Genomic DNA, 116,925 nt, shown 5'->3' on the forward strand with positions numbered 1-116,925 from the left:
ATTCTTGTTGACCATGGTCCAGTTAATGACGGCTCACCTGCCAGAAAACGGTCATGCAGTGCGCTAAATACCAATATTGGACAAGGGATTTTATGTAACTTGGAACATACTGGTTATATGTGTCTTGTAGATATATTGTTTTAAAGTGAAGCCTAATTATTGATAAACTATTTGGATTATATTAGAAAACTTGAAAATATTTTTACAATATATCTTTACATTATTATTATATATTATCGTAATCACATTAATTATTGTTATAATAATATTATATTGTTTAAGTATTGTAAGTAAAAGAAAAATAACTCTTACATATGCAAGAATAGTGTCTGCTAAATGGCTGTGTGATGCGTAAGGTGTTTGTGACTGCTTGTCACTCTCGCTTTCAGCTCCCCCTGGTTAGCCGTTCGCTGTGAAAAGTAAGCGAAATTTGTTAGTCTTATCTGCCAGCTATAGCTTCTCCACAGTTGATCTATGGGATCCCTCCTCGAGGTAGTAGATGGACATTGGGTACCTTATGGCCCCAAGCAGAACCACAAAGTCTTGGAGGAGACTAGGCCCCTAAATGCACAGTACACATGACACATCGATGAGTGGTATACCCTGGTACCTACAAACCTAGCCCCCCACCCCCAGCAGCTATGGGTCAAATAGCTACATTGTCTTGTGGATGGCTTGGGGAAGTCAAATACTGGAAATAAATCCAGACAGAAAATCCATGTAGATGAACACGAAAGCAAGATGAAGCAGTCGTCTAAGAGAAGAACAACACTGTCAGAATACAACTGGACCTCCGAGTTCAGGGGGTTATGCATAAGGCCAGCAATCCTAACATGTCAAACAAAGACGCTACAGAAACCTTAACCAGAGAACAAAATGGTGGAAGAAGGATTGCTACCACACATGATACTGGAAGTATGACGGGTAAATCTCCCATCCTGATAGAGGATGTCCGTCGACCAAAACCAACACGTAGAGTGGGCTGCTGGAACGTGTGGACCCTCTACCAAACAGGAGAACTGGCACAAGTGGTGAGAGAAATTGAGCGTTACAAGATTGAGCTCCTTGGAATAAGCGAAACAAGATGGACAGGTAATGAGACATCATAAACTCTACTCTGGAAGAAGTGGTGATCGTCATAGATAGAGGCAGGCTACTGACAAACAAGTTGATGGTGCAGGGGTTCCAACAAGCATTTCGCAAATTCAATGGCCGTTATAACGATTTAGTTTGCCAACACAACTTAGCATTGGGTCAATTGCTGTCTGACGTGTTTCTTGCCGATTGTTTGACTGTTCTTGGCACACTGATTTTGACTGTGGATAACTCCATTTACCTGATCAGGATCTAGGGCTCACGGCGGATGTGACCGATCGACAGTGGATGCTTACTCCTCCTAGGCACCTGATCCCACCTCTGGTATATCCAGGGATCCGTGTTTGCCCAACTCTTTATTTTGTATTGCTTATAGGAGTCATGAGATTGATCACTGTTCGTTATCTTCACCTTTCATTCTCTACTCTGGAAGAAGTGGTGATCATCATAGTAGAGGAGTATCTATAATTACATCAAAAGGGGTTCATAAAAGTCTTTTAGAATGGATTCCAGTGAGTGAGCGAATAATAATTCAGCAAGATGAAACTCAGCTTTCGCCAAACTAACTGAGGTGGTCTGCTATGCACCAAAAGGTGATGCAGGAGAGGATGAAAAAGTCTCCTATGAAAACCTACAAAAGGTAGTAGACGACACACCATCTCATGATGTACTGCTTATCTTAGGAGACTTAAATGCTAAAGTTGGGGGAAGCAACCAAGGCAAAGAAAACATCATGGGGGAGCCAGGATTAGGAGAATGTAATAATAGAGAGAGACTGTGCACTTTCTGTCTAGAAAACAATTTAGTAATTCGGGGAACTATATTCATGCACAGAGATATTCATAAGTCAACATGGAACTCCCCAGATGGGCATAAGAAAAACCAAACTGACCATGTCATTGTTAACAAGAGATGGAGAAGTAGCCTCCAGGATGTGGTAATAAAAGATGAGGCTGACATGGGAAGTGACCACTCATTAGTAGTAGCAAAAGTTGAAGCTAAGAATGAAAGTCCAAGGACCGCCCCCCGATTAACATCTAAAAGCTAAAGACACAAACATTAGGAAATCCTTTCAATTTAAAGTTCAAAACAAGTTCTCGATTCTCATGGAACACTCTGATGGAATTGATATGGAAACATTTAATGAAGTACTATTAGAAAATGGTCAACAACTACTTGGTCAAAAGAAGAATGGATCTAGAATAACACATGGAAACAGCGAAAAGGAACAAAAAAGAAAATGCTGTCAACTAAATTAAAGAGACAAAAGACCAGCTCCAAGTTCCGGGCCATAGATAAGTAAGTAAAGAAGAATGCAAGAGTAGACCGGAAGGAATACACTGAAAAAGTAAGTAAGTAATTTATTTTCAATTTTGGGCCCAGAGGGCATACAAAGAATACAAAGTTCATATACATAAATCATAAAAGAGTGATTATCCAAAAGCTAGATGAAAAATAAAGTTTACAAATTCATAATAAATAAACTTTTCTTGGTAATGAACAGCTATATATGTAATTGGCAAATTTTTCAATAATATGTTTACATTCGTTGCTCATAAGCCAGATAATTTTTGTCTATTACACTCTTATACTCTTTCCAGCATTTCAGAATGTCTTCTTTTGATAATATATTTACATATTTACTAATGAAGATATTTACAATATTTACATATTTACTAATGAAGCGGAACAAGATGCATCTAAACAAGATATGCAGACCCTCTACCGAATAACAAACACACTGGCAGGTAAATTTTATCCATCAGATTTACCAGTTAGAGATAGGGAAGGAAATATATTATCAAAAGAAGACATTCTGAAACGCTGGAAAGAATATTTTGAAGAAGTGTTCCATATGAAGGATCCAGAAAACGAGGCAATTATAACACCAGCTATGGATACATTGGACATTAAAACAGATCCACCCAGTGTAGAAGAGGTAAAAAGGCAATAGCAAAACTAAAAAACGGAAAAGCGACAGACCTGTAGACCAGATCTGGTAAATGCAGTGCTACTCAAGGCCGAAGAATACTGAATCACAGATCCCCTACTGCATAAAAACCAAGCAGGATTTAGGAAGAGAAGGTCATGTGCCGACCAGATATTGACTCTCAAACAAATACTAGAACAGAGCAATGAATGGACGTTACAATTTACATAAATTCTATCGATTTTACGAAAGCTTTTGATAGCGTTAACTGCCTTGCCTTAGAAAGAATTCTCAGTCATTATGGGATCCCAGATAAACTCATCTCCATCATGCTGTACACAGACCTAAATGCCAGAGTGATCTATGGATCAAACCTCTCAGAAGAGTTCAAACTGAAGATGGGAGTAAAACAGGGATGTCTGCTCTCCCCTCTTCTCTTCACATTCTGCATTGACTGGATCATCTGAGAAACCACCAGAAACACGCGGACGGAAATCGGCTGCACTTTAGCAGAAATGCGTGAAGAACTAGCTTTTGCAGATGATATAGCACTGTTATCCAACCGACACTGTGACGAACAAGAAAAACGAACCAGCATGTGAAAACAGCAGGAAAACTTGGCATGAAAATCAATCACACTAAAACTAAGATCATGAAGGTCAACACTAAATCAAATGAACCCATCACCCTAAATGGTACACAAATTGAAGATGTCACCGATATTGTACACCTAAGTAAGATCACAGATGGCGACACAGACGCAGGTTGGATTTCTAAAGCCACAGGACCATATGCTGCACTAAGAAACATCTGGAGGTCAACAAAGATTAGCACAAACTCCAAAGTTAGGATTTTTCAGAGTAATGTGCTTGGGGTCCTCCTGCATGTTGCTGAATCTTGGAAAGTAACAAAAGACTTTTCAAACAAGCTAGATGCCTTGCAGACCCGTTGTCTTCGCAAAATACTATGCATCTTCTGACCAAATACCATATCGAATGAAGAGCTGTACCGAAGGACTAACACCACTCCTCTATCACAAGAAATAAGAAAGAGAAAATGGCTGTGGATAGGGCACATAGGTAGAAGGCACCCGACCTCCATCCTAAGGGTTGCATTGAGATGGACACCACCCGGTAAGAGAAAGAGAGGAAGACCGAAAGAGACCTGGAGGAGATCGGTGGAGAAAGAAATGAAGGACAACTGGAAATGGGGTCAGGTCCAGAGATGGACACAAGACAGGTCAGCATGGAAGTCTCTGGTGACGGTCTTATGTGCTGATCAGCACCAAGAGGATTAAGTAAGTATGCAAGAATAGTAACTCGTTCTTTTCAAGGTAGCGGAAATTCAAAAAATTCGTTTTAACGCCATAAATCATATATAACACAGCACTAAATCCAACAACACCCGATACCTAGAAGTGTCGAATCCACATAGTGGATACAAGGTCATTTTTTATGACCAACAACATGAACAATTAGATATGACTTAGGGACAGCCCGTCCCTTCCTTAGGACAAACGAAAAAGTTTTACCAACACAAACGAAGGACCGGGCGAACACGGACCCCTGGACGCAAAAAAATATTATCAATTGTATCTACTAGGTATCGGGTGTAATTGGATTTTAATGCTGTTTTTGGTATCATTATTTATCCACTGCATCATTTTGATCCGCCTGTATACATATTTTCCTGTTTATTTCATAGTTTTTCTTAACTACCCCTACATTTTAGTTGTTATTGTTTTCGTGCATGTGTTTGTACCGTGTTTGACTTGTTTGACTCGTATTTGTTGCCATCGTCGGAAACCCACGCTTTGTTCCTCTCTCTCCATCACCCATGGGTCCATTCATTTCTTCTGGCTCTTTCTCATGAATAATTGATGAGGCAATTTAATTTGGCGCTCATTGTACACCCTAAGCGAATTTGTCCAATCAAGAAGACGCTTTCAGCCCGATTTCGGTATACCCGGTACAATTGTTGTGATAGCAAAGTTAAGGTAATCCTACCTTCGAAAACAGAAGAGTTCCGTTACTATAACGATTGCTTTGATCGGACGATATTTTTTAATATTTATTCACGAGAACGAGCGAGTAGGAATGAATGGACCCACGGGTGATGAAGAGAGGAGCGAAGCGTAGTCAGCCGTAGGTTTCCGACGATGATTTGTTGCTTGACTCACCTAAATTTAATTTATTTAATGCCTAATACAATATGATTGAACGTACAATTTATCTTCTTTCGTTGCGGCCTTGGGTGTCGACCTTGATTTTTCAAGTTGTACCAATCTTGTATTGTTTCAGATTCTTTCACTAAAAATAACAGGAATAATTCAAAGGCATGGGGATATAAACTTTAAAATGAGTATAGTAATAAAAGCCGACAATTTCTTTTATTATCATTATCATTTTTTATTGTATTTTGATATAAATGACATCGGGCGTAAAAGTGATTGATAGTATCGTTGGTATTAATCTAATTTTATAATACACAACACATTTTCTAAACTTCATCCAACCCTGTTTCATAATGCTGCTGGCTCTTTGTGTCTAGCATCTTTTTTCATTGACAGATGGGTGACGTCTGTATTTATATACCGAAAGGTAGAAGTCTATAGGAAAAATAATTGGTTTATATAATTCTCAATTTGACATCAGATAAAGTGTTAATCGGGGATATATGCATTTGCCTGATCAAGATATGGGGCTCACGGCGGGTGTGACCGGTCGACGGGGGATGCTTTCTCCTCCTGGGCACCTGACCCCACCTCTGGTATATCCAGGGGCCTGTGTTTGCCCAACTCTATTTAGTATTGCTTATAGGAGTTATAAGATTGATCCCTGTTCGTTACATGTATATTTGCCTTTCATGCATATATTAATGTTTTTAGCAGAATCGTTATGTACCGAGATTCAATCTCTTCATGAAAGATAAATTGATATCAACATCAGTCTTCAAGTTAACAAAAACTTTTCCGAGACACTATCCATACTGTATAAATGTAGCCTAATGGCATCATGAATTTTGTTCTAGACAGTAATTGAAGGCATAATCACCAGAGTGAATTTCACACACAGAGATATTGTAACGATCGAATGACAAACACAAATCGGACTCATTCGCAGAAAAGCTCACATAGATTTTAAAAATCTAAGCAATTTATTTAGCAAGAAAGTGCCGAAGAATTTTCTACAATTCAGGAGTTTCTGCGAGTTGGGCTAGAGTTTTAATGAACACGGCTACATTCTTCTTTTATTAATTCATTATGCACACCTTTCGTCAGTATTGATGTTTTCTCTTAACCGATATACATGTTCTGGCACTTGTGAGTTTATCATCTTTTGAAGCTCACTTGATACTTTTCAAATATTTTTATTAGAGATGTCAACGAGTATTCGACAATCACTCCTTCATACCGATCATCGACTAAATTTTCCACAGTCGAGTACTCGTTAGAATAGCTTTTTTAAATAATGTCCATAAATCCTTACAGCTATATCTCCCGAAAAGGGGGAGAATGTTCGCAACTGTGAATTAAAACTTTACCTCTCCGAAAAATCGTACCCTGATGTCAATCCAATTATTTGATGTACTATGAAGGAAAACCGCTTTCCTTTCCTGGCGTTCCTAACTGGTGAGTTTTTTGTTCGTGCCTTCATGCAGAGAGAAATTTTTCATCGACTGGGCAATTGGAGACAAAACTTAGAAATAGGCTCTCGACCAATATTTGTCGACCAAGTTAGTTTTGGTTTTGAACAAGAATATACATACATATGTTTACATGGTTCTTTTTATGCCCGAGTAGGCGAGTACACGTACATTTTAATTGTTGCTTGTACATCATTGTATTATTAAAATAAAAATTATTGTGGTGGATTAATTACGGTGATTGACAGCCTTTCATCCCGTGCCGTGTACTTGGCTATGCAGGTGCGCCGAGGTGTGACTCATGAGTTAAGTACCCTTGTACAACATCAGTCCGTTTTTTGACCGTGTACTTGACTATCGCTCGACTAAACCGTCCGAGTAAAATTTACATCCCTAATTTTTATGTTCTGATGAATTTTTAACTATACTTGTCCAATTGAAACTTAAACTGGCATGTATATAAACAGTGTGATTCGATAAAATAACAAGTTTATGATATTTTTTTTAAAACATGATATTTATTAGTTATCTAATTTTATGTTACTCATATTATTGTTCTAGAATTGCATTATTTTTCTTTATCTTAGGAAAGCATTGCCCCCTCCCCCGTAAATCCGCTAATGATTACAACACACTTGTGGAATCTTTGTGAGAATTAAGAAATGAAACTTATAATTCTTTGTTTGATGCATGTATCAAACGAAACATTGGACGGAAAACTCCATCAATGCGCGTAGTTTCTCCCATCAAAAAGCTTGCATTAACGTTTCTGAAATGGCGCGTAGGAATACATATAGGCAAGAATGAACAAAAACAAAACGGCATGGCTGTGCGTTCAGGTCAGGAACAGTTACTGTGCAGATTTAAATGGATTATACGCCAAATTAAAGGTACAATGGTTAAAAGCTGAATTAAATATAAAGGAAGATAACAATTGGTGACTGGAGTTATGCTGCATCGTGTTGGAGGAGACGTTGAACACTGGTTGTGTCGTTGGAACGGTGGAATGCAATTCGGCTCCATTTCAATATCGAGGAAAACGTTCAAAACGCACTCGTTGACTGAACCCCATATAACGCAGTTCAATTTCATTGATATTTACCAGATCAGAAGTCGCCACTTGCTCCGTCATGTTATCAATCTCGTAAAGCAGACGATTCATACCGGGAACTCGTGTAATCTGTCTACTTCTACCAGTAACAATCGGATCACGCGCTCGTCTTTTTCCGTAACCGTTTGCGGTTACGGAAATAGCCGAGTAGTTACGATTGCTACCAGTAAGTGGTCTACGTCATCAAATTGACTATTCTGCCACGTCATCGCCTATGTATGTTGTTTCTTTAAATTAATTTGTATTTTATTCATATCTTTAGTTGTGCTAATTTTTGATAGCAATGAAAATCAAACAAATGCATTTCGTTATATATAATGCTTGTGTGGAAAATCCCGTTCTATAAATAGCGCTAAAAATTAGAACGGGGAAGACGCATTCAAGAGAAAAGTAGTCCCTCGTGCTTAGTGCAGATGAACTCCGAACGAAATGTTGACAGAGAAATCAAACGAATTTTTCAACCAATCAGCATCGTTTATAATTCATCACTTTAAAAGTTATTAAATGATTGTCAAATCAACTGAATATGAACGATACAACACTGGTATCCTCATTGCATTTCACAAGCTTACAAATGTACATGCAGAACACAATGCTTTTTCCGTACAATGTCATATTTATTATCAAAATGAATACTCATTGTATCTGAAAATACACGAGGAAATTTAATGAAGAACTTAATAATATTAAATGATACAGTTTTTTCTCCTTTACGCCATTCGAGTAAATACTTAGTTAATTAACTACCTTAGCAATACAACGACGTCAAAATGACGTTACAAAGTAAATGCATTCATTTCATTGCTATATTTAGAAATCAGATTATTTTTTTTTAGCCTTTTGACCTCCAAAAGATTTTAAATTTTGGAAACAGGGCCATTTTTCATTATTTCTGGCTTTAGTCTTTTGTCGTCCAAAACAGTGTTTCAACGTGTAACTCAGTTAACTTTGTTTCGGCCTTGAGTATCAACCTTGTGATTTTAAATCGTACCATTATTGAATATTCTGTCATTTAAAAACAACAAAGGGGGCCTCCGTGGCCGAGTGGTTAGAGCTATCGGCGCGGGTTCGAATCCCTCTCGCGCCGGCAAGTGAGAAAGTTTCCCCAGTTTACTTTCGGAAGGTCGGTGTTCTCTTCCCAGGCACATTGTATCTGGGTTCTCTCTTCCACCAATAAAAACTGGGCGCCACCAGATAACTGAAAAATTGTTGAGTGTGGCGGAAAACATCAATCATAAATAAATAAATAACAACAACAATTCAAGCACTCTCTGTACTACATTTTTTTTTTGACTGAGTTACGTTTTAAACCGTCATAACATTGTTAGTTACAAGAAAAATGTTCTCACGGTGAAAATAGTTATATCTCATTTATATTAGAAGGGGATCCCCCCATTGCCATGTTCAAAAGTGCAGTACAGGGGAGTAGGGGAAGGTACAGCCGGGGCACATGCCCCCACACTTTTCAAAGGGGGAAAATTATGGTTGTGCCCCCCCCCCCCTTAAATAAGGCTTTTTTACAATCTGATTAGAATAAGATCCCCGATCTGCTCCTTTGTTTTCATATTGTCTCTACAACATAAAAACAAAGGAGCAGATGGAGGATCTCATTTTTATCAGATTGAGATTGTTAGTTAGTACCCACAAATAAAACAATTTTGAGTTTTGAGTCATACAGTCGAAAGACCCTCCAGAGGCCATGAATCTTGAATTCTTCAAAATTTTCTTCGGGAGACATGAAAATACATGAAACTTGATTAATGAAGTTAGTAGGAAATGGCATACAAGCAAAGTATATAAAGTGTATTAAAAAAAAGTGACAAGGGAAGTGTAAAGTCCCACCCCCCACGAAATAGGATTTTGGAGTGTGAGAAGGATATCCTACGTGGGTTTTTGTGTGTGTGTGTTTGGTTTTTTGTTTTTGCTTGTCAAGTCAAGATGTGTTTAAGGTGGATTTCTTTGGTACCCCTCATTATTTTTAGCCCAGTTATGCCACTGCCTATTGTGTTAAATTATCAAAACGCCCAAAATTGAACGTCGCACTGTCATATCACAGTAAATGCAGTACACCTGCAGTCACCGTGTAGAAACGCACTATAGTAAAGTGTATCACCTTCTACTCTCTCTCTCTCTCTCTCTCTCTCTCTCTCTCTCTCTCTCTCTGTGTGTGTGTGTGTGTACATTACATAATTTCATGCCATAATGGTATCATAAGATGTGCCATATATCCACAATCATATCAGCCAAGCAAGTGTGAATGAGATAGGATCAGTAGATTTTCATATGTATGAACCGCTAAGAATAGTCTCAGAGAAAATCCAAAACAGGCTATATGTAGCTCTATGCTATGCATGTATATTCATAACAGCATTAACAATTCAAGTCTGATGAGAAATGTTCTTGATGAGTATTTGTCTGCTTTCTTAAGCAAAGTCTTTACGAGTATTTGTCTGAATTCTTAAGCAAAGTTTGACATTTGATATCATACTTCATATTCTTTGTAAAATATGTATAGCTACAATGACTATATGCAATTCTGAATGGGTTAGCATAACACTCTAACCTTAATAACACATGGGGACAAGGATTTCACAATTATGGTAGTAGCTACTCTGTGTATATCAAATCAATTTCGCACTTTGTTTGCATGTTATGGTCCTTAGTGTAGAATAAACTAATGCATGTTTACAAATGTAACTAAAGAGTCCCCTTCCACGCCTGAACCCATATTCCCTTTATGGCAAGACGATTGCATGTATCTCGATATAACTATGCATGTATTTACTCGTAATAACGAATATAACTCGTTGTGACTAGACACTTATTTGGTACGAGTCACTATTTTGTTAAAACAAGTAAATTCTTATTTTTGAAACAAAATTACAATTCCTAATATGTTTTAATCTTGTTACGTTTCATATGAATGATAGATTTACTTATAATATGACAATGTTGGACTGCCTCCCTTAGGCATTACCAGAGAAATAATCCTTAATAAAATTTACAAGAGGGTCATTATTTTACGGGGGTCATTTTTCTAAACGTGAAATGGACTGATTTTTTGAAAAAGACATTTTTTCTACGGATAAAAGGAGTCATTATTCTACGTCGAAAAATGACCCCCGATCATTATTCTATGGGAGTCAAAATTTGCCTCTACACCGGCCCATAATCGATTTACAATTTGAATATCACACACACACATGAGCACACACACACCCGCGCGCACACACACACACACAACTTGTTATATGTCATACAAAAAATGGTGAGTTTTTTGCTCGTTTTATATTCATTAAATACTTGGAAAGTTTTGTTTTGTGCATGCCTCGAGTACACCATTTGTTAACTAAATTTAGATGAATGTGCTGACGTCATAATGCTTCCCAGTATGAGGACAACCAAGAGGTATAACAGTTGGAAAACAAATTTAATCCATTTAAGAACACCATGAACATACATAATACGTTTGCAAAATGCCAAAAAATCCTTTAAAATCAATTTCCTATCTTCATAATTTTCAGACTGTCTATCTTTTAAATCCCAAAAAGCTGAGAATGCGACCCTTCCATGTTTTCCGCGGTCTCACCACACGGGGTTCTTCCGCAGGAGAAAGTCCCGTCGTGCAGAGGAAACTACATGTATAACGTAAAGGCCTTGGTTTCATGGGCTTGGTCTTCTCTTCTTCGTTTTTGGTGGAATCCTGGGTATCGGGTGCAAGTTTAAAGCTTTCTATACTGGATAGAAACAGCTTTCGGGGAATAAACTTTGGTAATTTCCCTGTTTCTAATGCCGCAAGCTCCCCAGGTTTGACCAGTTCACTTTTGACTGGCTTGGTTTTCTGTTTTAAGTCTTGTAATTCAACAGGTTTCTGTAGACACTCGTTTTTCATTTCCTGACTCGCATCTGAAGTGTTCACATGTTTTGTTTCTATCATTACACTGCCGTCATCCTGATGTAGTTTCTGGGCTGTTATATCTTGGAGAACTATGTCACATGCCTTTTCGACAATGCTCAGGATATATGCTGCAACATCCTCTGTTTTTATACCAAGTTCTTCGCCACTGATCTCAGGAACAGAATGTTTGGTTTGTCCGTTTTCTGCATTCAGAGAGCTCCCGACAGTTGACTTGTCTTGTGACTCTTTCTCTAACACTGCCTCTCCAGTTTGCATGCTTGTCTCAAACACATTTGTCTTCTTTATTTTCTTTGATTTGTGTAGCTGCATGAAGTATTCATCGTCAGCCCATGACGGCAGGAATAAAGAAACATTTGCATTTGCAGCTTTTAAATCTTCAATTTTCGAGATGGTGTCCTTAACCTGTTTATAGGGTACAAAATCATTTTTCAAATCCTTGTTGTCTGCCATAGAACGGAAAACTTGTCCAGAAATCATCTTCTCTTGATTCTCTTATCTAATGTATCGCCTCCAAACAAGCGCACAGTATGTTTATGTTTAGTCGCAAGGGAGAATGTGTTACGTCGTACACTTTATGACGTGCTGTACATTGTGACGTAATAATTCGGTGACGTTTAAGAAATCAGATATTCTCTGAAAGAAGAGCATGTAGTTACACTTTCACCCTTTTCTTGCCCTGCTTTTCACTCACAAAGCACATTCTTAGTGTTATTTGTAATGACAGTAAATGCTTTAATATCAACCATTCTAATTTTTCATTTCATGAAAATATGAAAATAAAATTCTTGAATTAAATTAATGACCATTGGAATAAAAAAAAGAGAGCACTAAATATTAAAGCAGCACCCATATCGCATGAACTTTCACCTCAGATAAGCTTTTTAAAAAAACTAGGGTTAATAGTTTGTTCACGAACGCACCATAGTTATTGATAAATTGTCGTAAGATATGAATATTGAATTTGTTATAGGACTTGAAAGTTTGTTGTGAAGGGGAAATAGGGCATATAGTTAAGGGTTCTATCTAAACTCGCATTTAATTTACTGTTGGGTGAAAATAACCAAAACAAATGTTCAATAAAATTATTATCTTTTTCTATGTATGAGAATACGAAAACCAAAACAAAGTTTGTAAATGGTCTCAGTACAGCATTTAAGAGATGTTTTTGTTTGTTATCTATGTTCGTATCTATGAAAACGCTAAAGGATCTCTTCATCCCAAATATTCAACAGAACGATTAGAAATTATTCAAACTATCCATAAAATTTCTGGCTTCTAGACGATTATTTTACGATGACTATTAAGACTGTTAGTTGTCGTAAAGAAGACGAGAAAATGTTCATTTCATGCGTCAAACAAATGAATAAGCAATGATATCTATTCTTGAATTCAACAACACCAACAAAAAACCCGAGTTTCCGTTCTCAAAACTTGACGTGATTTTTATTTATCGTTTTATAATACATGTATGTAGCTGGTCTAATTGTAAAACAACGGGTTTTCAAACTTTCATAGCTAAATCGGTGTATATAAAAATTGAGCGAAAAGACCGGTCAGGCTAGGTACAAATTCTATCGAGAATAAAGATGTACAATGGACGGGTTTAGGAATTGAAATTATAGGGGGTGCCACTTCATCAGACAGGGAGTCTGGGGCAGCCTTAATTAAGACCTTCAGAGGATCCAGCTCTGGCAAAGCCCTAAAAAGCTCGGGCTGGACTGGATTTTATAAGGCTTAAAATATGTCTCCTATTTTCTGTAATTTTTGAAACGAAATAGAATTTCTCCCAATAAAAGTAACAATATGTGTGTTAATTAAAACATTATTTAACAAGAGACACTGATGCAAACACCAAATTTATGGGCTGGAAAAACTTTGGGGAGTGTAAGAAATAAATAATTTTACAAAAGGGGTTTAAAAACGCGAGAAAATTCCAATGCGAAGACTGGTAAAATATTTAGAGAAATTTTGATCAAATCCGGAGATGAACGAACTAAGTGAAAAGAATCGTTAATTATATGTTGCAACTATTTATTGGTAGCTCAATAAAGCATCTAGTTTTATATATAAGATTTGAACTTAATTCGCAATGTACCACAGCACAGCAAGCTATAAACAGTTTACACCTGTCCGATCGATCGATACGAAAATGCGTTTGTCCGATCAGTCGATCGATTATGTATAATTTCTTTTCCGTGACGTTGAACGTGAAAATTTCTGATCTTGGCAGTTTCCGTAAAGTTACATGGTCTTATATTTGAATAAGAAGACCTCTAAATGGGATACATTTTCACAATGAAGCTCGAGTTATTTCCCCTTGAATACAGGTTGTTGTCCACAATATTCATAGCGTCAATATAAGGATTTATTATATTAATATATCTTCTTGTGATTAATTGCCAGTTAAGGGTTTTTATGTAGTTAATGAAAAATAATGTGACTGCAAAATAAGTTTAATCATTGATTTTATGTATGTGTCCATTGTGTGGTTGTTATTCTATTTTTCTATTTTTTTGCAGGCTATAATGTTGAGTCAGATGTAATGTTCAAAATCTGTAAAGTATTAGTCCCCTACTTATTTAAATCAGGATCAAAATATCTTTAGTATATCATCAATTAATTTTTAACTTTAATCACTATTTTGGACGACCAAAACGCAATCAGATATATGCATAAATTACATGTGCAACCAACGCATGTACATTACATAGGCGGATCTAGAGGGGTACGGAGGTTGCAACACACATGCCCCTTTGATTTTGGTTTTAAAAAGAGTGCGAGAGAAAGAGAGAGTGGTAACAGAGTATAGAATTTATATATTTCCGGGAACATTATTTCTGCCTTGATTGTAGAATAAAAATCTATAAATTCAAGCCGTTAGGATAGGGATAAAACTCCTGTAAGCTTACTAGTATGTTATCCGACATCGATTTTAACACACCGATTATAATTTTCAACATTCATCAAATTTAGTTTGAAAGGGGGAGGTTGAATTAATCACACCTCTTAACAATATACGTTGTAAATTCGTTTGTCATTTGAAATTCTTTTTGAAAGAGTGTTTTTATTTGGTAGGTGGCCTATAAAACCCAATGCAGACGATCAAAAATACAATATACATCTCATAATTTCAACACTTTAGACCCCTTTTTCACCCCCCAACATTTTCTATAGATCCGCGCCTGGATAATGTTAATTACATTTACATGTATATGGAATCCGTATCTTATGTAATCTTTCTTTTGAAATCTTGATTGGGTTTTTTTTTTTCCCGTGCGATTCAATATTTTGAAAATATTTTTATTATTATCATTATTAAAATCAAATTGTAATGTATTAAACAGTTCGACCTGCATTGAGTTACGTAGCACTAGGGGGTGGAGGTCGGGACTAACTCCATACTATTTTTGACATCGTTCTTTTCCCACTATCATTTCAGGGAAAGTTGGACATTTTTTAATTTCAATCTATAGGCTGCTTCCTTACCTTTTTTATAAATAGTACTAGTGTAGTGGAAATATAATCATCAGATTATATTCCAAGTTCCAAGATAAGAATTTTCATACAACTGTAAAACCAACTTCTTCTCCGGCTGCCCCCCCCCCCCCCCCTTACAATACACGATGCAATGCAACGCGCCTGATTATATTTATAACATGACATGATCTTTCCGGGTGTCTTTTTTTTTTTTAAATAGATTACTTCTAAAATTCTCGGGATTCAATGTAACACAACTTGGACAGAAATAATCATTAAATACGGCTGTAACCCCCATCCCCCCTTTTCCCCAAACCTACCATATGACGAAAATCTTAGCAAAATTTTACGATACTCAATGTAATGATCAAGTTTAACATCAGTTCTCGTGAAATCCATGTACGAACAGATCGGTGGCGTGGCACACTCCGCATTTTCTGTCTTCTAATTATAGAATGCCTCACTATGTGGAATCTATACTGCAAAAGTCTCGATATTTAGAATTCTTGTCGGAAGTTTTACATATACCGTGTTTGGTTTTTTTTATCGTGGTCATAATAATTCTTGTCAAAAAAAAAAAAGAAAAAGAAAAAAGAAAGAAATATTTAAAAGACGTCATTCTTTATCAATTAGAAAACACACCTCTCCAACAGAAATGCATGCGTCTTCTCCAATTTTATATCAAAGAATGTTCTTGCCGGCCCATAATCGATTTACAATTTGAATATCACACACACACATGAACACACACACACCCGCGCACACACACACAAACACACAACTTGTTATATGTCATACAAAAAATGGTGAGTTTTTTGCTCGTTTTATATTCATTAAATACTTGGAAAGTTTTGTTTTGTGCACGCCTCGAGTACACCATTTGTTAACTAAATTTAGATGAATGTGCTGACGTCATAATGCTTCCCAGTATGAGGACAACCAAGAGGTATAACAGTTGGAAAACAAATTTAATCCATTTACGAACACCGTGAACATATACATAATACGTTTGCAAAATGCCAAAAAATCCTTTAAAATCAATTTCCTATCTTCATAATTTTCAGACTGTCTATCTTTTAAATCCCAAAAAGCTGAGAATGCGACCCCTCCATGTTTTCCGCGGTCTCACCACATGGGGTTCTTCCACAGGAGAAAGTCCCGTGGTGCAGAGGAAACTACATGTATAACGTGAAGGCCTTGGTTTTATGGGCTTGGTCTTCGCTTCTTCGTTTTTGGTGGAATCCTGGGTATCGGGTGCAAGTTTAAAGCTTTCTATACTGGATAGAAACAGCTTTCGGGGAATAAACTTTGGTATTTTCCCTGTTTCTAATGCCGCAAGCTCCCCAGGTTTGACCAGTTCACTTTTGACTGGCTTGGTTTTCTGTTTTAAGTCTTGTAATTCAACAGGTTTCTGTAGACACTCGTTTTTCATTTCCTGACTCGCATCTGAAGTGTTCACATGTTTTGTTTCCATCATTACACTGCCGTCATCCTGATGTAGTTTCTGGGCTGTTATATCTTGGAGAACTATTTCACATGCCTTTTCGACAATGCTCAGGATATATGCTGCAACATCCTCTGTTTTTATACCAAGTTCTTCGCCACTGATCTCAGGAACAGAATGTTTGGTTTGTCCGTTTTCTGCATTCAGAGAGCTCCCGACAGTTGACTTGTCTTGTGACTCTTTCTCTAACATTGTCTCTCCAGTTTCCATACTTGTCTCAAACACATTTGTCTTCTTTATTTCCTTTGGTTTGTGTAGCTGCATGAAGTATTCATCGTCAGCCCATGACGGCAGGAATAAAGAAACATTTGCATTTGCAGCTTTTAAATCTTCAATTTTCGAGATGGTGTCCTTAACCTGTTTATAGGGTACAAAATCATTTTTCAAATCCTTGTCGTCTGCCATAGAATGGAAAACTTGTCCAGAAATCATCTTCTTTTGATTCTCTTATCTAATGTATCTCCTCCAAGCAAGCGCACAATATGTTTATGTTTAGTCGCAAGGGAGAATGTGTTACGTCGTACACTTTATGACGTACTGTACATTGTGACGTAACAGTTCGGTGACGTTTAGGAAATCAGATATTCTCTGAAAGAAGGGCATACACTTTCGCCCCTTTCTTGCCCTGCTTTTCACTCACAAAGCACATTCTTAGTGTTATTTGTAATGACAGTAAATGCTTTAATATCAACCATTCTAATTTTTCATTTCATGAAAATAAAATTCTTGAATTAAATTAATGACCATTGGAATAAAAAAAGAGAGCACTAAATATTAAAGCAGCACCCATATCGCATGAACTTTCACCTCAGATAAGCTTTTTAAAAAAATCTAGGGTGAATAGTTTGTTCACGAACGCACCATAGTTATTGATAAATTGTCGTAAGATATGAATATTGAATTTGTTATAGGACTTGAAAGTTTGTTGTGAAGGGGAAATGGGGCATATAGTTAAGGGTTCTATCTAAACTCGCATTTAATTTACTGTTGGGTGAAAATAACCAAAACAAATGTTCAATAAAATTATTATCTTTTTCTATGTATGAGAATACGAAAACCAAAACAAAATTTGTAAATGGTCTCAGTACAGCATTTAAGAGATGTTTTTGTTTGTTATCTATGTTCGTATCTATGAAAACGCTAAAGGATCTCTTCATCCCAAATATTCAACAGAACGATTAGAAATTATTCAAACTGTCCATAAAATTTCTGGCTTCTAGACGATTATTTTACGATGACTATTAAGACTGTTAGTTTTCGTAAAGAAGACGAGAAAATGTTCATTTCATGCGTCAAACAAATGAATAAGCAGTGATATCTATTCTTGAATTCAACAATAGCAACAAAAAACTCGAGTTTCCGTTCTCAAAACTTGACGTGATTTTTATTTATCGTTTTATAATACATGTATGTAGCAAGTCTAATTGTAAAACAACGGGTTTTCAAACTTTCATAGCTAAATCAGTGTAAAAATTGAGGGGAAAGACCGATCAGGCTAGGTACAAATTCTATCGAGAATAAAGATGTACAATGGTCGAGTTCAGGAATTGAAATTAGGGGGCGCCATTTCACCAGACAGGGAGTCTGGGGCAGCCTTAATTAAGGCCTTCAGAGGATCCAGCTCTGGCAAAGCCCCAAAAAGCTCAGGCTGGACTGGATTTTATATGGCTTAAAATATGTCTCCTATTTTCTGTAATTTTTTAAACGAAATAGAATTTCTCCCAATAAAAGTAACAATATGTATGTTAATTAAAACATTATTTAACAAGAGACACTGATGCAAACACCAAATTTATGGGCTGAAAAAACTTTGGGGAGTGTAAGAAATAAATAATTTTACAAAAGGGGTTTAAAAACGCGAGAAAATTCCAATGCGAAGACTGGTAAAATATTTAGAGAAATTTTGATCAAATCCGGAGATGAACGAACTAAGTGAAAAGAATCGTTAATTATATGTTGCAACTATTTATTGGTAGCTCAATAAAGCATCTACTCTTATATAATATTTGAACTTAATTCGCAATGTACCACAGCCAACAGCAAGCTATAAACAGTTTACACCTGTCCGATCGATCGATACGAAAATGCGTTTGTCCGATCAGTCGATCGATTATGTATAATTTCTTTTCCGTGACGTTGAACGTGAAAATTTCTGATCTTGGCAGTTTCCGTAAAGTTACATGGTCTTATATTTGAATAAGAAGACCTCTAAATGGGATACATTTTCACAATGAAGCTCGAGTTATTTCCCCTTGAATACAGGTTGCTGTCCACAATTCATAGCGTCAATATAAGGATTTATTATATTAATATATCTTCTTGTGATTAATTGCCAGTTAAGGGATTTTATGTAATTAATGAAAAATAATGTGACTGCAAAATAAGTTTAATCATTGATTTTATGTATGTGTCCATTGTGTGGTTGTTATTCTATTTTTCTATTTTTTTGCAGGCTATAATGTTGAGTCAGATGTAATGTTCAAAATCTGTAAAGTATTAGTCCCCTACTTATTTAAATCAGGATCAAGATATCTTTAGCATATCATCAATTAATTTTTAATTTTAATCAATATTTTGGACGACCAACACGCAATCAGATCAGTACTCCCACTGGACCAGAATTCCCTTTCGCCACTTTTTCGGGGAGCTGCGCGACACAAATAATCACATGCTTTACAATTATTTCCATCATATTATATATTATTTTATTCATTACACTTGTTTTAGCATTTTGAATCAGTTACATTACTTATTCATATCCAGCTACCATACCTAAACATTTCTTTCTGTAATAATAAAAAGTTGATTTGTTTGATAAATTCTATTATGGAAATCAAAATTCAGATAATAAATCATATAAATATAAACTTTATGATGCTACACCTCTCAGTGAAAACATTGTGTACATTGGCCGAAATGCAGATATCACAAAACATCAAGCCCAATTTAGAGTCGTATCTCAACCATTCCCTATTAAATTTCCGTTTTTGTATGGAAGATTTTGCAAGTTGGACAGAATCAGATGTTTGAGCAGGTGGGGTTGACTGTAAAGCCAAACATAGATATTTTTTTAATTTTAGACTGACTAGGGCCAGAAGCTACAAGTTTAGTGTCAAAATAGAATGGGGTGCATAGTCTTATGAGATTAGCATTTTTATACTGTTGCGCACCAAACTTCAAAGAAAATTATTTATTAAAATTGCTATGGCCATATCAATGGTGACCGACCGCATTGTTTATGAAATATTCGACCTAAAATCAAGCACATCAAAATCTTGTAATCAACGAGTTTGGCCGCAAAAACAAACAATTGATGTATTCATATATACATTATACACAATAATACGGCCAATTTAATTACCGGTCGGTTCTCTGGTTAAGAATTCACATTAATGTGGAGATGATAACACGATAATGAATAAGACTTTAAATGTTAAACAATTGACCAAAGCAGGGTCAACAGCTGTCCGATGTACTTTATTACATAATCACCGACTTTTTTGCAGCCATAAATCACCTGAGGCTGTGACCAGCTCTGTGTGCACTGGAGCGACGCGAGATTTCCGGTCGCACGCGTTGACTGAATAAACAGATTTTGACTGCATTTAAGGCGATAATGTGTCACTGACAAAGGATTAAAAATACAATTTATTGCAAAAAGGGATTTTCGCCACTTTCATTTTTTTTTCGCCATTTTTGAAAAAAATTCGCCATTGGCGAAAATGGCGAAGCCCAGCTCGAGCACTGAATCAGATATATGCATAAATCACATGTGCAACCAACGCATGTACATTACATAGGCGGATCTAGAGGGGTACGGAGGTTGCAACACACATGTCCCTTTGATTTTGGTTTTAAAAAGAGTGCGAGAGAAAGAGAGAGTGGTATCAGAGTATCGAATTTATATATTTCCGGGAACATTATTTCTGCCTTGATTGTAGAATAAAAATCTATAAATTCAAGCAGTCAGGGGAGGTATAAAACTCCTGTAAGCTTACTAGTATGTTATCCGACATCGATTTGAACACATATTATAATTTATTTTCAACATTCATCAAATTTAGTTTGAAAGGGGGAGGTTGAATTAATCACACCTCTTAGCAATATACGTTGTAAATTCGTTTGTCATTTGAAATTCTTTTTGAAAGAGTGTTTTATTTTGGTAGGTGGCCTATAAAACCCAATGCAGACGATAAAAATACAAAATACATCTCATAATTTCAACACTTTAGACCCCTTTTTCACCCCCAACTTTTCTATAGATCTTCTTCTCTCTCCCCCCCCCCTTTACAATACACGATGCAATGCAACGCGCCTGATTATATTTATAACATGACATGATCTTTCCGGGTGTCTGGTTTTTTTTTTTTAAATAGATTACTTCTAAAATTCTCGGGATTCAATGTAACACAGCTTGGACAGAAATAATCATTAAATACGGCTGTAACCCCCATCCCACCTTTTCCCCAAACCTACCATATGACGAAAATCTTAGTAAAATTTTACGATACTCAACGTAATGATCAAGTTTAACATCAGTTCTCGTGAAATCCATGTACGAACAGATCGGTGGCGTGGCACACTCCGCATTTTCTGTCTTCTAATTATAGAATGCCTCACTATGCAGGCCCGTCGTCACGATTTTGTGATTGGTCCGGCCATTTTTATGATTGATCATTTTTAGGGGGGTCCGGGGGCATGCTCCCCCGGAAATTTTTTTATTCTAGGATGCCCTTAGAAGCGTTTTCCGGTATATCTGACACTAAAATTCGTGCGCTTTTTATGGGATTTTTTGGCATATATTTTCAATATGTTCGTTGATGAAGTCCATCAACGGAGGGTTAAAGGTTCGAATTACACGCATGTTGCAAAAATAGTACATGTAAATTTAATAACTGAAATTACAGGTACGATTAGTGAATGCACTATGCTTTTCGTGCACCGGATTTGTTCACTTAAACTTTCCAAAAACACACCGCCGTCGCTCTTTTGTTGTTGCGAATTCGTCAGCAATCGCACACAGGTCTAGCGAATCTGTTTTGTCCTTGTGGATATGTAACATCATTAGATTGTTCAAACGCACTTGGGTCATTGTCGAACGCAAGTATGTTTTGATGCGCCGAAGTGCGGAGAATGTGCGCTCACTGGTAGCGTTTGTAGCTGGCATTACTAATAGTATCTTCAGCAATACCACGACCTCCGAGAATAGTGCTCGCTCTGGCACTGACTGGTCTGACAGAAATTTCATGACGTCAGCGAGCGCAACTTTCCCCTGTTCAGCGTTCACGAAATGGGCACGTAGCACCTGTAGCTGTGCCTCTAATCTGTCGCGGTTGACGTCACTACCATAGAACTCACACACAAAGTCTAGCCTGGTACCCGAGGCCTTCCGATGTTCAAAGAACGAAGGCCAGGCATCGGATGTCGAATGGATTCTTCCACTGATCAAAATCCAATATGGCGGACTCAATGGTAAGTAATGGGAATGTACGTAAATGAGCGTATCATGGCTTAATTAGCTGTGTCACTTTCGATTTTATGTCATTAATTGCCAGAGACAGACCTTAGGAAATGTATAATACTTGGTTTTCCATGTGACACGCTTGTTTGATATAGTCTGATCCCTTTGTTTTCAAGTAAGTAGGTGATTCATCAACTCGCATATTTTTCACGTGTGTTAAATTAAATCTAACCGTGTCACTTCGTTTTTTCTACTATTGATGGGTTGTATTGGGTTGCTGGCGAAGATACATACTGAGTTTTATAGATGACACGCGCCAGTTTTCGTATTTTAAACCGACAATTTCAGATCGATTTTCCTCGACTCATTTTTGGATAATTTTTTATTACATATAGATCTAATGACGTGCTTTACTTTGATAAGACTATAGGCTATAGCTGAAGTTTATATGATGACTTTCTTGTGCGATGATAGGGGTGTTTTAAGCTTTTATTGGACTTATAGTGTACAATTTTACAGATTCTCAATATTATGTATATTAATCGTTTTAATTTCAGATGAATTTCCATACATATGGAAAGAAGAAACACATGATAGTAGATGAAAAAACACCCTCATATATAATGCTTCATGAATATGCAAAACCATGCCAACAGGTATAATAATATATATATATTGCTTGTGTAGCAGTTAAGGCTATTTATGCATTTTATAATTCAGTAACATGGTGTCTGACAATGTAATTATTTAATTCTTATGTTGACCTGCCAACTTTATGCTTGATCCAATAGGCTTGATTTAAAGTTTCTGTTGTTACTTTGGTTTACTTTGAATATTCTTCAGATTTCAGAAGGGGTCACTAACAATTTCATTGTCAACAGTTAAATTACTATTCCTCACTGATTCACTGTCCTGTTTGTCTAAAATTATATTTGTGTGTCGGTCCACAATTTTTATATATTGCCAAAAGTTATACATTGAGGTATTCTATTTTTGTGTTAGCATTATATTTTGCATTTGTTTGTAACTCAAATTCTTTGTCTTCTTTATGAGAGAACTGAGTTCATACACTTCAATTTAAAAATCTTAGGCTGTAGTAGCCAGGAATTCTGTATCACAACAAAAACAAATTTTACATAATGTAAAGTACACAATATGGCACTATAGTAACATTTCATTGTTATGCTTTTGCACAAACTCATTGTACTGCTTGGATTTGATAATAAAATCACACCTGCTAAAGCTTCAAAGAAAAAATGTAGAAGATCACAATCTGGAGAAACCCAAGACATTCATCCCCTAAAACAAAGTTTTGCATTTATGTTTCTCTCACTGTATTGCAAATTTCAAGATAGTTTTCAATACATTAAATTTGTGGTACTTGTGTACCAAATTAATGACTCTTAATATAGTTTTGTGGAAAAAGGAAAAGAAAGATAACCAGATTGATCTCTTTATTTTACCGTGTACTCTACAGACTCCAGATGGAAAAAGACATCGAGAAAGAAATTCTAAAGGGGTATTCAAGGACCCATCCTCCTCCACACTAATTCATATTGGAAGGAATTAACATCCAACTTGAATGAAGAATTACAAACTTCCAGAACAGGTTAACAACAAAATCAATTTGTTACAGTCTGTTATTTCAAGTTTCCCACCTCTTACAGCAATAACAAAAACAATTATTTCTGGCATCTAAAGGTGTGAGAAGTTTATCATATTCTAAAATATGTTCTATTTGTTAGTGGAAGAAATTCAATCCCAAATACTGACCATTTCTGTATTGATAAAACACAATAGTGAAAAGTGCATGATTTTTTTGTATGGAATGAACTGACCTGCCTTGTTTTATTTCATGTACATCATGCAGACCCTTTAAAAAAGGAGAAGCCAGATCTTCAGAAGACTTCCTTGAAAATGAGAATTTTTTGAGTGGAAGTGAAGAATATGGGATGCATACAAGCAGACATCAGCATTCCCTCCCTCTTGTTTGTGTAAGTAAAACCTTCATGAATATAAAACTTTAGATGAAAAGGGAAATATATTGACATTCAAAATTCACAGTTGGTTGTTCATCTTCTGCAAAAATTACAGACTTGTTTCATTATTTATCTATGATAAAATACGTGTAACGACATAATTAATATTTATGATATATGTGCATTGTGTATTTACTACTATTCCTGATCCATATCAATGCAAATCTTTACTGATTATACTGATGTTTTGTGATATTGTTTTTAATTTTTAGATCAGAGGTGAGCTTTTTGAGAAAGACTTATGGAGGAAGTTTGAGAGTGTCAGTTCTCAAATCAAGAAGTTATCTAACAGTAGGAGGAGTAGTAATTCATTCCACTGTATGGCCAGAGAAATATATGACATAAAAGACCCAAAAAAGGAGATTTGGCATTGTTTCATGTGGAAATTGAAGAATCTTTGAAATGGATACATGCAACACAGACATGTTTCAGTTACTTGGGGATAAAACTTATGAGGAATTTTGCTAACTTTCAGATGGGAATGTGTTGCACAAGAAATGCTTGATCACAACCTTCTTTTATTAGAAACCTTTTCTATGCAAATAATTATTTTAAATGAAATTTAATAGCTATTTCATTAGACTAGTAAACATGTTTTCTGTGCAAGTGTGTGTCTTTGACATTAAATGCTATGATATATTGAAGTATTTTTAAACAATGGAAGATCTCTACTAGTTCTTTCAAAGGAAAGCCAACAACAGGAATCGAACCTGTTCCTCCATCGTACAGATACGAAAGTGTGCACCAGTACACCATGTTGGCATATATTAAGAACTAGTATCCTTGGAGAGTACATATTGTATTATTCTTGTACAGTTGATACTGGTTGGTGTGATATATATAGATGTATATATATAATATACATACAGCTTAGTATAAATAATGCATGCCTCGTGTTTGCTAGTCGTCAATAAAGCATTTGAATTGAATATATTCTTTGTTCATGAAGAAAGTCTAATATTCTGAAATTTAGATAAATCTAGCATTTCTGTATGTGAAATACCTTTAAATCTAGCTGAGAGAAATGTGTTTGTAACCCAGTGTTTATCTGGGTCAGAATAGGTCCTCTGCACCTGATTGCATATTATGAGAAAAGAGTTAACATAGAGTGATCATTGAATAAGATTGTTAACTGAAATATTGTGGCACAATTAAGAACAGTCTGATCCTCACTGCTCAAAAGGCCAAAGTACCAAGTATAGGTCTAAATACAGGCAATTGATGGTGACCCTTGAATATGGATGAATTTTAAACAATAGAGAATCAAACAATGATTGTAACTGACATATATATGATGTACATTAAAATATATTAAGAACTGAACTAGCATAAGATCACAACATAAAAGGGCCTGAAAATCGTTGGATGGAAGTTCTTGGGTCCATATGAGTGAAATATTCTCGAGAGGGACGTTAAACAATATACAACTATACAGGCATTCGATCTTGAGGCCAAAACTAATTTCCACATTGTGTTTACATAATTTGTGCATGTAGGTTTAACTTGTATCTTTCTAGAATAAAATGTTATCTTGCTTAATATCAATTATTTACAAACTGCAAGGGTGGCTCATAAACAGCTAGCAGTTGCAATAATATTTATACTGCCTAACAAGGATAACCAGTCAAAATCAGTCGAGGAAATTCGATCTGAAATTGTCGGTTTAAAATACGAAAACTGGCGCGTGTCATCTATAAAACTCAGTATGTATCTTCGCCAGCAACCCAATACAACCCATCAATAGTAGAAAAAACGAAGTGACACGGTTAGATTTAATTTAACACACGTGAAAAATATGCGAGTTGATGAATCACCTACTTACTTGAAAACAAAGGGATCAGACTATATCAAACAAGCGTGTCACATGGAAAACCAAGTATTATACATTTCCTAAGGTCTGTCTCTGGCAATTAATGACATAAAATCGAAAGTGACACAGCTAATTAAGCCATGATACGCTCATTTACGTACATTCCCATTACTTACCATTGAGTCCGCCATATTGGATTTTGATCAGTGGAAGAATCCATTCGACATCCGATGCCTGGCCTTCGTTCTTTGAACATCGGAAGGCCTCGGGTACCAGGCTAACACAAAGTCCAGCTCTTCTGTGAATTCTGTCCTGATTGGCTGTGCGGATTTGATCAGCAGGTCCTCGACGTTCTGAAGAACATGGTATCCCGGCTGGTCGAACCTGTCCTTTACACTGGCCATGGCAAGATCGATCGCAAATACAAAAATCGGAAAAAGTTGGGTTGGGCATTATCGGCCGAAATATTGGTCCGGCCATGGCCGGACCGGCCGGACCGCCGACGACGGCCTTGCTATGTGGAATCTATACTGCAAAAGTCTCGATATTTAAAATTCTTGTCGGAAGTTTTACATATACCGTGTTTGGTTTTTTTATCGTGGTCATAATAATTCTTGTCAAAAAAAAAGAAAAAGAAAAAAGAAAGAAATATTTAAAAGACGTCATTCTTTATCAATTAGAAAACACACCTCTCCAACAGAAACGCATGCGTCTTCTCCAATTTTATATCAAAGAATGTTCTTGTCGGCACATAATCGATTTACAATTTGAATATCACACACATGACCACACACACACCCGGGAACAAACACAAACCCACACACACAACTTGTTATATGTCATACAAAAAATGCTGAGTTTTTTTGCTCGTTTTATATTCATTAAATACTTGGAAAGTTTTGTTTTGTGCATGCCTCGAGAACACCATTTGTCAAATAAATTTAGATGAATGTGCTGACGTCATAATGCTTCCCAGTATGAGGACAACCAAGAGGTATAACAGTTGGAAAACAAATTTAATCCATTTAAGAACACTGTGAACATAAATAATACGTTTGCAAAATGCCAAAAAATCCTTTAAAATCAATCTTCTATCTTCATAATTTTCAGACTGTCTATCTTTTAAATCCCAAAAAGCTGAGAATGCGACCCCTCCATGTTTTCCACGGTCTTACCACACGGGGTTCTTCCACAGGAGAAAGTCCCGTGGTGCAGAGGAAACTACATGTATACCGTAAAGGCGTTGGTTTTATGGGCTTGGTCTTCTCTTCTTCGTTTTTGGTGGAATCCTGGGTATCGGGTGCAAGTTTAAAGCTTTCTATACTGGATAGAAACAGCTTTCGGGGAATAAACTTTGGTATTTTCCCTGTTTCTAATGCCGCAAGCTCCCCAGGTTTGACCAGTTCACTTTTGACTGGCTTGGTTTTCTGTTTTAAGTCTTGTAATTCAACAGGTTTCTGTAGACACTCGTTTTTCATTTCCTGACTCGCATCTGAAGTGTTCACATGTTTTGTTTCTATCATTACACTGCCGTCATCCTGATGTAGTTTCTGGGCTGTTATATCTTGGAGAACTATGTCACATGCCTTTTCGACAATGCTCAGGATATATGCTGCAACATCCTCTGTTTTTATACCAAGTTCTTCGCCACTGATCCCAGGAACAGAATGTTTGATTTGTCCGTTTTCTGCATTCAGAGAGCTCCCGACAGTTGACTTGTCTTGTGACTCTTTCTCCAACACTGCCTCTCCAGATTGCATGCTTGTCTCAAACACATTTGTCTTCTTTATTTTCTTTGGTTTGTGTAGCTGCATGAAGTATTCATCGTCAGCCCATGACGGCAGGAATAAAGAAACATTTGCATTTGCAGCTTTTAAATCTTCAATTTTCGAGATGGTGTCCTTAACCAGTTTATAGGGTACAAAATCATTTTTCAAATTCTTGTTGTCTGCCATAGAACGGAAAACTTGTCCAGAAATCATCTTCTTTTGATTCTCTTATCTAATGTATCTCCTCCAAACAAGCGCACAGTATGTTTATGTTTAGTCGCAAGGGAGAATGTGTTACGTCGTACACTTTATGACGTGCTGTACATTGTGACGTAATAATTCGGTGACGTTTAAGAAATCAGATATTCTCTGAAAGAAGAGCATACACTTTCACCCTTTTCTTGCCCTGCTTTTCACTCACAAAGCACATTCTTAGTGTTATTTGTAATGACAGTAAATGCTTTAATATCAACCATTCTAATTTTTCATTTCATGAAAATAAAATTCTTGAATTAAATTAATGACCATTGGAATAAAAAAAGAGAGCACTAAATATTAAAGCAGCACCCATATCGCATGAACTTTCATCTCAGATAAGCTTTTTTAAAAAAAAAAACTAGGGTTAATAGTTTGTTCGCGAACGCACCATAGTTATTGATAAATTGTCGTAAGATATGAATATTGAATTTGTTATAGGACTTGAAAGTTTGTTGTGAAGGGGAAATGGGGCATATAGTTAAGGGTTCTATCTAAACTCGCATTTAATTTACTGTTGGGTGAAAATAACCAAAACAAATGTTCAATAAAATTATTATCTTTTTCTATGTATGAGAATACGAAAACCAAAACAAAATTTGTAAATGGTCTCAGTACAGCATTTAAGAGATGTTTTTGTTTGTTATCTATGCTCGTATCTATGAAAACGCTAAAGGATCTCTTCATCCCAAATATTCAACAGAACGATTAGAAATTATTCAAACTATCCATAAAATTTCTGGCTTCTAGACGATTATTTTACGATGACTATTAAGACTGTTAGTTGTCGTAAAGAAGACGAGAAAATGTTCATTTCATGCGTCAAACAAATGAATAAGCAATGATGTCTATTCTTGAATTCAACAACACCAACAAAAAACTCGAGTTTCCGTTCTCAAAACTTGACGTGATTTTTATTTATCGTTTTATAATACATGTATGTAGCTAGTCTAATTGTAAAACAACGGGTTTTCAAACTTTCATAGCTAAATCGGTGTAAAAATTGAGCGAAAAGACCGGTCAGGCTAGGTACAAATTCTATCGAGAATAAAGATGTACAATGGACGGGTTTATGAATTGAAATTATAAGGGGTGCCATTTCACCAGACAGGGAGTCTGGGGCAGCCTTAATTAAGGCCTTCAGAGGATCCAACTCTGGCAAAGCCCTAAAAAGCTCAGGCTGGACTGGATTTTATATGGCTTAAAATATGTCTCCTATTTTCTGTAATTTTTGAAACGAAATAGAATTTCACCTAATAAAAGTAACATGTTAATTAAAACATTATTTAACAAGAGACACTGATGCAAACACCAAATTTATGGGCTGAAAAAACTTTGGGGAGTGTAAGAAATAAATAATTTTACAAAAGGTGTTTAAAAGCGCGAGAAAATTCCAATGCGAAGACTGGTAAAATATTTAGAGAAATTTTGATCAAATCCGAAGATGAACGAACTAAGTGAAAAGAATCGTTAATTATATGTTGCAACTATTTATTGGTAGCTCAATAAAGCATCTACTTTTATATATAAGATTTGAACTTAATTCGCAATGTACCACAGTCAACGGCAAGCTATAAACAGTTTACACCTGTCCGATCGATCGATACGAAAATGCGTTTGTCCGATCAGTCGATCGATTATGTATAATTTCTTTTCCGTGACGTTGAACGTGAAAATTTCTGATCTTGGCAGTTTCTGTAAAGTTACATGGTCTTATATTTGAATAAGAAGACCTCTAAATGGGATACATTTTCACAATGAAGCTTGAGTTATTTCCCTTTGAATACAGGTTGCTGTCCACAATTCATAGCGTCAATATATTAAGATTTATTATATTAATATATCTGATTGTGATTAATTGCCAGTTAAGGGTTTTTATGTAATTAATGAAAAATAGTGTGACTGCAAAATAAGTTTAATCATTGATTTGATTTATGTGTCCATTGTGTGGGGTTTTTTTTTTTTCGCAGGCTATAATGTTGAGTCAGATGTAATGTTCAAAATCTGTAAAGTATTAGTCCCCTACTTATTTAGATCAGGATCAAGATATCTTTAGCATATCATCAATTAATTAATAACTTTAATCACTATTTTGGACGACCAAAACGCAATCAGATATATGCATAAATTACATGTGCAACCAACGCATGTACATTTCATTGGTGGATCTAAAGGGGTACGGAGGTTGCAACACACATGTCCCTTTGATTTTGGTTTTAAAAAGAGTGCGAGAGAAAGAGAGAGTGGTAACAGAGTATAGAATTTATATATTTCCGGGAACATTATTTCTGCCTTGATTGTAGAATAAAAATCTATAAATTCAAGCCGTTAGGATGGGGATAAAACTCCTGTAAGCTTACTAGTATGTTATCCGACATCGATTTTAAGGTATTCCATGTTTAATGAAAGGATAATGAACAATTTTGAAGGATTTAGATCAACCTAAAACTTTAATGTTAAATAATGCTGAAAGTGAAGTAGATGTAATGTATCGCCTCCAGGCAAGCGTACAGTCATCGTCGGTTACCCACGGGTGCTTCTATTCGATTCTCTCCTTTCTCTCCATCATCAGCGTGAGTGGACTCAAAACCGTGGTTTGCGACGATTGCGCACAGTATGTTTATGTTTAGTCGTAAGGGAGAATGTGTTACGCCGTACACTTTATGACGTGCTGTACATTGTGACGTATAACTTCGTTTCGTCCTTGAGCTTTCAAATCATATCATTGTTGTATTTCTCCGGATTTTTGTATTTATAAACAGTGATTCATTCAAATCCAATTTAGTTGTAAATTTTATTCACCGTACGACATACGGCGGGTGTGACCGATCGACAGGAGATGCTCACTCCTCCTAGACACCTGGTTCCACCTCTGGTTCGTCCAGAGGTCCGTGTTCGCTCGGCCTTTCATTTATATTTATATTAGTCTGCTTCATTAAAACAATTTCAAACAGTATTTTATTGTGTATAAGTATTATATGATAAGATTGAGCAGCATACGGACTGTTTGTATCAGCCGTGCCACTGTGCTCTCTCCATTTTTATGGCTTCATTTTCCACACTCTGATGTAGTCCACTTGCATGGCCGCTTGTTCGCCGTCATTCTGATCCGGGTTCCACGTCGGGTACCACTGACTTTTATGATTCCAGAAATCTCGCGCGGTGAATTCGGACTTGTCTGTCCAAGGTTTGGGATAGGGAGAGTTTCTGTTCTTGTCGGGAAAGAATCCAACACCACCAACCGCAACGTTCATGATAATGAAAAACTGAAAAGAAAAGCATTAGTTACACTGATTTTGACTGCGGATAACTCCGTTTACCTGATCAGGATATAGGGCTCACGGCGGGTGTGACCGGTCAACAGAGGATGCTTACTCCTCCTAGACACCTGATCCCACCTCTGGTGTGTCCAGGGGTCTGTGTTTGCCCAACTATCTATTTTGTATTGCTTGTAGGAGTTATGAGATTGATCACTGTTCGTTATCTTCACCTTACAAATGTAGGGAAAATATGTCACCAATATCGGACATGGTACATGTTGAATATCCTTGTGTTTGTGCATGTACTGCTATTGCTGAATAATTGTAGTTCTCTCGCAACCATATTATGTTCCCAGAGAGCTATAGTCCTGTAAATATCCCAATTATGTTCCCAGAGGGCTATAGTCCTGTAAATATCCTAATTATGTTCCTAGAGGGTTAAAGTTCTGTAAATATCCCAATTATATTTCTACAGCTATCCCAATTGTGTTTCAAGAGATCGTGTTACAATTCTGCAGATATCCCATTTCTGTTCCAATATAGCTACAGTTCTGCACCTATCTTACATTTTCCACACAGGATTTTACATTTCTGCAGATTAAACTGCTGCATACAGTAGATCGACCACCGAAAGGAAGATCATTGTCATAGAAGGCATTAGCAAATAACCCAATCTTTATAATGGAGCCACAGAAGGGTCGGTATAAATACTGGTATATTGTTACCTCTTGATCAAACGGAGCCATTTTGTTGTTGGCATATCTGTATGGATTGTCGATATGGGATTTGTCCAGCTCTCCAAGCTTCCAAAATCCTTCCGGAGGAGGAGATGCGTTCATTACCTCAGTTCCATCAAATGAAACCCTGCAAAGATAAGAAATTATTCGATGTCCTTTTTAAATGGGCCAGATCAAAAGGGATACGAAATGATGATAATCTGCAACCTCTTCTAACGCGACATGTATTCAATATGAACTATTTGCATGAAAATGCCCATTGTGCATTAGTGCAGAAAATTTATTCAAAATGTTAATTATATGGTTGGAAATAAGGATATAAAGGCCATTCTTTAATTGTACTGTTCTATTAGATGAACACAAATTAGGATCAGAAGCTTTTATCAGAACAGAGAATGTAGCAACAGACCAGTAAAAGTTACGATGCTTTAATACTTACTTGATGTGGTTTTCGTCCCATTCTAACGTCCATGTATGGAAATCATCATTCAGTGTTCCACTAGAAAGTGTCCTGTACACGTAGATAAAAAAGAAAAATCACTACAAGTTCACTAAGGATATAATCATGGTGGTACGACGTTGTATTTCATACTTACATTTCCCCGTGGGCTTTTTCAAACGGATCAAATCCGTAAGCTGGGCCAAAATGAAGAGTACTGCCAAAGCTGTCCACACCCTGGCTGTTGCCCTTCTCGTCGTGGTAATTCGTATTTCCTATGAATTTTTAAATGTAATATGATTTTTTTTAATTTCAAGAAAATTCAAATGGTGAAACATCACCTTAGGTAAGCACGTTGAACCAACGTTAAAATGTAACCAACACATTACTATCTTCACGGAGGATATTTATTTATAAACATCATACCTCTAGATTCCACAATATCAATTTCTCCGGAAGCGGGCCATTCACCATAGGCATTCCTGTGTGGCAGTAGCCAAATTGCTAATGGAAAGGGAAAAATACATTTAGAGCAAAGTATGAGGAACGTTTAAGGTATAATGGCAAGAAAACCAATCTTGTGGTAACACAGACCAGGCCAAATCCAGTCTCCCTTTGGCATCTTGGCTCTGACCTCCATTTTGCCGTATTTGAAATTGAAGGCCTTGTCACTCCTTAGTCTTGCGGACTGTATGGGGTTGATGATGTGTTCTGGTGTGCCCTGACGTTGACATCCGAAGAACTGGTTACTGGTGCACTGGGAGTGGGGTTCCGACCCTAGGTATGAGCACTTGCAGATTTTTAATCGATCTATTTTTGTCGACGAACTGTTGATTTCAAATTATTTGAAAACCAAACGAGATTTTTTATGTCGTCTGCGAAGCATAGTGACACTTGGGAATTACTTTCTGTGTCGTGCGTCTGTTCGTACGTCTGTCCACACCCTAAAACTCGAAGAGATGGGACTTTCATTTTGTATACTGATCACATCTCTCTCTCTCTCTCTCTCTCTCTCTCTCTCTCTCTCTATATATATATATATATATATATATATATATATATACATACATGTGTATATATTATATATATATATATATATATATATATTACGATGTCCTCGCAGACGACACGTGTTCCATGTAACACTAGTAACTTTGTGTATCGTCTTACCCCATAGATCTAGTACGCCAGATGACAGATAGTGTTCCCCAAAATGGTCGGCTGTTAGGGTCTGGTAATGTGAAATAAAATAACCAATCATTTTTACATACAAACACCATGTTATTAAAACTTTGATCATTATTTGAACTACTGACCGGTTTGATGAATAGTTTTCCGTCCTTTGTGTAACTGTTGGATCGGTTATTCGTGTAGTATTCGAACTCCCAATTCTGAAATAAATCATTCACCGTATAATTTAATGAAAAAGAATTAGTGTAGAGATGTACATTACTAAGCAGACTCTACTCGAACTCCCAATTCTGAAATAAATCATTTTCTGAATAAATTAATTTTTTTTAAAAAAGGATTAGTGTGAATATGTACATAGATTATTAAACATACTCTGATTCTCTTAAGTGTATACGCACCCCACCTCCACTTGCGGTGAGTTCGTGTGTCCAGGTTTCAAAGTTCAAGAAATCAAAGTTATCCTCAAACATGAGACAGGGATATGAGGTGCATGCCTGCTGGGACACTCCAGGTTGTGCGTATCCTGTACCGGAGTAAACTTTGTGCAACACAATAAAAACAATAGATAAAATAAAAATGCAAGAGACATGGATCGAAAACAAAATGATACGCATAGGGATATACTAGTTACTAGAACATGTTACAAAAGGAAGAGCAAGCAGGTTCATGACCATCCACTAGTAATTGATTAAAATCACACTTTCATATGATGGATAAAATGCTTCGAGTTCTATTTAGAAGGGAAAATATATACATGTACCTTGCTGGACTCCTCCGGATGACCCTCCAAAACTTCCACCATTACTCAATCCCCCAGATGACCCACCGTGGGTTTCGATCATGGTTTGTGTTAATATTCCTCCGCCCCCCGAGTGACCGGTATTGTGATTGTTACCTCCGCTAGGGGGAGCAGCAGTTGTGGTAGAAGTCACCACCGGTCTAACTGTAGTGGTTGTTGGTCTGCTCGTAGTCGTTGTCATATCTCGAATATAATTTACAATGCATGTCACAATAGAAAGAGCTAGCAGGTCCATGACCATGACAATATATTTTGATGGCAAAGAATTAGTATGTCTTTGGTTTGTGTACTTTACTGAATAATACCGAAAATATAAACTCAGCATTAACGTTTTTGGTTCATGATATAAATATTTCATGGATTATATGAATTTTAAATTTTTACTGAAGTTTTGTCTTACTTGTTGGTCATGGAGCCGATAGAACAGTGAATTAGAATGCTTCATGTCGGTTAAATGTATTTTTATGAATACATGTATGTAAATTTGATATTTGAGAAAATATTACCGCGATGGGGAAGTTTCTTGAAAAATAATCTCTCGAGATAGCGAGATATAAACCGAGCCTAAGGTATTATTCAACAGATCCGATAATTATTAATTAATTAATCCGATAATTATTTCTTTTCTACTACAGTGGTGTATCTTTAGGAGATATGTGACCATTGCACACAACATGAAGGTATAAAATCTCCAATAAACCCCATGACATAAGACTGGGTTCTTTGACGTCAAGGAGTTTATTGGTTAACACTGGTCCCTAATGCACACCTCCAATAACTGCTGAGAGTCCCAGAAGTTCATCAGGCTGCCCCGCCTTCTGTCCGTGTAACCAGTAGTATACGGTGTCTCCTTTATGAACATGTAGATTAGGCAAGTCATTGATGTGGACGAACGAGGATCCTGAAACATATAGATTAAGCAGTATTCCAAATTATTAGTCAGTTGGAATCATATTTACATCTGTAAAAAGAATTCCTTTTCAGCATCTTCTTTGAAAAAGCTGCATGCCGAGTTACAAAGTTTGGTTGAAGTCTTCCAGTAGAATTATTCGGTGGAAATCCGGGTTAGAATAGTGTTAAAGCAAGTGTGGTACTATAATTAAGATCCCTCCCTGTTTAAAGGCCGTAAGCACCGAGCATAGGCCTAAATTTTGCAGCCCTTCACCGCAGTGGGTGAAATTTCTCGAGAGGGACGTATACAACCAACCAAGAATTATGATCACGATGCTACAAAGGTTCGTGTGTATTCTTTTCCAGTTGTGTCGTGCTAATCATCAAAATCTGGTGTCCTATTGGTCACCAAAAAATGGAGCTACTCGATAGTTACAGAGACATGCACACTAGTCACAGACTATAATACAGACAATACGCGCGTGCATTCTACTAATGGCCGACTGACTTTGCCTTAGATGAGCATAGTATAAATTTCTCATTACACATTTGATGTAGGAAAGACTCGTTGAAAATGTATATTGTATTATTACCTTCCTTGGTGTGGACGTCGTACCCCCATTGTCCAGCCCCTACTCCAACAATGGGTTGGTTTATTGAATAGTGGACAGCAACAAAGTCATACCCATCATCTGGAATTTAAACATATATATCAAGATTTCAAAAACGATGTCGGAAATATTGCACTGCTGTTTTATTACTACAGGGGAGAAGACTTCATTTCGGCTTTAGGATGCTACAAAAGATATAATACGAGTGTTTCTGACCTGGGATTGTGAATTTGAGGCCGTGTCCATTGTACAGATCCACTGTGGCGGGCTGAATAGACAATATGGTTTGCGATAATGCAAGGACCAACACAACAAGAAGCAGCATCCTCATCTGAAAGGAAGCAAACTTCCATACCTAAATAAAGCTTTACATTGCAAGAGAGCTCTCGCTATTTAGTTTTCGTGTTCAGGTGAAATTGTGTCAGAACATATTGTACAGATCCAGCACAACAGCAAACGCGGAAGGTGTTAATTCTAAAAATCTCAAATTATTTGTAATTATAATTTATTCTTTTCACAGAACGTTTCCGATTTTTATATTCAAAAAAGTTAAATTGGAGTAAAGTATCGGAAATGTTGAATTTATTAACATGATCTAGTGAGTACCAGAGAGATAATCGCTTTACCTTGACTGCTGTGGACTGTGTCGCCAGAAATGCGTGATGAGGGAACCTTTTAACGTCTTTATAGATAGTACCGTTCCACTACAACTTGGATATGAAACAATTTATACGCACGACTCGTGAACATGTTTCTATTTTTTTTCCCGAACTTACTGACCCAGTTTAAAGATAGTATCTACATGTACTCTACATGTATTGCGCATATTTGAATGACATTATAAAGGATCAATTAAGGGAAATAAAAGAGAGAAGAACCTGTTAGTCCGGATCTGGTTTTAGTCTTTACAAAAAGTTCGCTCATAATCGTTCCAGATTGTCACCTATATGGAGCGCCAAATTAACAAACTCAAATAATTGAAGATATCTTCAATTATTTGAAGATATCATCAATTCAATTATTGCTCTCTTTAATTGAATTAAAGAGCACATTAAATCAATTATTGCTCTCATCAAATGAATTAATGCGCGCTTCAATTCAATTATTGCTCTCATCAATTGAATTGAAGGGAGCAATAGTTGAATTAATGCGCGCATCAAATCTATTATTGCTCTCTTTAATTCAATTGATGCGCGTATTAATTGAGTTAATGAGAGCAATAATAGATTTGATGCGCGCATTAATTCAATTATTGCTCTCTTCAATTCAATTGATGAGAACATCGATTTAGTAGAATTATTGTTCGCAATAATTAATTTAGAGCTCGGTGTAAATAATTTGATGATCTCTTTAATTCAATTGAAGATATCTTTAAATCATTTACAATGCTTTTGTATAAGGAATTAATGCGCGCATCAATTCTTTTAAAGAGAGCAATAATTCAATGAAACAGATCATTAATTCAATTGTGGATATGTTGAATTGAAGATATCTTTAATTTTATAGTTGCTCTCTCTAAAAGAATTATTGCTCTCTTCAAATGAATTAAAGATATCATTAATTCAATTGAAGAGAGCAATAATTGAATTAATGCGCGCATTAAATCAATTATTGCTCTCTTCAAATGAATTAATGCGCGCATCAATTCAATTATTGCTCTCATCAATTGAATTGTAGCTCGCATCAAGTCGATATCATTAATTCATTTGAAGAGATCATTAATTCAATTAAAGCGAGCATCAATTCAGCTGAAGAATTAATGCTATCATCAATTGAATTAATGTGCGCAATAATTCAGAATTGAAGATATCATTAATTATTTGAAGAGATCTTTTAATTCAATTATTAGATATCTTCAATTATTTGAGTTTATGTTAATTTGGCACTCCATACACTGAGTAAATGTAATTGGTTGGTTTTCAATGCCTTTAGTATGTGGACATAAACGTAAACTTTTAATATGCCTCTTACAACGAGGTACAAGCACGAGGCATGTATTGTTTACGCATTTTTTGAGTTCTCTATATTTCATATTTTTGTAATAGCTGAATTGCTGTTGGGCAAGCTCCCTACTTGATATACATTAATTTCACAAGACATTGTTTCTGGCAACTACGAAACATGTCACTGGTGCATGATACATGTATTCACATTATAAAGAAGTACATGCAGTACTATATGCAAGTCGTTTAAACAGGTAGTAACTGTTCGGTCGGCATTGAATGTGAAGATCACTGATCTTTAATTTGAGCACGACCTTCAAAAGTGGAGTGTCTTGTTGGTGTTCCCTATGGGGCGCCAGATTATAAACATGAACTCAAAAATTCAATTATTGCGCACAATAAGTAAATTGATGCGATCAATCATTGATTTGATGCGCATTAATTCAAATATTACTCATATCAATTCAATTGATGAGCGCATCGATGTGGTGGAAATATTGCTAGCAAAATCTAATTTGGAGCTCGGTATAAATGATTTAATGATCTCTTTAATTCAATCGAAGATATCTTCAATCATTTACAACGATTTTTACAATGAATTAATGTGCGCATCAGTTGAAAGAGATCATTAATCTCTAATTAAATGAATTAAAGATATCTCTAATTACATATCTACTCTTTCTAAAAGAATTACCATGCGCATCAATTGAATTAAAGATATCAATAATTCAATTGAATAGAGGAATACTATAGTAATTCAATTAATTGAATTGATGTGCGCATTAATTGAATTATTGCTCTCTTCAATGAATTGTAGCGCACATCAGTTCAATTGTTGACATCATCCATTCACCTGAAGAAAGCAACAATTCAGCAGAATAATAATGTTATCACTAATTCATTAATGCACGCTATAATTCAGAATTGAAGATATCATTAATCATTTTGAGATCTTGAATTGAATTGTGCGCATCAATTGAATAAATGATGAAAGATGTCTTCAATGATTTGAATATATTTGGCGCCCCTGTATTCCCCGGAAACAATAACCATGATCGCATCAACCGCAATTCCTAGATAGGCCCCTGAAATACATCGATATGTAGTAAAAGACATGGCATAGTCCTCGCGGGATGCCAGATTTGAGCCCTCATGCGACATATTACAAATTGACACGATTTGTGCGAAAAGGGACAATCTTATCATCAACAATCATGGTATCGGGATATACATACTCTCCATCACACAATTCAGGTAGGCAAAGAGATGAAATGACCGAGAAATATGGGTTCAAATCATCAATTTCAAGGTTGTAGACCTACTCGTGAAACGTGGACGAAGTGTTTGAGGTAAGAACGGGTTTGTGAAATTCGGTGAAAAATTTAATTGATCAAGATATGTCTACTACACTCTATGCAATATGATGTTTGCAGAATTATGGTGTAGTTTATGTGAAAACCGATCTCATACTCGGTGATACTGCGTTTATTGAGCCGAGTCCTCGTGATCCACAGTGACGACTCCTCCACTGAGACGTTGTATACGGTGTATTCTAACCCGGATTCCCATGGGAATTATCCGATAAAACGAAACCAAAAATATGTTGCCGTGCATAAGCCAGCCACTTCAAATTATAATCACTACGCTAAACATTTTTCTTTCCTTTATAAAACAACTTGAGTTTACAAAATATGAAATCTGTCATTTATCAACGATTTATCCCTCAGAGTATCACCCAAGCACACTTTTTGGTGGGGGTGGAGACCTGGTATGATGGTTCACCGTGACAGTTACGGGCGGTGTGGGGCCGTCAGTTGTCCCTGGATGTGGTGGTACTTTAGTGGTGAACGGTGGTGGCGAGTTTGTGGTACCTTTCGTTGTAGTAGTTAACGGCGGTGGCGTGTCATATCGCCTCCTCAAAACCCTTGCCATGTTCCATGTTGGATCTGTTATCAGAAAGCGATCGGACTATGTTGCTTTGTAGGACACCGTTAAAATATTAAATTACTAACAAAAGTAACTAAAAGATACATACATGCACGTACTAAAGAATTCAGCCCCCTTCCCCAATATTCAACATTTCATCAGAAAATAACCTGCAATAGTTTTTGACCTCGCTTCCGTTACCTTTCGCAAATGGAAATCTGTCCTCACACAGACTGAGGCAATCAAAGTATCCATTCGCCGTGCACGTGCATCGTATGCAATGGGAAGCATCGGTGAGCACGTGCGTTTTCCCGGTGTGCACACACCTCCTTAGCGATCCTCCAACCGCTGTGCTCACCAAGAACGCTAGCAATGTCAACTTTAGTATCATCTAGGAGAAAGAATTGCGTAATGTTGTGTATATTGTCTTATCATTGAAATTACCTGTTGACTTATCGGTGGTTGACGCACCTTAATCATGTCCAGTGTCTCACTTTTAAGCTATCAGTCATATCTGCATAGTATTACTACGTACGAGGAACAAGTACATGTAGGTTTGGTCTCCCAATGACATTGAAATTCCAGCACGATTACTCAAAATCTGACGCAAGAAACTGGGCACTAGGTAGTTTTTTTCTACTACAGGCATTTCTTAATAAGGAGACCGTTTTCTGCATTGAAGTGAGAGAAAAAATTAATGGCATGGAATGCATATGGATAATAAAATTTACGTCCACGAATTCCCCCCACCTCTAGTCCTCCATACCCTATATTCAATTCCCATTACTGTGGCAAAAAGTTTTGTTTTTACATTATAGGGAAATCAAACCCGAGAAATTTGATATAGGTGAAAAGTGGAGGATATGTACAATATTTTGAAATTGAAAACTTTCAAATTTATCTTATTTAGTTAAAAGAAACTTCTTTTAGTAGCAATAATCTAAAAAATTATCAAAATTCCTGCTAGACTTGAACACATGATCTACTGATCAGCAGTCGATAAGTTAACCAACTGAGCTACCCAGCTAGGCAATTGAGATTTAAGGATGTATGCTACACCAGAGAAATTTGATGTTGATGAAAAGTGGAGGATATTTACAACAATATTTTGAAGTTGAAATTTTTTTTAATTTACTTTATTTTGTCAAAAAAAAGTTTTAGTAGAAGGTAATCTGAAAAAAATTTAAAACCCCTGCTGGACTCGAACCCGCAGCCTACAGCTCAGCAGTCAGTATGCTAGCCTACTGAGTTACTCGGATAGGTAATTAAATGGAAAAGGAAAAGTTTAATATTGCTGATATCGATTTTTTTCATCCATGTTTTTAAAGGAAGTCAGCCATTATGACGATGTAGAGTACTACCTTAAATTTAGATGTTTCAAAAGGAAGTCAGCCATTAAGATGATGTTTTATTCCTCAACAATTGTGAAAAACTCCTGATCTAATAAATAAATGAAGACCATTCTTACCCACCTTCAATTTTGTATTATCCATGATAGAGTCAACAGCATGAAAATTAAACCTTTTTCTATTTCATGTTTAACCAATCAGATTACATGACATGTTCATATAGTACAATCATCTTTCTTATCAGCATTAATGTCATTCACAAGAACAAATGAAACCAAAGGTACTATGTACTTTATTCAGAGTAAACAAATAATATCTGCAATTCATTCTAACAATTGAAATCATTTTTTAAGCAGCATTTTTCTAAAATCGTCATTGCTCATTTTGGTAGTAGTTGTAGTGCTGGCTGTTGACTGTCCATTAGTCTCTGTGGGTGGCGGGGGTGTAGATGTGGGTCTGGCACTTTTGGCAGGTGTTCGCTGGATTGACCTTGGCACTAAGGACAACTGTGTACGAGCCTTTCCTCTCCTGATCATAACAAACAAGTTTACAAACTTTAAATAGATGGACTAAACTCTGTAATCAAGTTTCACAGGCCTCCATGGTATCCAATGGTGGAGGGCATACATAAAAATGTTTAAAAATGTAAAGTCTTTAAAAAATTTCACTTGAATACATAAATATTAAAAAAAAAAATTGAAATACCAAAAAATACTGAATTCAAAATAATTCCAATTGATTTACACTCTTCAAAATAATTCATATGTCCTTATCTAAATTTAAACAATTATCATACTACAGAAATGGTCGTAGTTGTAGATGTATTAGTGAATGACTATCTGGAGTGTCTGTTCCATTCTGTAATCTTGAATCCATTTCAAATTAGAACTTCATGCACAACCAGGGATTTATTATATAGTCATTTTGTTTTTTCCATGTGAATTAAGAGACACAATAAACAAATGAAACTTTTAGACATTTTGCTGTTTTGTTGTGTTGGTGAATTTCAAATCAAAAACTTAAATGACTCGTTTTAAAAAATGCTGCTCAACATCATAATATAATACCAAAGTTGAGTAATATCTGTTCTGATGGATGAATATCTAAATACATGTAATCAGAATCTGATTTTATAAATAACTAATTGACTATTTACTATGATTTTATAAATAATTAATTGACTATTTACTATGATTTTATAAATAACTAATTGACTATTTACTATGATTTTATAAATAACTAATTGACTATTTACTATAAGTTCTGAAATATAAACATAAATTGTGTACAGAGTACATCCAACGAAGTTTACATGCACCAATGTTATAGTAAAACACAGCAATAGTGAACCTCCAGGGCCAGCAAAAAACAGTTATAGTAAAACACGGCAATAGTGACCCTCCAAGGCCAGCAAAAAACAGTTTGTTGTAACTAAACTTCATTATATTCAACACAATTTTTGTTATTTTCCTGTCATAGGGAAATAAATACATATATCAATTCCCAGTAAGTGTGAATTCATTATAAGTGTGAATTCGTTATAAGTGTGAATTCATTATAAGTGTGAATTCGTTATAAGTGTGTTCATTATAAGTGTAAATTCATCGTAAGTGCGAATTCATCATAAGAGCGAATTCATCATAAGTGCAAATTCAATATAAGAGCAAATTTGTTATAAGTGTGAATTCGTTATAAGTGCGAATTCATTATAAGTGTGAATTCGTTGTAAGTGTGAATTCGTTATAAGCGAGAATTCATTGTAAGTGTGAATTTGTTATAAGTGTGAATTCGTTATAAGCGTGAATTCATTATAAGTGTGTTCGTTTTAAGTGTGAATTCATTATAAGCGTGTTCATTATAAGTGTAAATTCATCATAAGTGCGAATTCATCATAAGAGCGAATTTGTCATAAGTGCAAATTCAATATAAGTGCAAATTTGTTATAAGTGTGAATTTGTTATAAGTGCGAATTCGTTATAAGTGTGAATTCATTATAAGCATGTTCGTTATAAGTGTGAATTCGTTATAAGTGTGAATTCATTATAAGCGAGAATTCGTTGTAAGTGTGAATTCGTTAAAAGCGTGAATTCGTTATAAGTGTGAATTCGTTATAAGTGTGAATTCGTTATAAGCGTGAATTCGTTATAAGTGTGAATTCGTTGTAAGTGTGAATTCGTTATAAGTGTGAATTCATTATAAGTGTGAATTCGTTATAACTGTGAATTCATTATAAGCATGTTCATTATAAGTGTGAATTTGTTATAAGCGAGAATTCGTTGTAAGTGTGAATTCGTTATAAGTGTGAATTTGTTGTAAGTGTGAATTCATTATACATGTAAGTGTGAATTCGTTGTAAGTGTGAATTCATTATAAGCATGTTCGTTTTAAGCGTGAATTCATTATAAGTGTGAATTCATTATAAGCGTGTTCATTATAAGTGTGAATTCATTATATGCGTGTTCATTATAAGTGTGTTTTACTGTATCAGGTAAACCCCTTACGATTCGGTCTCTTTCTTTCCTCCACCCAGTGCCAGTGTGAAGGAAGTGTCCTCCCTGGTGCTGAGGGGGGTACCTCTCTGTGGAGGGTTACTGATGGCCACCTCAATTTCGTGTTCACCAATCTTCAAACCATCTGTCTTGACCACTGCTTTTTGTGCATCATGCTAAAATGAACATAAAACTGTGACCATTTAATACAAACATATATGTACTGGTGCAAAATACTATTTAAGGCAACTCCATACATGAATTTTTATCAGATAAAAATATAGAAAGTGTATTTTCATTTATTAGAGTTAAAACTAATAAATCATCAAATAAAATATGTAGGTCAATACACTTTTTAAGATGTGAGACATACATAAACAGAATCATATCTCAATGTAAGAAAATAGTATATTTCCTTAAACAACATTTTCAAAATTTCACAAAAACTGGTTACAATGCTATAATAGTATTTGTAACAATTTCATGAAACTGTTTCTTTACAAAATGTCTGTGAAAAATAAAGGAAATCTATCACATAATGGAATTGATAAAGGAATGAATAAAAACAGAGTTTTTGCCCTTGGATCCAGCATCTTGAAACATCATTGTTTATTCATATATTTAGGGGTCATCCATAATTGTCAACCATTTTCCAAAGTGTGCAAAAAGCACACTTTTTGAGACACCCCCCCCCCCCCCCCCCCCCAAATTGTACATCAACCATTTTCAAATTTGAGTGGTTAGTGTATTCATTTTCAGTAAAATATCTAAGTACAAAGCAGATCTGGAGGATTCTGTGATGTCTTTCATTTCGAGTTCACAGGAATATATCCAATAGACATATGAATGAAAATCATTATTGTTAATAGATAAAACGTCGTCTATATATCTGAATGTCGTACTGAAGACCACAAAAAGAGATTTTTAGGTCACCTGAGTAAACTCATGTAACCTATTGCAATTAGTCTGCGTCTGTTGTCGTTCGTTGACAGTCGTGTATTAGCAATTGAAAATTTTTAACTTCTTGATAACTACCATTCCAATTCTTTATTCCATATGAAACATCTTTGGGACAAGGAGGGGGCATAAATTTTAATTTTCAGGATTGCTGCACCCCTGGGGTCTTAGGGATGGGGAAAACTTCAAAAATCGACCAATTTTCAATTTTCTCTAGAACCACACATGCATAACAAAACTTTTTCGATCGGTAAAACCTTCCCAAAGAGGGTGGTTTGTTGAGCCATGCCTCGTCCACCCCGTGGCAAAAACAATCAATGTGAAAAATAAATGCCGGCAATGTGTTGATTATGCGTTACATTCAAGCGCACAAAAGACGTAGATGAAATCACGACAAAATAAAACCGAACTCCGCGGATACGAAATAAATCCGGAAGAGAAAAAAAGAGCGTACGATAAAATTGTCGATTTTTTTTACCCCCCTCCCCCCGAGCGTGCTTTTTGCACACTTTGGAAAACGGTTGACAATTATGGATGACCCCTTAAAACTTTTTTTGAAATATCTATGTTTCATAAGATTTTTTACAATAACTATCAGAAAAGACTCCAACAAAATCAATGTTCCTATCATGCATAAAACAAAATAAATCGATTATTTTGTGAAATCTGATGACATCACTGTAGGGTGGAATTGCTTTAAATAGGAGGTGTGGGCTTTATTGTGACAGAATGGAATCCATTTCACAAAAGATATCTTGCATTTACAATTAAAATTCACCTACATTTCACATTTTCAGAAATAGTTGAGGAAACCTATTGCTTGTGTTTAACGACTATCTACATGGAAATCAATATAGAGCGACATAATGTAAATAACTAAAAGGCTGGAGTTAATTGGAGTCTAAATCTTAGATAATTAGTAAAATAATTAGCATAATTTGTGAAGTGTGTAAATTAATATTACCTCATCCTCATACTCTACATAGGCTAAGCCTTTGGGGGCTCCACTTCTGTATGTGACCATTCTGATCTCTCGTACACGCCCATGCTATCATTACAATGCAAGGTAAGTTAAATTCCCAGCTGCTTTGCATATACTGTACATAAACTTGGAAAATGTTACAACCAATTACAGAGCAACTACCTCACTGAAGATTGGAAAAATGTTATGACCAAATTATAGACAATGACCAATTACAGAGCAACTACCTCACTGAAGATTTGGAACAGAGCATCCTTTGAGCAGGTAAATGGAAGATTCTTCACAAACAATTTGTTCTTCTCCAATTCAGTAGAAAACTGAAATAAAGATATCTTGGTAACATTGAAGTTGCTTTAAAATATCACAATGTAATGGACTCTCTTTATTTTGCAAGAATATTTCAAAAGCAAATTCAATTACATGTATTATACCTTAAAAGCAATATTTCTCAATGAATGGATATTTCATTGGATTCAAACTTTATACGATTCTTTTTCATGTATGCATGTCATCTAAAGCGTACATTTTACTTTGCACATTTAAACTAACTTTCCCACCTTAAATTGAGCCTTTTTCTGACTCCTGTCTTCACATTTGGAGACAAAAACTGGTCTGCCCTCAACGGGTGTTCTGTCCAACTTCAAAGCTTCCAGCATACCCAGCTAGATAAAATCCCAACAGAAATGATAAACATTCCAAATACACCTGTCGTTTACCCATAACAACACATGCAGTCAAAACTCAAATTATCTGAAACGTCCTTACCTCGTCTTTGAATTCTACATACGCATATCCTTTCGATTTCCCTCTGATACTTTTCACTAGCCGAATGTCCGTCATTTCTCCACACTGTTAAAAGTCGAGCTACAGTTACTCTTCCATTCGTGTTTATATTTTTAAAATCACATAAATTACCCTTGTTTAGTGAAATGGAGCTTTCTTTGGGATACACACCTTAGCAAATAATTGTCCAATTCTATCTTCATCTATGGAGTAATCCAGATTGCTGACAAAGGCTGTTCGCTTGGACTTATCTGGATCTTGCTCAGCCTTCTCTACAAACTCTGAATGCGAGTTAGGCCCATCCCCTTTACCACCAGTGTTGGGATTTTCTTCATCTGATAAAAAAAATTAGTTATCCAACAGTTTTCACAGCATTTGCAGTTTGTGGCAATATCTATTCTGGGTGAAGTTCAATTCAATGGTTGGTATTACCTATTCATGTATAAACAATCCTGCAACAGATTTTGATTGCAAATGCAATCAAGAATAGGAGATCCATGGGCCACAACACTCACCTGGATCACCTTGTGTTTTAAAAGATTTTTATCCTCTTTATTTTCACCAAAAGAAATTTGACCCATGTTGTTGTCCCATCATTCCTACCCTCCCATGGCCATGATTCAACAAACTTGAATCTGCACTACCTGAGGATGCTTGCCTATTAACATAACTAATTATGGCATAACTGTTCATAAGAACATTTCAAAATACTTTACTATACAATCCCATATAAAACTTTGATCCCTTGTTGTGGTCCCATCCTAACCCCAGGGGCCACAAACTTAACAAACTTGAATCTGCACTTTCTGGGGATATTTGCATATTAATTTGATTATGTCCCTGTTTCAAAGTTTTCACATGTATACACATAAAACTTTGGTCCCCTAATTGTGGCCCCATTTTACCCAAAGCAGCCATGATTTGAACAAACTTGAATCTTCTCTAACTGAGGATGCTTGCATATTAATTGACTAATTAAGGCCCTGATGCTCTTAGGAGAAAGATTTAAAAAAAAAAAAAAAGAATTCTAATATATTCTCATGTAAAACTTTGATCCCCTATTGTAGCCCCTCCCTACCCCTAGGTACCATGATCTGAACAATTTTGAATCTCATTTTAGAGAAAGCTTTCACATAAGTTTTGTCTTTTCTGGTGCATTAGTTTTTGAGAAGAATATTTTAAAAGATGCCAACGTTATATATATTTTAACTATTTCTTGATTATCTCCCCTTTGAAAAGGGTGTGACTCTTCATTTGAACAATTTTGAATCCCTTTTAGGCCAATTAAAATTAATTGATAGATTATCATCCCCGCCCGCCCCTCAAAAAAGTTTGTTTTTTTCCCCACAAAAATTAAGATTTCAAACAAACTTGCTTCCTAGTGACATGAGTGAATGATTAAAATCACAGAATGTTGGTTTTATATCTTCTACAAAGGATTCTTTGAATGTTAACTTGATTAACACTTTGTGTGATGCCTTTTTTCATGATTTTTTTTTCTTGGGGAAATAAAAATTAATAAATAAAATCCTCCCACCCACCCCATATTTTTGTGTGATCCCAGATGATAATCTACTAAGTTGAATTTGCCTTATCTAAGGGTGCTTTATGGCAAGTTAGGTTGAAATTGGCCTTGTGGTTCTGGAAAAGAAGTCAAAATGTGTAAAGTTTACAGACGGGCAGACAGACAGATGCCTAACAAATAGTGATAAGGAAAGCTCACTGAGTTTATAGCTCAGATGAGTTATAAAAACTTGTGTCTGTACCAATTTTTTGCTTCTTCGCTGCAGGTTCTGTCCCTTTATATCCAGGTGGAGGTGGTCCTTTAAATCCAGGTGGAGGTGGTCCCTTAGATCCTGGAGGGAGAGGCTCCTTGAAACCAGGTGGGGGTGGTCCCTTTGAGCTTGGCGCTCCTGGTACTTTGAATTCACCTGACTCATCTTCTGACTGAAATAAAGTGTAAAAGGAGTCATCTTATTTCAGTTCATGAGTTCATTTCCTATACCACTTCTGATTAAGACTGTTTCAGTGAGAAGTTGATTTTCTTGTTTATAGTAAATTTCAGAGTGACAATACACATACAGAATATATATAGTACAGTAAAACTCTATAAGGATGCACAAGAGCACATGAGCAAGAATTCCAATTATGTTTTACAAAAATCTTTGCATGTCTTACGAAATACCTTATATGAACTAAAGCATGAAATAACTACTTTGAGGGTACTGAGTACTTAATCCAGGTAATTATGTCTACTCACCTTCCTTTTCTTGGTCTCTGGCTTCCTTTCGATGACCCTTTGTGAAGATCTGTCCTCATCTTTACTGTCTTTGTTCTCAAATCCTTTCTTTCCTTTCTGTTTTACATCAAACCTTTTCTGTTTCTTCTCTAGCCTTCTGTGTTGTCTTTTTTCCTCCCTTTCAGCCTCCTAAAACAAAAGCGTGAACTAAACAGTGGAATCTCTATAAAACTACTGTTGATTCTAAATATACATGAGAAATTTATTTTTGCATAATTTCACGAGAAGCATCACTGGCAAATTAAAATAACTTGTTTTTATTTTCGTATTGCTAAAATACATTTAAAAATTCTTCACAATGAGACTACTTGCGAATTTGTGTTTTCACGATTTGACGTTTACGAGTCATTTCACAATATCAAGTTACTCGCGTAAAATAAGGAAATTTCTTTCTGATGTAAAATAAGTATCTTACTTTTCTTTCTTTGTTGATTGCATCCATATGTATCTCACACTTAGTAACTGCTGCATCATACTGTTCTAAATTTCCTAAAATTATAAAAGTAACTCCATCCTCAGGTGATCTTATGCATACCTAAGTTTTTTTTACAAAATCTTTTACTTTTGTGCATTTGGAATTTTATTCACCGATACAAAAAAATCTGCTAAATTATTTGATACTGAAAGAGTTGATAGTATTTTCTATAAATAATTAATTACATGTTTCTATATCTTAAAGAATGTTGTCAAGGGCAATAACTCCTATGCTGCTAGTTCATGCATGTAAATTATACAAAGATTTCCCTGATATATATATATATTATACATTATACAAAGATTTCCCTGATATATATATTATACACTCTCGTATACATTTATAAAGTGGCAGTTTTCCGACACCGTTAAAGTTTCATCATTTTAACCAGTTTTATATATTTTTATCCTGCTGTTCAATGAAATGTGTAATTTTCTGATGTTGGTATGTAAAATTTATTTTCTTGATAAATCACAGCTACCACATTAAATTGAAGAAATTGCAAAAAAATTATAATAAAGTAATTTCTGACCTTCCTCTCTTTCGAAGTTGATCATGGCTTCCACAATTCCTTCAGGCCAATCTGTGACCACATTCAGCGCTCGGTTAAGAAGTTTTCGGCAGTGTTTGTTATCACCATATGCCCTTTAAATGAATTTTATTATTAAGAACAACCTACAACACTTCATATGGTTAAGTCCTCTATTAGTGGGAAGGGGGGGGGGGGGGGGGGTGTCAGGGTTCACAGTGCCATACCAAGCTTATTGCTCATTATAATTATTCCCTCAGATGGTCCATTACATGTCCAAGATGACAGAAGAGTATTACACATGTAAATGTACAAGTAATTTTAGTCATGCATCTGAATTATTCAGTTGACCTAATATCACAATTCTTAATCCTACGTTTAGATTACTGTAAATCACATTTTATTCATATGAATATTTTTTTTCTCATGTACAATCATGAAGTTGCCACTGAACACTCAATGAAAACTTGCACCTCTACCCACTTTTGACTATCTTGTATTAAAATTGTAAAGAAAGGGTTATATCTACATGTATCATCAACTGCAGTTACAATTTTTGAACTACAGTAATATAATAATGATAATAAATAAAATTTCATAGTAATGAAAACCATCTATAGGCATCGTTTGATAAATTCTACACGTTCTAGGAGCAGGTTTCAGTGTTTTAAATTATCTACATGTAGTCACACACTAAACGAAAACATTAATCACTTTAAAGTATGTCTTCAACTCTAGCTGTATACAAAGATGGCCGACCAGGTATTGATTTGCAGGCTTTAGTTGCCAGTTTCGATGATTTAAATTATCCAATCATCAAATGCAATAATTACTGACATTTTCTTGGTCAATCGTATCGCCCGCAAAAATGTCAGTAGTATTATAGTATGACAGGAAATGTATATTTACCTTTCTATTTTGAGATAATCTAACCATAGGGTTGCCTCGTGATTTCTTCCTGCCGACATGATGTCATTCCAGATTTCTCTTGCTCTAGTCATATTTTTACAAAACTTGCCCTGAAAATTTTGAACATGTCAAAACATATACTGCCATACCCGATATCCTTATATGATAAAATGAATTGCTCTGTCGTAGCCGATATCCTTATATAATAAAATGAATTGCTCTCTTTTCACTAGTGTATTACTGTAGATTCCTAAATATACATGTGTAATTTATTATTGCTTAATTTTTTCAAGAGGCATCACTCGTGAAATAAAATTACCCGCTTTCATTTTTCCATTGTTAAAATACATGTATGAACTCTTGATTAACAAACCACACGCGAATTCACATTCACATGATTTGACGTAAACGAGACATTTTGCCATATTAAGTCCTTGCGTAAAATAAGGAATCTACAGTATTCCTTTCATTATTTCTTTCTAATTTCTAAAATTTCGTATCAATCCGTGCTAAAGTATGAAGTACAGAGCAGCTACCCTAATAAAGCTAATTCAACACTGTATACTTCCACAACAGCTGTCATAAAACTGAAGTTACATAAAATAATACACATCTCCATCTTACCTGACCTGATGTTAACTATTAAGTTAATTACGCCTCTTACAATAATACACATCTCCATCTTACCTGACCAGATGTTAACTATTAAGTTAATTACGCCTCTTACCTCTATAACAGCCCACAACTGTTGTAAGCTGCCCTTTGGGTCTGCCTCGACACCATAATCTGATACAAAAGACAGAGGCACTATAACAGCCAGTTAGACAGTATCTGTGTTCTGCGATAAGACGGAAGAGAAACAATTGTGTCCTAGATTGCGTCCGGAGACTAAGAATAATTCACCGGGGAAAAATAAATCCAATACTGTGGAATCATTAGATTTCAGGGGGGCTCCATTTTCATGCATTTTGTGGGTATCCTCGTCCCACTAATTTCAAACCACAACAAAGTCCATGATTTATATCATGACTCAATGTAGGTAAATCATAATTTTGTTATGCCAGTTACTGGAACTGCAATAATGATAAAAGCATTTGTCCAGGCATCAAGCAATGGGATTTGTCAGTCCTTATTTTTTTTTTAAAAAGAAAGTTCCACAAGATAATAGTGGTTTAGGTACATGTGTACAATACTTGCATGATAAAAATAATCTAAAATATTTACACACTTACATGATAAAAATCCAACAGCACTCTCAATTGTTATTCTGAATAATTCCAGGTCCTCTTCATGGTCTGGAGGAAACAATGAATTAAAAGCCACACATATCAACAAGCACAAAATTCTTCCAACTTTACAAAAAAAATCTTTCTTTCTCAAGAAAAGGGGAAAGCAATCCTCTTCATGACTACAACCCTCAAGTCTTTCTAAACATAAATCCAAAGATGTACAACTTTTTGATGACATGGACAGAGTGTAGCACTAAGCTGCTTACCCTGATCCCATTTGATTCTCCGTCGCAGATAGTCACAGTACGTACTCCACACAACCAGGTAGTCGGCACCCGAATTAAATCCACACTGTAACGCCCGGTCTACCAATTCTAAAAGTAACCAACAAGACGGGCTGGTGTAACACAGTGACAGCACAACCTACGCTAGTTAATTCCAACAAGTACTAATAATAGAGGGGCCTTCTCAGAAAAATTACACAGTTAGCAGAGTCCTCCCAGTCTCCACTGTCATATGTGAAACCTTCAAGGGACTGCTGCTGCTAAAAGGTTGTATTTCGCTTTGACAGGGAGTGGATGAACTGCCTGGGATTGTACAGATATCTACACGTATATACAATTCTTTTATGAAGCTCCTGTCATACACTTGATCAAGTTCCTTCAGTTTTTTGTTACAAATCATGACTTTTTTTGTATGTATGGTGATTTTACATAACATCAAAGATTTCAGCTGAGATGAGCTAATGAAAAAGTTCACTCTGTAAACTATTTATTACCATATAGACTAAATGATTAAATGATTTGCTGCATTACAAGGTCCCCATTCAATACTGGATATTTAATGGTAGCAGTTACCTTTGATTTCCTTCTGTGGTTTGTGGAATCTCTCCATAGCTAATATGTACCGCTGCCATAACTGAGAACACCATGGGCAGTTTCTGACTGATCTTTCATACATCCCAAGGACCAAGGTTTCCACCTGTAGTCTTTTATGATCCTGTGAAATTAGTAATTACAAGAAAACTAAGGACTGATGTACACATATACACTAGTTTGTACTCCAACGGTCACTCTGTAGTCCAACAATAGCTCTAGTTACTGAAAATTACCATGGGCTTGCCTATAATCTTACTGCAGTGACATCACCATAGAAACTCATACCCTGTATGTTCTATTCTGAGTATGAAAATCTTCAGATTTTTTTTTTATATTTACCTATATAACTATTTACAAAGTCAGAGACAAAAGTGCTATCAAAGAGCCAGATGTCATTAAATGTGATCTTTTTCCACTTAGAATTCAATATTTTAAAAATTTTCAGTTTCACAGAAGTGCAACTGTTCCAAACTTTGTCTATAACCTAATGAAAAAAAGGCCATCATTGAATTCAAGAATTCAAATCAAGAATAGAAGCCTTCATGTTCTTCCATGAATACACTACCAAAAATCTATTCCAAGAGAGGAGTTGTGATAACATGGCCCATTATTTCTGGCCCATTAATGAGCATCAGTAACAGCACACAACTGCGAGGGCGTCTTATTCAAGTCTCAAACTCATAGTTATAAAATATTAACTTTTATTTATTTTACAACAATTAACAAACAAGTTCTATAACTTATATTAATGCTACTCGCTGGCTCGGATAAAGGCAAGTTGTAATCAAAAGTTACTGAAGTATAACCTCGTCTTTCCTTTCTGCTAATGGGTGGGGGGTGGGGGGGAAATCACCAAAACCATGCATGCACAATGACACCAATTTGAATGGAATGAAATTTTCACCAAGGTTCAATGTGGTGTATGGTTTCATGAGATTTGAGATAACAATCATTGTTTGTGGAAGGGTATTAGAAACTGGGTCATTGCACAAGTTTTTCTGATCTCTGTCAAGCGAGTTATTAAACATCACAATCCATACTTACCAAATATCTAGCATACTTCAGCCACAGTTCTGAGTTTAAGCAGTTTTCTTGTAATGCTCTTTCAAATAGGTTATGAATTCGGGCTGGATCATCATGGGTCATCTCATAATCAATGTAGGACAGATATGCATCCAACCGTGGCGACTCTGCAGCCGTCTGTAATTTACGCACAGTATACAGACACAAGATCAGAGAAGCTCAAAGAACAGCTAATCTTGTTTCATTGTAAGTTTCATTTATTTCATCTAACCATTGTTTTTCTATCTTTGCTAACCAAGAAATGGTTGTCTAATTGAGCATGCTATTCTTGTTTTTCATATCACAACCCCCAACAAAAATCTGTGATATTAAAGTGCTTACCAAAGCTTCTTCATACGGTGTCAACTTCTCCAGTTTTTCAAGGGCTTTATTATAAGCATCTTTAGTTCCATCATCAATCTCCTCCTCGAAGTATTCCTTAAACTCAGCCATAGTCTCCTGCATATCTGCATTACACAACCCATTACAACTTATGTGTCAGTCACAAGTAGTCGTTTATGTTTGTTATATATCAAAGAATGCATCAATAGTAAATTTACCCATCAAGGGGATAGATAACTGTCTTTTGAAAAGGGAGACCACTCTGTCTTGCTGCGCATTGAATTTTTCTTCCTGCTCTGGGGTGGCTACTTGTCCAGGTTGTGGCTACAAACATTAAAATTCAGATTATCAATGCGTTAAATTTGTACATTATCACAGCTTCCATGATAAGTTAATAATATCCGCGACAAGAATCTTTTAAGTACTTTTAACTGACCATATAACCACTCATCAAAGCATTTTCAAATTCCCTGTAGGCCTCCCACAGACTAGATCCTGCTGCGACGTGAATGCCAGCTGACGACAAAGCACGCTCAAAGACATCTCTGATGTGGGAAATTCCATCAATCTGTCCCATTCCCCCGATACAGAACTGGACATATTCCAGCCACACATCTACAGCTACAATGGTGGAAAACAATTGATTAAATGGGATGACAGCAAACAATTATCTCCTAAACTTTTATATGAACACACACGTCTTACTCTAGTTACATGAAGTTTAGGAACTTGTGTGCTCCAAGGAACATGTGTCACCTTGCATGTGAACAAATACCCGGACAGATCAAATGAACCTCTCACAAGGAATATGCATTCTACAGGCTAATATGCTGTGTGATATTTCTTGTGGGGCTATGTTGTAAAACTTACATAAATAGTCTTTCACAGCTCTCTCAAACAGGTCATATACATGTTTTCTCTCACTTTCATCTGTTGCTAAAGGAATCTCATCTCTGAGCCACTCCAACCAAAGTTCTAAAAGAAAAAAAAGAATTATGTACAATATAATCATAATACATGTAGATACCTGTAATAACATGAAATGCTAGTTTAATTTACTTCAAAATATAATTATTTTACAGGCATGTAATAAGTCTGCATCATATCAATGGTCATTCTTCATGGAAGGCCACTTTGAACCTGAAGTACACATACTCCCCGATTATTTCACCGTAATATATAATTACTGCTACTGATACTGTTTTCAATGCCGTTAAGGACATTTTGATCGCTGGTGCTTAAATCAAATGATGTATCGCATGATTTGGTCAGGGCTGATTTTCAGTTGATTGTCATAAGATATTCGCTCGGGTAATCAAATTCCATTTTGATTGGTTTTAATGTTCCAATACCCTATCCTCCATCAGGGGGTAAAGATTTGAACAAACTTAAATCTACACTATGTCAGGAAGGTTCCATGTAAATTTCAACTTTTCTGGCCAAGTGATTCTTGAGAAGATTTTTAAATGACCCTACCCCATTTCTGCATTTTCATGATTATCTCCCCTTCTAAGGGGGAAGGGCCCTTCGTTTGAATATCCTTGCATCCCCTTCACCCAAGGATGATTTGTACCAAGTTTTACTGAAATTGACCCAGTAGTTCTAGAGAAGAAGATGAAAATGTGAAAAGTTTACTGACAGTTGGACGGACAACAGACAATAGGTGACCTGAAAAGCTCACTTGTGCTTTCAGCTCAGGTGAGCTAAATTAAGGTGTGGAACTCCATTTCAAAACAATTGAATCTTCTTTACCCATGCAAGCATGCATTTTGGCAAGTTTGGCTGATATTAGCCCTGTGGAATCAGGAGAAGAAATGAAAATGTTAAAAGTTCATTGACGGATGGATGGCCGGAAAAGAGATCAGAAAAGATCTGACACTTGAGCTTTCAGTTCAGGTGAGCTAAAAATGTTACAACTGCATGTGTAAAACTACTCAAGATATCACATAAACATTGCAGGATAGTTGGAAGGCAAAACAAATGGAAATGGAGATTACAATAGGATGCCCATCTCTGATACAACAATCTGATCAAAATCAGATCTTATGATTCACTCACATAGATCGCTACACTAGGATCTGACGTAACCCCATATAGGGTCACGTCCGCATGACCTTTTGCTAAGCCAATCAAATTCACTGTGTCGATTTATACCAACAATAATTTTTCTCCCATGAACCCTTACATCATTATTTATGTTAGAGATGTGTTAAAGATGGCTGCGCAATTGACAGAAGATTGCACACCTGTCAAAACATGCGATTTAAACAACGTCTGCATTCTCTGCAGGTTTTCTTTCATCAAATGCTAAAAAATCCTGATGGTATGGTAGCGATCTATGGGAGCAGATCATAGGATCTGATTTTAATCAGATTGCTGATACACAGTCCTAAAATGCCTACGACACCATTGAACATATATTACCTTGTGTGAGAGGAAAGAACCGGCTCATTTTTTCTCTAGTTTCCCTCAGTTTTTCTAGTTCTCCAGTGTTACGAAGAATCTTCATCATTTCCGTATGTCCATCATAAAAGTACGGATTTTCCTCTATCTGTTACGACAGAACTCAAAATTAATATATACAGTGACTAATAAGTAGGTAAATGAGGATTATTCATCCTGTATAGCCGATTAAAATCATGATTTTCTCATGTGTAGCAAATTGCAGTCGTATGAATTACAATCCCATTTCCAAAAATTCCTTAAAACATATTTTCCCACTATACTTGCATCTGAACATACCTTCAAACATTCATCAAAGCCCCAAACAACCCAAAAACTCAATTTCAAATGATTATGTTTGTTGACGTAGCCCGTTAAAACGAACTTCAATGAATTTGCATCTATTAATAATATCCGATTTTACGTAGTTACATGTATTCGGTTTTCATTGATAATTAATATAAAGTGAAAAATGTATAATTGTTTTTTATGTGAAAATAGCTCTTGAGTATTGGAAAAGGATAATCCTGATATGTTATGAAAGCCTAGTCTGGTCCCCACCCCAACTACCAATAGCAAATTGTAAAAACAAAGTTGTGGAACAGGGACCAGGTTATTGAAGGTTGTAAATTTAATTCAGTATTCAAACCAATTTAAGGAGGTACTCTACATTATTAAAATGGTTGACTTCCTTTTAAAACATGAATGAAAATATAAATATCACCAATATTTGTTGATTCATTTTAAATAGCATTGCCTAGCTGCACGAGTAGCTCAGTAGGTTAGCATGTCAACTACTGAACTGTAGATCATGGGTTCGAGTTCAGCAGGTTTTTTTAAAAAAAAAAAATTCAGATTGCTTTCTACTAAAACTGCATTTTTTGACTAAATAAAGAAAATTTGAAAGTTTTCAATTTCAAAATATAGTTGTACATATCCTCCACTTTTCATCCATATCAAATTTCTCTAGACTAGTGTTGCATTCTTCCTTAAACAATTATTTTTAAAGTGAACTGGAATGATTTCCTCCAAAATATTTAAACTGGGCTTGAAATTAACAAATGCTCGTCAGTCTGTGACTGGTTAAAAGTCTGGTGGACTGACTGTGTTTTAGTCAGTCTGATGGGACTGGTCAATTTTCTAAAACATCATTTTGGAAAACATACTTATGAAATCTTGATTACATATTTGGCATTCCTCTGTAGATATCGACAAACCAGATTAGTAAAATATATAAATCTCACATATTAAGTGTTACAATGTTGTCTGAAGCATATCAAGTAAAATAAAATTTAAAAAAACAAACAATTCTCACATCAGTATTACAATATTGTCTGAGACATACTGAGTTAAATTCCTTTATTTTATTTTAATAACAGTAACAAAATATGTTTAATTATTTCTGGAAATCTCTGTTGGACTGGTAATTTTTTTTGCTGACTGGTTGAAATTATACCCCATCAGTCCAGCTGGACTGGTGACATAAAAAGTTAGTTTCCAGCCCTGTTTAAATGAAAAATTTTGAGGGGACATTTGCTGACATCTAGATATAATGCTCTTAAAAACAGTATGAGTATGGAAATGAAACTGGAATGATTTGACTGGCTACTTAACAATAACATGACTACATCAACATATAAAATAATTCGAAGCTGTGAATTTTCGGCTCACGACATGTGTTTGAAGGTATGCACAAGCATACAGAATTTTTTTAATATTAAATAATACAAGAATACAATGAAATAAGGCCTCAACCGTGTACATTATTTTCTGTGCCATAAATCGAAGGTTTTATTTTTAATGGATGGATCTGTAGCTCTCTGGACTGTCCAAATATTTCCAGAGAGCTACAGATCTGCAGCTATTAAATAGCTTGCTGTGGCCTTGAATTCGACATTTAGATATATATCGACAATGTTTTATCTATTAACAAACCTGGGGTCAATTACTTTAAAATGTAATGCATTAAATTACAATTACACTGGAATTTTCACCATTACAATTACCATTACTTTCATTCATATAAGTAATTAATTAAATTAAAGTTATGAATTACATTACACATTACAATGGAAAAAAAAAATACAAAGAAAATTTATGACACAATATATTTGAAGTTAACATTTAAATCAGATTGTGAATAAGTATACTTGTTATTTTGCACATTATAGTTGCATTTTATCATCATCAGATTTTCAGCCAAAGAGCAGCGTTCTGGTCTGAAAAATTTGCTTGCAATTCTGAATAGTCTTTCCACAGGGGCAGATGTTGCTGGGTTGGCCAAGAATCTTTGTGTTGCATTTGTCAGGAAAGGAAATGATATGTAATTCAAATGTAATTGGAAAATAATGGTCATTACTAACATTTTTATGAAAGTAATGCATTACATTACAATTACTTGAAATTCAAAAATGGGTGCATTACACCCCATTACTTTAAAAAAAAAATGTAATGATTACAGTGCATTACCATTTTAAACACATTACCCCAGGTCTGTCTATTAACAATAATAATTTTTCGATACATCAGTGTGAACTCAAAATAAAACTGATCAAGATATAGGGCTCAAGGTGGGTGTGACCGGTCGACAGGGGATGCTTACTCCTCCTAGGCACCTGATCCCACCTCTTGTGTGTCTATGGGGCCTGTGTTTGCCCAACTCTCTATTTTGTATTGCTTATAGGAGTTATGAGATTGATCACTGTTTGTTATCTTCACCTTTCATGCATACACAATATGAAAATCAATCATGCCATTTACTATTACAGAAAAATTCAATATTGTTACGTACTTATGTCTATCAAAATATGTAGCTTGCTGGCAAGTTGCTGTTGTAAGCTTGACACAAAATTATCACATTAATTCTAGGCTTGAGAATGGATCTCAGACTCAATATGTCCTAAAAATGGGTACTGAAAATGTATTCTCTTTAGAGAAGTCGAGAGGCATAGCTTTCATTGACTTCTCCAGGGCTCGAAATTAGCGAGAAATACTCGCAAATTCCGAGTAGATTTGAAAAATAGCGAGTAAAAATAGTGGACACTCACAAATCTTAGCGAGTGGGGATTTACAAACCATGATCGTATCGTATCCGTTTTAAGCCACGATGCGCCATTCGCTTTTCTTAAACTTGCACTCAAAATCATACAAACGCTTACATGAACGAATGATTTCAACAACCGTTTCTATCCGGATTTTCTTTTATGATTGTTTAAGAAACTCGGCGTCAAACAAATGCTTTAGAGGTCGGACATCGCATTATAATGAAAAATATAGACCTGTTTACTTATAGGGGTGATTAAATTGACTTGGTAAAACAAATTCCGATTTCTTGTTAGATAAATGAATAACAAAACGCTCATACTTGGAATTCAAGTCTTCCGGTAGTTAATTTAATCAGAATTTTCTATCTACATTAATTCATTTTCATACTAAGGTCGGGTTGTAGTCACGGCACGAGTGCACTGCTCACCGTGTAGGCGATTACCCAAAACAAAAACAAACAAAAAATCATGGGACTCGTGATCGTGCTGCTTATAAACCACGAGTCTGGGATTCACTTTGAAAAATTACTCGTGACAACCCTGACGTGGCATGAAATTGGATCTATACCTGCAGTAAACAGGTTGTGAATATTAGAGGTGCGATGGTCAAGAGACCTAAACATTGCATCATATGACTTACGTAAATTAGTGTTTTGTCCAAATGATGCCTGTTAACCCACTATATAGGCTCAGTAATGGTGGGGAAAATCACTGATTTAAAAAAAAAATATGAAAAAAGAGCACTGCTTCATTATTTTTATTTTAGCTTGTAGGTTTTCATTTTAGCCTGTGGATCTTTTACCCACAGGCTAAAATTAGCCTGTGGAAGAAAAAGTTAATTTCAACCCCTGCTTCTCTAAAGAGAATACCGAAAATGGTATATAATACACCCCGTCCTGTCAAAATGTAGGGTGTTTTATTGATTTCTTTACGGCAGATTTATGCATTAATATTAAAGTTGCGGAATTTAATAGCCTATTACACAAACCCCATCCTCTGTGAGGATGCGCAAATCTAGGCATATATATCATTACTTGATTCGTCTTGAATTGAAAAGTTGGTCGAAGCGTAAACCGTCCCCGGTTCCAGCATATACACGTTTTCCAATAAGTGGATGTAGGCTATGTCTGTTCACTTCTCTACATAGAATGAAATACGTAGCTGCGCTCGCTCTGATGGTAGTACCATCAACATATGAAAAATGAACCTGCTTCTGAAGCTCCTCAAGCCTCTTCTTGTTTGCCTCCTCATCCTCACTCTCTCCTCCAGATTCACTGGAATCAGATTTGTCGGATTCCATTTCTGCATCTTCTGTCTCTTCTGCTAGACCTTCGTCTTCCTCTTCAATGCTTTTTGAGGTATCCTCTTTTTCCATGCTTTCCGCCATTGCGCGAATTTTGTTTCGTTTTGATAGAGCATATGGATCTTCTTCACTAAAGAGTTCTCAAAATGGCTGCCCCCATGAGAAAGGTTATTCTCAGGTAAGTTTAACAAACATTTGTATATATACACACTTTCAATCAGAAAATCTGAGTTCCATTTCACCCAAATCAAATAAAGAGTAAGTTTTTGTGCATATTTCATTCAGGTGATCAGTAAGGAATTATACTTTCAAAAGATAGTTGGTAAAATGGGTAGTAAAAACCGGGCCGGGCCGGGTCAGATCACCTTCGTAATCCGAATTTTTTAGTTTTCATCGTTATTTTATTTTCGTTTGGTGTGAAACTTCTTAATCATGATCTGGATGATACATTGGATCTTCTCTACAAAAATTACCGCATAATTTTGCTTCACTGTGAAAATATCAATGTTTGTTTATTTCAGGTTGGTAAAATGGGTAGCGAGGGAAAATACACATTTTTCTGCGATTACGGTTGAACTATGTGACACAACAATGAAACTACACATGATTTAGATAAATAATATGTTTTACGGCGTGACCGTGTTTGAGGGCGAAGCAAAAAAGTTTTGACATTAGTATCTATATCCAAAACAGGACAAAAACAACCCGAAGTTAGCACGCGGACAGAGCTGTATCAAAGCATCCTAATTTTTGGACATTTGATCCACCTATATATTGAACGCGGGAAATATAACGCAATTGATGTAAACAGTACATTGTGACGTCATATTCAGCGTCGTTATTTAGCAAATTTACAAACAAAGCGTTTGAACCACAACAAAAAACATGGCGTTAATCGTGGAGTGATTATATATGATTAAGAAAATAAGATTTACATGCTTTTACGGATTTTATGTGTAACATCTCAGAACGACGTGAACTAGGGTAGACGAGATTCAAAATGGAGGAATACATGTCCACGCGCTAATATTCGAATCGACGCCATTGGTACCAAACTTTTCAAGTTCCATAGGTATGGTTTAATTTTTCATTATTTTCCTATATTTTCCTTTTAAACATGTATATACGTGTTACCTATAGGGAGAGCTCCGCTCTCACGGCCCTTCGGGCCGTGAGAGGGCTTCGCCCTCTATTATGATAATTCATCACCAAAATGCTATAGCACTTGTTATGCGAGTCTTATATATTTAATATTCACGATTTATTAAAACCCGGGCCAAAAGGAAACCGGATACGGTAACCCGGGCCAGATATTAAAATTCCGAATAAAATGAGGATGTTAGCTATTACGTGCACGATCTCATAAAGCCTGACATTGCACGGTTCTTACCACTTGGAGGTATCCTCATAAGAACCATCTTTTTAATTTAAATTTTAACCTAACTATCATTAAGTTACTTACGACGGCGTATTCGTGCCAATTTAACCTAGCAGAAAAAATAAAAATAATCGTTTCTACGATTTATTAAATGGTAGAAACGATGTAAAAAGTCGTTTCTACGATTTAGAAAGTCGTTTCTACGATTTATTAAATGGTAGAAACGATGTAAAAAGTAGTTTCTACGATTTAGAAAGACGTTTCTACGATTTTTAGGTCTCGGGTGACATTGCAATTGCTTGTCGTCTGTCTTTGTGCGTTAATCAAATTTTTAACTTTTTGATAAGTATGATCATTCCAATTCCTTTCAAATTTGGTATGAAGCATCTTTGGGACATAAAAGGTAAATTTCAGGACTGGCCTTAAAGGCAGGGCAAAAACTGCCACAGAATTAAATAATTTTCAACATTCTTCTTCTCTACCACCACATATATGTAAGAAAAATTAAATGCATAGTGATGTAGAGCAGAAAGGCCTACCAAAATTGCTATTTCATGATCCTCAAATTTAACTTAAAATTTAACAAGCATATGCAGACTTACTTGAGTGCCATTTTGAAAATAAAATTTATGTACATATACTGTGTTGTTAATTGTTTCATTTAAAAATTAGATATATAATACCATCATTTTATATTATGAATATGCACACTTCATATCTTGATATTTTAAGATGTTTTTAAATATAATATATCTTTTATTTATGAAGAAATGAATACTAGCACTATAAATACAATGTTTTAAGTCATTATTATACATATCATAATCAGTATGGTTAAAATGATTTTAATTTTTAATAAATTACCATTTTTTATTATTTTTATTTTAATCAGGCAGGGTATACATAGTAATTAATTGCTCTCCATATAATCCTCTTTAAACTCTATCTTCAGTTTAAATATTCATAAAGTAGGCATAATTTATCAGTCGGTGATATTTTTTTAGGACCATTATTATTGGTTAATTAATCAAAGCATTAGCAATTAAATCGGAATAAATAACGCCGGCCCGGGTCGACCGCATCCGGTTTCCTTTTGGCCCGGGTCGACCGCATCCGGTTTCCTTTTGGCCCGGGTTTGGAAAAATCGCCGATAATTAAGATAAAAGGCATTTAAATGGTCAAATAATGCATTAAGTATCAAATGCAACTCTATGTGAATTGAAAAAATGCTAGGTTTTCAGCAGCAGATGCATATTATACGGAAAATATGCAATAATGTGTGTTTTGGTCTCGCTACCCATTTTACCAACCAGATTTCATGCAATCATTGAAATCCTTACCTATAGGTAATATTATGTGCTAAAATTTGTGGCGAAGACTAAATGTATCATTGAGAATATATTCCGTAAGTTTCAAAGGAAACAATGACATATCAAAGAAGAAAACTAAACAATTCGGATTACGAAGGTGATCTGACCCGGCCCGGCCCGGTTTTTACTACCCATTTTACCAACTATCCTTTCAAAAGATGATAGTTGGTAAAATGGGTAGTAAAATCCGGGCCGGGTCACCTTCATAACACGATTTCTTTAGTTTTCTTCGTTGATATATCTTTGTTTGTTTTGAAACTTACAGAATATATTCTTAATGATACATTTAGTCTTCGGTACAAAATTTAGCACATAATATTACATAAAGAATGCAATGATTGTAAAAAAAAAAATCTGGTTGGTAAAATGGGTAGCGAGACCAGAACACACATTGTTGCATATTTCTTGTAAACTATGCACCTGCTGCTGAAAACCTTGCATTTTTTCATTTCTTAGAGGGTTGAATTTGATATTCAATGCAAATAATTCTAGACGTTCCGTCCCATAATCAATCCGTCCCTTAGTCGATTCGTCCCATTACCGATCCGTCCCTAGACTATCCGTCCCCTAGGTAATACGTCCCCTAGTTGATCCGGCCCAGAAAAAATAATATTTTTCCAAGTGCTATTTACAGTACTGAATTGTTTTGATTCATCTGCGTATTTCATCTTCATGGTGTGTGTGCCGCTGATGTCTTCTGTCATCAGGTAGTCATCATTTAATATGCTCTATGGTATTTATGGCTTGATTGCAGACTAATTAACCTTGATCACACTTAATGTATATTGATCTTCTTGAGACTGTTTATCATAACAAATGTCTCTTCTTTTAAAAGCAAGAAAAACATACTTTGCCAAAGCATTTAAGGTATGTGTTCCTCCATATTGAAATAAGCTTTCAGTATTTCCCAAAAAGAAGAGATGTTTTGATATTTGACAGTTTTTTCTAAGATCATTATACACATCACAATATTCGATAAAGTGGACATCATTTTCAATACAAAGAATACATTTTGTTTTTAGACAAATACTCTGTCATTTCTTGGAATATTTCTATACCTGCCACATTCTATTTCCAAATCATGAGCAATTCTTTGAACTTCTGGAGTTAAAAAAAAAAAAAAAAACTTCTAATAGTTAGATTACTGTAAGCTCGTAATCAATGATCAAAGGTTACACAACAATGCAGTTATAAAAACTGTTTTCACAATGATCAGTGGACATAGGACACACATTTACATTGATTGCTATACATAGTTGAATAACGATGTTTTTACAATAATTAATGAGCACACATTTTCATAACCATTGCACTTTAAACAAAAATTATAAATCCTAGTTAAGGGTTGTATAAACAATTTTATTTACAGGTCTAACTTCGGCAGTTATCTAATTTTGATAACTATAACTGCAATATATATGCAAAAACTTCCCTTTTTCTTAAGTAATAATCTTTTATCATATCTTTGATTAAAAAAAAAATTGAAGGGGCCGGATCGACTAAGCAAAATGGGCCAATTCGACCATGGGACGGACCGTCTAGGGACGGAACGACTGTGGGACGGAACGACCTGCTACCCATTATTTGATATCGGCGATTTTCCAAACCCTGGCCAGGAGGAAACCGGATGCGGTTAACCCGGGCCGGTGTTATTCATTCCGATTTAGTTGCTTATGTTTTTGATTAATTACCGGAATTGTGAGATCAAAGTGATATACATTCATAATTAGTAATTGGTGGGAAACTGAATTACGTTCAGAATGCGTCGAAAATGAAAGTGACAGCTAACACCCTCATTTTATTCGGAATTTTAATATTCGACCATGGGTTACCCGTATACTGTTTCCTTTTGACCCGTGTTTTAATAAATCATAAATATCAAACATATAAGACTCACATAACAGATACTGCAGCATTTTGCTGATAAAATATCATAATATTTATCTAAATCATATGTAGTTTCATTGTTGTGTCACATATATCAGTTGTAATCACAGAAAAATGTGTATTTTTTCTCGCAACCCATTTTATAATTTTACCAACCTGAAATAAACAATCGTTGATATTTTCACAGTGAGGCAAAATTATGCCGTACTTTTTGTAGCGAAGATCCAATGTATCATCCAGATTGGGATTAAGAAGTTTCACATCAAACGAAAATAAAGTAACGAAGAAAACTAAAATATTTGGATTACGAAGGTGACTCTGCACTTGAAATCATATCTGGCAAAAAATCAGAACTATTTCCCTGGGTGGCAATTTTGTAACCAGGTTACACCAGAAAACAGGGTTACTATAGTAATTCTTTTCAAAACCCATGTTTCCACAATTACAGACCCGTGTCTCTAAACCTACTTCTCTTCGAAGTCAGGGTTAGTTACGATGGTTACAGTTGTGAGAAAGGTTCATAACCCCGACTTTGAAAAGTAGTGGGTGTTGAGAGAAAGGTCTATAATCCTCATAACCCTGACTTTGAAAAGAAGTGGGTGTTGTGGGAAAGGTCTGTATAACCCTCATAACCCTAAGGTCTGTAACCCTCGTAACCCCTGTAACCCTGACTTTGAAAAGAGTGGGTGTTGTGAGAAAGGTCTGTAACCCTCGTAACCCCTGTAACCCTTACTTTGAAAACTTTATTTCATCAAATATAAAATAGATAGGTAAAGTTGTTTTGAACAAGGGGGCGAGTTGTCTTGATGAGAAAGCGGAATAGCAAGGTGGTTAACGCACTCAGTACTCATTGCTGCGATCCAAGTTCAATCCCTGTGATGTATGCGAGAGGGTATCATATGGTGGTTACCTGCTCAGACTTGTAGGTTTCCTCTGGGTATCCCAGTTTCCACCCACAAAATGACCCCCTATCAGGATCTGTGCAAATTTGTAAATGGCTACAGAGTGTAGTATATATAGCTAATGTGAATTGGTATTTGTATGTCTGAATTTAGAAATAAAGATCTTTTTGATATTATTTTGTTCTGCATTCACTTTATCCCTCCCTTAAAATCTTAAAATATGGCCCACGGTGACTCAGTTGAGCGATGTTAAATAATTTTGACACATTCATCATTTTTAAACATGTTTATTTTTGTTATAAACCAAATCAGCATGGAAATTCATATTCGACAATATCAGGGAGTCCCAAACATTAGAAAACTTCCCATTGATATCATTTTTTATTATATACCCATCAATGTATCGTTCTTTGATATTGATCTGTGGATTTCACAGCATGTGATCCGGTTTTCTGGATCACCACACTGTGGTTTTCTGATTCCGTATCAGTATCCTCTGAAACTGATGCCGTCACAATGCATCAACGCAACGTTATTTGTGGAAACTATTGACCGCATCACAAACAAAACTGCGTACACAAAATATAATTTCATTGAATGTCCGTATTTTACATTTAGTATCTTATAAATGTGGATTTAAAATGCATAAGAGGGTATATAATAAATTTATCATTACTACAGTAACTTGATCCAAAGAGTTGGATCACGTCTCGTTGACAGGCGCGGATCATCAGATAAAACTTGACGCTTCGCGTCTCGTGTGATCTGATGATCTGCGCCTGTCAACTGGACGTGATCCGACTCTTTAGATCAAATTACTGTAGTAATAATATATATATATATATATATTTAAATTTGTCTCCAATTTTTTCATGATATCCATTTTTATTCTTTGTTAAAATAATCACAAAAGTGCACCATTTCAATATTATTACTGCTAAATGAAAATATAACAATACTACTACAAATTACATACATACACCCAGTTATTTAGCTCACCTGAGCTGAAAGCTCATTAGTGAGCTTTTCTGATCACTCATTGTCCGTCGTCCACCTGTCTGTAAACTTTTCACATTTTCATCTCCTTCTCCAGAACCAATGGGTCAATTTCTACCAAACTTGGCAAAAAGCATCCTTGGATAGCGGGTATTCAAGTTTGATCAAATGACGGGCCATGCCCCATCAAGGGAGGGGGGAGAAATTTTTAAAAAATGAAAAAATAGGGTGGGGTCATTTAAAAATGTTCTCTAGAACAACTTGGCCAGAAAAGTTGAAATTTACATGAAAGCTTCCTGACATAGTGTAGATTCAAGCCCCTTTAAAACCAAGGTTCCTGGCATGTCATGGCAGTCATTTGCATGATAAAGAACACTCAATACTGAATATATACATTTGCAATGTTTTCACCTTTGATATCACTACATATTTTAATGATAGCCATTTCCTCATGCATGCACTCCAAATGTGAAGAATGCATGTATGAATCTTGATAAATATAATTCCTCTATTTTAATGACTGGGAATTCAGACAGAAATGAAAGTAGAGTGTAATTATAAAAAAATTCATTTCATTTTTGAAAATACATGAACTGCACCGCTTTACACGTCCAGACTTTTCATGAAGCATCAAAACACTTCATAAAGTATGCCGATGTGAAGCATTACAGTTCATATCCTCATGTATTGTTTTCATAAATGAAATTTATTTCCTAAATGATCCAGAGCGTCATGTGTAGGTTAAAATTTGTGGCGTGACCTTTCTGTGTGAGCATGAGATTCTTTAAAGAAATATTAAACTCAAACAAACAACCATTCAATTTGGGTTTGAAACTCTGTCTCATTAAATTTGCAGACAAATCTGCTTTTGATGTGAGAATTTTAAAATATTGTTAAAGTATGAAAGTAGTTTTGTAAAGTAAAACTTTTGAGCTATATATGGTGTTCTGAATGAGTTTTTTTTTTCTATTTCAGTTGTTGTTCTTGTTGCCGTAGAAATGCAACAAGAATCGACACAAGAGCGATCTCAAATGGTAAGTAACTCGCTGTATTGCAGTGATTTTTTTTTTTCAAACTACCACCCCTCCCTTTGAATTGGGAAAAATTAGCGACATTTTCCTCAAATTGGGAAAAATCATTCATAGTAAATTAAAATGGTAAAGATGCAAAAAATAATCAAATAACAATTTTTTGGTTTGAAGTTTATTTCAGATCTGATTTAAAATCATAAAATAAATCATTATTTAACATTAAATATGTATTGGAAGTCACACCTTGTAAAGATATTATTTACTTTTTCTAAGAAATACTTATTGTCTAATTTCATAAACAAAATAATAAATCATTAATTCACCAGCATTTGTACCCATAATCTTGTAAATATTATATTAATAATCAAGTTTCCAGAATGTCTCTCCAGTTTGTATTTTTCAGATTTTAGTAAAACCCTATACTGTTGGCCACTTCCTGTTATTAGCCTGACCCTACATATATAATGGCGGTCAAACTAAATTGTCAACAATATGGCTTAATGTGTATCTGAAAACTATATACTTTGCTGTATATCTGCTTATATGTATGCCTCTATTGTTTTACATATTCTTTACAAAACCTTTTGCATGTGCAGTGGTTTGGAGAATAAAACTGAAGAGAAAAACGTATTTACTCTTTGTCAGTGTAGTAGTTGGAAATTCTGCTGCTACTATTGATGTTCTTTTTACTTCGCGTTGTAATTTTTTTTTTAATGATGATTCGTGTTGTGTAAAGTATTCAACCCTTTAGATTTTTCCAGGTAAGTTTGAGTCCGCCTAGAGTGAGGCTAGTAATAAAATAATAAATAAAGTTTTAAACCTTTAATAAAGTTCAACAATTGTATGATAAATACCAAACTAATAATCCCGGGGAATGAATGTGGCTTGAGAGAAAAATATAACTAAATAGGAAAAATAAAGAAACAATAATAAAAAATACAGGGTGCGGCAACTCTTGATATTTACCTTGTTGCAAGGTTTGGCTCAGAAGAAGCCCCGAGCACGGTTGTGCTCGGGTTTAAATACTATTCTTAACAAAAGAATGAAAGTAAAAGTTACCTGTAATGTGATTTGATAATAAATCTAGAAGTAACCAATGAGAAGTTTTGTAATAAATAACGTTTGAAAATAAAAGATAACTCTCTTCCTGTTTCATGAAATAAACAACTCGAATTCAAAGATAGGAATTTATGTAGACAAGTAAGTAGAAAATAATGAAATGGAGATAATATAGACCGATACTACCACATTCTTCCCCCCTTAGACAATTACAGTGGAGCCTCGTTAATCTGGACACTTTGGTTCCCAGCAAAATCGTCCGGATAAATGAAGCGTCCGGATAATTGAATCGCATATTTTTTAGCTTTGCATAAGTAACCGGTATGTGCCTACTTTATTGATGCATAGTGAATTAAACATATTCTATCATTGGATTTAACCATTTGCATTGGTAAATAAATTATGATAGTGTTAACATTTACATGTATTTCAAAGCACTAAAATTTAATGTACGAGAGTATTTGTCTGTGCTTACATTGTACATACATATGATCCCTACAAATAAATATACAAAACTGTACTGTATGCACTAAAACAAATAATGAAGCACTGTATGTAACTATAAGTAAATAAATCATTAGTAACTACCATAATCATTTACACTTCAAACATTTCATCACACTTTTACTTCTTAAAGAGGCCGGTAATTTCCATCTGTCACGATTCACGGGTTCGGCGGTCTGTTAAAACAATCTTCATCGTCCAAAGTTGATATAAGAATTTTGTGATTATCATGTCAGTTGACAACATTCTTTAACCAAAATTCAATCTGCCAGAGTTTATATTTCTTATTCTATAATTATCCAAGACAATATCGGGAGAACAAAATCATTTAAGCTCGTAATATCAAGACTTACTACTGCTTTGATCTAGTCACGCACACCTATTATCTTCATGATGCAATAATAACGGAACAAAACTCGGGTGAAACAAACATTACAGGTACATACAGAATTTAATTGTCATTTTCCTTAAAATGGTAATTTTCTCACTTCTACCCAGAGTTTAAAAATTCAAAAGCAATAAAGCTCTTCAACATCGTAACAAGAATCAATCGTACACAGGTACATTCTACATGCGTGACATTCTAAACATTAAAACTTACTACATTTACATGAACATACATGTATATTTCACGCCAATCAACAGTATAAAACAGTATAAAATCCAGAATCTAGAAGTATAATCTACACTCTTTAGATTTGAATAAGCCGATATCAATTTACGAATCAGTACAACTGATATGTGTAGCAGTTAAAAAATATCATTACGGCATGATGTTTAATTTATTAATACTATTAGGGTATTGATCAAGACTATAAAACGATATGCTACAGATTTATTTACAAAATTCAACACTACACGCAATAAAGATCTTATGTGCGAAAATTGGCAATACAATGTCTCGATCGACATGTGCTATCTAACAGACTTATCATCACACACCACCTAATTGGAGGGAGGTGTTGACAGGGTACAGGTAATTGCTTCAATTAGACAGTTTGGCTTGTTTTCTTTATAATTTACGCCTTGCTAAACTTGTCCGACACAGACCTTCCCTAAACAAAATTACCGTCCGGATTAACGGTACAATTTTCTTTGCATCATAACGTTTTATGGTAAAAAGTTACCGTCCGGATCCGGAACGCGAATTTTCGGATTAATGATGCAAAATAATGTATAAAAATTCTGTTCCCTAGAAAAATCGTCCGGAAGGTGAAGCGTCCAGATTAATGGCGTCCGGATTACCGAGGCTCCACTGTACTATATTTTTATTTATAAAAATATATAATTGAATATAATAGAATTTCTGACAATAGATAATGATAATATACAGTAGATAAATTTTAAAGTCCATGTAAATCATAACACAAAATCTGGTATGGTGCACGTTTCGTCCATTATTGTGCATGCAATCTTCCTGTTTTCCTTATCCAACAAACTTTTAATCACAAGAGTACTGTCACTGTTTTTGCCAGGGAAAATGCCCATTACTTAATCTCTGCAGTTGGTCCTATTTTCCTCTGCTAACGGGATTTGCCACATAAGGTACATTTGAATAGCGGAACGTATTTCCGATGGACTTTTGCCTAATGGGCCATATACTTCCGAAAATGAGAGAATTAATTTCCCCAGTGGTTGACATTCCGGAACCTGGCACTCCATTCCCAGGGCATACCACTGCTTCCTTGAATCGTTTTCTTCTGGGAACGGTGACAGTTCCTTATTGTCTCCATCTGCGGATTCAAGTTCATGGAACTGTTGCAGCTCCTGACTGTCCACCTCTATTTCCAGGACGTCCATCTACAAAAACTATTTATATTAAAATAAAATAAGTTACATATATTCATAAACATCAACTGTTTTACACATATAAAGTCAAAAGCATGTTGACATGCCTCACAACTAAAAATGAATTGGAGTATTATACTCCACGTACCGATCAATACCGCGTCGTAGCGGATCTAGAAAACCATTGTTATCATTAAAGAATATTCATAAGTTTGTCTGGGAGTGTTGCACTCCTCGTGCCGAGTTCTATCCGAAATAACACCGCGTCGTGGCGGATCTACAAAACCATATTTCATTGAAAAATATTTACAAGTTTGTCTAGGAGTGTTGCACTCCTCGTGCAGAGTTCTATCCGAAATAATACCGCATCGTGGCGGATCTACAAAACGGCTATTGTCATCAAAACGATGGCGATCAGACTGACTAACAAACCTGTTTGACAGGTCTCTATTCTCGGACGCATTCGAAGGCGTCTTTTCAATTTTCCGTCTAGCACCGCTGACTGAATTGTAATCAGAGTCAAAGGGGATTTTCTATCGCTTTTGCCTTTTAATTGTTTTAATATGTCGTCAACATACTTATCAAAATCGTGATTTGATGCATCATGCCTGCCCTTACTCGAAGGACCAGACACATCTGTTGCCATTTTCAAACAAATTAGAACTTCACTTTAAGTTTAACATTCAATCAACATTCAAACTTGACCCAAATCCTGGTTCAAACGGCACCACTGTAGTAGTTGGGCATTCTGCCACTACTATTGATATGTTCTTTTTACTTCGCATTGTGTTTTTTTTATCTTCTGTGGTAGTATCGGTCTATATTATCTCCATTTCATTATTTTCTACTTACTTGTCTACGTAAATTCCTATCTTCGTATTCGAGTTGTTTATTTCATGAAACAGGAAGAGAGTTATCTTTTATTTTCAAACGTTATTTATTACAAAACTTCTCATTGGTTACTTCTAGATTTATTATCAAATCACATTACAGGTAACTTTTACTTTCATTCTTTTGTTAAGAATAGTATTTAAACCTGAGCACAACCGTGCTCGGGGCTTCTTCTGAGCCAAACCTTGCAACAAGGTAAATATTAGGAGTTGCCGCACCCTGTATTTTTTATTATTGTTTCTTTATTTTTCCTATTTAGTTATATTTTTCTCTCAAGCCACATTCATTCCCCGAGATTATTAGTTTGGTATTTATCATACAATTGTTGAACTTTATTAAAGGTTTAAAACTTTATTTATTATTTTATTACTAGCCTCACTCTAAACGGACTCAAACTTACCTGGAAAAATCTAAAGGGTTGAATACTTTACACAACACGTATCATCATTAAAACAAGAGGCCCATGGGCCACATCGCTCACCTGAGTCACCTTGGTCCATATCAGAAGATTTTCCATATCTATTTGCATGTAAAACCGTAGTCCCTATTATGGCCCCAACCTACCCCTGGAGGCCATGGTTTTTGCAAACTTGAATCTACACTATGTCAGAAAGCTTTCATGTAAATGTGAACTTCTTTGGCCCAATGGTTCTTGAGAAGAAGATTTTTAAAGATTTTTCCTATATATTTGTATGTAAAACTTTGATCCCCCCTTGTGGCCCCATCCTACCCCCAGGGGCCATGATTTGAACAAACTTGAATCTGCACTATGTCAGAAAGCTTTCATGTAAATATCAGCTTTTCTGGCTCAGTGGTTCTTGAGAAGAAGATATTTAAAGATTTTCCCTATATATTTGTATGTAAAACTTTGATCCCCTATTGTGGCCCCATCCGACCCCCGGGGGCCAGGATTTTAAGGAAAGGCCGTGCTTTTACGTATCCGGTTTTAAATTTTAAACACCGACTAGAAAGTTCCGGTTATAACTTCTTTGCCTAATGTTTGTAGTTTACGAGAACTGTACGAGTCAAATTTAGCATTCAATTGTGAATCTTCAGATATATTTACCATGAATTATTATAGTGTCAAGTCCTCACTAGTTCCAATGGTACAAAGCAATATAATATCTACACTGATCTCTAAAAGGCTCAATATATAGCTTGCAATCTAAGCCTGAACAAGTTAAAAATCATACATAGGCGTGACCCTCACAGTGGAATTCAAACTGTTTTTAGTGAGTTTGTGTTTGGTTCAAAGAAACCCAGAATTATAAAGCCTCAGAAAATCATCAGCAAAGTTGTTTAATATTTGAACTCTTCTTCATACGTACTTTCAAGAAACAAAATTATTTGTACATGAGCTGTAGCTGCTAGAATCTACATGAATTTATTTTTTCTATAAGTATGAGATAGCATGTATGTATCTTTATGTATGATATGATTGATAGCCAAAAAAAACAACAACAAAAAGGGAAAAGAAAAATAACACACACACACACAATTGTGAGAAAAAGGAAGCCCCCCCCCCCCCCCCCCCCCCCCCCCCCCCCCCTCCTCGTGTTCTAATTGTCTGGTAGGACAAAATTTTCAGTATGTTTTACATATATATATATTGTTATATTCTGTTATCTTGATTTTAAGACTGTATTTGCTGTTACAATTTACTATTTTCAAAGTGTGCAAAGAATAATTGTAAAACTTAAATTAAAAAATGGGGGTGGGGGGGGGGGGGGTTACGTATTCAAGAGAGCATTCTGCAAAATATCTCTGGTCAACTATAGTAAAATATGGTTTTTTGTTAACCTTAGATATAATTCTAAATATTTTTAAAGAAAAACTGGCATGTAAACATTTTAGATTTTGAGAATTTTTGAAAATTGCAATATTCTGTGATTTTTTTCTGAAGGATGTGAGCAGATTAAACAGCAATTGTGTATGTTTTCAATTGAATATCTTTAAAAATTCTCTCAGTAAATGAATATCTATTCGTTTTTATATATTATAGCTTAATATGATGTGCTTTGGTACATGAATTAATAAAACATGGGATCATGCATCCTTGTGTTAAAATTTGGCTTTTGCATTTGGGGGTATATGTGCTCTGTAGCACATAGTATAAAAATAAACCTGCAAAGGTATGTCTAATATGGGTTTTTTAGTTAGTTTATGAGTTGTTAAAGTTATTTAAATGAAAAAATATTTTGATTGACAGAAATTTCTAATAGTATTTACCTACCTTAACAAACTTGAATCTGCATTGTCAGAAAGCCTTCATGTAAATATCAGCTTTTCTGGCTCAGTGGTTCTTGAGAAGAAGATTTTTAAAGATTTTCTCTATCTATTTGTATGTAAAACTTTGATCTCCTATTGTGGCCCCATCCGACCCCCGGGGGCCATCGTTTAAATAAACTTGAATCTGCACTATATCAGGAAGCTTTCATGTAAATTTCAGCTTTTCTGGCTCAGTGGTTTTTGAGAAGAAGATTTTTAAAGATTTTCCCTATATATTTGTATGTAAAACTTTGATCCCCCTTGTGGCCCCATCCGACCCCGGGGGGCCATGATTTTAACAAACTTGAATCTGCACTACCTAATAAAGCTTATCTATAAATTTCATCTTTTCTGGCTTAGTGGTTCTTGAGAAGAAGATTTTTTAATGACCCTACTCTATTTTTACCTTTTCTTGATTATCTCCCCTTGGAAGGTGGCCTGGCCCTTTATTTTAACAATTTAGAATTCCCTTTACCTAAGGATGCTTTGAGCCAACTTTGGTTGAAATTGGCCCAGTGGTTTTTGAGAAGAAGTCAAAAATGTTAAAAGTTTACAGACAGACAGACGGACGGACGGACGCCGGAATACGGGTGATCAGAAATGCTCACTTGAGCTTTTAGCTCAGGTGAGCTTAAAAAAACACAACGCGAAGTAAAAAGAACATATCAATAGTAGTGGCAGAATGTCCAACTACTACATCAGCAATATACGGTAACCTTTTTTTTTAAATGTCCTAATTTCCCTAGATTTGAAATTGGGAAAAACATACATATATAATTGGGAAAAAATAGCTAATTTTAGTGAGGGGAAACAGCCAAATATCGGTGGTATTTTGGCCCAAAAAAATCACTGTATTGTAAATACATACAATGCACATGTCTAGATTTTAAAAAAGATTTTTTAATGAAATTTATGTTTTGAAAATTATATTTCAGTACTACAACACTTTGAAAGAATTGGAATAAAGAAAATAATTTGATAATCAATTGCTAAGTTCATGTACCTACATTTAAAGAAGACAAGCCTTCTAGAGTGTCTTAGATAAGAACTCTAAATTTTACTTTGTGATGAAAAAATATTAGTGATAAGTTGAAAAATGTTCATTTCATAGTAAAATTTGTTAATTCAATATGGGTATTTTACACAATTACTTGCAATTGCCACTGGAAAAATCTGATATGTCATATGGCTGGCTAAATTAAGGTGTTCATAAAGTGTATATTGAAACTCTAGACCACCAATTCCAGGAGAAATAAATATATTTGTTACTCATGTAAATTATTTATAGAAGTTGAAAGGTGTGTATATCTATATTTTGTACTATGTCCAAACATACATGCACCTGATAAATGACCCCATGATAATGTTAATTTAACACATGCAGTTGCAGACCTAGAGGAGGGGGGAAGGTGCAACACCTCCATCCCCTTGGTTGAATTGGTTTTAAAAAGTCATTTTATGCCATTTTGGGGTCTGCAACCCCACCCCTTTAATTTGTTTTGTTTTTGTTTTGGAGGGGATACCTTTTTCAGAGGCAGCGCTCTTCTCTCCCTCTTTTTGAAATTTTTTTCTGGATTTGTCCCTGAAATATTACGAACACGGGGATTTGCTTGTATCATAAAAAATGTTTACAGGAATAGCAGTGGCAGTGGCTTTGCAAAATAAAATACTTTGCTATTAACACGTTTTACATTATTTTATTCATTGTATATTATTATGTCATATTATAAATTGCATAACTAAAAATGTCAATTTATGTTTGAGTGAATAAATCAAAATTAACAAGAGATGTTTGTAAAACACATATGCCCCCCATGGTGCAAAATTGAAAAGGGTTATACACACACACATCATTTCATTGAGAGTAGTATCATCAATTCAAAATATTGAGCAGACAATATCTTCCTATGTCAAGAGTGTATTGACCATGTGACCTAAAAATCAATAGGGGTCATCAACTCCTGAAGATTTACCAGTGTACCAAGTTTGATGTCTGTCAACCAAAGGGTTCTCAAGATATTGAGCGGACAGTATATTCCTATGTACAGTTTAACCCTTGACCTTTGACCACGCGACCTCAAAATCAATAGGTGTCATCTTCTCCTGAAGATGTACCAGTGTACCAAGTTTGATGTCTGTCAAGCAAAGGGTTCTCAAGATACTGAACGGACAGTATATTTCTATGTCCAGTTTGACCCTTGACCTTTAAACATGTGACCTCAAAATAAATAGGGGTAATTTTCTCCTGAAGATGTACCAGTGTACCAAGTTTGATGTCTGTCAAGTGAAGGGTTCTCAAAATATTGAACAGACAGTATATTCCTGTCTAGTGTGACCCTTGACCTTTGACCATGTGACCTCAAAATCAATAGTGGTCGTCTTCTCCTGAAGTCGTATCAGCGTACCAAGTTTGATGTCTGTCAAGAAAAGGGTTCTCAAGATACTGAGCAGACAGTATATTCCCATGTCAAGTTTGACCCTTGACCTTTGACCATATGACCTCAAAATCAATAGGGGTCATCTTCTCCTGAAGATGTACCAGTGTATTAAGTTTGATGTCTGTCAAGCAAAGGGTACTCGAGATATTTAACGGACAGTATATTCCTATGTCCAGTTTGACCCTTGACCTTTGACCATGTGACCTAAAAATCAATAGGGATCATCTTCTCTTGAAGATGTACCAGTGTATCAAGTTTGATGTCTGTCAAGCAAAGGGTTCTCGAGATATTTAACAGACAGTATATTCCTATGTCCAGTTTGACCCTTGACCTTTGACCATGTGACCTCAAAATCAATGGGGGTCATCTTCTTCTGAAGATGTACTGGCGTACCAAGTTTGATGTCTGTCAAGCAAAGGGTTCTCTAGACATTGAATGGTCAGTATATTCCTATGCCCAGTTTGACCTTTGACCATATGACCTCAAAATCAAAAGGGGTCATCTACTCCTTAGGATGTACCAGTGTGCCAAGTTTGATGTCTTTCAAGCAAAGGGTTCTCAAGATATTGAGCGGACATTATATTCCTATGTCCAGAGTAGATTGACCCTTGACCTTTGACCTTTTGACCTGAAAAAAAATAGGGATCCTCTTCTACTCATAACTAACCCACATATGAAATATCATTATCATCAAGTGAATGGTTCTCAAGATATTGAGCGGACAACACATGGTCTACAGACCAACCGACAGACAGACCGACCGACCGACAGGTGCAAAACAATATGCCCCTCTTTTTCAAAGGGGGGCATAAAAATTGCAATTCTTATTACACATCATAGGGTGTGTTCATTTATTATGTTAAACCAAAAATGAACTTCATAGGTAAAATAAATGAAAATGGAGTGAAATTATTTAAGTGAAGTTTTCACTCACTTGAGCTGAAAGCTCAAGTGAGCTTTTCTGATCATCTGTTGTCCCTTGTCTGTGTCCGTCCGTCTGTCTGTCTGTAAACTTTTCATACTTTTGACTTCTTCTCCAGAACCACAGGGCCAATTTCAACCAAACTTGTTACAATTTATCCTCAGGTGAAGGGTACTCAAGTTTGTTCAAATGAAGGACCATACCCCTTGAAAGGGGAGATAATCACAAAAATGCAAAAATAGGGTGGGTTCATTTAAAAATCTTCTTCTCAAGGACCACTAGTAGGCTAGAAAATCTGAAATTTACATGAAAGCTTCTTGACATAGTGGAGATTCAAGTGTGTTAAAATCATGACCCTGGAGGTAGGGTGGGACTACAATAGGGGATCAATTTGTTTACATGCAATTATATAGGGAAAATCTTTAAAAGTCTTCTTCTCAAGAACCACTGAGCCAGAAAAGTGGAGATTTACCTAAAAGCTTCCTGGTACAATGTAGGTTCAAGTTTGTTCAGATCATGGCCCCTGGAGGTAGGATGGGGCTACAATAGGGGATCAAAATTTTACATGCAGATACATGTATATAAGAAAATCATCTTCTCCAGAACTAATGGGCCAATTTCAACCAAACTTGGTACAAGTCATCCTTAAGTGAAGGGGATTCAAGTTTATTCAAATGAAGAACCATTCCCCCTTCAAAGGGGAGATAATCACTAAAACAGCAACTGACATAGTGCAGATTCAAGTTTCTTAAAATCACGACCCACGGGGGAAGGATGGGTCCACAATAGGGGATCAAAGTTTTACATACAAATATATAGGGAAAATCTATTTTTAAACATCTCAAAAACCACTGAGCCAGAAAAGTTTATATTTACATGAAACCCTTCTGACGTAGTGCAGATTCAAGTTTGTAAAAATCATGGCCCAGGGGTAGGGCGGGGCCACAATAGGGGATCAGTTTTATATACAAATATATAGGGAAAATCATAAAAATCTTCTCAAGTTACATTCATGTGAAAGAAAATCTTCTCAAGAACCACTGGGCCAAAAAAAGTTACATTCACATGAAAGCTTACTGACCTAGTGCAGATTCAAGTTTGTAAAAATCATAGCCCCCAGGGTATGTTGGGGCTACAATATGGATCAAAGATTTATATACGAATAAGTAGGGAAAATCTTTAAATATTGGCCAAGGTGACTCAGGTGAGCGATGTGGCCCATGGACCTCTTGTTTGTGTTGTCTAATTAATATTACTACAAATTATATTTGTAATGCACAATTCATGTACTATCATAATAGCCGGCTGATCTAGTTACCACATATAAGCTATGTTTGTAAAGAGATATCAATTCAACTTGTTTTTATTGTTTTGAATTTTTAGTGCACTTTACCAAAAGCTGATAAATATGCCTTTGTAATCATATTTAATTCACTCTCTTTCACCACAATTTCTCAGAACAGACACAAAAAACAATTGTCAGTATGTAACCTGTGTAATAGATGTTAATTTTTCTTGCACTATTTTGTACCAGTTATAATACCTGTAAATTAAATTTTGATTAAAAGGAACCATTCTTGGGTTCTCGAACTGTAATTAATCAGACAATCCATGATTTTCATGTTTGAAATCAAATCAGCAGTCATTTTAATTCATCTGACTGCATGTTTCAGAGTTTTATGTCATCATGAATACAATCAGGTTGTTTAAACATTTAATTCAGGTGGATATATTTGTATACAATGACTCACCCTAAAAATACAGAGAAAATACTGCATATAAAAATACAGAGAGAATACTGCATATAAAAAATTTTGTTATTATTTCAAACGTAGGTGCATGTAGGTTAATTTTTAGATTTTTTTTTTTTTATTTTTTAAAGTATTTTTTGCAGATGTTCGACCAAAGAAAAGAAGATTTCTCAGGTTTCTGGGTATTTCCCTGGGAGTGGGCTCCGGTGCAGGGATAATGTTGTATTACATCGCTAGGAGAAACCATTATAAACAAACACAAGAAGGCAGGATCACAACACCCATGGTAGGAGCAAATTCTTTGACCTTTTTCTCAACAAAAAAAATCACAGGACTTTGATTTTAAAAAATTCTTTCCATCTTACAATGAAATAAACATAAGTTATTGCTACAAGTTTTGCCACCCATTGATGCTTGTTCAGAAATCAGCAAGCCATGATTTTTAAAAAAAAAAAATTATTAGTCTTTAAAATGAGTTGTGAATTTTTATTTCAATCTGAGATGCATGAATAGGCCACTGGTTCTCAAGTAGATGTACTTTGCTTTGATAATTATTAGTCTATAAAATGAGATGTGCGTCTTAAAGAACCAGTTATGCATGTGACAGTTGCACACAATGTGAAATCTTGTAAATACATGTACTAAGTACATGAATGCCGTATCACACACATACTCTAAGTACTAAGTACTTGAAAACAGTCCTCTCTACTGTTAGTAGCCATTAATCAAACTCAAATTTCACAAACGGTTTACTTTTTTTTTTTTTAATTAAGAGCAAAGAACATTAATATAACAGGTATCTGATACTATTAAAAAAAAAGTTTACGAAGGGGAAAAACGTTCAGTGTCAAGCTATGTTATCCACAAAATTGATACAAGCAATAAAATCTTCCATTACACTTTGAAATGACGGGTGTAGCCTTGACTTTTTAACAGATTTATATTGTCAGGACACATGTTCAGCCATGTGATTTTGGACTAAGCCTATTATGTGAATAGAAAAAAATATATGTTTTCCTTATGAAATACAAACATTAAACTTTAACAATATACACAAAACTCATAGAAGAATAGGAGAATAACATTATACCATTGATTGAACTAGGCAAATGTACTTCTTTTTATAATGTTAATTGAACTTATGTTTTGTTAAACACTCCTGTCACAAGGCGCTGAGACTTACAATAGGAAGAGAAAACAACACTATTATTTATCAGCATCTGTCGCTACAAAGGATTATGTAGAAAACATTAAAATGAGTGTGATGATTCATCTTTTCTTGTGGACACAATGTGATGATTCATCTTTTCTTGTGGACACAATGATTTTACTTAAATGTAAGAATATATCATAAGAAAAAAGTTTTCATGTATTCGACTTCGTGTTTTAAAATGTGTAATCATTTTGATCGAACTTAATCTAAAATCACCATAAGGCATATTTAATAAAATTCAGGTTGAAAAATGACTTTTAATAGCCTACATGTATTTGGTTTCCGTTGTGTGCTGACGTATTGATTTCCACTGAATGGAGTGATCGGTCAGTTCAAGGTCTCGCCAGGTGTATGTCAGGTTGTGTTAGTCCCCGGTGATCTTCCAACATACTCGGAGATAACGCTGATAGCAGCACGGGGAAAATTGTGTCCATGTTCTTAACGGATGGCCCGTGTCGTTCCTTAAACAAATACAATGTTTATAATAATAAATTTTAAAAAAGAAGAAAGAAAAAAAAACGTTTTCAAGATGCATCTTAAAAGGACAGTGGGTGTGGTTGTCTCACACAATTATTTTTTTTAAGCACTCGAAGTTTTGTTTTAAAAATAGAACAGAAAGAAAGAAAGGAGAACTTGCGTTGACTCCTCTTCCTGTGTATGTTACAGTGTTCTTCGTTCCAGATCCGTGGGCTTCTGAGTACTCCACCCTCAGTCCCCTACCTCGGTCCGCACGCCCCGCCCCCTTCATTGAGACGACTCTGCATTCCACATGAAGACGGTTACTTACCTAGAAAACTATCCATGTGTGAATGATACAAAGTTAATGTTACATGTACCAATTTTCATTAATATTTCATTAATAATTTTCAGCCCAGGGGAGAGAGAGGGGGGGGGGGGGGGCGCACGGAGTTATACTATAAAAGGCCCACGCTTTCTTTATATAAAACATGTTAAATCAATGTCGGCTGTAATCTATAATATCAAGGAAAATTAAATCTGTTTCAGTTGACACACCCACTCTCCCTCCCCCCACCCAACCAGGGCCCTATATAGCATATACTGCATATAGAACCCTGATCTAAACGCGACTTAGCAATTAGCAGAGGCGGACAATAATACAGAAAAATTAACAAAATTCCCAGTACGAAAACGGACCCCAGGTCTTGACCCAATTAAAATTTTGATGATTGTTATAAATTTTTGAGGAGGATATTGGGTAAGGACGGTGGATTTAGGTACGATACCTGTGATGCATGGAGTTAAAATGGATGCCACCTGATTACATAGGTGATACTTATAGACAGAAGTGTGACACCTATCAATAGACTATGCCCTTTACACATACAAGTATCCCGCCATTCATATGTATATATAACCCGGTGTTAGCTATGTAACCGGTCATTTCGCCGCCTTCCCTTGTTGGGGAATCTATGGCTCTTGATTTTCCTTTTTAATCTTTCCATTTCTTAATGTATCATCGGAGGAGATTTGCGTCACATGTTGGAGACTTCTGCATAAATTACCCGACGGAGCTTAAAATCTTTGAGTTAATATAAAGAGCGGTTTCTAATTTTTTTTAAACATTGTTTTCACTGCATTAATTGATTTGTATCAAATCAGAAAAAGTCACGCGTTACTGAAGTGAAAGTGACAAATGATTGTTTTAGTTTCATTGCCACTTGCTGAAGTGGACTTTGACCAAAGTGTACTGTACAGTACAATCATATTAGCAATACTGTTGACGGGAAAAAACAGGCCCGATAAATTCCTATCCAAATTATGGGAAATGATGCGATGGCGGGCCTTGGCCAGAATGGCCAGCGTTAGTCGGCGTCAAATCATGTACTATGGTCTTCGTTGGGGAATTCCTTTAACACAGCTTAAGAAACTTCTGTCGACTCGACATAAGGTAGTGCGCAAAAGATCCAGTGGTCGAAAGAAACGAGGGAATAAAAATGTTAATCGCACGGTAAGAAGCGGGTTTTCATATTTAGAAAATTCATTATCACAATTTTCAGTTCGAAATATTTACGATGTTTTTTTGGTTGGAAATGTTCTAATTTTCTACACAGGTTGTAAGCGCGGGCCTCCGAACCACAGGGGCTTTGAGAATTTCAACTAACGGCTTTGTCCATGTTTAAGGTGACCCATGGTGGCCCCCAAAACTATCCCTAATAATTTTATATTTTAATATTTGTGTTATCTGTGATAAATCTTGTAATTCACATTCAAAAGTAAAAAAAAGATAATGCTTAATAAATATTCACTAACTTTCTCAGTAAAACTACCTAAACTCTTAGAAACAAGTTATTTTAACAGTAAAGATATTCGGAAATTGATATAACCTTGAAAATCTCTTTATTCAGCTCACCTGATATGAGACCCAGCGAGCATTTCTAATCAAAGTTTGTCTTTCGTCTAGTGTCCAGGGCAGACCGTTTCAACAAAATTATTTCTACATGTTCGCAGTTAACAGAAAGGTTTTTTTTTTTTTTTCGTGAATCCCCTATAAAAATTATTTATGAGAAGAACGATAACTGTTGCCCATGCCAGAATCCTGATATAGCTTATTGTTGTCCGGTCATGCGACCCACGACTTAGCGTGAGGCTCCATGTATAACGAAAGATGTCGCCAGACACCCACTGGTGGTATTCGTCACTGCATTCAATCTTGGGTCAACAATATGCTTCAATGTATAGAATTGATTTATTGAAACCGATTTGGGGTCCTTGGGGGCATATAAGTAAAGAGCAACATACAATATTGATATCAGCAACATGTCGGCATAAAAAAAGAAAGAAAGAAAAGAAAAAGAAACTAACCACGGAAGACTATAGCAGATGGGGATTATCTGTATAAAAAATAATAATAATAATAATGCCTATGTATTGGCACAAAGATAAAATCAACCTTCGGTACCCGATAATGTGATCTGAAAAAGTGAGCAATGTGAGCTATGGATCTCTATTTAATTCAAGGTTTGCTTTTAAAACAATCTTTCAGGTGTATATTGCTTTCATTGCATTCATGTTGGCACATGTCACTTTTTATTGCACAGATCGAGATGTACCGTATCATGCCCCTAAAGGCAATATCCAGAGCATGGGGGAAATTCAACCAATTAGATTTGCCAGTCATGTTGAGGCGCCCCCTGCTGGGACTATACGTCTGGATGTTCGACTGCAAGCTGGACGAAGCCATGGAACCGGAACTGAAGAACTATCGCAACCTTGGTGAATTCTTTAGACGTATCCTTAAGCCAGACGTTAGGCTGGTTTCACCGAAAGAGGAACTGGTAAATTTTCTACGCTTGATACAGCATTCTCTCCAAAAATGTCTTGAAATAATTTTCAATTTGTTATATTTGACATGTGTAATATCTTCCAACTCAGCAACTGTATTTTGGTTGTTGTTGTAATTTTTACAGACGAATCCAGCAGACGGCAAGATCCTCCATTTTGGAGAAGTGACAAATGGTATTTTAGAACAAGTCAAAGGCGTGAATTACTCTATCAAACATTTTCTGGGCCCCCAGACCTGGATGACGGACGCTTGCGAGTCCAAACTAACATCGAACCAGACAGACGAGGAATATTTTAAAGGACTGAACCTGAAACCTGGAAACAAACTGTACCACTGTGTTGTGTACTTAGCACCAGGGGACTACCACAGATTTCACTCCGCCACAAAGTGGACTATCAACTACAGACGCCATTTCCCTGGTAAGTTCACATTAGTGCACTATAGAGAGAGAGAGAGAGAGAGAGAGAGAGAGAGAGATACCTAAATGTAGAAGTGCAATAGTAGATATGAATTTCTACAACAATTATATGGGTAAAACGTTTTTAAAAGCAACTAGCACAAATGTCTGTGTATTTGTAGGAGAACTACTAAGCGTGAATCCGGGCGTTGCCCGCTGGATCCATGGACTGTTTGTCCTTAATGAACGAGTGACGTACATGGGGGAGTGGGAACATGGATTCTTCTCCTATACAGCAGTAGGCGCCACAAATGTCGGCTCCATCAAGATCTACAGTGATCAGGTACACCATGTGTCAGTACCTTGCTGAGACACGTCTTTATACTAATAAAACACATTAGTAGAATAACCTATTGATAGAAATAACGAATGTCCGGGAACACGTATTACACAAGTGTATGTACTTCTTTCAGGAAATGATGACGAATGTAAAACATCACCCGGACACCCGCCGTACCCCTGGGGTGTACTTCGATAAGGATTTCCGTCAGAATCCAGTCCACATAGGGAAAGGAGAAATGTTTGGCGAGTTCAACCTTGGGTCCACTGTAGTGTTGGTATTTGAAGCCCCGCAAAACTTTGCGTTCAACGTCAACAACGACCAGAAAGTCCGCATGGGGGAACCAATGGGCACCTGCAGAGCCGTGTAAAGCAACCATGACGTTCCGGAAGTAGAAAATTAACCAATGGGCACCTGCAGAGCTGTGTAAAGCAACCATGACGTTCCGGAAGTGGAAAATGCTATGTCTGTGATAAGCTGAACTTGTACAAGAACAATTTTTTTTCATTTGAAATGAAAAACTAATCTTATAATTTCATATTGAAATGTTGAAGTGTAAACTACTTTTATAATAAATTGACATAAATGTAATTGTCTGATTTTGTTAATCATAAAAGATGCAGAGCATAGTATAACAGCTTGTTTTTATTTTGTGTTTTCAATTCTGATTATGTATTTTATAAAGTTTCAGATATTTACTTATTTATGATGACATGCATCTTTTATCTTTTTGAAAACGCTATATGTGATCATACTGACTAGAAAATAAGATTAACATGCATGTTTAAACAGGGTTTTCAGATCGTCACAGACAAATGAAATTGTTTATATTAATACCCGTATTACAACAGATAAAAAAAAAATGATATTTCACGAACTCCCGTTTCCTTTGACAAGTGTAAACCGGATGTGCGACCGGTGGCTGGTGTTGACACATATTTTTTCCCCCACTATCGCACACATTATGGAACACGAACCGCCGAAACACCGTTTTACCCGCTTCTACGTCACCACCACGGTAGAATCCAGGCGAAATTTCAGAATCATAATGGAAGCTTTCACTGTCTACTGTTTGTCTCTGGAGATTGTCATTCTTACCAACCGCCAAATAACCAATCAAAATAACTTCGCTCACGGTATGCTTGAGTTTACCTTGTATGATAACATGTTGAAAAAAAAATGACAACCGAAATTACTGGGTAGATCCTGAAACTAGAGATTGTGTTTGTTTCAGACTATGCTTTCGAAATAATCATATCAGCCTTTGGCATGGGGATAGTAATGGAGATCATTTTGTTGATAAAAGACTTTCCAACAGGCGTTGTTTATGAGTGTATGGATGAATGGCACAAATTGCAGCTCCTTCTTCATTTCGGAGGATGTAAGTTGGTATTATTCAACGCGTGATCCGCAATTTATATTGAAACAAAAGTAGAATAGCTAATATGTTTAAATTAAATTAAACGGTTGCTATATTGTGTTTGATGACGAAAACAAAACCTGAATTCAATAGAGATAAATTAATAGTACTACTTTCCAATTAAAATCCTCAATGATCCATGGGCCAAATTAAAATTAATGTAACTTTTCTCAATAAAACTATGCTAAATTGTTCTTATTCAAAATGAATAGTCTTCCTTGTTAAATTGGTTAAACTTGCAGCCATTGCCTGCTCACCTTGCTGAGTTGAAGAATTAATTTTTGACTCTTTTTATGGCCCCACCCTTGCCCAAAGAATTTAAATGACATTGAGTGTAAATTTCCTATGTTTGAAAATGAACAGTCCATAATGGAATGAATTCAGGTTTTGTTTTCGTCATCAAACACAATATAACAACAGTGGCGTAGCTTCCATTGAGGCAACCGAGGCAGCTGCCTCGGTAAAAAAAAAACAAAAAAAACACCTTTTACGTTGTTAAAATGTCGATAGCTTCTGGGACCCCCTGCCTCGGTAATATTCGAACCCAAGCTACGCCTATGCCATATGGTGTACTCCCGTACGTTTCGGTGTCAAATTTCGCCCCCTTTACCCCAACCCAAGAGGGGGATAGGCATGAACAAACTTGGGTGAACCTAATCAGATGAAACCTTGGAGTCGGCTAGTAAACTATACTGTAAAATATCCTTTTTAGGTCACCTGCGTCACTCGGGTGACCTATTACGATTGGTGGTTACCCAGCGTCGTACTTTGTATGTTATTTTTCACTAAATTTGGGATGTAGGTAAATGATAAAAAAAATAATGACCAGTGGGGGATCTACATAATTTTTTACGGAAAAATTGTGTACCTTTTACGCCCTCACCTCCCAATAGGGGAGGGGGACCCTAACAATGGCACACAAAAAACCTGACCAGTTTTGTTAAAAATCGCCAATCAAAGGGGCAACCCCCGTAACAACAACAGCACCACCCCACCCAATATTAGATCCGCCACTGATAACCTATTCACTTCATAAATCATATGCATTATACCCCGAGTAGAGAGTAAGAGAACTTTATGATAATTATATGACATCGGTCCAACTCCCGTCTATTGATTCAGAATAAATTTTAAATACAATTATGACCGAGTTTCTTTAATTTCATGGCTTTAGTTTATGAACTTTTTTTTATCGCACTATGGTAATCGGAGGTCAAAAGATTTGCTAGAACGTTACTTTAGAGTCAGTTGCAATTTTTCAATAAATGAAACTAGATAGAAAAGGATGTATATTTCTCTCATATCTACATATGTAAGATACAGATATTCTATGAAAGAAAGGTATGTAAGATATTTCTATCTTTCATATCACGTGACGTTTATCTTACATATCCCGTGACGTCATAATCAATACACAACTAGCTTGTAACTTACCTCGCCTCGATTGACAAACACTAGCGTCTGCAAAGCTCTTGTACAAAAAAAATGACAGATTGTAATGTCCCTGATAATGTCCAGACACAAAATTACACATTCCTTGAACAATTACTGCACACTCAACAACAGTCACAAATTCCTCATACACCTAGATGTCATCCGGTGCATTATGCCAGTTCACAGAAACCCAGCCCACACGGTCTATTAGTTCTAGGCTACCTCCACATTCACTCTGTCAACGTCTACTGTCCGTGTCTCAGGTGAAATAAGTGCCTTCAATGTCCATGAGACTCGAGTCCTTGCACGCGTGGAAAACGAAAGTCTAGCCATGCCCATATTCACCAACAAAAACCACTTGGAATCTCTCTTCACACACTCGTCATTAAATAACTGAACAATTAATATCAATATCAATGCTCCTCTAAGAAAAAAAACACCGTGCAGTTGTGGATTCATATTCTGATTAGGTCTGTCAAAATGTTTCGCGCTGATGGACTGTCGAGTTACGTCACGCATCACCCTGATTATTGATTTATTCAAAGAGGAATAACTCTAATACAATTCACATACACTCGTCGGCTGATTTTTTGTCGGCAACGTAGTTGCCAAAATGAAGGTCGTAGAATTCGATTCTGGTGTTATTTTTAATGTACAGCGAAATATTAATTAATTGGAAAATTCTCAAAATGGCGTCGCTGGGCACAAGGAAAACGGAAAACTCTAGAAATATGAGAGAAAAATACTCTCTTATGAGTTGCCATGAAATATTAAGGTGATTCCACCCTCGGGGTTGCAAAAAAGCTGTAAAACCCTCGGCAAAGCCTCGGGTTTCACAGCTTTTTTGCAACCCTCGGGTGGAATCACCTTATATTTCATGGCTACTCATAAGAGAGTCTTATAATCTTTTTACTGAATCGAAAATGAATAGCTAAACGAGTGTGCCTTTCCATTTACATTTTTTTTTCCAGTTTTCTTGACAGCAGTGGGTATTATCACAATGGCAGTTTCAGAAACAAGCGTTCACGAAAACGAATTTACTGTTACTATAGGTGCCCTAGTAACATCAATAATCAACGCCACGTGGTACACGGTTTCTAAAATCTACGAAAAAGTCGTAAACGTGTCTGTGCCCGCCATTACCATCACCGATACGGAAAAGGAAGAGACTATGGTGCTGGAGGGTCCATTCCGTGGGAAAACATGGCTTCAAAGGCCTATGCACAGAAAACAAGACAAACACTTGCTCGTGGCTCCTGATATTCTGGGCTCTAACCCCATCCACAAGGGAAACAGTCGCTTTCTGAAGATACCGTCGGAAGTGCTTCTGGAACAAGCTATTAACCGGGAGAGATATGAAGAAGAAGGTGTATGTTCCTCTCCTGGACAGGAGCAAGAACTGTGTGAAGAACACCAAAGAAAACGTGAAAAGACTGACATTACAGAAAGTAGTGAAACAAGCTTCACGGTCGTGGAGTAAATGCATTGTGCATATAGTTGAGAGCAATATTGAACTGGGTTTTTCAACTTGAGAGGGACGTTAAACAATATACAATCAATCAATCGATAAACCTGAGAAATCCCTTGTCAACCGAAGCCCAACCTAGGTGTGAAAATGGTTTTCGGGGGGGGGGGGGGGGGGTTGTTAGTATACTCTCAACTACTAATCTCTGCTTCAGATAAGCTAGTTAACTATTAATCACTTACTTACCGGTATGTAACCTCCATAATAAAAACTACCACTAGATTTTCTGTTCAAATGATGACATCCATGGCGCAATATTTTATCTCCTGAAATTGAAGAGTTCTTTTAGTCTGTTTTATTAAATTACTAATATATAGTATACCCACACACCTACTTGTAAATCGCTAATTCAAAACAAAAAAACAACCCAAAAACAAACAAACAAGAGGCCCATGGGCCACATCGCTCACCTGAGTCACCTTGGTCCATATCAGAAGACTTTCCATATATATTTGCATGTAAAACCCTAGTCCCTATTATGGCCCCAACCTATCCCTGGAGGCCATGATTTTTGCAAACTTGAATCTACACTATGTCAGAAAGCTTTCATGTAAATGTGAACTTCTTTGGCCCAATGGTTCTTGAGAAGAAGATTTTTAAAGATTTTTCTTATATATTTGTATGTAAAACTTTGATCCCCTATTGTGGCCCCATCCTACCCCAAGGGACCATGATTTGAACAAACTTAACTCTGTACTATGTTAGGAAGCTTTCATGTAAATATCAGCTTTTCTAGCTCAGTGGTTCTTGAGAAGAAGATTTTTAAAGATTTTCTCTATATATTTGTATGTAAAACTTTTATCCCATATTGTGGCCCCATCCGACCCCCGGAGGCCATCATTTTAGCAAACTTGAATCTACATTATGTCAGAAAGCCTTCATGTAAATATCAGCTTTACTGACTCAGTGGTTCTTGAGAAGAAGATTTTTAAAGATTTTCCCTATATATTTGTATGTAAAACTTTGATCCCCTATTGTGGCCCCATCCGACCCCCGGGGACCATGCATTTAACAAATCTGAATCTGCACTATATCAAAAAGCTTTCATATAAATCTCAGCTTTTCTGGCCCAGTGGTTCTTGAGAAGATTTTTAAAGATTTTTCCTATATATTTGTATGTAAAACTTTGATCCCCCTTGTGGCCCCATCCTACCCCCGGGGGCCATGATTTTAACAAACTTGAATCTGCACTATATCAGGAAACTTTCAAATAAATATCAGCTTTTCTGGCTCAGTGGTTCTTGAGAAGAAGATTTTTAAAGATTGTCCCTATATATTTGTATGTAAAACTTTGATCCCCTATTGTGGCCCCATCCTACCCCCGGGGGGCATGATTTTAACAAACTTGAATCTACACTATATCAGAAAACTTTCAAATAAATATCAGCTTTTCTGGCTCAGTGGTTCTTGAGAAGAAGATTTTTAAAGATTGTCCCTATATATTTGTATGTAAAACTTTGATCCCCTATTGTGGCCCCATCCTATCCCCGGGGGGCATGATTTTAACAAACTTGAATTTGCACTAAATCAGGAAGCTTTCATATAAATCTCAGCTTTTCTGGCCCAGTGGTTCTTGAGAAGATTTTTAAAGATTGTTCCTACATGTATGTATTTGTATGTAAAACTTTGATCTCCTATTGTGGCCCCATCCAACCCCCGGGGGCCATGATTTTAACAATTTAGAATCTGCACTACCTAATAACGTTTATCTATAAATTTCATCTTTTCTGGCCCAGTGGTTCTTGAGAAGATTTTTTAATGACCCTACTCTGTTTTTACCTTTTCTTGATTATCTCCCCTTGGAAGGTGGTCTGGTCCTTTATTTTAACAATTTTGAATTCTCTTTACCTAAGGATGCTTTGTGCCAACTTTGGTTGAAATTAACCCAGTGGTTTTTGAGAAGAAGTCAAAAATGTTAAAAGTTTACAGACGGACGGACGCCGGACTACGGGTGATCAGAAAAGTTCACTTGAGCTTTTAGCTCAGGTGAGCTAAAAACCAGACTACAGGAACTTTTCAATTTCGGGATATGAAATATTGTGCCATGAATTTCATCATTTGATTGGAAAATAGTGATAAGTTTTATTATGGAATTTACATTCCTAGACGGTAAGTTGGTTGTATATTGTTTAACGCCCCTCTCGAGAATGGAGACGTCACCATTAAAAGTGATACAGAGTTGATTTGATAGTGAAATCAAGCGGCAATATCACCTACTTGCACATTAATCGCTGATTTTTTTTTTTTCGGACCGAATTGAGATAACCCCCTCGTTTCTACAGAAATTAATTAATTGCTAAAACCGACCGAAGCTGAATGTAAATTTCCAGACATGAATTATGAAGGACTGCTCCGGGATTCGGTGAAGGCGTCAGTCCAAATATCAAGCTGAGATTACCTCAACTACATGCACTATTAATTTTGTTTTGTTATATATTGAAGGTCATTAATTCATAGCTATACATGTATACAACTAATTATACAACAGCACCAAAATTCAAATTTAAAACTAGATTGTCGTAAACATGTAACAAAAAACTATACTGTCAACAATAGTTAAACGGTACCTGTATCTACCAATCAAACTGTCGATTGTCGTTGTGTATTGACCACGTTTTGTTACGTTATTAGTTCCTGAGACGGGGGGGGGGGGGGGGGGGCAATCTCGACCAGAGGGCGCTCTCAAGGTCTATTACGAAATACGAACTTGAGAGCGCCCTCTGGGCTGGTCGAGATTGGGAGGGGCGTATCGTGTTTTCAGAAGAGAAGACCATGAACTCAGAGAAGAAGACCGTATCTAATGTACCTGTATATCTGATTAATTTCATAAATGTGTGTACATGTATTTTGAAATTTGATCAAGATAAAGGGCTCACGGCAGGTGTGACCGGTCGACAGGGAATGCTTACTTTGCCTAACTCTCTATTTTGTATAGCTTATAGGAGTTATGAGATTGATCCCTGTTCCTTATCTTCACCTGTCATATTATACATCCATTATCGTTAATATATATATATATATATATATATATATTCTGTGGCGTTCTAACATCGCTCATGGCCGCCGTCATCTTCTTTGATTATTCTCCCGTGCTTCTCGGTAATTATTAATATGAGTATGATAAATACCAAGTATGTTCCGATATAACAGTAACACTTTCATGATAGTGAAAGCCGTCAATTGATTGGTCAAGTGTGAAAGAAAGAATAACATGACCTATATATCGATATATCTAAATGTCGAATTGAAGGCCACAGCAAGAATTTTTTTCTTCTCACGTAGAAGTTTTTGAATAAATTCTGCTTCATATGAAAATAAAAACAGGTCAGCTAACAAAGGAGCACAATTCGTGTCCATGGGGATTCCAACATAGTGTTGGAAGACCTGATCACCAAAGACCACGAAGATATTGTCATTGAGGAACTCCAGCATATTTTTTATTTCAACTTCAGAGTACATACCGAATACTTACTTCAGAATATCTAAGATCTTCCTTTAACGCTGATATATCTACGCCATTTTTGTGAACTTAGAATCCGAATATGCTTCAGTAAAACGATTGCTAATTGGTCCTTGATTCTTTGTCAAGCTATTGTTATAAGTCGAATATTTATTGAATTATTTATGTGACCGGGGTCAATAACATGACCTCAAATGCAATGCTGTCAGATTCTTCTCCAGTGTAAAGGTTAGAGAAGATCTGATTTTGATTAGATAGAAGGAGATGTTACCACTGCCATTGAAGGGCTGGAAATTTTAGGCCTATGCTCGGCGTTATGACCATTGAGCAGGGAGGAATCTTTATTGCGCCACACCTGCTGTGATACGGTACCTTGATTTTTGCGGTTTCATGCGAAGGACCGCCCCATCTAGTTGCCTCTTACGACAAACAAGGGGGTACTGATGACCTATTCTAACCCGAATCCCCGAGGGAAGAAAAAATATTTGCAGTGCCCTTCAGTTCGATAATTAGATACATCGACTACGTTTTATCTAATAGCCATATTCACTTTCATTGATTCATGTCGATTCGATATATCCCAGTGAATTCGAACTAAAAGATACCACAAAGTCTTCGATATCCGTTTCATATTTGGGTACATGTATCTTATTGAACATAGACGTAAACAACAAACTAACAACTAAACTTTATGACAACAGGATTGACATTTCAGCTTCTCCATCGTCAACTTCTTATATTTATGTTGCAATATTCCATTATCACTTGCGTCTTTCACCTGATTCGGTACACGAGAGCATACCCTGCATATGATCAATTTTTAAACCGAGAAAAGCTACTGAAAATTATTTGATGTTAAACAGGTTTCTGAAAAGTATCGTTTAAAGTCAGCATTTCGCAAATTCCATGATCGTTATAATGATCTTATTTGCCGATACAACCTGTCATTACCTCGAATGCTGTCTGACTTGTTTCATACCAATTATTAGGCCGTTCTTTGCAAACATTTTGATTTTGACTACGGATCCCTCGGTTTACTCGATCCAATCTGTTTTGGTTTATTATTGATATACAGTAGGTATGGACAGTTACTATATACAGTATCACTAATAAAGAAAACAGACTATAGGAACTCTTCATTATCAGGAGATAAACAATTCCTTTATGGGAGTCCTCATTTGAACGGAAAATTTAATGAATATTTTTATTTTGGGGGATTTTCATACATAGGCAGTAAGCAATTCAAAATTAATAGTAATAGAGAGCTCGTTTTATAACAGTCAAATAACGTATTTGAAGAGAACAGCAGTGTCTCCTATATGTGCACAACCGTCCGAAGCTGAATGGTAATTTCAAGACACGAGTTATAAAGGACTGCGCCAGATTCGTTGAAGGATCAGTACAAATATTCAGCCGAGCCGATTCTTAGCCGAGAAGGCATAGTCTTTTATATTCGTGATTTAAAGTAATTACAATTCATTCATCAGTATCTTTGTATTTTAATGCGTTCGATCTCCTTTATTGTGTCCGTAATGACAAGTAGATGTTTCAGAAATGTTTTCATTTATTAAAGATATTCGTAAAATATGTTTTTGCGTTATTCTACGGCAGTGGCAATTTTCCATACACCTGAAAAGAACAAAAATCACATATATTTGTTTCGTTGGTTTTTGATTGTTTTTTTTATTGTTATCATCATTATTTCATATCATTTTTAGCAACTTGGGTGGGTTTTGTGTGCACGTGGCTTGTTGTTCTTTGTGTGTGTGTGGGGGGGGGGGGGGTTACATTTATTTGCAATTTATTTCGTACTTACGTAGAGCAGTAATCCATCGAATTCAGTCTTTTCAATAAGATTATTCTCTGTAATTAGAAATATTTTCATTTGATACCAAGACATATATCTAAATATTTACATTTCCAACTGCTTTCTTTATGATAACCATTTGAAGCCCCAATGTGGTTATTTCCCCACATACACAACTGGATGAAAGGCGAAGATAACGAACAGTGATGTGATTTCTCACTTGCATGCAAATGAATGATGTCAGTGGGCGGGACTATGAAAATTAACATGGATTGTCCATGTGCATTTCAATTCTTATCAGGTAGTATTTTTGATATATTTATTTTCATTTTTATTTCAAATATAAATACAAGGAATCACTGTCTAGTTTGTTTAGTATGTGAGGGGATTTCAAACAGGCCTCCTCCGGTCATGGCTGACCATGGATAGTGACCCTCCGTCCACTATCTGTTTGGGGTGTCTGCTCAACTTGAGACCGACCCGAGAGTGACAATCTCTGTTGCATCGGTCGCATCTGTACGATGGTTCTTGTCTGCTGGCTGTCGTTTCCTTTCTGTGGGCTCGCTTCTCTTCTGCCACTGCTGTAAGTTTTTCTTCATCAGCCTGTAGCTGTTTATGAAGGGTGCTTCTCCAGCTGGCGTGGTCATTTGCAAGGTCCTCCCAGGACTTTTTGTTGATGTCGAGCGCCTTTATATCTCTTTTTCACATGTCCCTGTACCTTAGCTGCGGGCGGCCTATGCTTCTCTGCCCTGAGAAAAGCTCACCGTAGAGGACGTCTTTAGGGATTCGGCCATCCTCCATACGGCGAACGTGGCCTAGCCAGCGCAGCCGACATCGTCTCAGCAGAGAATACATGGTGGAGATACCAGCGCGAGACAGGACTTCAGTGTTGGTCAACTTATCTTGCCAGAAAATACCTAGTATGCGTCGGAGGCTTAAGAGGTGGAAGGTGTTGAGCCTTTTCTCGAGGTGGGCGTACGCGGTCCATGTCTCGCTACCATACAGGAGAATGCTGAGGACGCAGTCAACTTGTGATTGTTCCACACTCTTGAAGTTAAGCGGACGAGTGTTGTGGCTGCCTTCACGATCGCTTTGTTGATCTCAGTGTCAAGGGAGAGGTTATCGGTAACGGTGAACCCAAGATACCTGAACTGGTGGACGACTTCGAGCTCATAGTTGTCAATGGTGATGACTGGTGGTGCCGGTGTGTCTTGGCCGAGGATGTTTGTCTTCTTCAGACTAATGATCAGTCCAAAAATCTTTGCAGGCCTGAGTGAAGTAATCCATCAGTAGCTGCAGATCCTGTTGGATGTGAGTCGCAACTGCGGCATCATCAGCGAACTTTTTTTCTCTGATGAGGGTTGTGAGGATTTTGTTTTCGCTTTTAGGTGAGTAAGATTGAAGAGCTTGCCATCTGATATGGTTCTCAGGCAGATACCCTCTTAGGCTGTGCCAAAGGCATTTATCGGGATGATTGCGAAGAAAATTCCAAATAGGGTTTGGGCGATCACGCAGCGTTATTTGACCCCGCTTTGTTTTTTCGAAGGATTCGGAAAGGTTGCTGTTGAACTACACAGTCCCCTTTATGTTGATGTGGACTGTGCAGTCTTGGGGGGAGGGTCTATCATCCAGGGGCCTTAAAGAGGTCATCTCTGCTGACAAGATGGAAGGCCTTGGTGAGCTCGATGAATGCAATATACAGGGACATATGATGCTCTCTGCACTTATCTTGGAATTGATGAAGCTCGGAAACCACCCTGTGATTCTGGGTAGACACACTCAGCCAGCTTCTGTAGGCGGATCAGGAGGACATGAGCATAGACTTTGCCAACGATGCTGAGAAGGGAGATGCCCCTGTAGTTGTTGCAGCCGTTTCTCTCGTCCTTGTTCTTGTATAGAGTGACAATCTTGGCACCTCTCATGTCTTTCGGTACAGCTCACTCTCTCCAGCACTGGCAGAGGACTTCATGCAAAGGGTGCAGTAGGGCAGTCTTGCAGCGCTTGGTGAGGTCTGGAGGGATACCGTCATTACCTGGTGCCTTGCCTGCGGTCAAACTGTTAATAGCCTTGCTAAGCTCGTCCATGGTTGGCTTTGTATCGAGCTCTTCCATTACTTGCATGTATTTAACAGCATCGACGGCTGCGGGAGTCACTGTATTTTCTCTGAGGAAGAGGTCGGAGTAGTGTTCCACCTATCTCTTCATCTGCTGGCCTTAATCAGTAATGACTTCCCCAGTGGTGGATTTAAGGGGGGTGTCTTGCTCTGCGTTGGTCTAGAGCTTTTTTGTCATCATACATCCCTCTGATGTTTTCCATTTCAGTAGCTGTCTGGATCGTCTTTCTGAGCTCTGTTCGGTACTCACCGGTGCAGCACCTAGCGCAAAGCTGGATCTTGATCCTGGCAGCCTTGAGACGCTGCAGGTTCCTCTCAGTGGGTGACCACTTGTACTCTGCGAGTGTGGTGCGCTTGGCTTACATAACTAGGGTCATCTCGGCCGACTTGGCCTCAAACTAGTCGTATGACTTCGAGGTTTTCTTCCCAAAGGTAGTCAAGGCGGTGCAGTAAATGGTGTCTCGCCGAGTTTCCCATTTCTCTGTGGCAGTGTCTCTGGGTGTGATAGATACATCGTATTCTTTTTCAAAGGTATCCAAACTGTTCCACGAGATCTGGCTGAGTCATCTTACTGACGTCGATGTGAAGGGTCCCTCCTTTCTTGGTTGCAGCCTGGTTTGCAGCATACAAGGGAGTGGTCCATGTCGCAGTCTGCGCTGTTGTAAGAGTGTGTGTAGAGAACATTCTTGATGACGGCGTGCCTGACCAGGATCAGATCCAGTTGGTACCATTGCTTTGAGCGAGGGTGTCTCCATGAGACCATGAGCCCACTCCATGTTCTCTGGGCTTATTAGACCTCTTCCCTTGCCAGAGGAATGCGTTGTTCTTCTCCTTCAATGTGCCTGCATCGGCGAGCCGTGTTTCCTGCAAAGTGGCAATGTCAACATTTTGTCACTTAAGCTCATCGTTGATGACCGCTGTTTTTTCTGGCGTCGTTAATGTCCTGAAGGTTTTGAGAAGAGCCAGGCATCATTGTTCGAACGTTCCAACATCCCAGTTTTAGAGCTGGTCTCTTTTTTGAGAGTTTTCCTTAGTTGTTGGCTGGTGTTGTGGTTAACGATTTCTTGTAGGATGTTCTCCTAAATTCCATGCACCCCAAAAAGAAGCAGACCGTGGCGGGACAACACCTTACTGGCTGGGGATACCCAGCTTGCGGCGGGCGGTAGCTGTCCATTGAGATGCGAAGATTTCTTCCACCGTCGGAGAAAACCCCTGGTGCCTCGCTCTATGCCAATTTGAGCGATGGCTTATTACCGGTAACTGTTTCTTCCCGTGTTGTGTCGACACCAGATAAGTGGCGAAGCTGGTATGCTCTCTCCAGGTGCAGGAGTGAGTGTGTAGGTGATGGCATGGAGGATGTAAGCCTGGGCATTTTGATATGGAGGATAGGATGTTGTCCGTGCAGCAAGTCCCCCTCTCCACGCTGATAATGGGATCCAAAGGAAAGGCAGAGGCCAATACAGTTTGGCAGCAGCAGGGTCGCAGGAGTTGTTGGATGTGTGCTGCTTAAGGACTCCGGTATTTTCTTCGAAGTTTACTCTTGAAGCCTTTCCTATAAATAGAATGACCAGAAGGCAGCGGGGGTGTTAGATGGCCATAATTCGCTCTCCTAGTATAGCGTCACAGATCTTGTTTTTATTATTATATCAGGGTGTCTAGCCACCCTCATCACCAATACCCTTAGGAGTATTGGTGGGGATGACAGTTTAGTCGCCAACAGCTCGACCCTGGGGCAGGTAGTACTTGGTTACAGAACACCAGTAGCAGACAAAGCCTGACCTGACATTTGTGAGGTGATTAACTACTCTGAAAAACGTGATGATTTATGCATAGCGGCTTCTGTGCAAATTATCAAGTTTTCGATTGCAGTTAAAGGGAATGATTCACGATTTTACCCAAAATATTGATTTTCACTTTTAATGATCAAAATCTAGTGTTGAATATGTAAAATGTTTCACAAAATAATCAAGGTTATCCGTCATGACAGAAGCTCATTATGGAGAGTTTATGATTTGTTGGTAAACGTAGATTGAGAATGTTATTGTTTACAAAGTTTTGAAAGTGTATGGTTCTTGGTCTACATTTATGATATATATAGGGCTCACGGCGGGTGTGACCGGTCGACAGGGGGTGCTTACTCCTCCTAGGCACCTGATCCCACCTCTGGTGTGTCCAGGGGTCCGTATTTGCCCAATTATCTATTTTGTATTGCTTGTAGTAGTTATGAGATTGATCACTGTTCGTTATCTTCACCTTTCATATATCACATTTCAAGTATTCTTTAGGTAAAATGTACCATTTGAACTTTGTGTAAAATTAGGATATGCTTTATGTTACACACTTAACATATCACTAGTTTGTAAACATAAACAAGGCTAGAGTCTTGTTTACATAACACAGAGGTAAGGCTAAGATATTGCTCTTATCCTTGCATTATGAAGGTCCAAATTTTGGTTGTCAACTTTACATGAGATATATCTCAAATGTTCAACATCAAAAATGAAAAATACATGTACGTATTTCAAAAAACGTGAATCAGTCCCTTTAATCGCTTGACATACCCAACGATAACTTGTATGTACCCTGTTGGATTTCGAAGCAAGATTGGCAGTGATCTTTGAAACCAGTCTTAACATAGCTTTTCCTTCCTTGTTACTTTATCATTTGAACATTTATGCATTTTCTCGATGTTCCAACATAGCCAGTCCAAATTATGTTTCGATTCCCCTTATACCTTTGAAGACGGTGTATGAGGATAAGGCAGAAAGAATGGGATATTGATTGATTGTATATCGTTTAACGTCCCTCTCGAGATTTTTTCACTCATATGGAGACGTCACCACTGCCGGTGAAAGACTGCAAAATTTAGGCCTATGTTCGGCGCTTTCGGCCTTTGAGCAAGGAGGGGTCTTTTTCGCGCCACACCTGCTGCATGTGACACGGGGCCTCGGTAATTTTGCGGTCTCATCCGAAGGATCGCCCCATTTAGTTGCCTCTTACGACAAGCAAGGAGTTTTAAGGACCTATTCTAACCCGGATCATGACATGATTGGGATGGGATAAGGAGGGGAAGGGAATAGTTCATGTGTGGGGGAAAGGGATGAGGGGGGAACTGGAAGATTGATAGATGTGCCTTTGTCTGCCCACCCATCCTGTGTATGGTTCAAACAGATGCTGCCCCCTTGTCCCAGGTTGTCTTTTCCGCAGATGATACTGTGTGAAATTTGAAACAATATCAATTTAACGACCTTTCGCTTTCCGCTTACTTTCTGGTTTGATCGCTACAAAACGCTATCCTATGTGAGCACGCGGTCTATATGTGAGCAGATCAGACTCCACATATCTTCTGAGTTTTGCTTTCTCCTTGCATACTTTGTATAGCTCCCTGATTCTGAATATACTTGTATGAATACTCACGGTTTTGGTCTACGGCTGTAAACAGAGCCTGGGTGTCAACGTGGCAGATAGCACCATCGCTGTTCCTGTCGAAGTGTTGGAACACGTGTACGGACGCCTGGTGTGTATCTAGGAAGTTGTGCTGCCATTGGTGGACAAACTCGTGGCTCACGACACATCCGCTTCCTACAATTGTTTCCGCGAAGTCAATCTTCTATATTACGGTCGATTTTTATAAATGTTAACAAGTGATGAAGAATACGATCTTATCCTTACCATCGTGGTCATAGTTCGTGATGAATTCCCGCTCGAATTCAGCCAGTGTCAGATGGTCGTCATGGTCAAGGTCACCCAGAGTCCAGAGTTTGTCCGTCATCTCCCATATCAGCAACTGCCCGCCGTGGGGGTTCCCTCCATGGGGGCTGTTGCTATATCAAAGACCACACCGCCGATAATGTTAGTCAGTCCAAATTATGTCATAAGACTTGAGGGAACTATTTTTGTCAATTTTGGTCTAACTAAAGATAAAGAAATTTCACAACAACTCGAGATCCCAATATATTTAGATGAAGTGCAAACTTAAGGTGGCTCACTACACCCTGAAAAGGTTTATCAAATCACTACGAAATGATTCAGTCGTGAAAGATATGACGATATGTGTTAAGTACATGTCAAAAAATTTGCAATTCTGGAAATGATTTTCAAAAATTTATTTCAATAAATAAAACAAGACACTGGCGGATTTGAACTCGGGATCTCCAGGTTAACCATGTTAATAACTGACACCTTATCCGCTGAGCTTCGCAGGTATATACTAGCAAATTAATCGATGCAAGAAATTTCACAAACATTTGAATCGCCATGATGTGACGTAGTGTCATAAAATGTGTAAGTTTTGATGTAGTGAGCTACCTTAATTCTCTGTATTCAATTACTCTATGGTCCAACGTTTTAAGTGACAGTTTTATATATACGTGGTTTTGCTTTCACGTTTTACCATTTACATACGTACCAATAAGTCTCCGAGAGGAAAAAAATCGCCAGAAGAACAATCCCTTTCATGATCCTTATCTCGTTTGCAAACGTATCTTCGATCATGACAATTTATACTGTAAATGTACTCAGTCGCAACCTTGACCCTATCCACTATGTACAGTATTTTCCATTTGGAATATGTCTTACATATTGACCCTCTCTCCCCTTTTTTTGTTTTTCAAAGGGAAAGAGATGAGGAAGAATGAGAGCTAGATTGTATTGCACGTTATTTGCCTACATTGATTTTATTCTTTTGTGAAGATTTCGTCAACAAATACATAGAATAAGGCTGAGATGGGATCTCCTTGACGAATTCCTTGGTGCACGTAACATGCTTTTGATAATTTTTACTCTAGATATTGGATTGTTATATGTTTTAAGAAATTATCGCTGAACTTCATTATTCTATACTGACTGTTTTATTTATATATCATCTATCTTTTTCCCAGGGGAGAGTAAACTGTTCCACAGGGGGGAGGGGGTCCTACTCAAGTGACAATCTTCTTTTTCAAATTTCCCCTTTCATAATGTGACAAGTGGTGTGTTAAAGTTACCATATCTAAAGGGCATCTGCCCTTTTAATATCCTTTATAGGAGAATTTAAGATAATGGAAGATCCAGAGGGTATCTACAAGTTATGTTGAAAACTGAAAGGCTATTCTCTATTCGCCATTCGATTAGTCGTTTTCCCCCAGATGATAGTTAGGAAATACATTTCAGTTTTGTAAATGCATGAGGGTATGCTGATGTGAAACATTGCAGTTCATTCTCTGGTGTAGTTTAAAAAATGAAGTTTATTTCTAATAGTTCAGAGAAAACCATCGTCGGACACCATCGTGTTATCTACCCAATATATAAAACATCATTGACACAATTGAAACATTTTGAGCAGTTAATATGCATCATTTCTTAATCCCAACATATGTACCAGCTTTAATAATTTCAAGATCATAAGTGTCCGTCAAATGCATTCAGTTGTTCATTTCATCATGTACAAACAAGTAATTATAGTACGTCTTCATTCACAGAATGCAGTTTCGAGAATACACATACCATATTAGATGTGATCATGGTTTCCAAAATTTTGGCTGAAATACACATGATCGATTCTACCCTTTTTCTGCGAGAACCAAGACAAAGACTGAAGGAGGCAAACTGGGATGACGTGTTGTCTGTTCATCATATCGTCTGTAGCTGTAAGACTGTAGCCCTGTCGCTACATCGTCCGACAACTCAATATACGTATAAACAGATATATATCCCATTAAACACCCATAGAATGGATGAATACTTCTATTTGTTACTGGTAATTCTGCTGCCTATTTTCACCCGAGCCTCTTCTATTGGTTGCTGGTAATTCTGCTGCCTATGCTCACCTGAGCCTAGCTCTTTGCCCATACAGACATCCAACATCAACAGTGTCAAGGTCCTTTATTGGACATATACATTGCAGGGCTTCAGGACTTGCATAATATTTTCATGAACTGTAGAATTCAACTGTACAGCAATTCTAACCCAGGACGTCATACAGTACAATTATAACATATAAGGAACCACTGAGAATACATCATTGAAACCCATACTGTGGAGCCATTCTCGCTCCAGGGTTAACAAAATTGAATTTACACTACATGAGGATAATCTTCTGATTCTTGATCGAAATGCAAGATTTAACCAAATAAAACAATCCTGTATGAATGAATGAAAAATACAATTTATAACCCTTATCATGGCCCTCCCCAAGGCCTAGAAGACATAATCTGAACCAAATTAAATCCCCCCCCCACCCCAGTTAAAAATGCTTGCATATCAAATCCATAGTTACAACCCTTGTTAATTTTTTTTTAAAATAAGGAGTTTTTAAAAAAAAAAATCATAATCAATATGCCCCCCCCCCCCCCCAAGGGGTCAATGTTTCAATAAATTTGAATTTCTACAACTTCAACTTCATGCGGATGTTTGCATTTTTATTTGATACATTGTATGTTTGCTGTTTTTGTGAATTAAAATGTTTCCTATATATATATTAAAACATAAACTTAGAACCCCATTGTGGCCCCAGTGCTCATGGTCCAGGAAGTAATCTGAATCTGCACTTTATGATGTGCTTAAATCATTGCTTAAAATCCACTGACAAATGCACAAAGACTAGTTTTATAGCAATGCCAATTTTGTATGTAAATAAATGACAAATATATACAAATGTAATTTTTTTTTAAAAAGTAATGATGTATCTATTTGTAAATAACACAAAAAGTCAATTTGAGGTACAGTGTACATGTACATTTTGTTTTTCATATGTACAGTGAATTATTGCAACATTCCAACAAATTTTTATATTTTTAAAAAATTTATCATTTTATTTTTCAAACATGAATTGAATAACATCTAAAATTTGAAAAAATAAAAATATTTCAGGTTAAATACACAACACATATCTTTCATCATTTCAGCACCATGACACATGCAGCTACTTTTCCATGTTGTTTTCTTTCACATCACTAAAACAATACATCCACCTGTACACGTTCATACACCCACACATACACGCAGATCTGGATCGTGCCCCAACATTGAGAACCAAAGTGCTACAGTGTACCTACAAATACGAAGCTTGTCGACACCAGACGATGTATTTCTGAGAACAGGGCATAACTTTAATAAATATTTGTATGTATTCAAGAAATCAAAGTAGTAAAGTTGGTTATGACTTTAGCCATAGACCCTTATTCACAAATTATCTTAGGACTAAGCTGAAAAAAATAATTCTGTCTGATAATGAAATACCGATCACAAGGTCATAAGTATGTATTCTACTTTTGATAAACCATGGATTTACTTTACATATCAATGAAGAAAGTCTACAAGAAATAAAAAATAAGAAAATTACGGTATTTGTAATTTTTATCTTAGTCGCAAGATGTTTTGTGAATAGGGTCAAGGGACAATATAATTTGAATCTTAACAAATAAGTATTCATAAAAGAGGTATTGGGTCATCATGGACATTTAAGTTTTGGTCATTTTGATGTAAATATAGATGACGGCCAGAGATGACGTTAAAAGCAAGTATGTCATAATCATAACTTTAAAATAAACTCAATCTCAGAAAAATCTGATGTACATGTAACAAAAAATTTACAAATACACATTGTAATAAACTGGGGGTGTTGATTTACTCCATAGACTATCACACTATAGAGAGAATGAAAACAAACAAAGACATCAACATTTCGTTACGTGTAGATTGAATATGCTTTGCTTACTGATGAAAATGAAATCCCCCCTTTTCTGCCAGAAAAGTCTGAATAGTCAATGTGCCAATTTCAAAAGAATTACAAAACACTGGCTATTAAAAACTTGTAAATATGTATATATGACTCTAAACAAACTAATCAACACAACATATATAAAGCAGTTTCTGGGTGAATGATGACAATATTCTTACTATGAACTACACGAAACAGCAAAAGCATTCAAAATTTATCAAGACCTCTACATTTTAAAAACTTTAATGTACACAATTTTACTCCATATTACTGATGTGTCTTGCATATATATCATTAAACTACTGGTACTCAAAAATAACTCCACGCTATAATGGTTAGCGCTCTTCAGCTCCACACATCACAAGAGTAGCGTCCCTTGTTCTGCATCTGTTTCACGTAATTGGTGGCCTTCTCTTTGTCCATGTTGCCACACTCCCTGATTATCTTCTCTAAAGTTTCGTGTACGTCTCTTGCCATGTTGCGAGCATCACTAAAATTTTAATGTGCAAAACACATTTTAAAACATGCAAAACAATTCATCTGAAATGTGTGTGTGTGTGTGTGTGTATATTATTGCAATAATTTTTATGAGCAAATTTTTTAAATAAAGTCACCAGTTCTGGACATGTATGACCCGTGACATTTTCTGTTTAGTTCAAGTAAGAGTTTTGTCAGATTGAGTTTGTTGATAGTATCAAATTTTTGTTAATACAAAATGAAATTCTGTGGACCTGCTAAATTGTTTTCAATATATTCAAAGTTAAACATAGTTCATCCTTTTTGCCCATTGTGGAAAATTAAATTTGATTTCCATCCTTGTCAAATTGAAAATGATTAATCATAAGTGTTAAATCTAAAGCACACTAGCATGGCGCCGCACCATGCCCTTTTTGGCTGGCGTCATGCCCTTTTTAATTGCACCATGCCCTTTTTTCTCTATAAATTTTTGAAAAATATTTGTTGATATAAACAATTGTTCTTTATTTCACAAGGTTGATTAAAAAGTTTAAAATCAAGGCAGCAGGTATTAACTTTTAAAAGAGGCTAAATGATTATTCTATCACTACCATAGTATGATACAATGAACATGCCCCGGAATTGTCTTGCCGCGACGAAAAGTGCCCTTTTGAACATTGATATGTGTGCCCTCTCTAGATCCTAGATTTAACAATAAATCATTCAATGTATAATGAAAGGGAATTGAACAATTTTGAACGATTTAAATCAAGATAAATATTTATTGTTAAATAATCATGATAGTGAAATTGACCAAATTCACATGAATGGTAATTGATTGAAAGCCGATATTTTTGCACTTGAAACATTTTGGAAGAGTTATCTGCCCTTGATAAAAACGAGATTTTGTATGAAAACACAATCTCTTTTAAAAATATTTCAATGAAACATGTTCTTCCCATAGACTCAAGATAAAATATATCAAGCAGCAATCAAAATTTAGTAAATTCCTATGGTGGATTATTTTTGTTTGATAAACTCTTCAAAAATGATACTGTCATTACAAAATTCCCACCATTCATTTATCAGATATGAAATACACTGTATGATCATTATACATTGAATTTACATGTACATTGAGCCAAGGCAATGATTGGTATCAGGCTACAAAATACTGTGGTACTTTCGTAATCGGGACATTTACATTGTTTAAACCAAAATAAGACATTAAGAAATAAATTTGATTTTTGAAAATATATAAGGGCGTGAACTGTGACACTTCACACAGGCATACTTAATGAAACACTAATGAAAAGTATGCAATAGTGAAGCATTGCAGTTCATACCCTCATGCACCTTTAAATTCTACTTTCATTCATGTCAGAATTCCCATTGTCCATTTACTTCTGAGTATGAGCTTTTTCAAATAACCAATCAAATTATCCAACACTTCCTTGCAAAGGAAAAGAGAAAATATTGTTGGGGAATTCTTTCTATTTTAAAAGAAATGGTATTTCAAAACAACCGATTTAAATGTACATGTAAGTGAAGTAAGCTATATGATTTAAAATTTTGAACTTGAGTAGGATTATTTTTGACAAACAACTTTTTCTGGGTTAAAATCTGCTGTTTTATTTTATTAATGGAATGAAAAGCCCAAACTGATATTCTAACTCAAAATATTATGATTATGATAGCTCCATATGGTACCAGATTAACCAGATTACCAGCAATATCATATATGTACAACTCAGAAGAATTCGCATTTCATTTCAATTTCTTTAGAATCACATTCATTGCACAATCATTTTTCCATAACCCACGACTCTGAGCCTCAAACAAATATTTCTTACCCACACACGTAGATATGTCCACCTCGCTCCAACATTTTCCATGTTTCCTCCATGTTCTCCCTAAGTAGATGTTGTACATAGATCTTATCGGGCCCATCTCTGGAAAAGGCCAAATGAACTTTGGTCAAGGTGCCATCTTTTGTGTATTCCTCCAATTCATCTTCATAGAGATAATCCTGGCTCTTGTGTCGACAGCCAAAGTACAGCACAGTGTCTCCCACAGGCTTACCTGGTGAGGAGATCACAAAAGATTATAATACTAAAAAAAGTATTACTACATTTATATTACATTTACACCTCTTATGATTATATCAAACATTTCTTTATACAATTAGTATACTTGATTCTGATAAAATCCGGCTGAATCGAACTAAGCCAGGTATACCCGGCGACGTGCTAAGAATCAAGTGACCCGGCTACAGCACAGTAATGAAAATGTTGACCTTCTATTCTATAAACATTATACGGCATAGATATGACCAACATATTTACAAATCATGTTTATTTCACCAGTGTAAAAATTAAAAACATTATTTCTTAGAATAAACAACTCTCGATACTACGGTCTCCATGGATGCTAGCTTGAAGCCGCCTTTGCCTATTGAAATTCTCCGGCTCAATCGGCTTACCCGGCAGGATGTGTGAGCAATTCCAGCTCACAATCAAGTGTGTCGCCGGTCATCTCCGGTTAACCCGGGTACGCCGAATCATTATAATCAAGTATGCTAAATGTATTCTTTGTGGAAATTCAACAAATCAAATACAATTCTGAAAAAATTTGATATTGCATAAAATCAGATACATGCCCTGAGGAAAGAAAATTCACCATTTCACAGAACGAACAAGTATATGCACAGGGATAAACATTCAAATTTTGATCTTTGGAAGAACCCTTATACCTATACATCATTACCTTCTTTCTTAAGGAAGTTCCTTTCCTGTATAAACCCTCTGAAGGGAGCTACGCCTGTCCCTGGTCCAATCATTATGACTGGCGTGTTGGCTTTGAATGGTAGACGGAATTGAGATTTTCTAACATAGACGGGGACTGTGGGCTTGATTCCATTGGTTGGCCTCTTTAGTGCTAACCAGTTTGTGGCCACACCTTTCATGGTACGATCTGTCTTTGTGTTATATTTGACCACAACAGCTGTTATATGAATACTGGTAGGATTGACCTGTAACAAACACTAAGTTTAGTTTTTGTTAATGACATAATTAAATACTGCTTGTGCTTTTTTTTCCTGATTATCTACCAAGAGACCATGGAGCACAATACTCAAATGAGCAATTGCATTTTCCCACATAAAACATTAAGTCCTGTGTTACAAAGTTGATATTCACAGGGGGGAAAACTACTGTTACACTCTTTTAATCTACATTTATCCTTGTCCTCTCACACTACTATAACAGCATTGTATTTTACATTTAAAATTGACCAGCCATAAAATGCTAGGTACACAACTTAAAAAACTCTGTGATTGAAGTGGTATCAGCAGATAATTTGTACCAATATCTTCCTGAAGTTTAGATCCTTTGGGAATAAGGGGCAAGATCAACAAGATGTGTTTGTGAAATACTGATGCCTGTGGATTGCAACAAATTGAAAATTAAGTATTAACTAGTTCTAATTGTAACGGGGACCGTTACATATGTTCCCCAAACCTCCCCCAATTAAAAAGTGATCATCTTGTGAATCTATAGCAAAAAATCATTTTATTTTAGCCTTTAATTACATGTAGTACGTTCAATATGGTCATTTCAGTACCAAAAAATGAAAGAAAGCGTTGCACACGCATACACGCGCACGCATGTATGATTCAGAATTTTTGTTGATGTCGTTCAACAGGCATTTGTATCATATACCCACAGTATGAATTTCATAACGTTTCCACCAAATATAAGGAAGTTATAGCGATTTTAAAATCGTCCAATCAGAAATCAGCACACGTGCATGCACGTGATGAGCAGTAATTCTAACCACAGCAATTTGTAAGGAGTACCAAGATACATCTAAACCCCTAATATGAATAGAATTTGATGAAAAACAAAAACGTTATCGTCCTTTAAAAATTGAACATTTAAAAAACGTTGCACGCGCATGCGCGTGTGCGTTGGCATTTTTTGTTACACCAACATATAGATACACATATTGTCTACTTATGCTGTGAATATCATCTCATTCGCTTCATAAATAAGATAGTTACAAACGTTTTAGCATTATCCAATCAAAATGAAGCGCACGTGCATGCGCGTGCAAATTGGTAATTTTGACTATGTAAATCAGTTAAGGGTCTCAATATCTACCTATGATATGAATTTCAAGCCATTTCAATGAACAACAAAAAAGTTAGACTGATTCCAAAGTTAGCGTACAAATTTTGTAATGCGCGTGCACGCGCATGCGTGCGCGTGCTGGCAAAATAACTATTATTTTTCATATGTACAAATGATATACTATCATCCTATTTAGGTTTTATATCGCTTCCTTCAATATTCTGATTTTCCATTTTTTGTACCAAAATTGCAATGCACGTGCGCGCGCGTGCATGCACATGCAAACAAAATGACTATCACTATGCACATCTACAAACGCTATACTATCATCCTGGAAAGTTTCATATCGATCCCTTTTGTAGTTTCTGAGAACACTACCGGACAAAAAAGTACCGGAGAAAAAGAATAATAATAATAATAATAATAACTAGACACGATCTCGTTGCGAGCAACGAGTAGGTCTTCCGTCCGATTTGTTGATGCACTCGGAGTTAAAAAAAAAAAAAAAAAGACAAATGAGTCCCAATTTAGTTTCTGACTTTAAGACACTTTAGATATAATCAATTTTTCATATCATAAGCTTCTGAAACAAAGTTGCGGTGAAATTCGTTTGAAATTCGACTCTCCAGGCGAGCCATAAGGCCCGCGGGCCTATTTCTTGATGTCATTTGTTAGCCCTCTATAGACTCAACAACTTTAGTTCTATATGTCTTTACAAAATATTTACCTGTAAAAAGTTATTGAGATCGACCGATATCGACAAAAAATCGACTCTACAGGCGAGCCATTAGGACCATAGGCCTATTTCTTGATATCAATCGATAGATCTCAATAAACTGAACAACTTTTGTTCAATATGTCCTTACAAAATATTTACCAGTTACAAGTTTTTGAAATCGACTGATATCGACAAAAATCGACTCTACAGGCGAGCCATGAGGCCCACAGACCCATTTTTTGATATTGATCGATAGGTTATGACACATTGAACAACTTTTGTTCAATAATGCTTTTCAAAAAATATGTCGTTTTAAAGATATGAGGCATCAAATATTTACGATTTTGGCCCTTAAAATCTCTAATTACGTAACATATGACCTACTTTTTGATTTGATAAGATCAAGCTCGTTGAGATGAACATTTCCGCTTCTACAACTTATTATAAAATATTAATAGTTTCGGAGATATTCTCAAAAACATTTGGACCCTTCTGAACCCCTAATTTAAAGGGCCAGCCCGTTTTGCTTGATATCGTAAGAAAGGCCTTGTCATTTTAAACATTTTTTGCTCAACAAGTATTTACAAATTCTTTACCGTTCTCGAGTTATCTCTACAAGAAATATTTAGGGGCCAAACTGTAGCTCCCTAACGGGGCCACATAGGGAAAAAACGAAATGTACATATTGTTTAGATTATCATTCTGAACAACTTTTGTTCAATAATGCTTTTCAAAATATTTGTCGTTTTCAAGATATGAGGCGTCAATTATTTATGATTTTGGCCCTTAAAATCCCTTATTACGTAACATATGACCTACTTTTTGATTTCATAAGAACAAGCTCGTTTAGATGAACATTTCCGCTTCAATGACTTATTACAAAATATTAACAGTTTCTGAGATATTCTCATACACCTTTGGACCCTTCTGGGTCCTTAATTTAAAGGGTCAGCCCCTTTTGCTTGATATCGTAAGAAAGGTCATGACATTTCAAACATTTTTTGTTCAACAAGTATTTAGAAATTCTTTACCGTTCTCGAGTTATTTCTAGAAGTAATTTTTAGGGGCCAAACTGTAGCTCCCTAACGGGGCCACATAGGGTAAAAACGAAATATGCATATTGTTCAGATCATCATTCTGAACAACTTTTGTTCTTTATTGCTTTTCAAAATATTTGTCGTTTTCGAGATACAAGGGGTAAAAAATTTATGGTTTTGGCCCTTAAAATCCCTTATTACGTAACATATGACCTAAATTTTTATATGAATAGATTTAGATTGTTGAGATGAACATTTTTTGCTCTTTGACTTATACCAAAATATTAACGATTTTTGAGATATTTGATCTAGACTTTGAGCCCTTCTAGATCCCTAATTTAAGGGGCTAGCCCCTAAATCTTGATATTTTCGAAAAGATCTCGTAAATGTGCACAACTTTTGTTCTACATGTCTTAACAAAATATTTGCAAGAAAAAAGATATTGGAGATCAAAGGTCAAAAATCGCTGAAATCGGCGAAAAATTTTGGCATCCATTTTTTCAGGTCCAGGCGAGCGTTTAGGCAAATCGCCTCCGGTAAAATCGAATCCCCCACAAATCTTCTAAAATGTTTACTCTATCTTGTGTAGGAATTTCAAGACTCTAGCTTCAAAACTAACGGAGGAGATGCGTGGACAACAAGGCCCTTCAAAAAGTCACTAAAAGAGAGATAACTCCTGACCGGAAGTGACGTCAAGCACGAAATTTTGCAAGCAAAGTCTCGTCACCAAAAGACATCTTTGCTGAAAATTTCGTGAAAATCGATCGAGAAATGGCTGAGAAAAACGCGTGTACTACCAAGGAAAATAATAATAATAATAATAATAATAATGAAGAAGAAGAACGCGAACAATAATAGTAAGGTCTTCCGCAGGAGACGGAAGACCTTAATAATGAAGAAGAAGAACGCGAACAATAATAGTAAGGTCTTCCGCAGGAGACGGAAGACCTTAATAATAAGAAACAGAGTAAAAACAATATGTTCCCAAACTTTGTTTGGGGAACATAATAACACTCTGCATACCTTTTCTACTGTTCATTCACAAATGAAAGAGCACATATTTCTCAATTTAAATGAACATTAAAAAGGTTAATTTGTTCCCAAAAAAATTGTGCAAATGGTGTCAGACGACAGAGACTTATGGAGTTTGAGTTGAATTTTGATTTTTAACCCCTAAACAATATGTTTTCCTCCAGCTAAAAGTAAGCAAGATTATTCCACAGCAATACAAACCTTGGGAGATGAAGATATGGAATAGTATCTAGCCTGTAACCTTGGTAACAGTTCACATAGATGGTCAATGGGAGGCTTTACAGATGGAAGATCCTCTAAGATTGCAGTAATATTTCTCCTGTCCTTCACAACCCAATCACTGTACAGAGTCTGCAATAACAACATTGTAACTTGGACCAAACAATTCAAGTTCTCTTCCTCTTTTCTATCTATCCCATGAGAACAAAGCACTGTAAAGAGTACTTTCCCTTTATAAAGGATTTCAAACTAAAAAAATATTTTTCATGCCATGGTATTAATTATTGTATCATTCAACTGGTTATCATATCATTCAAGTGACTGACAACAATTTAAGTTAGATAACCATAGCATTTTATAAGTTCGAATCTTGTCCAATGAAGGAATCGTGAAATGAATATTTTTAAAGTGACAAGATGTGATCATCCCACAATTGTATGTGTATATGAATGACATACAAGGAAATAATATAATCACAGAATATAAATGAACTCTGACCTTGCCCTCTGGTGTTGAAGATGAGAGTTTATTCAAGAAGTCTTTGTCCTTTTGGTCTTGGGCATATTCGGCCAGTTCTCGTAAAATATGAGTCCTTGGTGTTCCTGTGATGTCCAGATAATGGGAGAATGCAGTGCGGTAGGTAGTGGGGCACGGGAAAGGGTGCTTCTTGCTGGCTTCCTCTGAAACATGATCCATACTTTCAGATTTTAATTAAATGTAAATGCTCTTCAACAATTTGGAATGCAATATGCATGTAAGTCTTTGTATTCTAGCCAGAATATAATATTCAGTTATATTTAACACATTTCAGAGAGCTGACGTATAAATTTACAAATGGACAGCCCAAAAACTATATACCCCCGAATCTCCAATTACAGGGGCATAAAAACGGAAATTGTAAAACATGTACTGATGCAATTACCGGTAATTGTAACTGGACATAGATCTAAGTGTGTGTAAATAAAATCATTTTACATAACAAATCAAATTATGGAATAGAATGTTTAATATATTTTTTATAAAAACTCATACACAAATTTTGCTGGGTCTCATTTAATAAAAAAAACAACTTATCAACTAGAGATAGGATGATATACCAATATTTCTTGTTAATACGCTTTACGATACAGGCTCCGTAATATCGATATGAAATGATACACAAATGATCTATCAAATGGAATATGAAAGTATGTACAATACAAGACCTAATGCAATTGGTGGATTAAATGACAATAATCAAACAGAATTCTTATATTTTGTAGTTGTTAGTGCAAGTATGGAAAATGACTACTGGTGCAGAAAATAATTGATGTATCATGATGTGTATTTTTATGCCTGTGTATTGTCCTGTCCCTATCATCAACATACCATCAACATTTGTAAGTGTGAACATTTGACCTAGATCCACCTCCAGTCTTTTTCCGATCAGTTCCACCAGGTCCGGGTCATTGACAGGATACACGGCTACGTGGTCTCCAGCTTCATATCTATAATACATAGACTCACAGTATTATGTTTCAGACAGAGGAAATAAAATGCATAATGTAAATAAGGAAGCAGACTGGAGTTTACATGTACCAATCTTCTCATCTTGTGCCAAAATATCTGACTTAAGAAGTTTAGTGAATTTTGTGTCAGGTGTGCACTGTTTATCACTAGAACTACACATATTTTTGCATATTCTTCCTGCAAAAATACACTGGATTAAGATCTTACCAGTTATGAAAAAGAATTACAGTACCTTATTAAATCAATCAATGTACGTGTATAGATATGTCATTCACTCACATTAAATGCTTACTGTACACAGATATGCAACTTCCCAGCACTGAATTGATCTAGTTTTACCTGATCTTTGATCCTGTGATGTCAAACTCAATATGCATACAAGATCTATCTCCACCCTTGTGCAGTTCTCTGTTAACATTCACTGGTGCCAGGAATGGGTTCTTCGCATCATATGGCCTACAAAGATTACATCATACACACATGGTTAATATCTTTTTTATATACAATATGGTATTCACAAACTTAGAATCTTAAATGTCCAGAACTTACGGCTTCTGGTTTCCAAATGATCCTAAACGAGCAATTTCTCCTTTGTAGCATTTTTCTGCTGTTAGATCATCATGTTCAGTCAGACTGTATTGTCGGATACTGAAATCATTGAATAACAAGAGATGACTATACATGTATCTTAGTTGAAATTATCACCTTTAATGAAGATTCAGACTTCTATTTCCTATGATGAGTGACTTTATAATGAGGTCTTTGAATGGAAATAGAGTAGCTGTGTTAAAAAGAGAAAACTGAGCTTTCCAGGCAGGTATCTGGAAGATATATGTGAAAAGTCTCTCAAAGTGAAGATTATTATTGTGATAATGTTTTTAAAATTGTGCTGAGAATCACTAATGCAAGTTTGAGAAACACTGAAGATACAGCCATCTGGAACATTAATGGTTGTGTGCAGCCATAGATGCATCATCTATACAAGTTTCAGCAATATGCTGAATTAATTAAGGAATAGGACATGAAACAAAACTAAACTTAAGTACAAGCCAGATGTAGCATCTGAATCATGGATTATTTATATCAGACATTATAACCTGTTCACTCATCTAGAAATTACAGATCAGATTTAATCTGAATCATCAATAGCTGTGTGTATCCATACAAAAATTATAGAGGTTTTCTTACTTAACTATAACTTAGTCACCCATCCACAAAAATATAGGTCAGATGCAGCATTTCATTTATATACAACTATGTGCATTCATAGATGCATATTTCATGCAAGCCCATTTAAATACCCAAACCTGCGACATAAAACTTTAACCTGGTCATTCAATGACAAATATAGGTCTGAATCAAGAACAATAATTGGCACATTATGCAAGTTTGAATAAAATACAATTCTTATTGGAAAAATAAGATAGCTTGGCTGTCGACATAATTCAAATGATGCTGAAGCCAGGGATATGACATTAGTGCTTCAGACATTCGTTCCAGTGAGATAACTAGAAATATGTCCATAGGACATGAATGCCCCGCCCAATGTGACATTTGTAATCCAATATGAAAACTAGTTCTAATTGTAACGGGGACCGTTACAGATGTTCCCCAAACCTCCCCCAATTAAAAAGTGATGTCCTTGTGAATCTATAGGAAAAAATCATTTTATTTTAGCCTTTAATTACATGTAGTACGTTCAATATGGTCATTTCAGTACCAAGAAATGAAAGAAAGCGTTGCACGTGCATACACGCGCACGCGTGTATGATTCCGAATTTTTGTTGATGTCGTTCAACAGGCATTTGTATCATATACCCACAGTATGAATTTCATAACGTTTCCACCAAATATAAGGAAGTTATAGCGATTTTAAAATCGTCCAATCAGAAATCAGCACACGTGCATGCACGTGATGAGCAGTAATTCTAACCACAGCAATTTGTAAGGAGTACCAAGATACATCTAAACCCCTAATATCAATAGAATTTGATGAAAAACAAAAACGTTATCGTCCTTTAAAAATTGAAGATTTAAAAAACGTTGCACGCGCATGCGCGTGTGCGTTGGCATTTTTTGTTACACCAACATATAGATACACATATTGTCTACATATGCTGTGAATATCATCTCATTCGCTTCATAAATAAGATAGTTACAAACGTTTTAGCATTATCCAATCAAAATGAAGCGCACGTGCATGCGCGTGCAAATTGGTAATTTTGACCATGTAAATCAGTTAAGGGTCTCAACATCTACCTATGATATGAATTTCAAGCCATTTCAATGAACAACAAAAAAGTTAGACTGATTCCAAAGTTAGCGTACAAATTTTGTAATGCGCGTGCACGCGCATGCGTGCGCGTGCTGGCAAAATAACTATTATTTTTCATATGTACAAATGATATACTATCATCCTATTTAGGTTTTATATCGATCCCTTCAATATTCTGATTTTCCATTTTTTGTACCAAAATTGCAATGCACGTGCGCGCGCGTGCATGGACGTGCAAACAAAATAACTATCACTATGCACATCTACAAACGCTATACTATCATCCTGGAAAGTTTCATATCGATCCCTTTTGTAGTTTCTGAGAACACTACCGGACAAAAAAGTACCGGAGAAAAAGAATAATAATAATAATAATAATAATAATAAGAAACAGAGTAAAAACAATATGTTCCCAAACTTTGTTTGGGGAACATAATAAGGGACCCATGAGGCACCTTGGCCCATATTTAAAAATTTCCCCTATATATTTGCATGTAAAATTTTGATCCCCTATTGTGTGACCCAAACCTATCCTGTGGGCCATAAATTTTACAAACATAAATCTGCACTATGTCAGAAAGCTACCATATAAATTTGAACTTATCTGGACTAGTGGTTCTTGAGAATAAGATTTATAAAGACTTTTTCCTATATATTTTCATGTAAAACTTTGATTCGCTATTGTGGCCCCACTCTACCCCCCAAGGCCCCTGAATTTAACAAACTTGAATCTGCACAATGTCAGGAAGCTTGTAAATTTGAACTGTT

The 116,925-nt window shown here is 36.1% G+C and overlaps 5 protein-coding genes and 2 long non-coding RNA genes across 12 annotated transcripts in view; 3 read left to right on the forward strand and 4 right to left on the reverse strand.

The window, feature by feature from the left end:
- The first annotated feature begins 21,399 nt into the window (after nt 1–21,399).
- Nucleotides 21,400–25,110, forward strand: LOC130053984 (uncharacterized). Its single transcript, XR_008802211.1, has 5 exons — nt 21,400–22,153; nt 22,700–22,798; nt 23,620–23,751; nt 24,013–24,136; nt 24,394–25,110. It is a non-coding gene; the product is annotated as an uncharacterized LOC130053984 (long non-coding RNA).
- A 5,844-nt stretch (nt 25,111–30,954) lies between these two features.
- LOC125679723 (beta-1,3-glucan-binding protein-like) lies at nt 30,955–36,725 on the reverse strand. Of its 2 annotated transcripts, none has more exons than XM_048919171.2 (14): nt 36,570–36,725; nt 36,160–36,274; nt 35,926–36,024; nt 35,211–35,342; nt 34,403–34,624; nt 34,041–34,180; nt 33,768–33,842; nt 33,622–33,682; nt 33,046–33,228; nt 32,878–32,955; nt 32,609–32,726; nt 32,452–32,523; nt 32,001–32,139; nt 30,955–31,281 (listed from the first exon to the last, which is right to left on the reverse strand). In XM_048919171.2, the coding sequence occupies exons 2-14, from the start codon at nt 36,272–36,274 to the stop codon at nt 31,057–31,059; spliced, it is 1,659 nt and encodes a 552-aa protein (XP_048775128.2). In that variant the 5' UTR covers nt 36,570–36,725; the 3' UTR covers nt 30,955–31,056. The 2 variants fall into 2 exon arrangements, with proteins under 2 accessions (XP_048775128.2, XP_048775138.2); XM_048919181.2 differs by having other exon boundaries at nt 34,041–34,165; nt 36,570–36,701.
- A 2,809-nt stretch (nt 36,726–39,534) lies between these two features.
- LOC125679677 (squamous cell carcinoma antigen recognized by T-cells 3-like) lies at nt 39,535–60,984 on the reverse strand. Its single transcript, XM_048919095.2, has 25 exons — nt 60,789–60,984; nt 56,520–56,646; nt 54,966–55,070; nt 54,532–54,716; nt 54,314–54,419; nt 54,096–54,220; nt 53,736–53,891; nt 52,671–52,812; nt 52,080–52,187; nt 51,817–51,879; nt 51,312–51,370; nt 50,585–50,694; nt 49,679–49,791; nt 49,087–49,160; nt 48,633–48,800; nt 48,139–48,319; nt 46,544–46,707; nt 46,355–46,438; nt 46,147–46,251; nt 45,817–45,906; nt 45,572–45,655; nt 43,663–43,826; nt 41,285–41,689; nt 40,014–40,203; nt 39,535–39,832 (listed from the first exon to the last, which is right to left on the reverse strand). The coding sequence occupies exons 1-23, from the start codon at nt 60,966–60,968 to the stop codon at nt 41,503–41,505; spliced, it is 2,880 nt and encodes a 959-aa protein (XP_048775052.2). The 5' UTR covers nt 60,969–60,984; the 3' UTR covers nt 39,535–39,832; nt 40,014–40,203; nt 41,285–41,502.
- Nucleotides 60,985–61,014: 30 nt separating this feature from the next.
- LOC125679749 (phosphatidylserine decarboxylase proenzyme, mitochondrial-like) lies at nt 61,015–85,914 on the forward strand. 3 transcript variants are annotated; one of them, XM_048919224.2, is made up of 7 exons: nt 61,015–61,062; nt 68,393–68,451; nt 80,213–80,355; nt 84,342–84,578; nt 84,711–85,005; nt 85,166–85,326; nt 85,457–85,914. In XM_048919224.2, the coding sequence occupies exons 1-7, from the start codon at nt 61,031–61,033 to the stop codon at nt 85,691–85,693; spliced, it is 1,164 nt and encodes a 387-aa protein (XP_048775181.1). In that variant the 5' UTR covers nt 61,015–61,030; the 3' UTR covers nt 85,694–85,914. The 3 variants fall into 3 exon arrangements, with proteins under 3 accessions (XP_048775181.1, XP_048775174.1, XP_048775187.1); XM_048919230.2 differs by lacking the exons at nt 61,015–61,062; nt 68,393–68,451; nt 80,213–80,355 and adding exons at nt 83,114–83,251; nt 83,355–83,424; XM_048919217.2 differs by lacking the exons at nt 61,015–61,062; nt 68,393–68,451; nt 80,213–80,355 and adding an exon at nt 82,682–83,251.
- On the reverse strand, nt 69,256–82,549 carry LOC130053989 (uncharacterized). Its single transcript, XR_008802220.1, has 3 exons — nt 82,527–82,549; nt 81,552–82,069; nt 69,256–71,811 (listed from the first exon to the last, which is right to left on the reverse strand). It is a non-coding gene; the product is annotated as an uncharacterized LOC130053989 (long non-coding RNA).
- A 126-nt stretch (nt 85,915–86,040) lies between the features above and the next one.
- LOC125671968 (uncharacterized) lies at nt 86,041–89,778 on the forward strand. The gene is made up of 3 exons (XM_048908042.2): nt 86,041–86,459; nt 86,558–86,704; nt 89,149–89,778. Exons 1-3 carry the CDS (start codon nt 86,186–86,188, stop codon nt 89,655–89,657), a joined length of 930 nt encoding a protein of 309 aa, XP_048763999.1. The 5' UTR covers nt 86,041–86,185; the 3' UTR covers nt 89,658–89,778.
- Nucleotides 89,779–94,708: 4,930 nt separating this feature from the next.
- LOC125679688 (NADPH--cytochrome P450 reductase-like) overlaps nt 94,709–116,925 on the reverse strand; it is a 30,657-nt gene continuing 8,440 nt past the window's right edge. For 2 of the 3 annotated variants that reach the window (XM_048919115.2, XM_056161957.1), the window contains 8 exons: nt 114,432–114,530; nt 114,222–114,338; nt 113,742–113,860; nt 112,872–113,053; nt 112,356–112,505; nt 108,004–108,268; nt 107,091–107,319; nt 103,666–105,271 (listed from right to left, as the gene is read on the reverse strand). In XM_048919115.2, coding sequence (XP_048775072.2) covers nt 105,127–105,271; nt 107,091–107,319; nt 108,004–108,268; nt 112,356–112,505; nt 112,872–113,053; nt 113,742–113,860; nt 114,222–114,338; nt 114,432–114,530 — 1,306 coding nt within the window. In that variant the 3' untranslated portion in view covers nt 103,666–105,126. Of the gene's footprint in view, nt 94,792–94,978; nt 95,026–100,499; nt 100,665–100,754; nt 100,907–103,665; nt 105,272–107,090; nt 107,320–108,003; nt 108,269–112,355; nt 112,506–112,871; nt 113,054–113,741; nt 113,861–114,221; nt 114,339–114,431; nt 114,531–116,925 lie in introns of those variants that run through there. The other variant, XM_048919124.2, reaches the window with a different exon arrangement.

Source organism: Ostrea edulis, chromosome 1 (genome assembly GCF_947568905.1).
Source record: "Ostrea edulis chromosome 1, xbOstEdul1.1, whole genome shotgun sequence".
NCBI classification, from domain to species: domain Eukaryota; kingdom Metazoa; phylum Mollusca; class Bivalvia; order Ostreida; family Ostreidae; genus Ostrea; species Ostrea edulis.

Excerpts from the sequence above, each read along its gene's own strand:
- LOC125679723 (XM_048919171.2), bottom strand. The coding sequence starts at position 36,274 with ATGAGGATGCTGCTTCTTGTTGTGTTGGTCCTTGCATTATCGCAAACC. Across the intron at positions 33,229-33,621 it reads TGGCGTACTAGATCTATGGG|GGTCGGAACCCCACTCCCAG; the intron begins GTAAGACGATAC and ends GCTCATACCTAG. Across the intron at positions 32,140-32,451 it reads TGGGACGAAAACCACATCAA|GGTTTCATTTGATGGAACTG; the intron begins GTAAGTATTAAA and ends TTATCTTTGCAG.
- LOC125679677 (XM_048919095.2), bottom strand. The coding sequence starts at position 60,968 with ATGGCGGAAAGCATGGAAAAAGAGGATACCTCAAAAAGCATTGAAGAG. Across the intron at positions 54,717-54,965 it reads AGCTGTGAAAGACTATTTAT|CTGTAGATGTGTGGCTGGAA; the intron begins GTAAGTTTTACA and ends CCACCATTGTAG. Across the intron at positions 49,792-50,584 it reads GATTATCTCAAAATAGAAAG|GGCATATGGTGATAACAAAC; the intron begins GTAAATATACAT and ends ATTCATTTAAAG.
- LOC125679749 (XM_048919217.2), top strand. The coding sequence starts at position 82,937 with ATGATTGTTTTAGTTTCATTGCCACTTGCTGAAGTGGACTTTGACCAA. Across the intron at positions 83,252-84,341 it reads ATAAAAATGTTAATCGCACG|ATCGAGATGTACCGTATCAT; the intron begins GTAAGAAGCGGG and ends TTTATTGCACAG. Across the intron at positions 85,006-85,165 it reads CTACAGACGCCATTTCCCTG|GAGAACTACTAAGCGTGAAT; the intron begins GTAAGTTCACAT and ends GTGTATTTGTAG.
- LOC125671968 (XM_048908042.2), top strand. The coding sequence starts at position 86,186 with ATGATATTTCACGAACTCCCGTTTCCTTTGACAAGTGTAAACCGGATG. Across the intron at positions 86,460-86,557 it reads TCAAAATAACTTCGCTCACG|ACTATGCTTTCGAAATAATC; the intron begins GTATGCTTGAGT and ends TGTTTGTTTCAG. Across the intron at positions 86,705-89,148 it reads CCTTCTTCATTTCGGAGGAT|TTTTCTTGACAGCAGTGGGT; the intron begins GTAAGTTGGTAT and ends TTTTTTTTCCAG.